The 137,219-nt window shown below is 50.2% G+C and overlaps 2 protein-coding genes across 3 annotated transcripts in view; one reads left to right on the top strand and one right to left on the bottom strand.

Moving 5' to 3' along the window:
- RFC2 (replication factor C subunit 2) overlaps positions 1 to 15,281 on the bottom strand; it is a 15,464-nt gene extending 183 nt beyond the window's left edge. Inside the window, exons 1-11 of the mRNA XM_063090394.1 lie at positions 15,144 to 15,281; positions 13,761 to 13,830; positions 11,940 to 11,981; positions 11,550 to 11,656; positions 11,094 to 11,195; positions 9,152 to 9,252; positions 5,858 to 6,015; positions 5,568 to 5,633; positions 4,003 to 4,083; positions 2,454 to 2,567; positions 1 to 1,088 (exon numbers count right to left, since the gene is read on the bottom strand). The exon at positions 1 to 1,088 is cut by the window's left edge and continues 183 nt beyond it. Coding sequence (XP_062946464.1) covers positions 978 to 1,088; positions 2,454 to 2,567; positions 4,003 to 4,083; positions 5,568 to 5,633; positions 5,858 to 6,015; positions 9,152 to 9,252; positions 11,094 to 11,195; positions 11,550 to 11,656; positions 11,940 to 11,981; positions 13,761 to 13,830; positions 15,144 to 15,250 — 1,059 coding nt within the window. The 5' untranslated portion in view covers positions 15,251 to 15,281 and the 3' untranslated portion in view covers positions 1 to 977. The remainder of the gene's footprint in view (positions 1,089 to 2,453; positions 2,568 to 4,002; positions 4,084 to 5,567; positions 5,634 to 5,857; positions 6,016 to 9,151; positions 9,253 to 11,093; positions 11,196 to 11,549; positions 11,657 to 11,939; positions 11,982 to 13,760; positions 13,831 to 15,143) is intronic.
- A 27,640-nt stretch (positions 15,282 to 42,921) lies between these two features.
- Positions 42,922 to 121,390, top strand: CLIP2 (CAP-Gly domain containing linker protein 2). 2 transcript variants are annotated; one of them, XM_063089499.1, is made up of 17 exons: positions 42,922 to 43,128; positions 58,675 to 58,865; positions 72,717 to 73,273; positions 91,096 to 91,220; positions 92,673 to 92,886; positions 93,655 to 93,852; positions 94,818 to 94,921; positions 96,952 to 97,012; positions 103,163 to 103,267; positions 104,996 to 105,931; positions 108,301 to 108,358; positions 110,341 to 110,424; positions 111,325 to 111,481; positions 114,087 to 114,246; positions 115,606 to 115,791; positions 116,108 to 116,170; positions 119,306 to 121,390. In XM_063089499.1, the coding sequence occupies exons 2-17, from the start codon at positions 58,742 to 58,744 to the stop codon at positions 119,315 to 119,317; spliced, it is 3,144 nt and encodes a 1,047-aa protein (XP_062945569.1). In that variant the 5' UTR covers positions 42,922 to 43,128; positions 58,675 to 58,741; the 3' UTR covers positions 119,318 to 121,390. The 2 variants fall into 2 exon arrangements, with proteins under 2 accessions (XP_062945569.1, XP_062945570.1); XM_063089500.1 differs by lacking the exon at positions 103,163 to 103,267.
- Positions 121,391 to 137,219: the final 15,829 nt, after the last annotated feature.

Here is a 137,219-nt window from a genome sequence, read left to right on the forward strand (position 1 = left end):
GCCCAAGAGCCTGCCCAGCTTTGCCAGCTCTCGGCAGCGCAGGCACATGCAGCCACACTCAGCAGCTTTGTCCACGGGCCAGCATGCTTGCAAGGTGTTTCAATGACAGCTTTCCACATGAGACCATGTCGTGTCAGTCATGGAAGCTGTCACTTCCACCCCCTTAAAAACATCGTTCTGAAACTATGCCTGGGATTTGCTTCAAAGCAGTCTGAGAGCCAAGCACGGTGGCAGGAGGGAGACAGGAGACAAGCTTGGCCCCGTGCTAATAACACCATCCATCGTTCAGGTGGATGATGAGTACATGAAGGTTTGCCTTGTTATTCCCTCTACTTTTATATACAATTGAAATTTTACATAATTTAAAAAGTGGAAAAAATACTACTTTGCAAAAAACAAAAAGGCAATTCTACAAGTTAACAGCAAACTTGCTGGGGAATCTAAAGCAAGGCATCCACACAACTTTGTGGGAAAGGCGACAGGCTGGAGCTCTCCTGAGGGCTTGTGCTGTGTCCTCCACTCAGAGCCTGCGACCCGCTGCAGCCCTGCAGGAAATTACAGCAAACCCTGCCCTCGCCCCATGGAACTAATCCCTTCAGGCTTCTAGAAAAATTGAGATTAGCCTGTCCAGCCTACTATCTACTTGTAGGGTGCTAGGGGCCGGGGAGACAGGAAGCTAGTCTTGAGGCCTGCCTCATGTGATCTTACTTCTGACAGACATTGTGAGGTTTTATTAGCTGAAACGCCCACACACACCCAGGCCAGGGCGGGGCCCCTGAGCCTCTCTGGTGCCTTCCCACCCGTCACTGCATCCATGAGTCTGAGGTTGAATGCAAACGCCTGTGGGGAAGAGATGTGCTAGAAACATGACAGCCAGAGTGTAAAGTGAAAAGTAGTAAAAAGTGTAAAGCCAGCCTAAAGCGTCCTGCATTTCAGGGATGAGGACTCCTGTAATGGAATCAGTCCAAGTCTCCACTCTAACTGGCCACCGGGGCCATTGTCTTCTCACACAGCCTGGCCAGCAGCCCTGCCATCTGCAGAAGGGAGCTTACACCTTCTGCTACCCTCATGTGAGTGTATCCAATTTCCTGAAAAAAAAAAAAAAAAAAGAAAAATTTAAATCTGGTTAATAAGTGAGGGAGTTTTTTTTTTAAATGTGAACGAATGATTTGCTCAAAATCGATACAATGAACTCAAACTACAGTTGGAAAATGAACGCTAAGACATAGTGATTATGTTTAACTAAAGTTCAATTCATTTCTTAAAAGGATGCTATTTCTTCAGAAGATACTGTCAAGAAAATGGAAGAAAAAGAAAAAAAAAGCCAGGCTGGGAAGAAAATATTTATAAAACATATATTTGAACATCTGATAAAGGACATGCATCTAGAATATATACAGAACTCTCAAAACTCAGTAATAAGAAAACAACCCAATTAGAAGTGGGCAGATTTGAACAGATGCTTCATCAGAGATGATTATGAATGGCAAATAAGCACATGAAAAGATGCTTGCATCATTAGTTACTAGGGAAATGCAAATTAAAGCCACAATGAGATACCATTATACACCTATTAGAATGGCTGAAAAAACCCAATGAGCATTCATTCCATAGGCTAGGATGTCGATCATCTGGAATGCTCACATTGCTGGCAAGAACCCAAAATACTACAGCCACTTTGGAAAACAGTTTGGCAGTTTCTTATAAAATTAAACACACATTTACCATTTAACCAAGCAATCTCACTCCTGGGAATTTACCCAAGAAAAATGAAAACTTATGTTCCCACTCATATGAATTCATGTATGCAAATGTTTATAGTGGCTTAATTCATAGTCACCATAACCTGGAAACCCAAATGTCTTCAGCTGGTGAGCAGGTTAACAAACTGTGGTACAGTCATACAATGGAACACTACTCAGTGATGAAAAAGGACTGAACCACTGATGCATGCAACAGCACCCACAAATCTGAAAGGTACTGAGCTAAGTGAAAGAGGCCAGACGCAAAAGCATGATTCTATTTATAGGATATTCTGGAAAATTCTGCCACCACAGAAAATAGATCAGTGGTTTCCAAGAGATTGGGGAGGAGTTGATTTCTAAGGGCACATGAATTTTTCTGGGATGACAATTTATATCTTTGTTGTGGTGGTATTTATACAACTGAAGGCTTTTGCCAACAGAATGTACCTAAAAGGGTGAATTTTACTCTATGTAAAGTATACCACAATTAATCTAACAGGACTTCTAATGAAGAGAGTCATCCCAAGGGACACTCAGGTCGCTGCCTGCCACAACTGTGAAACCAACTCTCTGCCCTCAGGATGATCAGCCACCCTTCCTCCTTTTGCTGTCGGGAACACTTTCTGAGCAGACCTGTGAGCAAAACAAAGAAAACCACGCCATGGCCCATGTTCTTGAGGAGATGGGCATTTCTATCCTCACACTGACCTTAATAAACTCCAGTTTCAAGTATTCTGCCATTTGGAAAGTTTTACACACTCGAAAAATGTTGCCAATGACATCTTCTGGTGAATAGCCCAGGTGCCACAGGTGAGCAAGAATCTACACAAAAGAAGATACGAGGCTGTTTAACACTTTAAAATACAAAGTGCCCAGGGAGACAAAGTCAAACCCTCACCAGTCTTGGGCCTATGACACTTCTGGGAGCAGACGGCTCACCCCAGACAGCCCATGCAATTTTGAGAATCACCTGAAACCATGGAGCTGCTGGTAGGCCACACCCTGCAGATCCTGTGGGGTAATTTGACAGATTTTCCCAGCAGGGAGAGGACACTGCAAATGTTTTAAACTGCATTGCAAGATGGTCTACTACCACGCCCATGTAATGTGTTTATCCAGCTCTTAAGACACTTGACTAGTCAGCCCACTCCGTGCACAGAGTGGAAGCAGCAGACCGTGTAGCTGCTAGCTTTCCCAAGCTGCTGGAGTCATAATGCACCTCTAGCCCAAAACTGATCCTGCTGGGGCAGCAAGCATCTACAGCAGTGGTCTCAGCTGCGCCTCCTCACCACCTGCCCACCACCCCTACCTCGCCACCCTGCAAGGTCTGGAGGCAGTCTTTCTAGCATTTGCTTTGGCATCTTGGGGCAAATTCAGGGGGCAGGGAACCTCTGTGTCCATAAATCTCAAGGCTTCCTTCATGCCCACTTGCTGACCCTGCCCGTGGGTTCAGGTCTCTGCCTATCTCCCTGCCTTGCACTCCAGGTTGAATTCTGCCCTGAACCTAGTCAACTTCCAGCATAGTTAGCTGGAGGGCTGGGAAGGAAAACCTGTGATAAGACCAAAGGCCTTAAATCACACCACTGCTACCCATGTGACCTGAGGTCACCTGAAGCCCAATCACGCCCGCTGGACTCTGCTCACAGGACCAGGCCCTACAATCAGGCTAGAATCTTCCTGGTCCCTCTTCCTGGCTGACCAGGGACTGCTGGATCCTGGAATGCCTGATTCCATGTTGCTCAGGAGGATGCAGGGTAGGTCTCCTCCTACCAGAGGGAAGATGGCTTGACTGGAAAGGAGGTGAGCTGGTCTTTCCTCATGTCTTAGGTTGACAAATTTCTCTTGTAGAGGATATAATTATAGTAGAAAGACGATTTTTACTTCCAGATCTACTCCTTTTTTTTTTTGACCGGTAACCCTCAGCACGGTGTGGTCTGCACCACGCTCAGCCAGTGAGCGCACCGGCCATCCCCATATGGGATCTGAACCTGCGGCCTCGGCACTACCAGCGCCGCACTCTCCCAAGTGAGCCACGGGGCCAGCCCCAGGTCTACTACTTTTAAACAGGGTGACTCAGCGAAAGGAATTTAGCCTCTCTGAATGACAGTTTTCTCATCTGTAAATTGCACCCAACTCCTAGCATGACTTTAAGAACTAAGTGGAGCAATGCATGTAAAGTCCCCAGCAACAGGAGGGCTCCTGCTGCCCTGCTCCAGAAGTGACAGGTGCCTCCTGAACCAGGAGGGGGCGGCCCAACCTTGTAGGCTTCCTCGATGTTGGCGTTCACACAATGCTGGATCATCTCCTTCACCAGCAGGGGGTGCGGCTCGTCACAGACCTGACCAAACCGAAAAGAAAGGCGTTGGGTGGAAAGGACCAGCTTGTGGGCAATCTGTGTGACCAGCTTCTCAGCTCACTGTTCTCATCAGATTCTCCAGCAACCAGAAAGAAGTCTGGGAAAGTCCCTTTCGCCACCAAAGAAATCACGAAATAGAAAAGCTTCCAACATCATGATTACAAGTCTCAAGCACAAGAGCATTAACAATAAAGCAACCAAGGACCAATAAAAAACCTTCACTCGGGGGCAGCTTTAAAGCCATCTGTCTTAGATCACTTGGGGGATCATTTGCCCAGAACTACTTGGAACCCACTTAATAATTGGGAGGTCATTTGGGCCATCTGCACCCAGAACAGAAATCAGCTTTCCCTGCAAAGGGTCCCTCAGTCTCAGTGTGATGAGCTGAAGAGTGTGCTGAGCTGCTCACCACAGGGTGGTGCTGGGTGGCTCAGCTCTCCCTGAGCCTAAGGCAGCCTTGCTGCAGTGCCCTCCACTGGCCTTAAGTTCTGCCTCTGGTGCAATATCGCATCTAAATCTTCTGAATGAATATCCTGGGATGGTACCTATGCCTGTCCTTGTCTTCCCAGTGGAAGCCACGGAGGCCTCAATGCCTGCTCCATGACAAAAAAGGCCTTAACTATCAGTTACTAAGTTTAAGTTATTTAAACTATCAGTCATTTAACTGTCAGTTACTAAGCAAGTTTCCCTTTCCTAAGTATCTTTGAAAACATGTTCATTGCCAAGGTCTAAACAGATGCTTTTAACACGGCTTTCACTACCCACAAACCTGGTAAGAAACAACTGAAAGCTTGGACAGCCCTACCCAATTTTTACCCAAAGTAAGAAATTTTTACCCCAAAATGGCATTTAGATGCTGACTTGTCAGGGTGTGGTAGCCAGTTTTCAAATGAATTCCCAAAAGTTAAATGCTTCCCCGGTGTGGAAGAGTGAGGACTTTTTCCTCAGCCTGGCTTTGGGGAGGACTGCCGCCCACCCTCGGTGGGTAGAAAGTGGTGGGCAGGATGCAGTGCTGCAGAAAACCTCCAGGTGTGGGGTCACAAAGCTGCTGAGTCGAACACGCCCGCCGTACTCCTTCCTACCATTTAGCAGCCAAGTGACCTCAGACAAGCCACCTGAGCCCAGTTCCTCACCCACAGAGTGACGGTAAGAACATCTCTGTGTAGGGAGGTTGCGGGGACCAGTAAGATGCATCTAAAAGCGCCAGCACCAGGCCTGATGCATCAGCGGTGCTTCCACTGTCCACACCCAGGTGACATTCCAAAGTAAAAGCAGCGACCGGGGAAAAAAAAAAACTGGAGTAGTGCAAGCTCCCCAGCACGCTCCTCTGCAAGCCCAGCCCCGTGACAGTGGCTGAGTGTCCCCTGTCTGCCTGCACAGTCTGCTCCTACCCCGCTAGCCACGGCAGGTGAACTGGCAGGTGAACAACCGTTTTGCAGATGGTGGTGCCAAACCGGCTTCTGTACCTTGAACACGTTCTCGCTGTTAATAAAGCCAAATCCCGAGAAGGTGGACTGCAGGTTGTTCAGCGCCTGTTGAGGAACACAAACGCAGCAGGGTTGACTTCTAAATCTTTGCCTTTCCTCACCTCTCTTCTTGGGGTCTGAGCAAGGCCACCCTCCCTCCAGGCCTGCTCTCCAGCAGTGCGTAGCCCCAGCAGGGCCGGCCCCATGTCCCCACTCGGCCTAGTCATTGTGCCCAGTCACTTCCCTCCTCCCCCAAATGAGGGGCCCAGCAGGCCCAGGAGGCCGTGTACCTGCCGCATGTCTCCCTGGGCGGTGAAGATGATGGCCTCCAGGCCATCGTCTGTGTACTGCACTTTCTCCTTCTCGATGACGTTCAGTAGCCTGGCAAGAATCTGCGCGTCAGTCAGCTTGGTGTAGCGGAGGACAGCACACCGGGACTGAATGGGCTCTGGGCAAAGACAGGCAGAACGTGAGGCCTCCCTGGTGAAGGCTGTGTCACTCTGTCAGGCCTTGGTTACCAGGACGCAGCTGCACAGTCCACATGGCCCAGCCATGCTGGCGCTGCTCTTCCTGCCAGCAAGCGCTCAAGAGTGACTTGGTAAAACAGGGCTACACTTCAGAATACCAACCAATAAGCAACAAAAGGCCTCAGCCTGCACTGCCCAGCACCCTGGCTAGCCAAGGCTTGCAGAAGGGGAAATGATCCTGCAAGACAGACAGAGCCACATGTCATGAGCCCTGAGTCCCGGCCAGCCGTGTGGACTCTGGAATCATGGTGCATGTTGGACATAAGGCCCCTCTGGGCAGACTATGATTCAGTCAGGCAGGGGCAGAAACGAGACACCTGCACACTTCCATCCTAGCTCCACAGGAGAGTCTGATGCATGGCTGGGCTGAAAACCTCCAGACAGACAAACACAGAGTCCTGGAACTCTCCTTTACCTTCATGTTAGACTACTACAATCACTTCTCTACTAGGTCCAAACCCTAATTGGTCTCTCTCTGATTCTTCCTCTGTGCTGCTGCCACTGGCCTTCCTAAAAATGCTGTTTTCTTCTTTTAAAAACTTTTTCTTTTTGCTCTTCCTCTAAGCCTAAAAATATTTTACCTGTCACCTCTTCCTGTAAGGACAACCCTTCGACAGTCCCCTAATACCAACTCTCCCATATGGTCCAGATTCTTATCCTGGTACCCAAACTCTTCTGCAAACCTCATCTTTCTCTCTCTTAAACCCACGTCTGGTCCCCGTCTCCCCTGGAACGAGACAATTCTGCCCTCTCCTGGTGGGCTCTCCACCAAGGATGCCCTCTTTCCCAGTGTCTTCCCGTCTAAACCACAACCGTCTTTCAGTGCACCTTGCAGACCTACCTCCTCGTGTAGCCTGGCCCAATCACCCCAGACTGAAGTGGCCTCTCTCTGCTTTGTTCTCACACACGATTTCAAGAAACACCTACTCCTGTTAATCTAGTTGCGGAAAACAAGCCATCCCCCCTCAGTGTGTGGATGCAGTGGTTGGAAACCATGCAGGCAACGGGAGTCCATTGAAGGTACAGCAGCAGAGGGGCAGGGGCAGATTTGCTCTTAGATGACCCTGGAGGCCATCTGGTGACTCAGGTGCAAGAGAAGCCCAGGGAACACTGCACCCATCGAGGGGAGAGAGAGACAGACCACAAGCTTGGGGTGAGGGAAGGAGGGGTGGGAGCTTGAGACACTGCTGAAGCAGGAGGACTTTGGATGTGATTCTGTTGACAGGCTGGCTGCGGTGGTGAGCAAAGAACTTGGGGTGACACAGGCCTTCCTGGCTGGGGGAGTCACCTCTCCTTTTCTTGTGGGAGCTCCTGGGAGGCAGGGGCTGAGCCTCAGGCAGATTTGTAGCTTCCAGCTTACACAGTGGACATATGTACACATGCCTTGCACACAGCGGCTGCTCTGCACATAAATGGTGCTCAGTGTTTGCCTAATGGATGAGACCTCTTAAAAGAGCAGCTTTCTACACAGGTAGTCCATTTCAACTTATTTGAAGTCAGGAAGCTTCACAACTGAACTTCATTTACATATTTAATTACATTACGCTTAGGAACTGGAGCTTGTATCTAAAAGCAATTAATATTCAAACTACATTAGAAATTTCCTTTAGTAGGTTTTTCTCTCTTGAGAAGTACCAAAAACTTAATGCGCAGAATTTAAATAAGTGTCAGATCAGGCAGCCATGGCCTTCCTCAAAGAAAGTACACTTCTCTCTTAAGTGGTATGACTCTAGGAGGAAAAGTTTCAAAAATCAACTCAGCAGGAATTGGATCATGATCCACTTCCTCTAAAGCAAAGAAATAAATTCTTTAAGGCTTTCACTTACCTGTTTGCTATATCCCCTTAGAAAATTAAAATAATCAGAATGCTGAATGTATCAGAAAAATTAATCTCATGAAAAGGGAAGGTCAGAGCTTTCTCCACCAACAACTGCAGTTTCAAATCACTAAACAACCTTGCTAAAGCACAGCCCTCTGCCAGCTACATCTCGGGGTGGGGGTGGGTCTGTAAGTATAACACCACTCCTGCCCTAAAAGATCTGTCTTTGGTTAGAGTGCAACCTTATAACACCAAGGCCATGGGTTCGAATCCCCATACCTGCCAGCTGCCCCACAAAAAAGAATTCCTGGCAACACTGAGAGCCCTGCAGAGGCTGGAAACAGCGTCTGGGGGCCTCCCATTTGGTGAAGTGCTTGTCTGCAACAGCACACAGGCCTAGGTGGAGAAGGGGAAGTTAGACGGATGAGCTCACACAGTGGGGCTCAGCGGGGCTCAGCAGGGCACAAGGAAGGTGATGACAATGGGACAGACAGGAAAGCCATGGGACAGGGTAGAGAGAGAGCATGCAGGTGGGCATGCAGTCTGCATCACAAAGGGAAGGGCCTGCAGCCAGCAGGAAGCCACGGGCCTGTGGAGCACTGCTGAGATGGGAAGGCACAGAGCACCAGGACACAGACAGGCTCCTGGGAGGGAGAGCTGGAAGGACCAACGCTGAGGTCAGAGAGAAGACTTCAGAGGTGTACCACGTGAGGATGTTGCAAGAAAAACAAAGATTTCAAAGGAGAGGCAATTCTTGGTGATAACAAAGCCCAGTGCACAGATAGTCTGTGCCAAGTGCACACAGCACAAGAAAAGTGTAAGAGTGTATTTGGGGAGGAACTGTGATGACGACACTGTACACAACACATCAAAAATGGCACATGTGCCTGAGAGAGTGCAAAAATCAGACAGACCTGGGATTCCAGTCCCAGCTCTTCCACTTGCTATGTGACTTTGGGCAAACTACTCAATCTGAGCTCCTGTTTTCTAATATGTAAAGTGATGCTAATAATACCTCCTCACAGAACTGCAAAAGATTAAAAAACTGATTACATTTTGAAATGATAAATACATGATAAATGTATACAATTTTTATTCGTCAATTTAAAAAAATTGAAATAAAAAAATTGACTATCCAGTGCTTGGCCCATGGTAGGCAATCAAAAAGTCTCTGCTCTTCTGCTGCTAAACAGCCAAAGTGAGCACTATGTGAACCAGCCACTCAGAGCCACACTTACCTATGATTTTATCCGAAGCATTACAAGCAAGAGCAAAGCGAGTTGTTTTGGAGTAAATTTCCATGGTTCTCCTCAAGGCTTGCTGGGCTCCATCAGTCATGCTGAAAAGAAAACACAAGGAGGCAGGTGGCAACTGGGATTCAGGGCCGGGTGGACACAAATCCTTCCTTCTACAATAACCCAGGACATAGGATATGTCTAATGTCCTGGACAGGGGTCTCAAACTAGGCAGGCCACCCCACTAATGCTAAAACCCACAAGCTGCTCTCTCAAAGACTACCCAAACAGTATTTTTGCTTAACAGAATCCAAGAACAATCCTTAAGTGAAATTCACAAAAATCACCCCTCACAGTGGCTGCCAGCACATGTGCAGGAATCAGTACTCTCTTCAGCTCCTTTATTATATAAAACTCAAGAGTCCTAACATCAGCTGCCAACTTTTCCAATGGAACCCAGGGAACCTTAAGCTCAGCCTCTCCAGGACCCCGTGTGGGCCTCACACAGGCAGGCTGCCCACAGGTGCCAAAGCCGAGGCCCTGCAGCCAGGCTGCCTGGGCCCCACCTGCAGCTCTATCACATGCTAGTCGTGGAACACAGGGCAAGTTACTGGAACCTCAGTGTCATCACCCGTAAGACAGAGATAATGATACTGCCTTCTTAGAGGCTTGTGATGACAATTAAGTGAGATCATAACACATGAAGTGTTTGACAGAATGCCTGGCATACTGTAAATAAACATGTAAGTGTTCAATAAATGTTAGCTTCTATAAATAATGTTACAGTAAAATGGTTAAGGCACATACTATGGAATATAAGGTAACTATTAAAAACTATGTTCAGGGCTGGCCCATGGCTCACTTGGGAGAGTGTGGTGCTGATAATACCAAGGCCACAGGTTCAGATCCCATATAGGGATGGCCGGTTAGCTCACTGGGTGAGTGTGGTGCTGACAACACCAAGTCAAGGGTTAAGATCCCCTTATGGTCATCTTCAAAAAAAAAAAAACTATGTTCACAAGACCCAGAACACAAAAATTATATATATTATGATCTCAATTATATAAAAATGAATAGTGTAGAAAGAGAAAAAAATAAAACAAACTATTAATATTTTCTAAATTTTCTTCAAAGAAAAGTTACAGCTATATTTTTTTGAATGTGACTTAAAACTGTTCATTTATATTGGTGACAAGTGCACAACATTGTGAACCTGCTAAATGCCAATGAATTGTATACTCTGAAGTAATTAAAATGGTAAATTTTCTGTGTATTTAACCACGATAAAAAAATTTCATTTAAATAATTCATGTAAGTTTTGCTGAAACAAACATTAACCAACTGCCTTAGACGAATGTAAGTTACCTAATAAAGATAAGGTTTAAGGCACAGGCCCCTATTACGCTGCTTTTTGAAGACACAATAAGCAAATCTACCACAAAAGTGCTTTTTCTCGTGATTTAACAGAATCCAATAAGAATTTAGAGATCAAAGTCAAAACATATTTGGCAAAGCAAAGCACTCTACCTGTAGTGGATTGAATTATGTCCCCCCAAAACTACTGAAGCTTGAATTGTCTCCCAAGATTTATGTATTAGAAACTTGGCCCCCACTGTGACTGTTAAGAGAGTGGGAAATCCTATTATGGTAGTTGAAAGGTGGAGCCTTAAAGAGGTGATTGGATTGTAGGACCATGCTGTAGTGAATGGATTAAAAATGGTGGTCAGGGGCATGGTTCTGAGGGCTTTAAAAGGAGACACTGTCTTTCTCTCTCTCTGCTTCCACCATCTTGCAATGTGAGACCCCTGGAGCACTGTCACCACCACTAGATGGACTTTGGATTTCCCAGCCTCAGAAACTGTAAGCAAATAAACTTCATTTTCTTTATAAATCACCCAGTTCCATGTATTCTGTCACAAGCAACACAAATGGACTAATATACTACCTGTCTGCTTCATCCAGGATGACGACTTTGTGCCGACCTTTGGGAAGGGTGACCTTCTGTTGTGCAAACATCTTGATTTTATTCCTCACAACGTCGATGCCCCTGAAACAAGCCAGGATTTTATTGTCACCTTCTGAGACAAGTTCAACTACCTTCTTAAGGACTTTTCAACCTTCGGTATACCATCAGGGTCAACCCTCAGTATACCTTTAGGGACTACTGGACCCAATTTTAGTTTTTGAGTATCTTTTTCAGGCAATTCTAATTATTTATAGGGATTAAGATTTCACGAATTTTATTCTTTCTTGGGGTTCTTCTAAAAAACAAACAAAAAAATTAACTTACTTTTCTTGAAAGAATAAAACTCATTTTATATTGCAATTACTATATGTGTCCGTTGGACCTTTTCATAATCTGAAAAACACCTGGGTCTTTGGTCCTAACTCCCAGACATACCTGTCATTTGAAGCATTGAGTTCCAAAACGGCATCCTTAAGTGCTGGGCCCAGCAGGGCTCGTGCCAAACACAGGATGCTTGTAGTTTTACCAGTTCCTGGGGGGCCCTAGGAGTGACATCTCCAGTGAGTGCTTCAAGCCACTAGGTGTCCTTGACATAACCCCTGCTTTACTGCTCCCCACTGTTTGCACCGCCTCTCCTCTAACCCACTCCCCACCCCCATAGCACCCACCAAATCGGCACAGCAACCAACCCACAGGCAGACCTCTGACCAACTTGAGCGAAGGGTTTCTCTGCCGCTCTAGGAAGCTCTGTGCACACGAAAGCACTTAAGTGGGCAGTGAAATGGAACACAGAGGCACCCAGCAGGACCAGGACTGAGTACTTACAGCAATTATGATATTGGGCACATTCCCTTCTCTTGCAAAGACCTGAGGGGAAAATGTTCATTAAAACTGGTTAGTCTGTAAGCCCTGGGAGCTAAATCTCCCCAGCCAAGGAGGCCTGTGCAGTAAACATGGCTAGAAATTTCTCCATCTGGATGCCCCGTGGAACTCTCACCTCAGCACATTCAAAACTGAACTCCCCAGGCTCCCATGAAAACCTGAGGCCCCGCATATGCTTCCTCTTCCAGCCGTCCACACTACGAGCCCCAAGGCCATCATCCAGAAGGTCTGGCCTTCTCCCTCACCCACACTGCCTTGATGACAAAGGCTTGCCCACTCTTCTATCTCCAGAGTCTTCCTACTTCTCCTCAGCCCCACCATCACTTTCCTAGCCCATTATCTCTTGTCTGGATTGCCACCAACAGGCCATTAACTGGTTTCCTGGTCTCTCACCTTGCCCCCCTCCAATCCATTTCCCATACCATAACCACAACTGTTTTTTTAAAGTACACATCTACTAAAAAATTTTACCAGGCCTCCTTTCTGCCCTCACCATGAAGCCCAAGCTCTCACACACGGTTCACAAGGCCCTGCACAATCTGGATCCTGCCCACCTCACCAGCTCATTTCCTTCCACACCCCATTCATGTACCCTACAGCCTTGTTACTCAGAGTGGCCCCACGGACCAGCAGCATCGGCACCACCTGGGAACCTGTGAGAAATGCAGAATCTCTGGACTCATCCCAGAACTACTGGATCAGAATCCACATTTTAACATGATTCCTGGCAATTCACAGGCCCATTAATGTCTGGACATCACTACTCTGTATCCCAATCAAATGCCTTTTTTCCCCCTAGAACAAGCCAAGCTCTCTTACCTTGGGGCCTCTGCACATGCTGCTCCTGCTACCTCCCCTCTCTCCATCCTCTACCCCCAAATTTGGCTGACTCCCACTCACTTAGCTCCAGTGTCACTTCTTCCACTTAGTGATTAAGACACTGTGAGCAGGTTGACTCCTCTCCCCATGCGATCGCTTGGCAGTCTGACTTCCTCTCATAGACTGCTTACCACATTAGCTGCTGACTTGAGATCCCACATAGGCAGCAATCATGTTTATTTTGTTCACATTATATCAACAGTTCCTAATACCGCATCTGGCCTAGAGAAGATACTCAAATATTTGAAAAGTGAATAAATCAAAAGGACATCAGTAGCTGTTAAAGTCTAAGTTCCCCACTTACTGTAGAGGCCTCCTCTGCCATGTCTCAAATAGCTGGACTTCTAGACAGTACCTAAAGATCTCGAGGGTAGGAATTCAAAGCTTGCTCTACTGCTGAACATTTCTGCTTGCTCTTCTTCATGTCATCCTGAACTTGGCTGCCTTATCACTTAGCCATTTAGCTCCTCGAGGCAGGAACTGGCAAACTGGCTGGGGGTGGGGATGGGGGCAGTCCCTCCTGAAGCTTGTTTTTGTGATTTTCACATTTTTAAAGATTTCTTTAAAAAAATAAAAAAGGAATATTTTATAAAGACCTTACAAAGTTTGCAAAGCCTATTATATTTATTATCTAACCTTTACAGAAAGTTTACACTCCTGCACTAGAAGAATAAAGAGCAAGTGTGATGACCCCTCTCCATAAGCCAGCCCTCAAACATCCACCACAGCTTCTCATCTTCCCCAACTGAATGTCTCCTGAGCCCTCAATTCTCCTGGATTCATGGTTCACCTCTCCCTCGCTGTCCTGGCTGTCTTCCTCCAAATGCCTCAAGCTTGTCAAAGCCACAGTAAGTACATCAGATCATCTTTTAAAAAGTCACTCACCTCCAGCCTGCTCACAGTGTCTTCATTCCCAACAATTTCGTTCAGCTTTACTGGCCTGTATTTTTCAACCCTGTTTTTTAAGAAAATGCATAAAAAATGTTGACATAGCTATCCTCACACTACCCAAAAGAAACCACTAAAGGGCAATCCTAAGAGCTTTGTCAGAAGATTATATACATTCAATAAAAATATGCCAAATGGTTGCAGGTTTTAAATTTAATGAGGTGCCCAAATGCCATTTGAAAAGTTAAGTGCATGAGAACTGTCCACCAAAGGCTTCAAACTCTCCACAGCAGAGAAACACCTGTTATTGCTGGAGAGGGCCAGAGCAGGCCAGCTGGACCAATGTGACACTGTACAGCAGCATGGTGTGTTCATCACAACAGAGGCCCAGCACACACAGCACTGACATCATTTGGTCTAGCAGACATGGGTGCAACAGAGCCCTTCTCATACTCACCTGCCAGTTTTTGTAGAAACGTGCCAGGTGCACAGCACGGCTGGCTAGACAAAAACCACAGCCTATGCTGTGTAGAGTGGACAGGCTATTCACACCAATAATTCTCTCTTTTAAATTAACAAGCCAACTATGTTATAAGAGAAAATGACTTTCTCCAGCTCTGAGAATAGAAGTGGTGGTAGATTCGCAATGATTTGACCTTCAGAATTTCCTTTGTCCTTTATTAAATACACTGATTTATTCTCAGCTTGCAACTTGTAGAGGTACTGGTTCTGTCCAGAAGTAACTGCCTGCAAACAAGCTTGTTTGCCACAAACTAAGAGAAACAAAGACAACTCTCCTCCAAGCCCAGCAGCCAGAGCACGCTTGCTTCTACTCATTTACTTATTCTTCATACTTAGCCCCTTCCAGGTGCCAAGCACTGCGTAAGGATCTTGAGGAGAGGAAAGCAGAAAGTACAGAGATGAGCAAAAAAAGGAAAAATAGAATGCAAGCCACATAAGTAATACAAAAATTTTTGATAGCTGCATTAAAAGGTAAAAAGAAAACACGTGAAGTTAATTTTAGTATTTTATTGAACCTAATCAAGTCAAAGCATTATTATTTTCAACACGGCATCAATATAAAAAATGACAGTCTTTTTTTAATACTAAGAGTAGGTGGTCACGCGAGGTAGCCCTTATTGTCATTAGCACTGTTCTGAGCAAGACCCTGGTAGTAGAACGCAGACCCCAGGTGGGTTCGGCGACCCACGTCCCGCGCCTTTCCTAAACAAAAATCTACTCGACACCACCCCAGGGCTTCCTGCCCCTCTCAGGACCCCCCAAAAGAGCCCCCGACCCCCATGTTCCTCCGGGGCACGGCCCTCCACTCGCCCACCCTCACGTCCGGATGCGCGCACTGTTTACGGCCTTGGTCCTCACCACGGCAGCTCGTAGTGGCCGGCGCTGCCGGAGGCCTTGCTGGGGGCGGGGGCAAGGTCCTGGGCCCCGCGCTCGCCCGCGCCACTACAGCTCGCCTGCACCTCCATTCTCGCGCCGGCTCTTCCCGCCGCCCGAGGGCCCGTCCCGTGACGCAATCACTCAAGCCCCGCCCCTGGTTCCCGGGCGACGAGCGGAAGCCGAGTGCCTGCCCTTTCCGCGCCTGCGCAGAGAGCTCCGGCGAGTCTGGGCACTGGTGGTTAGCCCCGGGGTTGCTACGGGAGACCCGGCGTCCGGCCTGGAAGCGAGAGGAAGGCGAGTCCTGACCGCGTCGCCTTCCGGGGAGGCAGGTGGCTCCAGCAACGGGCGTTTGTGTGATTTGTCTGGGAGACCGTCTCCGCGGCGGCCCGTCCGAGGCTGCGCCCCGGCGGGGTGGGAGGAGCAGGGTCCTGTGTGCTGTGCGGCGCCATCCCGGCGCGTCCTGGGCCGGACGCTCCGGACTGCTCCGAACGTCAGAGGAGCAGCCCCCGCTGGGTGGCCTCCTGTTCCCGAGCCGTGTTTGGTTCCTGACGTTTACTGTCAGGGAACTCTCACTCTGCTGCAAGATGGGGATCGCCCCCGCCCCCATTTTGCAGAGGAGGAAACTGAACCTGGCCCTCTGTCAGATGGGCTTTGATTTTCATTCCAGAAAAATAGTTACTTCCTATTCACACGTGCTTTGAGCACTGCTTTAGGTTGTTTTTCTATTTATTGAACCAATCTTTCCTCCCATAGCCCGAAGGTCATAATAATAATGAATAATGTCTGTCATTTACTACGTCCTACCTGTGCGCTAGATCTTATCATTTTGGAAGTGGAGACACAGGCTTGGGAATGATTAATTTGTACAGTGTCGTTTAGGTTGTAAGTGCTGGAGCCAGAATTTATTTCCCACCTTGGTGTCAAAGCTCTTCATTCAAAATTCAATCCAAGGCCAGCCCGTGGCTCACTCCGGAGAGTGTAGTACTGATAACACCAAGGCCACGGGTTCGGATCCCTATATAGGGATAGCCGGTTCGCTCATTTGGAAAGCGAGGTGTTGACAACACCAAGTCAAGGGTTGCGATCCCCTTACCGGTCACAAATAAAAATAAATAAATAAATAAAATTCATTTTGCACTTACCATATTGCATTATAATTTCAGGTTAAAAACTGGCTTCAGCGTCTGAATTGAAGGCAAGGATTGGGACCTGTTTATCTCTATCCCTAGTGCTTAGCACAGGGACTGACACACTGTAAATGTTCCAGTGTCTTTTTTTTTTAAATTTATTTTGATTGGAGGTTTCTAATTAGTGCGCTGATAAATTCTGATTTACATTTTTTTTTACTGAATCATACTTGATTATACATATTTTGGGGGTTCAGAGTTGACATATGTTGATCAAATCAATATTACTAGCATATATATTGTTACAAATCGTACTTATTCCTTATGCCCCTTGTCCAATCCTTCCCTGTCTCCCTCTCCCCCTCCCCCTGATAACCCTAGATTTCTTCTCTCCTTCTGAAAAAGTAATGGTTACTCTGTTGATTTGTTGCCTAGATGATCTGTCCAATGCTGAGAGGTGGGATCAGGTCCCCCAATATTATCATAGAGCAGATGCTTGTTCTGTCACTCTGGAATGGGCTTTGTGGAGAGAGACATCCTCTTGTTTTCTTTGGGCTCTGCTGGTGACTCTCCTTGTGTCAATGCGCTCCAGTGGCTAGTGTACCATGTGCATGGTGGTTGTGGTGTCTAGCTGCTTTCGCAGCAGCCATGGTTATTGTGGTAGCTGTGGTGGGCCACCCACATGGAGGTGATGTTTTTGGCATGCTCCTTGGTGCTGGCAGTGTGCCTGGTTGTGGGATGGGGTTTCATCCCCAGATCCATACCTCAGGGCCAGGGCAGGCCCTAAGGCACTGGTGGTGTGCCTGGGCCGGAACTAATTTTGTCCTTTGCTTACTTCTAAAATGGGGGAACTTCCTGTGGGAACCAGTACTTGAACTGTGTTGTTGAGCTAAATTGCTGCTTTGCTGCTGATTCCCTAGGGAAGACTTTTTGTGCAGCTCCAGGTTTAATGGTTGATCTTATAGGTACTTCTGGCTCTCCAGAGACCCAGTGCACCTGGATTATGTAGAAACTCTGGTCTGGGCCTGAATCTTTTCATCAAACTGCACCCCATGCAATTCTATATTCCTGACTAGTCTTTTCTGAGTGGTTCTGTGCTGATTGGGAGGTGGATTGGCTGTCCTTGCTGTGCCCCAGTGTTCCCCCGATGGACCCATCTCTCCCACTACCCGTGCTCCAAACACTTCCTGTGGGACGGGCCGTGCACCAGTCCCTTGCGATGACTCACCAGCCTCTGAGTGGCTCCTGTTTTTCAGTCATTGTAGCTCCTCACTCCTATGTGGGTCCATGGGAACCCACATAGTGGTCTTGCTGTCCTGGGAGCCACCAAGGCCCTCTTCTCCCCTGCTGCCTCCAAGCAACTTCATCCAAAGGGCACAGCTGCGGCTTTTGCTAGCTCCTGCTCTGTGTGCTCAGCAGCTCCAGCCTTAAAGCAGCCATGGCCCAAAATCGTCGGAGAAGTTATTTCTTTCTCTCGTCGTGGCTTATCCCACCTTCATGCACTCCGTAGGTCTCTCTTCCTCTTCCCTTGGGCTCTAGTGGTCCTACCTTGGCTGTCATTGCTTTTTATAGTTGTAAATTGGTTGATTTGAAGAAGAGAGTGATGCTGGGGACTGTCTATTCCACCATCTTTACTGGAAGCCTGTTCCAGTGTCTTTAATGAACAGGGAGGATGCGTGTTTCCAGAACAGTTGGGGTCAGCTGTGAGGAAGTGGGTTGCTTTCACGAGAGGACTGGTCAAAGCTCCACGGCTATTTTCTTTCCATTGTTAATGAAAATGTGTATATATTACAGGTAGAAGACCTTGTCTCGAAGGCAATTGATTAGTCATTCAAATCAATACAGGCTCCAGAATGTATATTGCAGGAGATTGTTTTCTATTTTTTTCCTTACCTTTTCCTTTTCTTTCTCTGAGGAGCCCTACCCATTATGGAAATGTATTGGAGAAGACAACATTGCTGTTATGTTAATTTTTTATGTGTAAATTTGTGCTTCATTTTTCCAGCCTGAGTGTTTAGCTCTTTGAGGATGAGATACCTGCCCCCTGCTTCCTACTTTCTTCCCTTGTACGCAGTAGGCTGAGTTGATGTCTGCCCACCTGCTCATTCTTACTCCAAGGCAAGGTCCAAGCAGTGGGCAAAATTTACAGTACTGTTCTATGAGATGAACCCATCTTTCTTGTCTAGTTATTGCTGGTGGGACAGGAACCTCAAATGACCCAAATTCTGGAGCAGTTTATTTTAATAATAGTAATTATTAAAGTCTGCAGATTCAGAACTTACTCAGTGTTTTTCTTTCCCCTTGTATTTTTTTCAGTGTTTTTCTTTTCCCCTTGTATATGATGTGGAAAAAAATGCTTCAAGTAGTCTGTCTGTCTTCCATTCTCCATTTAAACTGATGGAGCCATCTTGTATATATTTTAAATCACTATTCACAGGTTCTTTTTTCTGTTGAGGTGAAATTACAAACTTTTCTTGAAATATGAAAATTTCTTGAAATGTTTCTTTGTTGGTTTTCCTTGGGATTGTTCCTATGTGGTAATTTTCATATTTTCCTCATAGTCACCTATCACACAGACACACCTCCCACCACCTAACACAGTTTAGAAACTAAACACTTTCAATAAATGCAGAAAATTGTGTAAATCCTTTCTCCTTCCATGATTCTTCTACAAAAACTCCACCGTACAAAAGGCCTTTTGGCACTGCCAGGACTCTTTTCTCATGGATGTGCTTGGAATACCAGGAGAACCACAGAAGGAGGTGACCTTTGGGGCAGAACTGCACTATCAGGACATTTTTCTTCTCTCTAGACTGAGCCTTCTGTGACTCATTGGACTTGGGCCCAGACAGAGCTCTGAGCTTAAAAACTCCAGCCACTCCCCTAGGGCCAAGCAGCAGCACTGTTGGGGAACCAGGGAGTGTTGGGGAAACCACAGGCTCTTGTGAAAGGGAAAAGAGTAGCCACAGAGAATTGCTCCTGACAAATCCATGAAATCACACTGAGGCTAAACCCCCAAACACTTTTATCATGAGAGGGCAAGGCAGATTACAAAAGAGGAAGAACATGGAAAGGAGATAAAATTGAAAACAAAATCCCTTACTTAAATCCACAGGCTTTCAATCAAATTATCAAATAGGACAAGCAACAAATCTTGGTTAAAATGACACCTTCACTATCACCGTTAGAGTATAGCCCTCCTGCATGAAGCTGCAGGATGTGGGGTTGAAAATCCCATGGCGTCCCAAGCCCAGGACTACCAGATATGCCTGCCCTCCACCCACTCCAGATCCACTGGCTCAGAATGTCGAACACGTTTGATGTAGAGGATTCATAAAGCAAATGTACTTTGGAAAACCAGGGCCTGGTTTTCCAAAGCCTTGCATTTTCAAGTATTGACCTTACAAAAAACAGGAAAATTTCCCCAGGCTATTTAGTCTCTGTGGTAAGATAAAGAGTTGTAACACAGCAGGGCTGCTGGTTCAAAGACAGGCTAGTTACTGATTGATATATAAAGTTACTGGGAAGCTGCTGGAGGGAGAAGGAATGTTTGCTAGAATCAAGCTTTTGTTAATGGATAGACTTAATTGAATGTTACCAGCTTCTATTGTTAAACTTGTTGAACTGTACTTAGCAAAACCCCACCTATGTCTCTTCCTGTAACTTGCCGGTCTGGAGAATAAATGCAGGAAGAGAAACCCAAATCGTGGTTAATTTCCCAAATGGAAGGAATTCCTCAAGCTTGAGGGTTCTGGTATATTAACCCATTTCTGGGGCGTTTCACTGCTCAGAAGAGATGGGCTTTGAGTAATCTTTGGTGGCTCTATCACCCAGGGGAAAAGGGGTGACAAATCCGTGGGAGGCAAAGCAACAGTTTGATACTATTTGCCTTATTTATGCTGAATTCTTTTTATTCATTTTTTGTTTTCAAGTGGATTTCTTTATGATTTTTACTGGGGTTTTTTTTGTTTTAAAATGGTGATGCTATCACTGGAATAATTGTTTCCTTTCAGGCACTGTGATGTTTCATCACAGAGTTACTCTAACATTCTCATTAGCATTTTCAGTATTAAGAAGCTCATCTGGGTAACATTTGTCCCTGGGTTTTGCTCTGATTAGAACAATGAATTTGGAAGCTTGTTAGAAATAATTTAGCCTGACACTTGGTTTCTGTATTGAACCATTATTGATTGAGTGTCTGCAGCCACTGTGATAGGCACAGGAGCTTACGTTGTAGACAGCAAGCTGCCAATCATATGTTGATTTAATTATAATTATGATGTGTTAGGAAAGGGTTTGTTGTTAGGATATCAGCAATAGGGTAACACCCTGCTTGGGAGGGGCATTTGGCCTGAGATCTGAACCTTGAATCTGAGATTTGAACACCTATTGGCTTGTCTGGAAGGACTGCTCAACACCCTGCCGTCTCCCATTGCTCTCTAACCTACCACCCTGTTTGTTTATTTTTTGTACTTACCCACACTCTATAATTATCTGAATTTATTGCCTTTATTATTTGTTTCCTCCCCTAGAATGATAGTTCTTTGAGAACAAGAACTTTCTCTGTCCTGTTCAGCATTGTATCCCTGTTTCCTGTAGTGGCTGGCCTAGAGTAGGGGCTTCATGGCTGGCTGGTTAGCTCAGTTAGAGTGCAGCCTAATAACACCGAGTAGAGGCTCCATACTTCCTGAAGGGGTGAAAGAATGAATGAATGAATGAAGCTAGAGCACACAGGAGCTGGATCAATTGGGAATGGGGGCAGGGTATTGGAGAGACATGAGGCCTGCAGGGGCCAGATTGTGCAGGACCATGAAGTCCTATTGAGAGCATCAAGATGCCCTGGAGCATGGTCAACAAAGGCAACATGACCCAGTTTGTGTTTAGATCACTTTGGTTGCCATGTGGCGAGTGGTCTGGAGGGAGGCAAGGATGGATATGGAGGAAATGTGTGTGGAAGTGTTGGTTTTGTTTTGTCGTCTTTTAATCTCTAGTTTTTAAATTATAAAACATTTCAAACATACTGAAAATAATATCAGTGCTCATGCACCCACCACCAAGACATTTTAAGATTTTGCCTCCTTTTTTAAAAAAAGAAATAAAGCATTATGGATACTGCTAAAGATTTCCACCCAGTTCTCTTCTTTTCCTTTCTCTATCCCCACTTTACAGAAAAGGAAACTGAGGCATACAGAGGTCACATGATGGTACCCAAGGTCTGTTAGTGAGTAGGAGGTAGAGTCTGGGTCTTAGACTAGGTAGTCTGAGCCCAGGTCCCATATGTTTTGTATTAATCTGTTAACATGATGTACTAACATTTGCAAGGTTTTAAATTTTTCTGTAAATTGAATCATCCTGTGTATAACTTTGTAATTTTTTTCACTTAGCATGACATTTTTGAGACTTATCTATACAGGTTTATTTCATCTTCTAGAATGTAAGTTCCATTAGAGTAAGAAGCATCATCTCTTTTGTCCACTACCTGGCATATAAAATAAAACAATAAAAACTTGCTGAATGAATGAATGAATTTGTTCTCTACTATATAGTATTCCATTGTATTTTTCAGTTTCTATAGGGTAGATACCTGGAAATGGAATTGATGGGTACCAGGTAAGGGCATCTTCAATTTAATAAGGGTCATTAGAATGACTTTCTGCAGAAGGTCTCCAGTCAAATCCTAAAAAAATATTCAGTGTCAAAGAAGAGTAAAAGCCCAGGCCCTACAAAGCCCAATATGTCTGCCTCCACATGGCCATCTTCTTGACCTCTGTTTCTACCACCCTTACCCTCATAAACTCCATTCCAGCCATGAGGGCCTGCGTGCTCTAAATGAAATTGCCAAGCACATCCCCCTACCTCAGGGCTTTCGCACATGCTGTTCCTTTGGCCTAGAATGCTCTTTTCCTGAGATGTGCACATGGCTTGTTTCCTTGCGTCATTCAGGTCTCTGCTGAGTGTCATCTACTCATCGAGGCTTCCCAGCTCCCCTCCTGCCAGCAATTGCTTCCCTCCCTATTCTGCTTTCTTTTTCCTACAATATATAGCTCTACCTGATAAATATGTATACATGTAAGTACGTGTGTATGTATTGTGGTGTGTGTGTCCCCCGACTAGAATGTAAGTTCCAGATGGCAAACATTTTCTCATCTTAGTCACTGCTGTTGTCAGTGCTTTGAACAGTGCTTGGCACTTGGCAGACATTGATAAATATTTGTTAAATGAATAATCCCAGGGAGTTTCAGAAGTACAGATAAGATGAAGTAAATCAAGATTTTGTGTTAATATTCTTATGCAGCACTTATACATAATCTTTATATATGTGATATATTAAAGATTTGAAATGCTTATGATAACTTGTCATGTTAGTGGCCAACGGGAAATTTATGATTCTAATTTAAAGTGTAAAATTGAATCAATTAAGTTAAACTTGTGGTTTTAGGTTGAAATCTTACTAAATTTATAAATAGTATTAGGACATTTAAGAGAACATAAGGTTCAATGTATTACAAGTTTAATTTATTAGATTTATAAGATATATTTGAGGGCCAAGCCTGTGGCGCACTCCAGAGAGCGCGGCGCTGGGAGCACGGTGACGCTCCCGCCGCGGGTTCGGATCCTATATAGGACTGGCCGGTGCACTCACTGGCTGAGTGCCGGTCATGAAAAAGACAAAAAAAAAAAAAAAAAAAAAAAAGATATATTTGAATACTTGGAAGTTTTGTCAGGTAAGTGAGATACTTAAAAAGGAAATCAAGTGTTGACCCATGGCTCACTTGGGTGAGTGTGGTGCTGATAACACCAAGGCCACAGGTTTGGATCCCGATATAGGGATGGCCAGTTAGCTCACTTGGGAGAGCGTGGTGCTGACAACAACAAGTCAAGGGTTAAGATCCCCTTACCGGTCATCTTTAAAAAAAAAAAAGGAAGTCAAATATAGTAAATTTGTAAAAGTAGTTCAACATGTTTAAGAGAACTTATGTTGTACCTAAAAAGACTTTAAAAGTTGTCTGGTTAGAACATGGTGCTGATAACAAAGGTCAAGGGTCCAGATCCCCATACCAGCCAGCTGACAAAAAAAATATCTATAAAGTTATTGTCAAAATTTGCTGTAGTTATAAAAAGAAAAATAAAATTTGTACAGTATACTTAAAGCCTTGAGGAAGAAGAAAATTTTTTAAATTTGTAGCTTTCATAAGTAAAAAAAATTTTAAGTAACTTTCCAAATAAAGTTTATAGTGCACAAAAGTTTTCCCAAGGCACACCAGAAAACCCACATTCCCATGGGTGTTGCCACATTGTATTCTGAAGGGTTGTGTTAGCATACACCCCTGTACATAGGGAGTAATTTTTAGGCACTCAATTTTTTTTTTTTCTTCCCCTTTTTGACGACTGCCTGGTAACGGTATCTGAACCTTTGACCTTGGTGTTATAAGGCAACTGAGCTAACCAGCCAGCCCATAGGAAGTAATTTTTTTAAAGTGCTGTTCAAACGTTCATGCACTATTATTAAGAATGAGGAAACTGAGGGCCACTGCAATTTGGGGAGGCCACGTGGCAAACACATGCCAAGTCGGCCTGGACCTCCACCTCCAACTCCCCACCTGCGGCCTGCCCCTCCCACCCGGGACAGCTGCTTCTCTGCCGGCTGTCCCTGGTTTCTGCTTAATGAGTCCACAGCTGGTAACAGTCGTCAGGCCCCACTGAGGCTTAGTAATAGTGACTAACAATTGGCTCAGGTAAAAGGACTTTGTGCTGACTCCTCACAACCCCCTTTTGAGATGGTTATTACCCCATTATAAACATGGAAACTGAGGCAGCTGGTCCCCCAGGGTCTCTTGGCGAGCAAGAGGTGGCACCTGGGTGGTCTGACCCAGAGCCTGTGTTCTTCACTGCGTCCAGCCAGCTACTCCCTTGTCTGCCTCTCTGAAGACCTTGGTGGGCTGGGGTTAAGGTCACTCTGTCCACAGAGGAGGCCATGGAGGAGGTGCACCTGCCCACCTGAAAGGCCCTCCTTCAGTGCCTGTCTCTGCCTCTCCCTGTGTCTCTCCCTGAATTTGGTGTGTGTCTCTGAGTATGTAACTTTCTCCTGTCACTATGATCAACTAGGTCACAGGGTGACCTCAGGCTGGGCTCTCTCCACAGGCATCGGAGAGAAGGCAGCCCTTTTGACAAGGATGGTCCCAGCTATAGAGCTGGGACTCGACTCCCACACAGTCTACAAAGGACTGGCCCGTGTGAGCAGTCAGGGCTGTCCACAGTGGGAGATACACACTGAGCTAGAGTGTCACAGCAGGAGTGCAGGGGTCCACACTCCAGCGCTGGTGAGAGCTGGAGGGCAGAGTGAGGGAAGGGTCAGCATGGCTGCAGTGGCCTGAGCAAATGTGTCCAAAGAGGACTCTTGTTTTCCAACATTTTTGTGGACACCTCCGTTTTAGGGGCAGAGGAAGTTGTCACCCAGGACTCTTTCTTCTTGAGCTGGCGTTTTCGAGTGAGTAAGGCTAGTGATGTCAAAGAGCGCCTGCCTTACTTGAGGCAAATGCTGAACTACACTCCCAGAGAATGAAGGATTCTGCATAAATACATGTTCTGGCTAAGTGCCCTCTGTATACAGTTTTTCATTTTAACTATTCTGTTAAACTTTAACGTTTTGAAACTGAAAATTACTTTACACACTTCCTTGCCTTCTTAAAAAAAAGGGGGGGGGCCGACCCCGTGGCGCACTCGGGAGAGTGCAGCAGCGCTGGGAGCGCAGCAGCGCCCCCGCCGCAGGTTCGGATCCTATATAGGGATGGCCGGTTCACTCGCTGGCTGAGCGCGGTGCGGCCGGTCACAAAAAGACAAAAAAAAAAAGGGGGGGGTACAGAATTTTTCCTGATGCCTTAGAGTCATCAGTACAGAGGTCATGTGTTTTATGTGCCATGATGTGAGGGACAGACTAGGGATGTGGGGCAGACCGTCTGCCTGCGGAGCCTGTGTCATAGCTGTCTGCACTTGTTACTTCTAGTCTGGGTCTGTTTGTTTATGCTTCTCAGCTCTCCCTTCTTCCTGGCCTCAGTGAGCGTGTCTGCCCTGGCCTCCCTGTGGCTGCTTCTAATTCTGCTGAGGAATGGGGGACCAGAGCACCAAGCTCGGTCCAGTGATGTCCTGTGTGTCCCTCCACCAATGGTGGGTGAGAAACGAGAGTGCAGATTTTTGTTTGTTTGCCAATCTGGTGTGTAAATAATGTAATATATGTGTTCTATGTAATATATATTAGGTGTGTGTGTGTGTATATATATATATATATAATTGCTGTTTTAATTTTCATTTTCTTGACACGCACATTTTACTATGTGTGTTAACCTTTTGTATTTCTTCTTCTGTGACTTGTCTGTCCATTTTTCTTTTCTGTACAAATTGTAAAGCCCTTTTGGAGAGCAATTTGTCAGTTTCTAGCAATGCTTTCAAAGTATATACTCTTTGACCCAGAATTCCACTTCTAAAACTTGTCTTACAGAAATGCTTACACATGTGCACAAAGACATATGTACTAGGATATTCACTGCAGCAGTTTAAGGGAAAGAAGGAAATGGTATAAATGTGCATCTGTAGTGGAATGGGCAGGGAAATTATGAAACATTCATACTGTACAGTCACTGAAAAATGCAGGCATCTACCTGCACTGCCAGGGAAAGATCTCTGTGTCCCCCTATCCCCAAAAGTCACAGAGAAAAGCACATCATCCTATTTATATATATTTAAAAACTATCTCTGCCTGGAGCACCAGTGTAAGGTGTGATTCCCTCTGGGGAGTACAACATTGTGGAGGGGAGCTGGTAAAAGAAAGAAGGAAAACTTTTTCTCATGGTTTACTATATATATATATTCCTGTTAGCTTTAATCTTATACAACAGGAATTATTTGCGAAGTACTTGTGTTCTAGACATTTTGTTTTAAGTAAAAAATACTCTTTCTAAAGTCTTTGCCACTTCAGGTGTGGTCCAGGACCAGCAGCACAGGCATCATCTGGGAGCTTGTTGGAAATGCAGAATCTTGGGGAGCTCCAATCAATTGATCGAGGGCACTGGTTTCAAGCCTGGCTGCACATAGACTCACCTAGAGAAGTTTACACAAATCCTGAGGCCCGAGTCCCACCCCAGAGGTTCTCATTTAATAGTTCTGGGGGCACGGACAAGGGGAATTTGAATGTGTTCCCAGGCTGAGAACCTCTGCTCTAAAGCATCGATAAATGCAGGGGCAGCAGGCTGGGGGCTGGGGACCTTCCCCTGCGGGAACGTGAGTGCCAGGGCATGTCCTTTAGGCTGTCATGAGGGTCTTTTATTTTGCCTCCTTTTGGGTTTTCTGTGGCATGGGATAGTTGGACTACTAGATCAGGGAGCCCAATTTAAACTAAGAAATTCTACACTGAAAAAAATCTACTGTCCACCCAGGATCAGTTAGGGGGTGATTAACTGCATTTAAAAAAAGATGACACCTCACCTAAGTAGTTTGACATTCCTCTTTATCAGCAATCTCATTAATTTCTCAATGTGAGGTCACACCCACCATTTCATGGTGCACCTGGATTCAACCTGGCCAGCTGGTGCTCTAATTTGGGGGATGTGTCTCATGTTCTCAGAAATCTCCAAGTGTGGATCTCATTATCTGAAGAAGTCATCATGAGCATTTTAAAGGAAGCTTGGTCCTAGCATGCCCACTCTTGCACACACATGCTGTCATTCTTTGGGAAGCCTGGAGGGTGTCAGTTCCAAGAAGATTGTGTCTCACAGAAATGCTTTCCTCATACCTGAGACTGTTGGGTGCAGGGTGTAATTTTGAAAAGCCTTGATACCCTTCGAGATTCCGACCAAAACTGCAGCTTATAGGGCCAGCCTGTGGCTCACTTGGGAGAGTGTGGTGCTGATAACACCAAAGCCATGGGTTCGGATCCCTATATAGGGATGGCTGGTTAGCTCACTTGGGAGAGCGTGGTGCTGACAATACCAAGTCAAGGGTTAAGATCCTGATCATCTTTAAAACAAAACAAAACAAAACAAATTGCAGCTTATTATGCTCCAGGACTATCTTGGGTGCCGGTAGGCAGTGCACAGGTTGCATTTTGCGGGGTGTGGGGGAGGCATGATCAAGAAACAAATGACTTGTGCACAGCATGTCCATCTGGGGATGGTGGCAAATCAGAGACGGCCACAGATGGGAGGTGACAGTTGAACTGCATCTTCATGTGTCCATTCATCCATCCATTCATTTATCCAACAAGTATTTGTTTAGTGAACAGAAGCATCTGAGCCCTATCAGAGTAGGGGTTATGGAGGGGCTCAGCATTGCAGGTGCTAAAACAAGGAAATCCCAGGCCATGGGTAGGGGGAGGAGGGACTCAACCCAGATTTGGAGGGGACAGCTTCTTGGAGGAAGGAAATGACAGCCAGGCCAGGCCCTGGTAGCTGAGCAAGCGTTACTTTCCTGGTGGAACCCAAGAGATGGGGGCCCTGGGTTCCAAGAAAGTGAAGTCTGTGCAAAGATCCAGAGGGGGTCTTAGAGACCAGTGGAAGCCCACAGGGGTAGGATCGCACTGGCAGAGAAACTGGCATAAGCAAAGGGACAGCTTGAAGGTACAGTTTGGGTGATGTAGGGAACTCCATACAGCTGAAATAAAGGGTGCCTGGGTGTATGAAGGCAGGTGAGGGGCGGGAGAGGAAGAAGGGCACTCTGCAAGCCCAGACAGCCAATCCTAAGTCTGAAGCTGAGGAAAGGGGGATGAAGGGACCCCAGTGATTAGAGGAACTGAATGCACCAGAAAGTGAAGCAACATCTCTCACCTGCTTCAAGGGCACTGGAGGCCCAAACTCAATCTCCTGCCAACGCCCCCACCCCAACCTACAGAGGAGATGGAGGTGGGCAGGTCCCCAGGTAAGCATTGTCCTGGATGTCTCTACTTTGGACAGTCCCTGCTCAAATGCCACCTCTCCCCCACACTCGCAAACATTTACATCCTGTTTATGCCAAGGCCTCCCAGGGCCTCGATTTTCATGAATAAAATATGAGCTTCTAGGCCTAGCCCAGAAGGGAAGAAACCCCTGCCAGCTGGTAGGGACCAGAGGCAGTTTAGTGTTTTGGTTGCTGTCGCCTCCCACATGGTATTTGGAGAAAATTTTAATCTGATGGTCAGGGTGACCAGGGGCAGGAGATTTTGCCTTTTCTGTACTATCTGGGTTTCCTAGAACTACACCATGGAGCTTTACTCATAGGATTGTTTCCTGAAAAACTCAAAGACTTTTCATCATTTATCTTCCTGACATATTGTTATAATAAAGGTGGAGTATTTCGTAGTCAGAGGGGGATGTTTAGATAATCTTGTCCAATGCCCTCATTTTTAAGATGAGAAAACAGAGGGGCAAGGGGCTTGCCCAGGGCCACCCAGCTAATCAGTGATAATGTCAGGGATCCTTGTTGCCTGGTCCAATGTTCTTTCTACAACATCACACTTCCTGCAAGTATAAACTTTTAAAATAATGAAATAAGGGCCGGCCCCGTGGCTCACCTGGAAGAGTGCAGCGCTGGTAGCACTGAGGCCACGGGTTCGGATCCTATATAGGGATGGCCGGTGCACTCACTGGCTGAGCATGGTGCAGGCCACACCGTGCTGAGGGTTGCAATCCCCTTATCAGTCAAAATAAATAAATAAAATAATAATAATAATGAAATAAAATCAATGGGCTGTATTTTTCAGAACAGTTTTAGATTTACAGAGAACTAAGCAGGTGGTACACAGAGTTCCCATATACCTCTCTCCCTTAGCGCATGGTTTCCCCTATTACTAACATTTTGCATTAGTGTGGTACATTTATTATAATTAATGAACCAATATTGATACATTATTATCAAGTAAAGTCCACAGCTCACATTAAGGTTCACTCTTTATACTGAACAGTTCTACGGGTTCTCACAAATGCATAATGTCATGTATCCACTCATATAGTGCCATACAGAATAATTTCGCTGCCCTAAAAATCCTCCATGCTCTGCCTATTCATCCTCCTTGACAACCACTGATCGTTTTACCGTTTCCATAGTATTACCTTTTCCAGAATATCATATAATTAGAATCACATATGACCAGTGTGTAGCTTTTCAGACTGGCTTCTTGTACTGTGCAATATGCACTATGTATTTTTTTAAGTATCCATAGAAACTTATATGTAATGGAGATTTTGTGGGTTGGTTGAATATCCCACATTCTTTGTCCAAACCATGCTCCTTCCGAAGATGTGGATATCCCTGGAAAACACCATGAAATTCTCTCTTAATTATAATTTGAGAAGAATTCAGGTTGATGCCCGGACTTGCTTCTTTGAACCGCAGGGTTTTTTCTTCCTCTCCTTTCTGATGGCATCTTTTAAAAAATTTCGACAACCATTCTTATAAATTTTCACCTCTCATGTGGTCTTGCTCTCTGTTCTGACCACTTATACAATCTTGATTGGCAGTGGATTAGGGAGAAATTGTATTTCTGTGGACATCGAGTATTTTTCCTATGCCAGGCCCAAAGCCAGGCAGCCAGCAAGTGCCACGGGGGGAATTTGAACTAGGGTCTTCAAACCTCCACTGCTTCCTGGGCAGGCCTTAATTTTAACTTTGATCCAAATAAAAAATCCTCCGAATTTCCTCGTTTTCAAAGTGGCATCACAGTGTCCATAACCTGAAGAAATTGTTTTTATGGGAAAGTTCTGGTTTAGAATTGCTGACGGAAAACAAAACAGGAAATCAAGCATTCCCAGTTTAAAGGGACCATCTGGGAGTGTACTAGAATCAGTCCTACTGCTGGCCAGGCTGTGTGTGCTCCTGCCTGGATTCAGAGGAGAGAGGAGAGGGACTCAAGACTGCAAACTGCCCGGGGCTGGATCTGCCCTCCCACAGGGGTGGAGGGTGGGCTATGGACCACATCTGGGCTGGAGCACCAGGTGGGCAGGGAAGCGAGAAGGCAGGTGACCAGGGGGGACCGTGCTGATAGGGGCTGGAGAGGGGTGGACATCCGGGTTGGGAGGGATGAATCAAGTATGTGGGCGTTTGCACCAAAAGGAAGGCCAGAGAGCCTGCCTGGCTCTGGCTGGGAAGGCCTTGGAATGTGCTGGAGTCATTCTCTCCCAGGGAGCCTGTGGTTCCCTAACCTCAGTCCTGGCCTCTGGTACAAATAAATCCCTGGCAATCCTCGCCCTGGGAGAGTGATAATTACCTCCCCTACAGAGTACTTACAGCATGCCAGGCACTGTGTGAAGAGCCTTAGAGCAGAGGTTATCTCGTTTTGCTTCCCCAGTAGCCCTGTGAGTAGGTACTAGCATGTCCCCATTTCATATAGAAGAGGAAACTGAGGCACAAAGCAGTGAAGGTTGTTGTCCAAGTTAACACAGTTGGTAAATGGCAGGACAAGAACTAGCTCGGAGGCTGCACTATCCCACCCCATAGCCTCTGTCTTTGAAAAGACACCCTTGGAACTCCCGTGTGTCTGCTCTCCCAGGAAGAACCCCAGGACCTGGGTCTGAAGTGTCACTTCATTTTACCCTGAGGCAAAAAAGGTGGGGATAGGAATGAGGAGTCCCAGGTGTCTGTGGCCTCAGTCTGGTTGGACATTAGGAAGGAGCAGGAAGGAATGTTCCAGAGAACCAGCTGCTGCCTTGTGAGGAGGCTTCTTGAGGAAACAGGATTCATGCATTCTCTCCCAGCCCTGAGCTCTTTGGGCTGGTCCCTCAGGCCATAAAGCTGGGAGGGTCTGAGGGGCAGTGCCCTCTCCACACCTACCCATCCCTGCAGCGCCAGCCACGTGCAGAGTGCCATCCAGCCAGAATGTGGCTCAGGTGAAGGAAAGCCTGCGCTGCGCTGGCAGGAACACGAGGGTGAGGGAGACCACCAGGTATGAAGGGTGCCTGGGGCAGGTGACCTGCTGTGCCAGGCCTACAGGCAGGGCCTGGTGGAGGGTAGGGGGGTGGGTAGGAGGTCAGGGACTCCACAGGGACCAGTCCCTGAGTACAAGTCCCAGGCTGAGATAGCTGGTGCCCCCCAGGAAGGCCACGATCGGTTTCACAGCCCACCACGACTGGACATGCAGCCATTCAGGTCCAAGAATCCCACCTAAGTAGAGGGGTTTCATTTACCAGCCCCTCTGCTGCCAGCCAACACTCCAGCTTCAGGAGGTTCCCGGAATCTCGAGATCGCTGGAAGATGGCCCTTAGTTCCCTGCTTCCTAAAATGAGGAAATTGGATTGAAGTGTTCCAGGGTCCTATGGCATGCTAAAATACTGATTTTGTGTCATTTATACATTTGTTATTTAAAGCAAGTATGTCTCATTTTAAGTTACTTTCCCTGAAAACTTGGATTAAAAATAAATCTGTACTTTAAATGCATAACCAGAGCTTATTTACCACTATTCTGAAATTACTTTGCAAAGAGTCATTTTGTAAAGTGAATAGACTTAATTTTTTCTGAAAAAAGGGGCAGAAGAGGAGAGCCATCCTGGAGCTTGGCCTCAAGGTGTACAGCTGCCGCATTTGCAGATTTGCACTAGGCAAAAGTGGCAGTACTGATATTGCTTGCTTTTTTTTTTTTTTTTTTCTTTTGGCGGTTGGCTGGTACAGGGATTGAACCCTGGACCTTGGTGTTATCAGCACCACACTCTAACCAACTGAGCCAACCGGTCAGTCCTCTTTCTTTTGTCTTTACCTTTCTGGGTTTTGTTGTTGTTGCAATAAAGATTTAATTACTTAAACACTGGGTCTTTGATTTATGATAGTTTGCCCAACAAGTTTTTCTTAAGGAAAGAATTACCCCTGTAAGGAGGTGGGCATTCTGTGTTGGGATCCATTTGTGGCTTCTTTTGAACAAAGAGACATGTTGCTAGAAAGCAAATTGAAAACCTCTGATTTAAACAACGCCCCAAAGACTTAAACCATAAAGAAAAAGATGATAAATTTGACTACATTTAAAATTTAAGAACATCTGTCTATTCACAGGCATGATAAATTAAGTCAAATGACAAGCCACAAAGCAGGAAAGCTATTGGCAACTCTTCTAACTAATGAAGGAATAATGTCTAATGTATGTACATAATCCTAGAAATCATTAAGAAAAAAAGAAAACCCAATAGAACATGCACAAAGGCACGAATAAGTATTTCACAGAAGAGGAAACTCATATGGCCCAAAACTTATGTAAAGATGCTCAACCCCATCTGTAATCAGGTTTTTGTTTGTTTTATTTTTGTTTTTTTACAACTATCAGCCCAGGAAGAATTAAGAGGTTTGACAATACGAAGTGTCGTTATGGATAACGGACAAAGGAACATACGTTCTGCTATGAGAATGTTAATGGGCAGGCCACTTTGAGACACATTTCACATTGTCCTATGAAGGGGAAGGTGTACACTCCCCGAGACTCTGCAGTTTCCCTCCAAGATGTGCACCCGAGAGAAACCTGAGCACCATGAGACATGGACGAAACAGCAAAGACAGAACTAAACAAAAGCAAAAAGTGGAAACAATCTAGATGTCCATGAACAGGAGAGTAGGTAAGGATGTGGCAGTCTGTCCACACGTGGGTTCTTCTGTGGCTACCCTCACCTATGTGGGTGAACCTCAAACACAGGGGTGGGCAGCAGAGAGGAGCTCAGGAAAGAACACTGCTGCACGCTTCCATTTACATACAGGCCGAAAGTGTGCAGAACTCAACATGGTGTTGTCCAGGCATGTATGCATGTAAAGAAAAGGGCAACGGGAGCAAGAGTGAAATTCTAGAAAGCAGGTTCCTTTGGGGAGGGGAGAGGATGAAGAGGTACTTGTAAGAGATTCAGAGGTACTGGGAAAGTTCTATTTTTAAACCAGGAGTCCTGGGCCGAGCCCATGGCGCACTGGGGAGAGTGTGGCGCTGGGAGCGCAGCGAAGCTCCCGCCGCGGATTCGGATCCTATATAGGAATGGCCGGTGCACTCACTGGCTGAGTGCCGGTCATGAAAAAGACAAAAAAAAAAAAAAAAAAAAAAAAACCCCAGGAGTCCTTCACATAGGTGTTTGTTTATTATCCTGAAGTCATGCCTATATATTGTATGTACTGCTTTATATGCATGATATTTAATAATCAAAACCAAAAACAATTTACAATACACATGCACACTCCTCCACCCAATCTTATGAATCAAGGACCAGGATGGTGGGGGAAGAAACCTGCCCAGTCATACAGAGGAGTTGGGTGCAGAGGTCAGGATTCTACCCCACCCCCACCTCCACCTGACCTAGAGACCCTGCTGTGACTCAGGTCTCAGTGTTTCCAGAAAGCTCCACTGAGGAGACTGGGCCTGTATGCTGATTCCAAACCTAGGGCAAAAGGGCCAGAGGGTCAATCAGTCTCCAGCTGGTGAGTTGTCCCCTGATGTGTTCTTCTTTATGGGGAGTTGTCAGGTGTGACAATGGGGAGAGACAGACTCAGAATTACTCTTACTTTCTTCTCTGGCCTCAGGCAGAGGTTCTTGTGAACAAGAAACTTGTAGGACCGGCGGCAGCAGGCTGGTGCCCGTGGTGCGATAGGTGAAGGTGCTTTGGTAGATACTGCTGGTGTCCTTTGGTAGATCCAACTTCTTGACTTATGGCAGCCCCTCTGACTCCCTCCAGGGCCTGTGACCCCAGGCATTTGCACAGCCCATGTTTTACATGTGATCGTGTCTTTGCAGCCTGCAAAGACAACATCACCATGTGCCCTCAAGGAGTAGAAGTGTCCTGACAAACAGGTTGATGTTTTCACCCAGGAGCTGTCTCCAGAGGAATTCCAGTGACAGTCTGCATTCAACATACTTATGGGCATATAGAGACACATGAAGCTGAGTCATGAAGGAGGACATTGCACCAGTCTGCCCCTGATCAGGATGGCAAAATTCCTAGCTAAGAACTGTAGCAAAACCCAAGCCACTTACAGGAATCAGACATCTTTGGCTAAATTCACTTTCCATCCTGGTGCTCCGGTAGATTCTATGGGGTGCCTGCGGCCAGCTGTTGGGGCTTCAGGGGCCTGACAGGGATCAGGGAGGGGCTTCAAATGCCCTTTACTCTTCACGGCATTCCTCCTCCTCTCCAGATCTTCCTTCAGTACTGTGTTTGCAAGTCTTTCCTCGACTCATTTGACTTCCAAGGTGGAAGCATGGTGGGATTACAGGAAGCCAGATATGGGACATCTGCAGGGCCCAGTCTACACATGTGCTGTCCCCCTCCCATGACAGTTGTGGATGATGTTCACAGGTGTGACACAGCCCCCATGGACATACCTGGTGATTTAGTCTGCTCAGGCTGCCATAGTAATGTATTTTCTCACAGTTCTGGAGGCTGGAAGTCTAAGATCAAGGTGTTGGCAGGTACGTTTCTCCTGAGGCCTCTCTCCTTGGCTTGCAGACAGCTGCCTTCTCACTGTGTCCTCACATGGCCTTTCCCCTGTGCACACGCATTCCCAGTGTCTCTTCCTCTTCTTGTAAGGATGCCAGGCCTACTGGATCAGGGTCCCACCCTTATTTTATGATCTCAATTCACCTTAATTACCTCTTTAAAGGCCCTGCCTCCAAATATAGGCACATTGGGGGTTAGGGCTTCAACCTCTGAATTTGGAGGGACACAGTTCAGTCCTTAACACCTGGAATTTTACCAAACCAAGCCCCAGGATTCCGTGGGGACAGTACAGCTCAGCAGTAATTCATAATCGCCCTTGGTTCTGCAAGAGCCTCAGAAGCAGCCGCTCCCTCTGGGCCTTAATGCCTTCGAGACATGCTGTGTAGGGACAGAGTTTGGTGTCACAGGTGCCACTTTTTTCCAAGCAATCAGCTCAGCAGGAAGTGGGTGGGAGGACACCATTTCACCCATCACTGTTCTCCATTGAACATTAGTGGGGCTCATTAGAGACCCCAGTCTAGCACAACCCTACAAATTGGGCTCTACCGAGGCCAATCATGCTGGGAGCTTCAGTTTTCACCGTCAGCTGTGAGGCCAGAGTTACAGAGAGGGAACTGAGCGAGAAGGAGGCTTCAGGCCCAGGCCCCACGCTAGTTCTCCTCCAGCCCAGTGACCTTGTGTGGAGGACTGGGGGTAGGGCCTTCACAAAGAGACAAAGGAGCAGCATGGCATGATGGGGAAACTGAGGCATGGGGCTGTTACGTGTCTTCCACAGGGCCCCATGGAGGGTTTGCACAGAAGCTGCCTTCAGCTCTCCAGGCTAGAGGAGGGCAGGAGCCAGCTCACTGATGTCATTCACTGACACCCTCCCTCCTACCAAAGACACCCAGGGTTCATTTTATCCCCCTCTCCACCACCTCAGCCTTCCTTGCTAAACTTTTTATCAGAGCTAACCACTCTGGCTAAGATCATGGCCTCTGCCTCTCCTTGCCCAACGACATGAAAAGACTAGCGTGACATGCTTTGTGCAGAAACAGCTCCACAGGCCTACGCTACTACAGGTCGCTTTTCTTAGTCCCATAATTGAGAGTTAGATGTGGCACCAGGCACCCCGGCCACGCCTCCATCACCTGCCCATACATGTGGGAGGTGGTGTGTGTCGTTCCCATTGTGCACACAAGAAAATTGAGGCTGGGATGTGAGTCCCGCGTCTAGGGTCACACAGCCTCACAGCTCGGGGTCCCGCCAGGTCTGCAGCTTCCCGAGCCTGTGCCTCTTTCTCCCACCACATGCCCATCCTCAGCTCCGCTTCTCCATATAAAGGGTGTTTCGCATCAGTGTTATCACAACTCCAGAGGGATGACCAGCCTGGATACTCCCCACACAAGTGGGACCCCTTGGAGGAATGTTTTAATGTTTTTTCTTTGGCTCCAGCCTTGGTTCCTGAAGGCCACAGGGAGCTCTGTCCATAGAGTGTGAGATTCTAACACAGCATTCTTTGAAGAGCACATGGAGAATGTGGACTTTGACAGTGGTCCAGCAGCTTGGAAAAACAAGTGTGTCTTTGTCCCTGGCCCTGCTGGGCTGGGCTGATTACCCTGCAGGCCACTGAGCCTTCTTAGGCAGACAGCTGAGGTCCACCTTTCACCCTAACCAGAGGCGGCAAAACTCTCACCTCAGCGTCAGAGGCATCAGGAGCTGGGGTCCCTCCTCTTGCTGGGAGCAGATGGGAGCACTGAGTGTGGGGATTGGCCTTCAAGGACTTGCTCTTTCTCAGCCCATTCCCTGCCAGGCATTGAGGCCACTGCCCCCATGCAGGGTGGACCCTACATGATCATCCTGCCTCCTCCCACCTGTCACCACATGGTCCCCACATGACCTAGGGAGCCAGGCTTCAGGTCTAAAATTCACATCTCTGCCCTGCCTAGAACCCTTCAGGGCTCTCCTTTGCCTTTAGGAAAAAGTCCAGTTCCACAGCCCAGCCATATGAGGCTCTCCTTGACTTAGGCTGGCTGCTCTTCTGCCCCCATCTCAGTCCCAAACCCCTGGTGCTCTGACTGTCAGAGCCATCCAAGGTTCTTCCCACCGTCGACCTCTGCCAGCCACACACTTACCCTTCAAGACACTCCTGGGCTGTCACCTCCTCCAAGAAGATGTCATTAAGCCACACACATCAAGAATTAGACGTGGCCCAAGGCACCCTGCTCAAATCTCCATCAGCTCTTATCTGTGTACCTGTGTACGGTATATGTCTTTTCAAAGCAATTTTGAGAGCTGGCCGGTTCTCAAATGGTTAGAGCATGGTGCTGATACCAGCAAGCTCTGGGGTTTGATCTCTGTACTGGCCAGCCAAAAAAACCCCAAACAAACAAAAAAACCCCCAACCAAACAAAGCAATTTTGTAGCCACACACTGGGCAGAAAGGAGCTAAAGGATTTAAAAGTGATAAAAAGGGGTTTCATGGCTGAGAAAACAGCAGTTTGAATATGAGCTCTAACTTTTGTGCATCATACATGCACAGACCACATCCGTGGGATGAAGGAGCAGTTTAGGAATGAGGAAGCCACAAGGGTGAGCTGCAGAGAAAAGGAGGCTGTTGGTTTTAAGAGGGCTAGGCATTTCCTAATGGTGTTTTGACTAATGATACTTTATCTATCTTGCTGAAAAACAACAGAAGTTGGACAAATGACCTCCTAGCTTCTGCCCAAACATCTGGCCCACGGACCCTGGGGTGTAATGATATCCCAGGCTCAAGGGCTCCGGAAGTCAGGGGGATGGGAGGGTGTGTGGGCTGGCCCAAGAAAAGCCAGACTGGACTGTGCGATTGTCAGAAACCAAGGTGGCCTAGAGGCGGTGGGACCAGAAGAGTTGTCGCCATGAGGCCTTGAGGCCAGGAGAACTTCCTTAGAAGGCTGGTTCTGGAAGTTCCAGGAACAGCTGCCAACCTCAACCAAATTTTCCTCCATTGGCAAAGTGAATAAAGTGAATAAAACAAGAGTTTTGCAGAGAACCAAATGGCTTAATTAATTAATTTATTTATTTATTTATTTATTTTTGGACTACAACCCTCAGCGCAGTGTGGTCTGCACCACGCTCAGCCAGTGAGCACACTGGCAAAAGGCTTAATTTAAAGGGCAATTCTTTACTCCAAAATGATGTTCTCACCTTTTTCTGGTGCTAAAATGTTTTTTTTTTTTAGGAAATTATGGCATTAGTACAGTTATTTTTTCCAGCGTCTTTTCCTGGTAAAATAATGCTGGTAATATTCCATCGTTATTTTGTGTCATTGGTGGGAATTGGATGATCTTACTGGGGTGACTTCCCAGAAGGACTCAAAAGACCCAAAAAAGATGCCCTCTTAGACCTGGGCTGGGAGAGAAAGTGCAGCCTGTGGAGGGGCTGGGGCAGCCCTGGAGGGATCAGGGGCCAGAGGGAAAGAGCCCAGCACAGCGCTGGGCAGTGTCCCCAGGCAAAAGGCTCACAGAAACACAGAATAAACAAGCTTCCAGGGTGTGTCACTGCCTGGGCCTGGCCTGAGTGACATAACACACAGATGTGCAAATGTGAGATCAGAGAGAGGAGGGATAAATGAGGAACAGCAGCTGTGGAGAAGGCCTTGAGGCTGGAAACTGAAACTGCAGAGTGGCCCTGCAGCTGGCACCTTCTAGATACTTCCCTCAGCAAGAGGAGGCTGGGTGGGTGGGGCCCAAGGAGGAAGCGACCCAGGGGATTGGAGGGCCAGGAGCACCTAAGGTCTATTCTCGGCTGGCAGATTTCCATTGTCACGGGAACCACAGGAGCAGCGCACTGAAACTTGGGGAGTGTGGGTGTTGTCCACCCTCCACCTTCCCCACTTCCAAGGCTCCCTGTTAAAGAAGCCCATACGGGAGTGGCCCGAGGAGAAGCCACCCACCGTATCAGCCCTCAGCCCCTCGGCCCCTGCTGTGGTTTGCTCCACCTGGGGTGACACAGGTGCCCCACACGGCACTCCGTCTGAGAGGCAGGACGTGCAGTGATTAAAACACCAGCTCTGGCCCCAGGCGGCCTGGTTTCCACATGGCACCACTACCTCCGTGACCTCCCTGCCGTGTGACAGTTTCAGAGCCTCATCTGTGAAATGGGGCAGACGGCAGAGCCTGCCCACTGGGATGTTGTGACAATCAGGTGGGTTTCTACTGTCTCAGGCAATTAGAATGTGCTGGCATAGAGGAAACAACCAACGAGGCCCGCAGTAGACACTCAGCTCAGACGTGTGAACTGGCACTTAGCACACAGTAGCCCCTGCAGAGGAGGCAACTGCCAGAGCATGGATTCAAAGTCGAGGCAGCTGTCACCAGCATCTCTCTACTCTGAAGCCCTGAGGCCTGACAAACCTCACATTCACAAGTTGTGTGACCTCAGGCATGTTCCTTAACCTTTCTGTGACTTGGTTTCCTCCCCTCCAAAATGGGCATAATAATCACACCCACTTCTTAGAGTGGTTGGTGGCGGTCAAATGAATTAACACTGAATGCTCCTCCACCCACGATGGGGTTACAACCTGATAAACCCATCATAAGGCAAAGATATCGTAAGTCCAAAATGCATTTGATACACCTGATCTACGGAACGTCACAGCTGAGCCTAGCCCACCTTCAACGTGCTCGGAACACTTACATTAGCCTACAGTTGGGCAAATCATCTTACAGAAAGCTTATCTTATAATAGAGTGCTGAATAGCTTGTGTAATTTATTGACTACTGTACTGAATGTGAAAAACAGGATGGTTATATGGGTACTCGAAGTATGGTTTCTACTGAACAAGGATCGCTTTTGCAGCGTTATGAAGTTGAAAATTCAAAAGTCAAACCATCGTAAGTCTGGGACTGACTGTATACAAATGGACAACGGCCAGGCCATATATGAAAATAGAACTCTGACCCACTATGTGCAGCAACGAGTCCGGGAAGCCAAACAATAACCCCTGTAGCAATGGACCCAATTCCCTTATTTTTGCTTCCACTTTCAATTTAGGACCAACTGGGAAAAGCCACATACGCTCCCCTCCCTGATGACGCAGGACTGCTTCCATGTCTCCCATCCCCAGCGACCTCTGATCTGCTCACACTGCGCCGTCCCGTCCTTCCACTCTGTGGCTGCCCACTCCCAGGCCTGCCATGGAGTCTCTGCCAAGTGCAAGTGATGGTGGCGACTCGAGCTCTGGGTGAACAGCCTTTGCCAGTTCTCATTTGGGTGGTCTTTGTTTATCTCCACAATCCTTACATAGTTCTTAGCCTGAAACAAACCTACCATGTAATAAGTACTCAGAAATGCCAGCTTTTGTTCACGCAGCGAAGCCTTGACTTATTTGCTCTTAGGAAATCCAGGGAGGCTGCATGGGAAAAGCCCACAGGACCTTGAAAACCCCCAACTGGGGAAAGCCCCCCCTCACCCAGGGGCAGACATCCCATGCCTTTCCTTTACTCAGAGAGGGTACCAGGGCTTCCTCCTGGGCAGATACAAACCAAAGAAAGGAAGAACTGAGCTCCGGCAAAGTCCACATGATTGAAAGCAAGGGTGGGGTGCCAGGCTGATGGCCTTACCCGATGGCTCCACAGTCACACCGCTCCCAGCCTAGTGCCGCCTGCCACCCTGGGCAGCCTCTGCTTTGCCATGCAAAGGCCTTGCAACAACCAAACAATCATTTCAACAGAAACGGGTTTGATTTTAGTTTCTTTTATTAGTCTTTAAAGTAACACATGCTTGTGGTAGGAAACACAGAAAGGAGAGAAAAATCCCACAGATTCCCCCCACCCAAAGCCCAGTGTTTTTTCCCTCTACAGTTTACAAGGTTGACATTGTACAGTAGCCACAATTTTACTTCTCATTGGATGTAAATACATAAGTGTTTCCTCGTGTTGTTACAAACTCCTTGTAAACAGCAATGCAGAGGCTATAAAATCTCCCATCGTGTGATGTCCTGTGGGTTCTGAAATAAAAATCGCAGAATAAAAAGCATACCAGAGAGGCAGCAACCTGCAGAGCAGCACAGCTGGCTCTCCTGCAGCTGGCCCATGGCAGTCCCCAGAAAATTCTGCCCCAGCCCCCCAATTATTCCCAATGTGCTGCTCTCATTGAAACCCCCTCTGTGGGGCTGCTGGTCACAGCCAGTGTCAGCAAGAAAATGGCCCAATCAGCCCTTTCTGTGGAAACAAAAGGCCTGGATGATAGGGTGGCTGGAAGGCACCCCCTCCAGGCCTCCCCACCTCCCTCCCCATGCCATCACTGGGCCGATGCCCCAGGGCCTGGGCCAAGCTCAGCTGCACCTGCCATATCTGACAGCATTTGCTTTAGCTGCAGGAAGTAGAAAAACTCAAATCCAAACTTCAACAAGATGGAAGCCTATCTCCTTGCACCTAGAACAAGCCTGGTAGCAGTAACAGCAAAAGGTTGCGCCTCATAGGTGAGTCACTTCTTTGAACTCTGCCCACCAACTGGCAGGTAAGTCTCACCAGCCACCAGCTGGGGACCTTCTCAGGACTGGCCCAGTGCCCAGCTTCCATGGTTATACCATCACACTTTTGCTGAACTGAATTGAAACACTCTCCCCATTTTACAAGTGGGGAAACTGAGGTCAAAAGATTAAGTCATTTTTCAAAGATATGTTTTTTGGTTTTTGAGGCTGGTTGGTACGGGGATCCAGACCCTTGACCTTGGTGTTATAACTGCACTCTAACCAACCAAGCTAGCCGGCCAGCACTAATTTTTCAAAGATTATGGATACCAGGGCAGTGGAGGGGTGGTAGTAACGACTTAGCAAATTCATTCACTCATTCGTTGAACAAATATGAGTTTTATTGAACATCTAGCCTCTGCCAAGCATTGTACTGGGTGCCTTGGGGATATAAACAAGACTGTGCCTGGCCCATGCTTTCCCGTAGGGCAATAGACTCATCATTTAGACTGCAATCTGCAACACACCCACATTTCCACACTCCAGGGAAATGCAGGTAAATTTGAGCTTGGCATTTGAAGGGGAAGTATTGTTACTGGGTAGCATATCCAGGTTCTTGATCCATAAAGAAGAATCTTTCATAGACCAGCAAAAGGAAAGGAAGAGATAGACAGAGAAACGGAACATGATAGGGCTTTATTACCAAATGAAGGTTTGCACCGAAGTGCACAGGCATCTCCACTGGAGAGAGATGCGAGCGCCCCCGACCTTCTCCGTCCTCTCAGTGCCACGTGCAAGCTCCTAATGCCCGACCTCTGCCCCTCCTGTCCCACCTGGTGCGCAGGCCCTGGCCCATCCAGTCTGAATATTTATAAGCAACCTCCCTGGGGCGTGTCCTTACTCTGCCCTGTCTCAGTATGATTTGTCACACAGAGAAAAGGGGAAGGGCACTACTGATAGAACAACCACCAAGGGCAAAGGCACATGGTAAGCTTATCAAGGGGACGAAGAGGGAAACCGAGGCACAAAAGCCAACTCCGAGCCCGGGCACTAAGGATGTTGGGATTTGGCTACTTCTTGGTTCCTGGGCTGCCTCTTAGTGTCTGCTCCACCCAGGCAGCCGTCTCAACCCCTCTGATATGGCAGGAGACAGATCCCGTCCTGGTGAGGAGGGTGCAGAGTTCATCTGTATCTTGGGTACCACTTTTTCCACAGACATACTGGAAGCCAGTCACCGTAAGACCTATGACACGGCTCCCGACCTGCTTTGGCCTCAAGGTGAGACCTGAAGTTCTCACCTCGGCTACACTGTCCCCTCCTCGTCCCTTTCCGTCCAGTCCAAACATCATCTCCTCTGTGAAGCCTTCCCGGAAACTCCAGGACTCCCCACCCTCCCCACTTCCGAGCTGCTTCTGTCTCTCCTAGCGGTCTGGGACATCCTCGTAAGCAGAGCATGGCCGAAGGATGCTCTTTCACCAAACACGATTTAAGCACCAATACGTGGCCAGCGCTCAGGTGGGCGTGTGCGACTCCCGGACTCCCCACAGAAGGCGGCCGCGGGCGGAGGCGTCCCGAGGAGGCGGGGCGCCGAGGTTCCTCCGCGTTTTCCGCCCTCCCGCCCACCTTCGCACGGCGCCGCGGCCTGAGAACCGCGAGGCCGCGCGCGCACGCCTGACCCCCGCCGCGCCAGGCCCCGCCCTCCCGCGCCCGCCCCAGCGCCGGCCCCTTTTGTTCCCTCCCGGAGCCCGGCCGCTGGCTCCGCTGGCGCTCGGCTCGGCTCGGCCGCGGGGCGCGCAGGCGGCGGCCGGGCTTCCTCCGTCCCCGCCTCCCGCCTTCCCGCGGCCGCCGGCCCGGGAGCGCCGAGCGCACAGCCCGCCCCGGGGCCAGGAGGGGCTGCAGCGCGGTGGGCAGTGCCGCGCAGGGAGGGGCCGCAGCATCCTCGCCCCCCTCGGCGGCCGGCCTCCCGCCCCGAGCCCGATGCTGCAGGGGCGCAGGTAGGAGCAGCCGGGGGGCTCGGGGACGGGCTGGCGCGGGCAACAAAGGACGGAGAGCTGCGAGGGGTGGCGGCAGCCCGCGCCTGGTCGGAAGCCGTGCGGCCGCGGGAGGCATTGTCGGGCGTGGGCAGAGGCGGAAGGGTCGGACGCCGCGGGTGGGCGTGGGAGGGAGCTGGCCGGGTGCGCCCCCGACTTCCCCGTCGCCTGCACGGGCTGCTGGGCTTGGGGGCGCTTCCCGGGCTGTGGGTCCCCGTGGCGAAGGCATCGCCGGCACCGTCGGCGCCCCCACCCACGGACAGGCGGTTCGGCCCGTCTGCTGGGGGACCGCCTGTCCCCCTCCTAGGGGCAGCGCCAGGCGGCTGGACGCGCCGCAGGGCTCTCTGGGCTCACAGGTCCGGGGACACAGCCTGGTGGGCGCGGCCATAAAACCCCCATCTTCAGACCCGGGGTCTGGGAGCACACGGAGCCCCCGCCCGCCGGCTGTGGTCGCTTGGCCGATGCCGTTTGCAAAACTTGGTTGAAGTGCATGGCTGAGGAGGGGTCGGGGGAGACTGGGGCGGGCGGCTTCCCGCAGGGGGTGCCCTCCCCACGCTGGCGCTGGTGGCTGGTGAGGCAGCAGATTTTCTGCCCTCCCCCTAGGGAGGGGCGGCGGCCGCGGAGGATGCTTGGTCGAGCCTTCAGGGCCCGCCCGTTTGGACCCTTCAGACGGCGCCTGGGCCGGGTGGTGCTCACTGGGCACTGCCACGCAGGCCCCAGCTCCACCCTGGGAAGGACGGGCGGAGGGGGCACCTTGGAGGGAGTCACACACCCAGCCGGTGCGTCTCCCAACCTTTGAGACCTCTCCTGTCCCTTCTGGGTGAGAGGTAGGAATCTAGGATGAGAGGGGCTGCCCTCAATCTTGTAAGACGCTGGAGAGAGGCTGGTGGGGATGGGGCTGGCCTAGGGCTGTGGGCAGAGGAGGAGGGTGCAAGGAGCACCACGTGGGGCTGCCTCACCTCGTATGTGCTAAAGGTCCTTCTTTCCGTTGTAAATGTAAACAATGAGCCCTTCATTCATCCAGCCACGGTCACCTGGACAGGCACTGCCAGGAACTGGCAGGTAAACAGGACCGGAGCCTTGCCGTCCCCAAGGAGCAAAGCCCAGCAGCACTTGCTGAGTGCATGGTGGGCAGCTGGGGGCATAGAGGAGGGACCCCTGGAGGATGGGGCAGACCAGGAATCGGGACAGAGTGCCGTGCAGCGTGCTGCCAGGATGCTGAAGGTGGCTTCATGCAGGAGAGAGAGGGTGGGCAGGGGCTTGGAGCTGGGAAAGGAGGCAAGAAGCCTGTTGGGTTAGAGGAGCAGCAAAGGATTTAGGTGGCTTAGGGTGCAGGGTTTAAGGCAGGGGAAGTCCTGCTGAGGAAAGGGATTGTTCTGTCCCTCCTACCTTCCCAGGTGAATACCATGTGCAGGTACTCTCCTGCAAATGGTAGGTGCCCCTGAGTACAGGGTGCATGGGTGTTGGGCTCCAGGACAGGGGAGGGGGAAGGAGATGGAGAGGGGCTCCAAAAGCAGAAGAGCCAGGTGGAGGGGGTTTGAGAGGAGCCTCTGCACATGCCTCTGTGCACCTGAGCCCAGGCACTTGGCACTCAGCAGGCTGGGGAGGTGGTGCCTGGAATTCGGCACCTAGAGCCTTAGAGGGGAAATCCACCGAGAGGGGCACTGTTCCCTTTCCAGTATCTGCTGTCCACTTGTCGGTTAGCAGTTTGGAAGCTGAAGCCTGCCAGCCTGAGTTCAAATGCCAGCTCTGCCACTTACCAGCTGTGTGGCCACTGCACCCCTCTCTGCCTTGATTTCCCCACCTATAAGATTGGGATACTTATGGTATCTGCCTGTTAGGGTTGTTGAGAGAATTGTGTGCCCTGTGACAGAGTAGATGTTCTGTAAGTGTTTGTTGTTGCTGCCACACTGAGTGGCCCTCCAGCCTCCATTCACACACGTTGGGTGACAGGAGGCTCATCTTCTCAGGCTTCTTGTCTACCTTTGGGTGTTAGCTGTGCCCCAGGTCCTGCTGTTCCTGCCTCCCTAGGTGATGGAAAGGCCACCTGCTCCCACCTAGCAGGCCTGGCCACAGTGTCCCTTATTTCCCTCCTGGCCTCCCCTCTCTGGCCCCCCACCCCAAGAGTTGGTCCTGCTCTCTTGACGCCACCTGCTGTACCTCTGCTTCCTTTCCCAGGGAGGGAAGCTGCCCTCGGGACCCTCTGGTTTCCTACCCCGTGGTTCTTGGGAGAATTTCAGTCTTTGTGCAGGTTTTTTTAAAAAAAATTAGTGTATATTCAGTGCATACTCTATGTCGGGAATGGTTCCGAACTCTTTAAATGTATGCATTCGTTTGTGGATATTTTAATTATGCCGCCTACATTTTACTGATGAGGACATTGTGGCACAGAGAGGTTGCTCCATTTGCCTTTCACGCATTCATTAAGCACCTACTGTGTGCCTGGGAGGCACGCCCTCTTCCTCCATGCCATTCTCCCCACCTCCCAGATCCATTTCCCCAAAGCACAATTATGGTCACGCCTTGCTCAGACACCTCCACTCCATTTGCTCAGGTACAAGTCCAAACACACTAGCTGGTGTTTACGGCCATCCCCAGTGGGCTGTTCCTTGCCTTCTCATGGGGGCCCTCCCATGCTCCCATGCACATCAGACCCAGGCTTGCCTCTCCTACACACCGTTTATGGGCTGTGAGTGGTGGGCATGGTTTGATGAGCAGGGCTGGCTTTAGGGGGTGGGGCTGTGCCCTCTGATCCCATGTCTTTGGGATTATTTTGTAGCAGGAACAGGAACCTCCTCCAAGTAGGTTAGGTGCAAGGGGATTTAAGAGTAGGGATCATTGGGGCCGGCCCGTGGCTCACTCGGGAGAGTGCGGTGCTGATAACACCAAGGCCCCGGGTTCGGATCCCATATACGGATGGCCGGTTCGCTCACTGTCTGAGCGTGGTGCTCACAACACCAAGTCAAGGGTTAAGATCCCCTTACCAGTCATCTTTAAAAAAAAAAAAAAGAGTAGGGATCATGAACCCGTGCAGCAAACACTTGCAGACCGCCCGGCCCTGCAGGACCCAGGAAGCTTGCACGCAGCCCCTCCTCCGGCTTCCCTCTCTCTGTACTGTGGTTTTATTTTCTTAGCCTTTCCCTACAGGCTAGCTCTCTCTGGCCCAGTGTGGCTGACCTGAATGGTGGCTTCGGCTTGACCTCCCGGTGGTGCTCCCCTCCTCTCGGGGTGCCAGAAAGACTGATTGGTCCAGGCTGAATGAGGGAGCCCACCCCTATCTGTCCAGCCCGTGGGGGCAGGCCGCGTGGTCGCTGGGGCTGGGGGTGGGAGACAGTGCAGGCACAGCTTGTATCATGAGTCGGCGGCATTTGTAACGCATGGTGTGTGCTGGGTGAAGACCAGCAAATCAGGCATCGCGGAGCACAGGCGCTCGTGGTCTGACGGGGAGGCAGACCATGGTCAATTAAGCATTGTGCCACAGGGTACAGCACATGGGTCTCCACCACTTAGCAGCATGATTCGTTGCGATAAATGTGGTGTACTGATCTTGCTGGTGTGGGGATGGCTGGGCTGCCCACCACTGGCCTCCCCTGGGCCTGGCCTGGGGACAAGGGAAGTCTCTCTCCCTTCAGGACCTGGGGACTGGGGGTCCGATCGCCAGCATGGGACCCGAGCCCCCTTCCCACCCCAGCCGGTCCCACACACACTCCCTTCTCTCTGGGCTGCACAGCCAGGGTCGTCGCAACAGAAACAGTAATACAAAACTCATGTTTTCAGAGGAAATGCTGCAGGATGTTAATGAAATGTTTCCCTTCTGAATAGAAAGCAGAACAGGCCAGGTGGTTTTTATTAACGAGGCATAAATTTAGGACCTTGTCCCCTTAATGGCTTCCGTCTTGACTGAGCGCCTCTTGCTCCATGATTGGAATCATACCTGTGACTCTAGCTGAAGCCCAGGAAGACCCCCACTCCTGACCCCCTTCCCTCTTTGCCCTTCTTGCCAGAGGGCAGAAGCTGAGGCTCAGGAAGAGGGCCTGGTTTTCCAGCCTCCCCCCACTCCCCGGAGGCGATCCCTGTGAGTGTCCAGGGCTGGTCTGCTCCTGCCTGCAGCCCAGCCTGGCTGGTTCTACCCCCGGCTCCGTTCTGGGGTGCCCCAGCCCTTGCCCACACCCCAGCATGAATCATTGAGCTTTTATTGAATTGGGAAGACACCAGCCCTCTTCCTGGAAATGTAAAAAATGTTAGCACCTTTCAGAAACATTTTAAGGCCAGATACTTCATGCCTAGTGGGGTAATTGCCTGGGCAGTGGTTGCAGGTCGTTCTGAGGGCTACTCCTGAAGGCGTGGCAGTGGGTGGGAGGGGTGGTCTGGGGCTTCCTGGGGGAGGAGGACTAGGGCTGTGTCTTGAAGGATGGGCGGGGGAAGACACTCCTGATAGGTGCAAAGGGAGGAAAGAAGGGGAGAAGTTTGGGGAGCAGGGAGTAGAGCATCCAGCTGGGAGCTCAGTGTGGCACCCACCATTCTCCCAAGTCGGGTGTGAAGATGGGCATCTGGTTGTCAGATCCTGCAAGGGTGGACTCACTTCGTGAGGGAAGAGTGACGTTTGGTGTCTGTGGATCTTTGGCCACCTCGTACGTACCCTTCTGCTCCCGCTCAGGCTGTTGCTTTTTCTACTGTAGACTATTCACTGTGCAATTCTGTCCGTTCGTTCCCTCAGCTCACATTCAGCTTCTTTCTGACCAGGGGCCCTGGAAGAGGGGAGGGAAGACATCTGAAAGGATTTTAAGTGTTCTTCGTCTGATTCCAGAAAGGACTTGGCAGTGATTTACAAAGATAAGCACAGATTATAACAAGATTAAAAATAAATGAGAAAACTGGGGCAGGAGGAAACCTGGGGTAGCAAAAATCAAATGAGGCTGGAGGAAACTTCTGCGCGCCTGTTGGAGATAATTTGACTCCGAGCTTTCTAGCAGCCAGATCTGAGGAGGAAATAGGAGTTTGGGGTGGCTTTATAATGTTACATCGTTTCGTGCAAGCCCTGCCACATGTAATATTAATACAGGAGTGAGGGACTCCAGGGAGGGATGAACACTGTGGTCCTGCGGTATGGCCCCCGTGGATGTCTAGAATGCAGAGGGAAGGAGGGACAGACAGATGAGATGGCAGCTGCCTTCTGATCCCTCTAATCCTCCTGGAAGGTCCTTGCTGGTCACTGCAAGGAGCCAAGAGCTGGGGCTGATGCTGCGTAGCCAGCCCCCTCCATGAAGGCCTCCAGGGCTGGGTGGGAAGTTGCAATCAGGAGTGAGGCTGGTCTCTGTCTGGAGAAGCCCATCTCTGGAGGGGGCATTTGCAGCCCCCACACTCATGGAGGTGGGGGCCTGGGATACAGAGGTGTGCACAGCTCTGGGGAGAAGCAGAGGCAGCAGGCAACACCTCTTGAGTCTTACAGAGCTTTGAGAGGGAGTTTGAAAAGGGATAGAAGAGTGGAGAAGATACTCCCAGCAGAACAGGGATGGGGAGGGATATCTTCAGGAGCAAAGAACTGTTCAGGGAGGTTGGAGTACAGGGTGGAAGGGTGCCCAGAAGACCAAGCCTGAGGCAGGTGAGGGCTGGGGTCAGCTGGCGAAGGTGCTGCAGACTGTGGCCTCGGCTCTGAGGCCTCCTGTCTAAATGTCTGCCCTAGTCACCCCCAACCTGGGTGCCTGGAAGAGAGTTGGTCTTGGTTTTGAGGAAGTCAAGAAAAGCAGTTAAAAGCACACACTCTATGGCCAGAGGGCCTCAGTTCGAATCCCAGCTCTGCCATTGATTAGTTTTGTAACCTTGGGCAAGTGACTTGGCTTCTCTGTGCCTCAGTTTCCCCACCGGTAAAGTGGAACTTATAAAAGTATCTTCTTTGTAGGGCTGTTGTGAAGATTAAATGAGTTAATATTTATAAAGTGCTTAAAATGGTGCTTGGAGCTGAACAATTGTTACAGGTCTGTGGCCCCCACAGACTGGAGCAGCTCAGTAGAGGAGGGGGTCCCATGCAGGCCCAAACCCCCAACACCAAGTATACTCATGCAGGTTTTGAGTCAAGCACAGTGAAGAAGCAAATGCTCTCTTACAACCCCGCATAGAAAACCTTCTGTCTAGAGCAGAGAGTGGTGTGGACATGGATCACCCTTCCCCTGAGGGGGGCTGCTGTAGGGGAGGGTCTGGAGTACTCAGGAGCTCCCAGCTAATGTTGTTATTGACAGTGATATAGTTGCTCCATGGTGGGGCTGGGGGATGTTGTTCTGTGCCAGGCACTGTGCTGGGAGCATTTTAGGCAGAACCTCATTGAAACCTTACAGTCCCAGAGTGAAGGGGTTCCATTGTCAACTCCTGTTGTGGATGAGAACGGGGAGGCCAGAGAGTACAGTGCTTGTCCCCAGCAGTGGTTCTCAACTTTTTTTTCATTATCACCTCCACCCCCTCTAGCCCTTCCTAGGCATTTTTTTCCAAATTGCCAGCCCCTCATGACATTTTCATACTACAGAGGTACTGTATATCTACTTAATGTGCTATGGTTTTTCTAGGGCCACACACCATTGTAATATCTAACATTTTGGGGGTACCTGTTATGGGTTGAATTGTGTCCTCCTAAAATGCATATGTTCAACTCCTAACCCCCAGTGTTAAAGAAGTGACCTTATTTAAAGGGAGGGTCTTCACAGAGGTAATCTAGTTCAAATGAAGTCATTGGGGTGGTCCCTAATCCAAGATGGTAGTGTCCTTGTAAGAAGAGGACATTTGGACACAGACGTGTACAGGAGATAACCTTGTGAGGACACACGGAGATGATGGCCATCTGCAAGCCAAAGAGAGAGGCTTCAGAAGAAACCAACCCTGCTGACTCCTTGATGTCAGACTTCCAGCCTCCAGAACTGTGAGAAAATTAAGTTCTGTTGTTTAAGCCACCCAGTCTTGGTATTTTGTTAGGGCATCCCTAGAAAATTCAAACAGTCCCTAAAACCAATGTTTGTCCACTTGCAGGTCCCCTTGTGTCCAGTTACTTGCTAGTAAGTGGTGGGTCACCTCTTAGACCCAGGTCGGTGGGCTCCTGGCTTGGTGTCGTAGGTAAGCTTGTGCCTGGGCCCCAGGGAGATGCTTCTGTGCAGCCTCAGAGTCATGGTGTGAGCTCAGGAGAGGCTCTCAGGGCAGCCATGCCAGCTGAGCAGGAGTCCCCTCTGAGAGGAGGCTCAGCCCCTGCTCGGTCCTCTCCATGATGGGATGGGGTCCACTGCCTGCTGCTGTGTGCTCAGGGCTGGGGTTTCCAGCAGGATGTGAGTCAGTGGGAAGATTGAGTTGCTTCTCTCTGTCCTTCCCAGAGACAGCTTCAAGCAGGATGGGGTGTGAGCAAGCTGCTGTGGGCACCCCACTCAACGTGAGGAGGGTGAGGGTGGCACAGGAGCTCCTGTCTATTATGTGCCAGGTGCTGTCCTAGGTACCAATAGCCCAGCAATGAACAAGATGTGCAGAGACCCTGCCCTCATAAAGCTGCTCTCAGTGAGAGGTGAGGGAGTTTGCTGGTGGATGAGAGGGAGGGCATTCTAGGCAGAGGGCACGGCGTGTGCAGAGGCCTGGTAGTGTGCCAGCTGTGAGGGTGTGGGTCCCAGTCTGGGGCATTCAGCTGGAATTTGATTGCTCCGATGGGGCTGCCCTTTCTGGAAGTAATAAAAGAAAAGGCTGATTTTGAGGGCTTGTTAGTGACTGACCTCACTCCTGGGTCTACCAAGTTCTGCCTTCCTCTACCTTCCACCCCAGCAGCACTGGGCCACCTTTCAGAGGTATAGATGGTGCCATGGCCTGCTGGCTGCCTCATCCCTTCTCCAGGCTGCCACACCCTGGTTGTCTCTCTGGGCCCTGGTTCACACCCCCTCCCCTCTGGCTGGGGCCTCTCATGCCACTCAGGGGCCAGGACAGAACCGCAGCGGGTTCAGCCGCCTCCTCGCTCTGTGCCTGCAGGGGAAGGCTGGGGAATGTGAGAGGACGCTCGGCTTGTGGACTCCGGACCTTTAGGGAAGCAGGTCGGTGCAGAGAGGTGGTTCTTTCAGCACAGTACCACCGTGTGCTGGGCTCTGGGTTCTTGAACTCCAGTGGGCTTGGGCCTGTCCACGGGGAGCTCACAGAACCATGGGGGGAGACACGTGCTCCAGTACATCACAGGGTTAGGGGTCACTGGCTGGGGGCAGTCTGATGGGAGGGTGCCACAGCCACAGGGACCACCCCTGGGATAGTGATCTGGGTTTTCCCTGCTTTCTCCTCTCCCGCCGTCACCCACCCCTAGCCCAGGTCATTTAAAAACTTTTTATGGAAGAATGATAGCCATACAGAAAAGTGCACATATCACAAGTGTACAGCTCTTGGAATCTTCTTAAACTGAAATGCGTGTGTAACAAACACCTAAATCAAGAATCAGACACACTAGCTCCCCAGAAGCTGATTTTTTCCTTCCAGTTGATACCCCTAACCCAAGGTAACTCCTTCCCTGGTTCCTGACACTATCAGTGAATTTCGGTGCTTTGAACTTCACTTTAAATAGAAGCAAACCCTCGTAGTCTGGGCACTTCTTTATATCTGGCCTCTTTTGCTCTCTATTATGAATAATTGCAAAGTTAATATACATTGTTGCATGTAGTTGTAGGTGGTTCTCATTGCTGTATGTTATTCCATTGTGTGAACAGTCTACAACTTATTTGCTCTTTTATTTATTTATTTATTTTTGCAGCTGGCCATTATCTGTGCTCTAACCCACTGAGCTAACTGGCCAGCTAATCACTCACTCTAATGATGATGGATAGTTGGGTTGTTTCCAGTTTGGGATTATTAGGAATGGTATATACCTTTTGGTGCGTTTATGTACACATTTCTGTTGGGAGTATACCTGGGGGTGGAATTGCCAGGACATAGAGTTATGTATGTCCAGCTTTAGTATGTAGCACCAAACTGTTTTCCAAATTGCTAAAACTAATTTCCACTCCTACCAGCAGAGCGTGAGCATTCTGGATGGTCCACACCTCACCAACACTTGCTATGGTCAGTCTTTCTCGTTTTATCCATTCTGGTGGATGTTACCATGGTGACTAATGAAGTTGAATCTTTTCGTCGTTTCTTTTATTGGTCTTTGAATATCCTCTTCTTGTGAAGTGCTTGTTCATCTTTTTCTGACTTTTCTAACTTGTGCTGATTTGTTAGAGTTCTTTGTATACTCTGAATATGAACCCTTTGTAGAATATAGGAATAGCAAGTGTGGCTTGTCCTTTCATTCTCTGTCTCTCTCAGTGGTGTCATTTGATACACAGAAGCTCGTAATCTTAATGTCCAATTTATCCATTTCTTCCCTTATTTTTAGCACTTTCTGTGTCCTGTTTGAAGACTTTCACCTGCTCCAGTGTTATGAAGATCTTCTGAGTCTTCTTCTAAAAACTGTTGTTTTACCTTCACATTTAGATCTGCTGTCTGTCTGGAACTGACTTTTGTATGTGGTGTGAAGTAAGTGTATTCATTTCCTACTGCTGCTATAACAAATTACCCCAACTGAGTGTCTGAAGACTGCACAAATCTATTATCCCCAGTAATTTACAATTCTGGAGGTCAGAAGTCTGAAATGGCTTTCACTAGGCTAAAATCAAGGTGTCAGCAGGGCTGTGTTCCTTCTGGAGGCTCGAGGGAAGAATCTGTTTCTTAGCCTTTTCCATCTTCTGGAGGCCCGCCCCCCCATTCCTTGGCTCATGGCCCCTTCTTCCATTTTGAAAGCCAACATTGGGATCGAGTTCTTCCCATACTGCCATCTCCTGTTCTCCTTCTCCTGCCTTCCTCTTCCGTTCGTAAGGACCATACAATGTCATCGGGCCCACCCAGGTAATCCAGTTACCTTATTAGCAATCTTAATTTCCCCTTGCCATATAACGTGATGTATTCACAAGTTCCAGGGATGAACACCCCTCCGTTCCCTGTTTGCCACCAAGTCCCACTCAGCATCTCTCGCCTCTCTGTCTCTTCAGCCCTGCCTCTGACCCAGTTCAAGCCTCATTATTGCTCCCCCGTCACAACAGTCCCCAGCCAGCCTCCCTGTCCCCAGCACCCGCCACCCCCCCCAGTTCATTGTCCTCATCAGCCCCAAGAGCAGCTTTGCTGACATGCACATCCAGTTGTGTCAGACCACTCACTGAAGTCCTTCCTGGCTCCTCTCCCTTCAGCCTGGTGCCTGGGTGTGGCCGGAAAAACCCCTGCTTGTCTCTCCCAGTCTCTGGATGCCCCACCCCCACCCCATTTCATCCACACTAGATCCTGGGCTGTTTGCTTGAACTGGCAGAGCATGGTCTGTGCCTTCTCCAGTGTCCCCTGTAGGGCCCGAGACCCTCTGCCCCGGGCTCCCTGGTGCAGAGCTGTTGCCCTCTGATGCTGTCGTTGTCCGGGTGGCACCATGTCCACCTTGGTTGCCTCACCAGGCCCTGCATGCAGTCACACACAGCTCAGGAGACAGGGGCACGAGCACCTTCACAGCCAGGACTGTGCGGATGGCCCTGGGAGAGCAGGCATCAGGGGGGTGTGGGCACAGCCCAGCCTCAGCCAGCAGCAGCGTCCCCACTGTAACAGTGCCCACCCCTCCCAGCAGGAGCACCCAGATGGGCCGTGGCCAGGCCTCAGCAGGCGCGTCTGCTCCGGTGCCCACCTCCCTCACCCTCAGGCAACACTGGCCAGACAGAGTGGGCTTTCCAGTGCATACTTGGCACTTTCCCCTCTTCTGTTGGGGCCGCTGATGGACAGAGAGTCCCTGGGCCTCCTCCCACTGAAACCCCGGCCTGCCACCCCCAGGCAGCTGAAATGCACACCCTGCAGTGCAGCCAGGCTTGTCTTGTAAATGGCCATCAATGTCTGTTGGGAGTGCTGCCTGCCTCCTCTGGGCCCTGGGCCCCAGAGGCCACGATGGAGGCGGGGGCGTCAGCAGTCCCATGAGGCAGCAAAATGTGTACCCCATTTCACAGGTGACAAAACCGAGGCTGTGGCAGGGCCACATGTTGCAGGTCTGGGGCTTGGACCTCTGGCTGCACAGGACTTAACTCCACCCCTTCCCCGCCTCCCGCAGAGGCCAGTTCATCTCCATGGCCCAGCTTTTTCCAAGAAACCCCCTCTTTTCCTCTGTACCACAGGCACAGCTGAGTCACAGAAGGGTGGCTGGCCTCCCCCTCTTCCTGTTCACCCTGGTTCCGGGCGCTCCTTGGGTGCAGGGGGGCTGCTCCCCCGCCGGCTCCCCTTCTCTGCGCCCTCAGCAGGGGTGGCTGGGGCTGACTGAATGCTGCCTTGGTTCTCCTCTCCTGCCAGCTCTCTGGTCTCTTTGTCAATGTGGCAAGCGGGCACTGTCCCCAGAGGCTAGGGTCTCACAACTGTTATTCCAGGGCTGAGCTGGGCAGTGCAGGGAGTTAGTGAAAGGCCAGGTGGGGATGCGATTCCAGCACGGCTGCTCAGCAGTGTGTGACCTTGAGTCTCCTAATTTCCCTGAGCTTCAGATGTTCCCCCTTTCAGATGGCCATGGTGTCCTCAAGGGCTTGTGACGACTGACAAGGCCACATTCGTGCAAAGTCTAGCAGATGACAGGTTTTTCCTACTGGAGTCTGCTAGGATCACTGGGGTCTGGGAGGTCAGCAGGGCACCATGGGAGCCTTCCCTGGAGGGAGCGTCTCTGGGGATCTCTGGCCTTGAAGGCCTTTGTCCTCTGGGCCACCACAGGAGTGCTCTCACATGGAGTTTCCGGATCACAGGCTCAGTGCCAGCCACCATGCTAGGGCTGGATTCTCAGAAAATAGAGATGGAGGCCCTGCCTGAGGTTACCTATGGGCTCCCAGGAGGCAAGACGAAGATAGACAAGAACATTGTACTCTCTCCTCCTTGGCTTAGCATGTGATCCTGTGGTCTCTATGGGCAAAAGGGCCTGGGAGACTTCCTGGAGGAGGCGGCACTGGGCAGGGTGTTCAGTAGGTGAAGTGAAGCAGGTGGGAGAAAAGGCACAAGCAGCATCTGGGAGGTGGGAAAGCACTAGGTGTGTGGTGAGGACATCTGGGGTCATTGTCAGCAAGGCTAGTTGGGGAGCTAGTGCCAGGGAGACGGTTATCATGCCTGGTCCCTGCCTCACAGGGCACACTGGCCAGTGGGCATGGGCTGTGTGAAAGGCAGTGACGTCTGACACCACCTGGGCTGATCACCAAGAACCACTCCATCCTGAGTGCTGGGCCCTGAGGAGGTCAGGAGGGCCTAGGCCTCTCCTCACAACAGACAGCTGCCATTCACTCATTCAGCAATGATCCGTGAGTACCTGTGTGCATCAGGCATCCTTGTCAGGACTAAGGAGACCCCAGTAAACAAGTAGACCCTAGACCCCGTCCTCGTGCAGTAGAGAAAAGCAAAAGCAGAGTAGGGGGTGGGGAGAACCAGGTAGGAATTGCAATCTTAGAAGGGCTATGTGAGTGGATAGTGAAGGAGGTGAGCAGCAAGCTTGAGATATTTGAGGGAAAAGCATTCCAGGCATGTGCAAAGGCCCTGAGGCTGCAGGGTGCTTAATATGATCTGGGAGTGGCCACAGGCTGGTGTATCTAGAGTGGAGGGTCAGGGAGGGTCATAGTGGTAGAGGGAAGAGAAGAGAGATGAGGAGAACCTTGAAGACTGTTGCACTAACTTTGGTGGGGACCCTTTAAAGATTTTATTTTTTATATAATTTTTTAAAAATTGAGGTTTAATTTACATACCATAAAATTCACCCATTTTAAGTGTACAGTTTGATGACTTTCAGTATAAATGTACAGTCATGCAGCCATCGCCACAGTCCAGTTTTAAAACATTTTTACCACCTAGAAAGTTCTCTTGTGTCCATTTGCACTCAGTCCCTTCTCCCATGTTCAGGCAGCCACTGATCTGTCTATAGTTCTGAAATTTCATATGAAATGGAATCATGTAATATGTGGTCTTTTGTGTCTGGTTTCTTCCACTCAGTGTAATGATTTTGAGGTCCATCCATGCTGTGGCCTGTACCAGTAGTTCTTCATTATTGCCAAGCAGTATTCTGCTATGTAGATTACCACTTTTGTTTATACTTGCACCCATTGATGGACTTGCTGCTTTTTGGCTTTTATGAATAAAGCTGCTGTGAATGTTTACAGATCTTCGTATCATATGCTTTTACTTCTCTTGAGTGGTTGGGTCGTATGGTAGGTGGACATTTAACCTTTTTTTTTTTTTTTTTTTTTAAAAAAAAGATAACCGGTAAGTGGATCTTAACCCTTGACTCGGCGTTGTCAGCACCGTGCTCACCCAGTGAGCTAACCGGCCATCCCTATATGGGATCCGAACCCGTGGCCTTGGTGTTATCAGCACCACACTCTCCCGAGTGAGCCACGGGCTGGCCCCGACATTTAACCTTTTGAGAATCTGCCCGGCTGTTTTCCAGAGTGGTTGTACTGTTTTCATTTCCACTGACAACGAGTGTTCCAGTTGCTCTATATCCTCATCAGCCTGTGATATGGTCAGTTTTTGTCATTTTTAGACATTCCAATCTGTGTGAATTGTCATCATGTTTCTCATCATGCTTTAGATCTGCAATGTCCTCATAACTAATGATGTTAGTCATTTTTCTGTGTGCTTATTGGCCGTCTATGTCTTCTTTGGTGAAATGTGTATTCAAATCTTTTGCTCATTTTTTTATTGGGTTGTTTGTCTTCTATTTAGTGAGTTGTAAGAGTTCTTTGTATGTTCTGAATACCATCCTTTATTAGAGGTGTGATTTGCAGCTGTTTTCTCTGTGGGAGGGTTTCAGGCAGAGAGAGGGACACAGAGGAGGAGACGGGACGGGGTCCTTGCACCTTGCTTCAGTCCTAGCAACACACTCTCCTCTGCCTCACGTGCACAGGGTTTCAGGATTTCCTGGATCAGAGGGTCCCCTGGCTAAGCCACTGCAGCAGGAGGTCCATTTGGTCACCCAAAGGGGGGACATTCTCTGTTACCAGCGACCCCCCTCACTCACCCTTGTTTGCTCAGTCAGTTCCCCTCAGGCTCGGCTTAACCAGTCTCATAGAGAGAGATGTGCAGAGCCCACCATCCAGTTCCGTAGTGAACTGGCCACCCAGAGGGCCAGTTCCAGGAGCAAGGGAGTAGCCTCACACCCAAACTTGACCAAGTGACTCCTGGCCCCCAGAATTCCTGGGGTACCGGAGAGTTGGAATGTTGGATTTGGCAGGCTCTGGGGGCCAAGCCTGGGCTGACGGGCACACCTGATACTACCATTGGCTCACCTGGGTGTGTCGCCTGGGCATGTTGGCACCAGTGCCATGTGCCTTGGGGAAGCTCATTTTTCTCTGCTCCTAGAGCTGATGGCCCCGCTGGTCCTTCCCAAACCGTGCCAGGACAGGTGATATAGCATTGCTGACTCATCTTCCTGGCCAGAGGGCCTTTCTGAGGATACTATGCACATTCCTGCCATGAGCATTGTGGGTTGGCTTTTCTGTCAGTCAGAACCCTTGGTTGCACATGACAGCGCCCCTCAAATAGGTTTAAGCAACAAAAACAAAAAAAGAGTGAGAGAGAGAAAGAGCAAACAGTGCATGTGTTTTGGGGGGAGTTGTGGGCTGATATAAGTGCAGAGCTCAAGCTATTAGCTTCAGGCTCAGCTGGATCCAGGCCCTCCAGACCCAGGGATCCAGCTCTGTTTCTCTGCATTGGCAGATGTCCCTGGCGTGCTCTCCCATGTGGTAACCAAGATGGCCCCCTGTAAGTGGTATGTGCCGCCCCTTCTCTGTGTTGTCCTAAAGGCACAAAGCTGTCATGGTGGAAAGGCAGGCGGGGGCCCAGCAAGTCTTTCTCAGTGTGGGATTGAGGGAGGGACCCCACGTGGGTGAGGGAGGGGAGTGAATGAGGGTCAGCTTCTCTGTGTGTTTGTCCTCATACCTGGGCTGGAGCGGGCAGGGGCTGGGATGGTGAGCCCAAGGGCCAGAATGTGGCCTGTGTGGCAAGGGGGTCCATGAGCTGATCCATCAAGGCAAGTTTTGCCTTGTCCAGCCCCTCAGGAGGGATGAAGTTGCTGGCTAGTCCTCCAGGGTCAGTGGGCCACTGGAAAGTGACCTACGGGGTTGCCTGTGCGTGTCAGAAACCGCACCAGCCCATGCTCTGTGGTGAGAGCCACGTTCAACCTATCGATGGCAGTGTTGACCCTGGCATGGGGCTGCTGGGGTTAACGCAGCCCTCACTGCAGACCCCCAGGCCAATTCGCTCCTGATTCCAGAGAGAGCACGCCACCTGGCCATGCCGTGTAACCTGGGCCCGCTGCTCTGTGCTTCAGCTCCCTATCTAGAAAGTGAGGGTGATGATAGTCCCTGCCTCACAGGATAAGGAGGTGTTGGAGTCCTGTAAAGATACTGTGTCAGCACCGGCATGCATTGAGGATCTAGCCAAAGTTCTGGTGTCTGGGGACATTATGATGTGACTTCTGTTCTCTGCCCGCAGGTGAGTGAGGATGGTGGGAAGGACGTGACCTGTACTGATCCTTGTCCACCCACCCAGTGGCACAGCCATGCAGAAGCCCAGCGGCCTGAAGCCCCCCGGCCGTGGGGGGAAGCACTCCAGCCCCGTGGGCCGGACGTCCACTGGCTCAGCCTCAGCCTCTGCAGTGGCCACAGCCACTGGCTCTAAAGAAGGTGCGTGGGCCGAAGGTGGTGGGGCGAGAGGGCTGTGTGGGGGGTGCGGTTTGCTGGAGGAGCCCCAGGAACATGGGCCACCTTAACCAGCCTGGAAGCCAGGGGTTCACTGGAAGTTCTTCCTAGTGTCTGGCTGTGATCCCTTTGCAAATTAACTGTTGAACAGGCTCCAAAGCATGCTTGGTGTGCATTGCCCCTTTTCATGCTCTCCCGACTCAGGGAGGGGTCCCCACTGTTGGCCACACTTAGAGATGAGGAAGTAGAGGTCCAGAGAGGCCAGCGCCTCGCCTGAGGTCACTTGGCCAGTAGAACACAGCCAGAATTCAATGCCAGCCGCCCCCAGCCTCTCCACCCCCATTCATTCTTTTCCAGGGCCTGAGGTTGTCTTAATGGATCTGGCCCCCTCTTCCCAACAGCCTTATGTGCTACACAGACCCCTGCCCTGGGGGGCAGAGGGCACCTCACAGGAGGCACCAGCCCTGAGGGCAAATAGCTAGAGGGTAGTTATTATTTATTTGCTTTTTCTGATGATAAAGATAAGCCAGCTACTGTGGAATATTTGGAAAGTTTGATGCAGGGGTAAAATTGTGCATATCCCATACTGGAGGCAGCTTTTCTTATTTTCTGTATATCCTTCTACTTTCTTGCCTATTTGCAATCATGCTGCATATACAACCTGAAAACCTGCTTTTTAGCTGGCCGGTTATCTCAGTTGGTTAGAGCGTGGTGTTGATAACATCAGGGTCAAGGGTTCAGATCCACTTACTGCCTGGCTGCCAAAAAAAGAGAAAAAGAATACCTTTTTTTTGCCTTTTAATTAATGTGTTCCAGTGCATTTTTCATGTCACTACAAACTTCACACGCCCATCATTTTTACTGGCTATGAAATATTCTCTTCATTCAACAAGTGTAAGTGAAGGACCTGCTTTGTTGACACAGTCCTCTCCTGGAGCTCACTCTGGACAAAATCTGCTGTGGTCCTGGCCCTCATGGGGCTCCCAATCTGGGGGGAACGCTGAGTGTGATGAGATTCCATGATGGGGGCCTGATTGGGTCTGGGACGTCATCAGAGGCTTCTCTGGGGAGGGGACTCAGGAGCAAAGGTCCAGAGGGGGACAGTTGACTTAGTGAAGAGGGGAGGGTGTTCCAGGCAGAGGCAGATGCGGGCGGCGGGGTGGGGTGGGGGTAGCTCGGGATTGTGCGGGGAATTTCATTTTCATCCTAATAAGTGGGGAGCTGCTGGGGGGTTTTAAACTGAGAGGAGTATGGTAGAAGGAATTAGAAATGTTTTCTTACCCATTCTCTTTAGTTGGAAATTGTGATTGTTTCTTATTTTTCACTTTGATAAATAATGCTGTGATGAACATCTTTGGGCACAAATCCTTGCTTTGATTACACTCCTGCCAGCAGGGTAGGCCACTGCTCATGCCATCTGATTGGCACGAAAGCTTGGAGAGACCAAAGACAGCCAGAGGCCAGACTGGACAATCTGGGCCCTGGGTAGGGGTCAAGGAAAGTTGGAGCCAAAGGTAGGGCAGTTGGCAGACCTACACAGGCAGCCCTGCCAAGCACAGCCTCATTTGAAGGCCCAGGCTCCCCTACCAAGGTGGCCAATCCTCCTGTACTCGTGGGAGGCATTCCAACAATGAGAAGAAGCCAGGCAAGAGAAAATGGGGCGGGGGTGGGGCATCGCAGGTGATGCAAAGGCCCTGAGGCAGGACTGAATTTGGTGTGTTAAGAAAGAGAAAGAAGACAAGTCTGGGCAGAGGGGAGTGTGAGTGTGCTGAGAGCTGTTGTTGCGGGACATTAGCAGAGGAGGGTCCTTACTCATGTCCCTTGTGCTGGCGTGTGGAGAGCGGGTTGTGGGGGTTAGAATGGCAGCAGGGGGACCCATGAGGAGGCATGTGGTCATCTGGGCGAGGGTGTCTGTGATCACTGCTGGGCTGTGGGAGGCCAAGGGGCTCCTGAGTGGGTTATCAGGGAAGACTTCCTGGAAGAAGCCTGAATGAGCTTGGCCTTGAGGATAGGGGTTGTAAGTGTGAAGAGGAGGAGGAGGAAGGACCTGCAGGCAGTGGGGGAAGAGCATGGACAGAAGCACCAGGTGGCTGAGCTTGGTCCAGTGGGGGCGGGGTTGTGTAGCCAGTGGCTGGAGAAGGGCACCAGCCAGGCCTGACCCTGAGGTTGGGGCATGACCTTCAGTGAGAAAGCCCTGTGGCACCTTTTGGGTTCTTTCCTCATTGCTCCCTGCCTGATCAAGAGAGGCCCAGATTCTGGCTCTCATCTAGTTCTGCCCCCTCTGACCCCTACCCTCTGACCCCTACCCCTGCTGTGTGACCCTGGGAGAGTTACTTAACCTCTCTGAGCCACAAATGGGATAACATCTCCCTGATAGATCAAGTGAGTTAATGCATGTGATGTACCCGCAGGTACAAAACTCATTAAAGATTCGTTTCTTTTCCTTTCACCCATCCGTACTCTCACTACAAAAAAATTTGAAGATGATAACAGAAGAGATGTCCGTTACCCCTTAACCACTTAACCTGATCACAAGCTTCCCTGTGATATGTTTCCTTCTGGTCTTATTGCTTAGGTTGTTGTTTTAAACAGTTTAATCCTGGGTTGTACCCAGTTTGCATCTCACCTTTCACGTTTTATTGTGTTCCATGGGAAGCGTCTCCCTGTGCTGCCACAGCACTGTCAGCAGGGCTGTTCTGGAGAGAGGAGGCCTCGCTCCCTCCGTGAGTGCCCTCCCCGCCATTGATTGGGGAGCCACACCCCTGTGCCTGGCATTGGGGACAATGGCCACAAAAGGCTGCAGCTGGGCCTGGTGCCCTCCCTCCCACTCTGGCACCCACTACTGCCTTTGCAGGTTAGAGCCAGACACCCAGGCCGGTGGGGGGGTGGCGAGCCTGGTGCAGTTGGCCGAGGCTGCAAAACCCAGTTAGAGGGAAGGGAGAATTCTATCACCCAGGGCTGCTTTTGTTCCTGCTGCAGATGGAAGCATCAGGGGGAATCGTCCCCCTACTCCTGTTGGCCTTTTGGGTTCCCTCACCTACCCATGGAACGGGCCATCTGCTCTCTGATGTGCTGGGTTGCCCGGCCCTCCCCATCAGAGGCTGGGACCATGTGTGAAGGGCATCAGGGCACCTCAAGATGGTCTGGTGGTGATTGGGGGGAAGGGGGTATCAGCTGGAGGCTGTTCTGGGACTCAGGACAGTGGCTGCATCCCAAAGCATGAGCTCAGCCCTGGGCAGAGGATCTGGCCAGGGGACAGGGCCTGGACTGATGCCCTCGCCTCCTGCCTTGTGACGATGGGGGATCTCTGTCAGTCCCCAGTGCTGTGACACACAGGGAGCAGCAGGGACAAGGGGGACTTTGAGGGAGTCTCTCACACCAGGAAGTGGCCCAGGGCTGGAAGGGAGAGGTGGTCAGAGCAGGAGCAGGAGTGGTAGGCTGGCCTGGGGCCACCTGCAGACAAAGGCCTGGCTGGAGCAGCGTGCTTGAGGCAGCCCAGCCCAGCAGATGGAGCATGCTGGAGGCCACTGCAGATTGGGTGTCAGGGAAGGCCTTTATTAGGCAGCATCATTGGTGTGAAGAGCTGAGTGGCCAGCAGGAGCCAACCCAGCTGCGGTGAGGGAGCATCCAGGCAGAGGGAACAGTGGTCACAGTGGCCCTGAGGCTTGGGGAATCTGAGGACTGCAAAGCCAGCTAGAGTGGGCAGGGGAGTGTAGTGAATGGACAAGGGCGGGAGCAGGGCCCGATAGGGAGTGGGGGGTGTGGCTCCGCAGCCTGGGCTTTTGCTGTGTGTGTTGGGCCTGAGGTAGGAGAAGGGCTTCAGGCCTTCAGGCTGGCAGCCCGGGGTGTGGCCCTCCCTTTGGGTGGGGAACAGCCTGTGGTGGTCAGGCAGGATCTGACACTGCCCTGCTTCCTGGGAGAGAAGGGACTCAGGCAGGGTGTGAATAACAGGCCCAGTCCTTCCCCCCGGGTCTGGTTCCGAGCTCAGGTGGGAGCAGGCCAGGCCTTGCTGTGGATGAGGTGTCCCTCCTGGTCCCCAAAAGAAGGGCTGGGCCATAGTGACCTGTCTGAGGACTTGTGGGGTTGCTGAGTGAAGAGGGGCAGGCCACATTCCACTGTCGAGCTCCCTCTGCCCCTGTCCCTTGGTAAGGGCAGGCAGGTCCTTGAAGGGCCCCTCTCATCCCTCGCACTGTGATCCACCCCTTGAGATGTCCCATTTGAGACGGATGGCACTTGACACACACCGTGTCACAAGCAGGCTCTGCAGCAGGCGTCTATCACACTCCTGTCACATTAACAACTCAGGGAGGTAGCTATTCCATTTTCAAGATGAGACAACTGAGGCTTGTAGCTCTCAGCCGCGTTGCCGAGAGTTAAGGGCCAGGGCTGGAGCTGAGGCTTACACTGGGCTGGGTCGAAAGCGGTCTCAGTCACTGGCATCCGCTGCCCCCTACTAGGGGGACCCCAGACCAGTCTCAGCTCTGCACACTCAGCTCACCTGGGCAGGTGGGCAGGGGAGGAGGAGCTGTCTGTTCCGTTAGGTTGGTCACAACTGTCCCCAAACATTCAGACAACCTTGCCTCATGCTGTGGGCCTAGGAGGTTGAGGACGAGTGAGTGTGGGAGTTCCCCCTCAGACAGGGAGCTGGGCCACTTGGGGCAGGGTTCATCTCCTGAATGTTGCCCCCACCGAGGGCTTGCACAGGGCTGAGCCCAGAGTGGTTCAATTCTGGTTCACTGAGCTTGGGTGCCTTTGCACCCAGTGGGGCCCACAGGTACAGCAGCTGACCCCTAACCCCACAACTCCCCCCTGAGCCTCCCTGGACCTGGGAGGGCAGCTGGGGTCATCCCCATCCTAAGTGACTTGTCCCAGATGCTGCACAAACCTGGGCAGGAGAGGAATCCTTGCGGCCCTTGCTTCCGTCAGTAAGCCCTGGCCCCAGGCTGTGTTCATCCCTTCAAGGTCAAGTTCTCTAGCTCTTCTCCACTAACCACATCCTAAATTTTAATGGCGTCAGGACAGGGAAGCCAAGCCCAGCTCTTCTGTGGCTGGGTGGCGGGGGCAGGGCTGCCTCTTAAAGCTCCTGACGTTGTCCGGCATCGATTTGGGGTGCGGGACCTGGCTGCCAGCGCCTGCCTGCCCGGTGGCCTGGCTGCTCGGGGATTCTCTATGGGGAGCTGGCTCTGTTCTTTCCAGGGTAAGTGAGCCCCCTCTGTTGCTCTGCCCTGGGTTCCCCAGCTGAGTCTGCCGGGGGGGTGGGGTGGTGGTGTCGGTTATACTGATTTGGGAGTAGGGGAAATGGATGGATGGGGGCTTCTGAGTTCCGTGTGGCTCAGGAAAGATGCTGAGCAGTCTTTGGAACTTGGGCCACCCAGTGTGGGCTGGTGGAAGGTCCCTACTTAAGGGGTGGATGGTGCAGAGGCAGCGTAGCTGGGGGGATGCCCAGCCTGTGGTGGCTGTGGGGGATGGGTGAGCTTCAGGGGCCCTGCCTCGGTCAGGTGGGCTCAGAGCGGTGCACTTCCCCTCCCTGGAGGCCATATTGACAGGCTCTGTCAGAGGGACTGACTAGAGGGTGGATTGGGAAGGGGGGCTCCCTGCAGGAAAGCTGGCTACCTCGAGTGATGCTGTGGAGACCCCATCCCTTCCTTCATGACCTCTGCCTTTGAGCACCTTGTAGGCAGAGGAGGGGGCTTAGGACAGAAAGCTGTTTGGGGTTTGTGGGGCATTTATGCATGTTCCTTTGGGCCCCCAGGGAGGAGAAGTCAGGCGTGTGACCAGTCTGCATTTCAGCCCAGACCCAGGGCTCCAGGGGATGGAGAGGGTAGTCGGTGTGGAGCCACATCCCAGGGCTAGTGTTCTAGGTGGGGCACGGACTCATCCCCCAGCAGCCTGGGAGGGAGGATGAGCCCATCGTGTCAGGAGGGAGGGAGATGCAAGCAGGCTGCTCGGGATGGCTGCTGGATGAGGGTGTTGGAGCAGGCTGAGTTTCTTTAGGTGATACCCAGAGAAGGCTGTACTTAAGGCAGGGCGACCACACTTTGCCTGGGACAATGCTAGTTTGTGCTGTGGCCTTGGCATTGTGCTAGACCAAGAGCACCTTTCACTCTCAAAGCCGTCTGGGTTTGAACAATGAATCACGTGGTCACCTTATTTACAGCCCCTCCTCGGTGGTCGCAGGGCTCATTCGCACATTAAAGGCTCTGAAAAGTTCTGCAGGAAAGTACCCTCAACTTTGTTTAAGCTTCTCAAGCTTATTTGAACTTGGAAGTTAAATTTGTTTTCTTTTTCTTTTTTGGTGGCTGGCGGATACAGGGATTGTACCCCGGACCTTGTTGTTATCGGCACCATACTCTAATATTCTGTGGAATTGTGTTCTGTGGAACATGTAGGGAGGTGACCATCTCCTCAAGGGACCAGGTCCCAGCATAGGACAGTCTTCCCTCCGAGGCCATCAGGGCAGAGAGCTGAGTTCATCACACTCCCCAGTTCATGGTATGTGGTCACTGTGGGTCCCTGCAAGGCTCCTCTTGGTTTTTCCTAATTGATTCCTTTTTTCTTGTTCCCTATTCCCAGTCCCCCCACCCCCACCCTGCTAGGGATCCGTGCCTGTGTGCTGCATGATGTGGGGACACTTTTGAACTCTGCTGTCTCCCCAAGCATCACATCATAAACATTTTCCCATGTAACCTGGGAAAAATTCTTTCTGAAGCGTGCTTAATAATCTGAATGACTTAACCATAATCTATGTAACTGCTCCCCTGCTTGGGGGTGCTTAGATTCAGGTTTTTATTTTTGTGAAAGACGAGATAGTGAGTCAGTCTTTTTCTTTTTGAATTATTGCCTTGGGAAATGGGCCAAACATGACATTTCTTTTGTTTTATTTTTCCTTTTAAAAAGTAGTATATTTCTTCTCTATTACATTTTATTCCCTCGATTACTTTTATTACATGGGCTCATCATAAAAGTCGAAGGTTAACATAAAAAGCGATCCCTATTTCAAGAGTTAAAATAAGTTGAGGGGAGTGATGACGGGATTGGGTTTGCTGTTCTGATGGCCATGTAGGAGGGGCTGAATTGGAGAGGCAGAGACTGGAGGCTGGGTCACCTTCCTGGAAGCTGCCTTGCAGGCAGGGCGTGACACTTTGGGGGGGGGCGGCTCTGAGACCCTAGAGGGAGGCGTGGAGGCGTGGAGGCATGGAGGCATGGATTTAGGAGTTATTTCTTCTAAAGAAATAAAACTGGGGCTGGCTGTTTCATTCACTAGGTAGAGTATGTTGCTGATAACACCAAGGTGAAGGTTTCAGATCCCCATGCTGGCCAGTTGCCAAAAAAATAAAAATAAGTAAATAAATAATTAAAACCTATAGATCTTGGTGAGTAAGTGGATTGAAAGGAAGGGTGAGGGAAAGAGCTGCGAGGGTTTGCGGCCTGAGTGTGCGGGTGGGTGGTGGGGCCTCCTGAGATGGGGAGGTCGGAGGAGGAGCTTTTGGAGGGGGTGAGGAAGGGAGTCACTTTGCTCTGGGAACACCCAGGGTGAGGTAGCGCTGGATGGGCAGGTCTGGTGGCTGGGGATGTGACCTGGACTGGAGAGAGTGATTGGGGACCATCTTCATTCTGCATCTCCCGTATCATCTGCATCTTCTACATGGAGAACTTATTCATCTTAAAGAAGAAATGTGGCAGCCTAGACAGTAGTTAAAGCTGCAGGAGTGGGTTAGATTATGGGGGGCACAGGGTAGATCGGGGTTCCCCAGCTACATGTGCCGGCCTCCTGCCCCCTCCCTGCGTTGGAGACAGGTCAGGGACCTGGTGCTTCTCTGTCTCTCTTCCTGTCTCTTGTTCATGGGGTCTGTAGAGGATTTAGGTGGGTTTCAGATGGGTGTTGGCGTGATGGGACCAGCGGTGTGCTGGAGCTGTCCCAGGCTGCTCACAAGAACCAGTTGTGAACATGTCAGGAATTTTGCAAGCCAGGTGTTAAACATAGCCATTATTTTAAAAATCAGATTGTATGAATTTACAGTTAAACGAATATTAAAAACATAGGTGATTAAATATTCAAAACCCATGGTTTCTAGTAGTATTTACTACTGATACGTCTACTGTTTTACTACTGGTAGAATAATACTATTTACTACTAGTAAGATTTTATAGTATCAGTGTTCATGAGGTTATTTACTCTTTGGTGGGAATACTATGTAATTTCTTCCCATCTTCGTGCTCAGTGACGTCATGCTGGCAGCTTGAAATTGGCCATGGTGGGAGAATTTACACCACAGAAACTGGCAGATGTTACAAATCAGAGTTCTGTTGTTTTTTCCCTCCCACAGAGCTAGTTGTTAAGCCCTTACCTGCACACCACTGGCCCCACACATGGGTAGAGAGAGGAGTGGACAGAGATGGAGGACCACCAGGGGGCAGGGGTGGGGGAGGCAGAGAGGCCCTGGTCCTGCCACCGTGGAGCAGGGAGCCTCGATAGGAGAGCCGTCACCACTGCAGTGGTGGGGAGGAGGCTGTGGTGTCCTCAGCATGGGCGGTGTCCACAGTGGCAAGGGTCAGGAGCGGAGGTCAGAGAGGGTCTAGGAAGCAGATTCCCATCAGTGGACGGAGCCGCTTCCTTCTAGGTGCCTCCTGATGGAACAGTCCCCACTGCGAGAAGAGCAAGGGACCAAGTGATATCTAAATATGGTACCATGTGTGCTTTTTTTAAGTACACAGTATATATATATATTATATATCTACTATATATATAATATATCTATTATATATATAACATATCTATTATATATATCTGTATCTCTATCTACCTATCTATCTATCTATCTGTCTGTCTATCTATCTATCTATCTATGTATATATGCATGCACATGCGCAGAACGAAGCCTGGAAGAGCGTACTCCAAGATGCTAACCATGGCTGTGTTTGTATGATGCTGCTTTACTTTTCTAAAAATCGATAACCTGTGCCTTATAATTTTTCTGCAATGGACATGAAGGATCTGTGAATAAACATTTAATCAGAAGGAGAAAAGCTTGTTGTTGGACTCCAAAGTCCAGTCTTCAATCCCTGTGCTGGCCAGCCACCAAAAAAAAAAAAAAAAAAGGCTCATTGTTGGGAAGGAGAGCGGTGAGTGGTGGTGGTGAAGGGGCTGCAGTGGGGGAAGCTGTTGTTTGGTGGGGGGCAGTCCCAGAGGAGAAGAAGAGGGATGGGTTCACATCTAATGAGGGGATTCTTAGCTTTCCTCCAGAAATGCTAGGGAAACAGGTAGGACCAGGGAGGTGCCCAGGTGGAAGGAAGACCAGGTGAACAGAAGCCTCCTGGAATGAGCAGCGGGAAGGACTCCTGGGAGCCTGTCCTGGACAGGGGCACCCTTCAGATCAGGCTGAGTGCCTGTGCCCTGCAGAGTGCCGGAGACAGACACCACCCTCCTGAGCTTGCATTTATGTCAGGGAGGCAGACGTAGATGGCGAAAGATAGAAATCTCTGGAAGAATAAAGCAGAGTAAGGAGGCAGCGGTGAGGGGAGTGTGCCGAGTCTGAGATAAAGCAGTCAGGGAAGGCTTCTCTGAGGAGGTGGGGGAGTGCTTAGCTGTGTGAGTCTCTGGGGCAAGAGCTTCTGGGAGGCACCCCCAGCCCCATTGGAGGCTGAGCCTTCCCTCTCTGACCCTGGCCCCTTCCTGAGTTATGCATGTGGCATGGGAAGCTAAATCAAAGCTGCCTGTCCTGTTTGCTCCACCCCCAGCCCCGTCTCCTTGCTGGGCCCTCCTTTGGCCACACTTGTCCACAGTGTCTGATGTAGGGTCTGGCACCTAGTGCATGCTTGGTGAATGGGGTCCCTGCTGGCTGAGATTTGGCATGTATGGAAAAAGTCTGTCCCCACTTCCCTGGGCAGGGTGGAGGGGAGAACGTGTTCTGGTCTGGGCATCTGCATCTGCCCTCCAACCGCTATGGGACCAGGCCACCAGCTGTTGCCACTCTGCACCATGTCCTTTAACCCTTTTCATCAAAGTTGTGCTTTGAAGTTGAAACCCGCAGTACATTCCATTGTGCCTTTTGTCTGGGCTAGAATCGCTGTCTAGGGAAGGGATAAACTGCTCGTGTCTGTGTCTGCGGCTGGGCTGGGAGTCAGTCAGCAGGGTCCTCTGCTTCCATGGGGGTTTGCTGAGCCACTGCAGCTCTGAGCAGCATGGGGGAAGCTGAGGAAGGTGAGGCCCAGGCCTTGCCCTCACAGAGCTTCCAGACAGCCTGTGAGGGTGGGCGCTAAGGGAGCCAGCCCATCAGTCAGATCTCCATAGCTCTGCAGGACACACACCTCCCCTGGGAGAAGAGGTGGGACACACAGAATGTGAGTGCCCAGCAGGACCCTAGCTATTTCCGACCTAGCCCTTTGTTGTCTTGTGGGGAAACTGAGGCATGGATTTGTGAAGGGGCTTGGCCAGGCCTAGCTAGTGTGTTGCTAATGACTCCCCTGGGGTTTTCCTGTGCTTTCCTGGCCTCAGGCATCTGAAAACTTCCCAGTGTGAGTGGGGAATTTGGGGAGGATCTTGTCCCTGTGAGGCTGGGGCAGCTGAGGGCACCTCTACACAGAAGAAAAATAAAGCAGAGCAACTATGGGGGTTGCCACGGGCTTGTGACCTGGATTTCAGCAGCTGTTGAAACAGCTGGTCCCTGGGCCTGTGTCTCCTGGAAGGGATGGGGGTCAGGGAGAGGAGATTACCTGAGGGTCTGCATGGTCTGGGACAGCTGGAGAAGAGGACAGCTGAGCAGGCAGCTTCTTGCCAAGAATAGCCATGCTGGGTCCCCCTCAATGTAAGAACCCTTCTCTGTGCTCTAAGCAAAGAGGACAGGTAGAGACAGGCTGTCACCTGGCATCACAGAACCCCTCTGCCCAGGAGAGTGCTCTAGAAAGGGGGATGAGAAGGGAGCTAGCATCTGCCAAGGACTGCGTAGTCAAGGGGGAGGGCTCCAGCCGACCGGGTGACCTTGGGCACGTGTCCTAACCTCTGTTTCCTAATCTACGAGGTAAAAATATAATGTATAAAAAGTGCCTCGTTTGTTGGGGGCATGCAGTCGGCAGTTCATAAACGGCAACTGCTATTTTAATAATAACACTAACACTTGTTGACAGTGACAGGACACACAGGCTCCTTGGGCATTGTTATGAGGGGCTGGAGGATGTGGCACTGTCATCTAATTTGTAGCTTCCTCCCTCTGCAGCTCCTTTTCTTTTTTTTTTTGTCTTTTTCGTGACCGGTACTCAGCCAGTGAGTGCACCGGCCATTCCTATACAGGATCCGAACCCGCGGCGGGAGCGTCGCTGCGCTCCCAGCGCCGCACTCTCCCGAGTACGCCATGGGATCAGCCCTGCAGCTCCTTTTCTGACTAGCTTTTCCTAAGGAAGGGGCCATCTGACCTGGTGAGAGGGGGTGTGTGTGTGTGTGTGTGCGTGCGTGCGTGCGTGTGTGTGTGTGTGTGTGTGAGAGAGAGAGAGAGAGAGAGAGAGAGAGCTGGCTGCTTACCCTCGGGGTTTAACAACTGCAGGACTCCTCCACTTCGTAGGGGTGTGTGTGTGTGTGTGTGAGTGTGTGAGAGAGCTGGCTGCTTACCCTCGGGGTTTAACAACTGCAGGACTCCTCCACTTCCCTCGTTTTACTGAGGGGTAGAGCGACTGCCCACGGTCACCAGAACCTGCCTGGAAGTCCTTCTTCCAACTCCTGAGCCTTCTGTGTTTTTAAATTTTTTTGAACCCTGCAGCGTGAGCACACATCATTCTCATCAAAATAACAGTAATAGCATTTTTTGTTCACTAGTACGGGCCGGGTACTGTCCCAAGTACTTTATGTCTGTGTTCTCAGAACAACCCTAGGACAGAGGTACAGAAGAGGAAACTGAGGCTTCGAGGCATTAAGTAACCTGCAGCCTGGAGCAGGAGCAGCTGGGGTCCAGCTCAGGTCTGTTGGCTCCAGAGCCTGCTTCAGCAGCTGCCGAGGCCTCTGCCTCCTGGGATCTCAGTGGTGGAGGAGAAGATCCTCGGGTGTCTGCAGCCCAGGGTCCCACCAAAGGTTCTTCTCAAAATAGGAGACAGAAGGGGACATCCTTATGCAGGAAAGGGTAAAAGCTGAGTTTGTTCTCTGATTGTAGGGAGATGTAGGGTTTGGTGAGATTCTGGGAAATGAGTCCCTTCAGAGGAGTCCGGGATTTGGGGTGATTGTAGTGTGGGGCTTGGCATGGCAGGTGCTTGGTACACATGAATCAAAGTGCCCTGAACCAAGAGCCAGAGGCCTTGACCAGAGCATGGCTCTGCTGCCCACCATCTGGGAGCCCAGGTATATCACCTGGCATCTCTGAGCCTCGGATTCTTCATCTGTAAAATGGGTACAGATAAGGATCAGATGAGCTACTGTATGTCAGGCTCTTAGCACAGAGCATCAATATAAGGGTGTGATTTCTGTGCTGTTAATGAAGTCCAGGAGCCCAGCTGACAAGCGGGAGGTAGCCTTCCCTTCAGTCAGGGCCTCCAAGCTGGCTGCCCAGGCCCTGGTGGCCACACGCTTCCCACCGCAGCTGTCAGTGCCCCCAGAGGGAGAACCTCATGCTGGCCACCCTGAGGCTCTGTCCTTGCGAGTTGGCTTCCAGCCCTGGAGAGCAGCAGTTTGATGGGGCCCTTGAGGGGGCATCTGGCCAGGCTTGTGGCCCGGGGGCTGCTCCTGGGAGCCGCTGCCCTGCAGCTTCTCCACTGGCTGCCTGTGGAAAGGGCCAGAAACAGGCAGCTCTGAGGGGGGCATGCATCACCATCAGAGTTTCACGGGCCCATCAGCTCCTGGGGCAGAGGATTCTCTGCCTGACGCTTGGTCTGGCAGGAAGGGGGCCAGCCTCAAGGCTGAGGTGCAGGTGGGCAGGCAGCCCAGGACAGGGAATGAATGGGGCAGAGGGGCAAACAGACGGCACAGGAGACCCAGTGTGATGGGGCCCAGGACCCTTGTGGTTCAGCGAGTTGGGAGGGACCAGACACTGAGCCACAGTGGCTCAAGCCCTGCTTTGTTGTTTCCTGAGTGACCTTGAACGAGCTGCTTCCTGTCCTTCCACATCTGTAGCTCCTGGAGCCCAGGCCTGGGAGGCAGGCCTCCTCCCTGGGTTTGAGTCCTGTTACTGCTGTGTGGTCTTGGGCAAGGCTCTTGCCTCTCTGAGCCTCAGGGTCATTCTCCCTATTAGGAGGGGATGGATCAGGAGACCCTAAGGCCAGTTCAGGCCAGAAAGCACAGAATTCAGTCCCGGGAGGGAGGAAGAGGGTTTCCTGGCTCCTTCCTTGCCCCAAGATGCCTCTGGCTGTGTCTGTTTCTGCTGTCAAGGAACAGGTCGGGAATCTTTTGTGGGGCCTAGAGCTGTCTGGGGAAGAGGATGGTGGTCACAGAGACCACTCGCACAACATCTGGGTCCCACATAGAGGCCGTGATCTTGGGTGAACAGCTGAGGGCCTGAGCCCACTGGAGTGAAGAGGTGGTAACTTGTAATCCTTGAGAATGGGTTTATCCCTGGCCCTGGATCTTGAGTGACCATGGGTGGCTGGAAAGCTGTTGCTTCTGAGGAATCACTTTCCTGAGCTTTTAGTCCTTAGAGCCTTCCAGAATGGCTGGAAGAGTAGGGAGACACCCGGGGATGCCTGAGGCCCAAGAGGAATGAGACCTGCCCAGGGCCACTCTCCCAGCCATGTCTGCTTCAGTTTTCCCATCAGTGGACCGGCACTGGCACCTCCCAGCTTAGGCTCTGGGCTCCTGGGGCAGCCACTGGGGGTGCAGCTCCCACACTAATCGTGACTGTGGCCTCTCTCTCTGCTCCACAGGCTCCCCCCTGCACAAGCAGGCGTCGGTCCCCTCCTCTACTGCAGCTGCCACTGCTGCCCCTGAGAAGCCAGGCTTGAAGGCAGCTGAAGTGGGCGATGACTTCCTGGGGGACTTCGTGGTGGGCGAGCGGGTGTGGGTGAACGGCGTGAAGCCGGGCGTGGTACAGTATCTGGGTGAGACGCAGTTCGCACCAGGCCAATGGGCGGGCGTGGTGCTGGACGAGCCGGTGGGCAAGAACGACGGTGCGGTGGGTGGCGTGCGCTACTTCGAGTGCCCGGCACTGCAGGGCATCTTCACGCGGCCCTCCAAGCTCAGCCGCCAGCCCACGGCCGAGGGCTCGGGCAGCGACGCTCACTCAGTGGAGTCGCTGACCGCCCAGAACCTGTCACTACACTCGGGCACGGCCACGCCGCCGCTGACCAGCCGTGTCATCCCACTGCGGGAGAGTGTCCTCAACAGCGCTGTCAAGACAGGCAATGAGTCTGGCTCCAACCTCTCCGACAGCGGCTCCGTGAAGCGGGGCGACAAGGACCTGCGCCTGGGAGACCGCGTGCTGGTGAGTGCCACAGCACTGGGCTTGGGGCCTGGACTCCCTTCCCTCCACCACCACACCCCACATGGCAAGCTGGACCTGGGGGCTGGGCTGGGAGGGGGCTTGATGAGGGCTTGGACAGGGTCTGGGCTGGAGCACGTGCTCCTCATCAGAACCACACAGAGTAACAAGGGAGATAGGTAAAGTGAACTCTGGAGGCTGTTGCTGTGTGACCCTGGGCAAGTGTCTTAACCTTTCTGGGCCTCAGTCTTCCCTCCTATAAAAAGAGAATTTTAATAGCACCTCACTCATAGGTCGAAATGTGTTAATATGTGTTATGCATTTAGACAATGCCTGATACTTAGTAAGTGTCCTAAAATGTTGGCTATTGTTGATTGTATCCATTGATCCAGCCCACTAATGTGGATGTGTTAGGCATGTACTGGAAAAGGCTGGGAACTGGAGCTCTCAAGACCCCTGGCCCAGGGTCAGGTGGTACAGACACCTAATCAGCTGTAACCTGAGTGATTGGTGTTATTGAGGCCAAGAGAACTGGGTCACTGGAGCTGAAGACTTTCTGCCAGGGCCCCTCTTTTTTCATGTTCCCAGCCATTGGGGCCAGGTTGGATAGGGCACAGTGACCCCCAAGTCCTTCTGAGTCTGGTCTCATCCTTCTGCAAACTGAACACAGTGGTGTTTCCTGAACACCTGCAATGGACTGGGCCTGCGCTGGGGGTGCCCAGATGGCCAGGACAGAGTCATGTTCTGCCATGCCAAACCTCATGGCTGAGGTGGTCATGTACTGATGCTCCCCTCCAAGAACCACAGTGTTGGGAAGGGGAGACACAGCACACAGGAAGTCCCCGGAGGTATGTGGTGGGCCTGGGGTGTGAGCAGACAATGGGAGGCAGTCAGTCAGGGGAGGCAGAGGTCCCTGTGTCCAAGCAGTGAGGCTTCCTGGGGGAGAGTGGGGGAATTGCCTCCCCAAGGGGGAGAGCACATGCCTGGAACTCCAGGGCTGAGTGGGCAAGAGTGGGAGGAGTCTGGGGTCCCAGAGCAGGGATTCCAAAGAGTATTGCTGCCTGGGATCCTCCTTCCTTGCTCTGAGAGCCCTGGTGCTCTGAGAGCTTGTCATGGAGGCCTGGCCTAGTAGGGGGCTGCCCTGAGGAATGGTGTTAGGGCTGAGCCTGGGAAACGGCCTGGCATTGACTGGTGATGTGGGGCAGGAGCATCAGGCTGGACAGAAACCTGTGGCTGGCGAGACCAGAGGAACTGAGAGAAGAGCAGAGAGGCCAGGTGAGTAGTGAGGGCAGTCGGTGCAGGATTATACCCAAGAGGCTGCCTGGTGACCTGACCCCATAGGGCCAGGGTCCCAGGGGCTGATGCTTTGCTTTAAGAGCAGAGGGAACTGCGGAAGACCCTGTGCAGCAGTGTGAGTAGATTCACATTTTAGTGCCTCATGCTTGCTGCTTGGATCCAAGGAGGCAAGAGTGGAGCAGGGAGGTGTCAGGAGGCCACGATGACAGCGCTCAGGAAGGAGGCTGGGCTCGTGGTCCCTGCGTCTTCCTGTCCAGGGGGCTTGTTTCAAGGCTGTCACACTGCCCTTCTTACTGTGGCTCCCAGGGAAGCCAACCCCAGCCTATAGAACCCAGACACATGGCTTAGAGAGACACCAAGCTGTCCTTTAGGATGTCTGGGGGTCTCAGGGCACCCGCTGGCCATGGCCACTGCAGGCAAATCAGGCCCTGGACTGTGCCTGTCTCTGCTACTCCCAAGTTGTGTGACACTGGGTGGGTCACGTACTAAGCCTCACCCTCATCCATTCATTCACCATGGGTCCATTCAGCAAGGTGGTCGCAACACAGCGCGCTTGTGATGCTTTTGCTGGGTGCATTAAGAGAATGACTACTCGGTCCACCAAAGGCTATGGCTGTGCAAGTCCTGGCTAGTGCCTGGGAGTGGGTCCTGCCACCGCTTTGGGCTGGGAAGTAGAGGCTCTGGGGGTGACTGGCCAGCCCTGGTAGGCCCGTGGGTTGGGGAGCGGGGAGATTTGACCCCAGTTTTATCCTTCCTGGAGCTCCCCTTGCACCTGCTCCCCCTCCAGGGAGTGGGAACTTCTGTGCATCTCTGTCTCAGGGTGTCCATTGCCCAGGAGCTTAGCATGTGGGGGAGGGGCACTCAAGCTGGCATGGGGTGGGCAGTGCCACTGCTCTAGAAGTGTTTGCCAGGCCTTGCCCGTCAGCAGTGCTGGCAGCAGTGAGGGGTTCGGGCTTCCCAGCCCGCTGGTGGGCTGCATCCTACAGTTGCAACACTGCTTCCTTAGGGTGTCCCCACACTGGGCACTGTGCCCCGCACTTTCTGGGCCTTGTCTCTTTGGGTCCTCCCTACCGCCTTACGAGGTGGGTGTTGTCCCCCCATGTTACACACGAGGAGCCTGGGCTCAGCCCGAAAACAGCCTGCCCTGGGTCACACAGCAAGGAATTTATTCACTCGTCAGCTGTGACTGCCCTTGAAACGGGCGATGCTTGGATTCCGGGTGGAGCAGAACAGAAGAGTCTGAATGAGGGATTTGTCTGCACTGCAAGGCTGGATCCCGCAGGCCCCACCGCCAAGATTGGGCTGGCTCGGCTGACCTTTATTGCTTCTCCCATGTGCCTGCCATACACACCCTCTGACACACCACCTTCTGGCCCTTTAAAAAATTATATTCCCCCCGCCAATAAAGGAAGAGGAAATTTTTTTAAAAATTATATCCTAGACACAGGTGAATGTGGAGGCCTGAACTCAGATAATTTGAGGGTGGGGCAACCTTTAGGAAAAATGATACCAAAAAACATTGCCACAAATTTGACAGATCAGAGGATCCGGCAAGCGCATTGCTAGGGCCCCTCCCAGGGGCTCAGAAGAGACCATCTGGAGCTCCCTTAGCTTCGCCAGCCGTAGCCTTGCTTTTGACTTGGGTCAAAGACATGCGTAGTATGGTAGATGGGTCCACCTTCGCTGATCTGCAAAGACACCTCTGGGTCCCGGCTTCATCTGGGTCTCAAAACTATCCTGTGGGTTCCATGCATTAGCTGGATGATCATGGGCAAGTTATGTGGCCTCTCTGTGCCTCAGTTTCTTCATCTGTAAAGCGGGGATACCAGTTCACCTGCCACATGTGGAGAGCGTCTGGAAGGTGTGTGCTGCAGCGGTTTGTGTTTGCCTTGTATCCTTGGCCTCATTGCTTTACCGTGAGCTGAGTCCTGTGCCAGGAACATCACATGCAGATTCCCGTTGCCTCTTCCCAGCAGTCCCCAGGGGCCCTGGTCCCGGAGGCACCTCTGGGATGTTGGGAAGGAGACCTGGAAACCATAGGGAAAAAACAGCTCACCTTCCTGGCATAGTTTTACTTAAATATTGAGAGTTTTGTCACATGCCTGCCTGAGCAAACTTGGCAGAAGTTGGGGGTTGGTGTTTGAGGTGCAGCTTGGAGCCAGCTGCTCTGGGTGGCACTCACTTATTATTCTCACGGTCCTGGCAGAGCAGGTGCTGTTCGTTATTCCGTTTCACAGACTGAGGCCCTAGACTCAGACCTGAATTCCCCACAGCACTTAGAGTGGAAGAGGCTGAGCTGGGGTCCAAAAGCCTTCATCCTGCCCCCCACCCTCCCTAACACATACACAGATAACCTTTCTGGCCAAGGCCTGAAATTCCTCCAGCAGTGCTTGCTCTGCCCCATTTTCTCTTCAAATCCCCCTCCGCCCCACACCCCTTAGCTCTTGAAAAGCTTAGCCTGGGTGCTTTTGGAGTGTCTTGCTCTGGATGAGCACCCAAGTGCCCTGGGTGCACAGTTAGGTGAGGTGACTTGTCCAGGGCCACACAGTCTTTCAGAACACACTTGGCAGAGCTGAGACAGGACCCAGACCCGGTGGCACCAGCCTGGTGGGGCCCTGGCACCCCAGGCCCCCTCTCCATTTTCTTCTGCCTGGGGAGGCCCACACCCGCTTCGGTCCTGGGCACCCTCCAGGCCCAGGAAGCACATGGGGGCACTTGGCTGCTTGGCCACAGAGGTATGGCTGCCAGGAAGGGCATGAGGTCAGGCAAGGGGGCTCTCGGCAGCAGAGGCAGACCTGAGGGGGCTCCGCAGCAGGGGCAAGGCCTTCCTCGAAATGGGATCTGAGTGGAGCATCTCCATGTAGGTGAAGTCTCTGTCCCTTTGAGTACTGGCCACAGAAATATCCTAAGGAAAGTGGACCACGAGACCTTTCCAGAACATCGCTGTGTTGCTGGTGCCCTCTCCTAGCACATCCACAAAGCTGGCAGTAGATGCCATCTCAGGCTTGTGGATAGCTCAGAGCACAGCAGCCCACCAGGCAGTCTGGCTGGCCCGTCCCCCTTACAGGCTTAGCATGTTCTCTGCAGGGCTGTGGCCCTTGGCAGCTGGGCTGGGTAGGTGTGGGAATACGTCCTGAGAGAATGGAAATGAGGTTTTCTCTCTCTGACAGTGCCTGGGGCCACTTTCGTACCCCTCTGCTGAGGCCAGAACCCAGCAGGGCCATGTTGGGAAGGGGCAGCAAAGTGGTGGGAAGATGGGCTTGGAGCTGTACAGCTCAGCTCTACCCCTTACAGCAGTGTGACCCTGGGCAGGGTACTGAGCCTCAGTTTCTCCACCTTTAAAATGGGGCTACTATTCCCACTTTGCAGGACTGTGAGAGTCTAATAAGGAAGACTGCTGGAATGTAGAAGGCCCTCAGGAAATGCTGGTTTCCTTCTCTTTCTCTGGGTCTCATTTCTTTACGCTGGAGTCTTCACAGCTGAGGGGCACATGACATGATGCCCCACATGAGGCTGGGCTGTTGCTGGGGGGTGGGGCAGAAGAGAAGGGAGGGGGTGGAGAGGAGGAGGCCCGGCCCCATCCAGCCCACCTGGGTACCCCGTCTTCATCTTCAGGTGCTGCTGTTGGGGGACAGAGGTGGGGGGCCAGGGGACTAGATCCACCTCTGGCTTCCTCTGTCTGAGACAGGTCTTCAGACTGGATGGCAGTGGGGGGCAGAAGCACCAGCCTTTGGTCCTTCTCCCTGGTCCTGCCTCCCTGGAGAGGCAGGGGCAGGGCCTGGGAGGTCACATCTACTTGGGCTAAGGAGGATCCAGAGCATGTCCCTTTTACTTGAGGTCACAGTGCGGGGAACTCTAGCCTCCAGCAGCTCTCTGTCCGGCCCTCCCCACCTTCTCTTTAAAGTATGTACGTGCCTGGGAGGGTAGATGACCGGCTCTAGACTGACCAGAGGCTGACAGGCCTCTCTGGGGAGTCTGCTCGGCCACTCCTACCTGTTGCTTAGCCTCTCTGAGCCTCAGTTTCCCTTTCTGTCATATTTCATGCCAACTTCTCTCTCCCAGCATTTCCAGCACCCGTCCCCTCCTTATCATACCCAGCAATGACAGTTCTGTACTTCCTGGGAAAACCCAAGCCAGTCGTCCACCAAACCTGCCAGCACCTGCCCCCTCTGCCTGCCCTGGCCACCCCTCTCAGCATGCCGACAGACAGCCTCCTTGCTTTCTCCCGCTCTGCACTCCCTGCTCGTCTGTAGCTCAGCGTTCTCGAGCTCCTGCTCTCGCGCTCCCGCTGTAAAAGCAACCCTCCCACCCCGACCCTGAGACTTCCTCCAGCAATTGCCTATTTCTCTGTCCTCCTTTCAGCTAAATCCTTTGAAAGGCCTGTGTGTGGGCGTGGTCTCCACCTCTCGTTCTCTCCCATCGTCCGCGGGGGAGAAGAGAAAAAGGGGACACGGGCTGACTCCTGAGTGCCTGGCCTGGTCAGCTGGACACACGGTTGTGCTGTTTACTAAGAGGGGGAGGAGCCGGTCGGGATGGGGGTGGGTGGATAAACAACCGTGTTCTGTTTTAGACACTTATGAAAAGTTGTACTGAAGTCCTGACCCCCAGCACCCATGACTGTGATCTTATTTGGAAATAAGGTCTTTGTAGATGTAGTCATGTTAAAAGGAGGACTTTAGGGTGAGCCCTAATCCAGTACAACTGGTGTCCTATCAGAAGGGAAGAGACACAGAGGCAGACTCACAGGAAGAGGCCATGTGAAAACGGAGGCAGGAGTGGAATGATGACCAGCTGCGAGCCCAGGAGCACTGAGAATGCAGCCACCACCAGTAGCTGAGGGAAAGGCAAGGGACAGATTTTTCCCTAGAGGCTTCAAAGAGAGCACAGCCCTGTGACACCTTGAATGTGGCCTAGCCTCCAGAACTGTGAGGGAATGAATTTCTGGTGTTTTAAGCCACCCAGTTGGTGGTACTTGTTACAGCAGCTTAAGGGAACTAGTACCCGTGCAGTGGAGGCATCAAATTGGAGCGAGGCAGTAGGCAGGAGCTCAGGAGAGAGGCCATGGCTGCTGTCCCGATCTGCCTGGCTGTTCCAAGTCGTGGGCCTGGGTGGTTCCTCAGGGAAACAGCACAGGGAGAGAAGCCAAGGCCCACAGTTCTGACGCAATGCTTGGAGGTGGAGGAGGGGACCAGAGGAGTGTGCGGAATCCTAGGAGTGGAGAGAAGAACATGCTTTTCAGAGGAGGGGGAGGGATTATGGTGCTAGTTCTGCTGAAAGGTGGAGCAAGTGAGGACCAAGAACTAGCTGCTTATTTTAGGAAAGTCCCTGCAAAACAAATGAATTCAACCTGCCCATGCCATTGCTTTGGGACATGTGGGGTCTAGCTGCTGTTTGACCCAGGCCAGGAGGGACTCCAGCCCCACAGGAAATGCCTGGGTGTGGAAAAGGAAGGGCCAGGGTCTGGCCTACAGTGAGGGGAGGGGGGCAGCAAGGAAGTCACTAAGGACCATCTGGGGCTAAAATCCCCAGCCCTGACAGCACCAAATGCTGATGCGGACATGGAGCAGCAGAACTCTCATCTGTTGCTGGTGGGAATGCACATTTTGAAGACAGTTGGGCAGTTTCCTACAAAACTGAACATACTTTTACCATACGATCCAGTAGAGTCAGGCTCCTTGATATAAACCCAAATGAGCTGAAGACATGTCCACACAGAAACCTGCCGCGGATGTTTACAGCAGCTTTGTTCATAGTTGCTCAAACTTGCAAGCAACCAAGATGTCCTCCAGTAGTGAATGGATAAACTGAGGCGCATCCAGACCATGGAATATTCAGTGATTAAAAGAAATGGGCTATCAAGCCACACAAAGGCCCAGAGGAACCTTAAATGCTAAGTGACAGAAGCCAATCTGAAAAGGCTGTACACTGTATGATTTAAACTCTAGGACATTCTGGAAAAGGGAAAATTATGGGACAGTAGAAAGGTCAGTGGTTGCCAAGGTTCTGGGGGAAGGAGGGAGGATGAACAGGAGGAGCTCAGATTCTTAGTGCAGTAGAACTGCTATTGTGTGTGAAACTACCACAGTGGGTACCTGTCACACATTTGTCACAACCCATAGAATATACAACACAAAGGGTGAACCCTAACAAACTTTAGTTCATAATGTGTCACTCTGGGCTCAAGGGCTCATGAGTTGTCACATATGTGCCACACTTGTGCAAGAAGGGAACTCTTGGGAAGGGAGCGAGGGGATATGTACTTTCTGCTCAGTTTTTCTGTACACCTAAAACTGCTCTAAAAATAAAGTCTATTAATTGTTTTTAAGTTAAAGCATTTTAAAAAATGTTTAAAATTTTAAAAAGAGAAGAGTCAGGAGGGTGGGGCCTGGCACACACACGGAGTGGGGAGCCTTGGGGAGGGGAGTCTCCTGAGGTTGTGCTGCCCCTGGGTGAGGGTCAGGCATCAGACTCTTCCCCTCTGGAAACCTTTCCCTTGTTTCTGCTCTGTTCCCATCTCTGAGAGGACAGCTGCCTGGCTCTGCCATGCTAAAGAAGGAGGGAAGGACAAGGGAAGGATTTGGGTCCAGAGGCAGCTGGGGACTGAGGGTAAAGTAGCACCAACCTAGTGCTGGTGAGTGGTCTAGCCAGAGACCCCCTACCCGAGGGGAGGAGACACAGGGGGATGGAGCCCAGTGTGGGACTGAGTCCAGCTGGGATTGAGGAGGCAGTAGGATGTATGTAGTAAGTAGTGTGAGACCCACAGGGCTTTTCTGCTTACTGACCTCTCTGAACCCGTCGGTTTTTCCGTGAATGGGGTAACAGTGTCCATCTCATGGCATTGTGAGGTTTGGAATTGGTGTCTTTAATGTCCCTGGCACATAGTTCATCCTTAAGAGCGGTGGGAATGGAGGTGGTTTTAATTAAGGAGCTGGTCCCTTTCTTTTTTTTTTTTTTAATTTTATTTTGTTGATATACAATGTGGTTGATTATTGTGGCCTATTACCGAAACCTCCCTCCCTCCTCCCTCTCCCCCCTCCCACCCAACAATGTCCTTTCTGTTTGCTTGTTGTATCAACTTCAAGGAATTATAGTTGTTATGTCTTCTTCCCCCCCCCCCGGGTTCTTTTGTGTGTGTGTGTGTGTGTGTGTGTGTGTGAATTTATTTATTTATTTTTAGCTCCCACAAATAAGTGAGAACATGTGGTATTTCTCTTTCTGTGCCTGACTTCTTTCACTTAATATAATTCTCTCAAGGTCCATCCATGTTGTTGCAAATGGCAGTATTTCATTCGTTTTTATAGCTGAGTAGTATTCCATTGTGTAGATGTACCACATTTTCCTTATCCACTCATCTGATGATGGACATTTGGGCTGGTTCCAACTCTTGGCTATTGTAAAGAGTGCTGCGATGAACATTGGGGAACAGGTATACCTTCGACTTGATGATTTCCATTCCTCTGGGTATATTCCCAGCAGTGGGATAGCTGGGTCGTATGGTAGATCTATCTGCAATTGTTTGAGGAACCTCCATACCATTTTCCACAGAGGCTGCACCATTTTGCAGTCCCACCAACAATGTATGAGAGTTCCTTTTTCTCCGCAACCTCGCCAGCATTTATCGTTCAGAGTCTTTTGGATTTTAGCCATCCTAACTCGGGTTAGGTGGTATCTCAGTGTGGTTTTGATTTGCATTTCCCGGATGCTGAGTGATGTTGGGCATTTTTTCATATGTCTGTTGGCCATTTGTATATCTTCCTTAGAGAAATGCCTACTTAGCTCTTTTGCCCATTTTTTAATTGGGTTGCTTGTTTTTTTCTTGTAAAGTTGTTTGAGTTCCTTGTATATTCTGGATATTAATCCTTTGTCAGATGTATATTTTGCAAATATTTTCTCCCACTCTGTTGGTTGTCTTTTAACTCTGTTAATTGTTTCTCTTGCTGTGCAGAAGCTTTTTAGTTTGATATAATCCCATTTGTTTATTTTTCCTTTGGTTGCCCGTGCTTTTGGGGTTGTATTCATGAAGTCTGTGTCCAGTCCTATTTTCTGAAGTGTTTCTCGTATGTTTTCTTTAAGAAGTTTTATTATTTCAGGGTGTATATTTAATTTTTTTAATCCATTTTGAGTTGACTTTAGTGTATGGTGGAAGGTATGGGTCTAGTTTCATTCTCCTGCATATTGATATCCAGTTCTCCCAGCACCATTTGCTAAAGAGGCAGTCTCTTCCCCAGTGTATAGGCTTGGTGCCTTTGTCAAAGATCAGATGACTGTAGGTGTGTGGGTTGATTTCTGGATTCTCTATTCTATTCCATTGTGACCAATATGCCAGTACCATACTGTTTTGGTTATTATAGCTTTGTAGTATAGTTTAAAGTCGGGTAGTGTTATGCCTCCAGCTTTATTTTTTTTGCTCAGCGTTGCTTTGACTATGCATGGTCTTTTGTTATTCCATATAAATGTCTGGATAGTTCTTTCCATTTCTGAGAAAAATGTCATTGGAATTTTGATGGGGATTGCATTGAATTTGTATATCACTTTGGGTAGTATGGATATTTTCACTATGTTGATTCTTCCAATCCAAGAGCATGGGATATCTTTCCATCTTCTTGTATCCTCTCTAATTTCTCTCAGCGGTGGTTTGTAGTTCTCATTATAGAGATTTTTCACCTCCTTAGTTAACTCAATTCCTAAGTATTTTATTTTTTTGGTGGCTATTGTAAATGGGCAGGCTTTTTTGATTTCTCTTTCTGCATGTTCACTATTGGAGAATAGAAATGCTACTGATTTTTGTGTGTTGATTTTGTATCCTGCTACTGTGATGAAATCATTTATCAACTCCAAGAGTTTTTTTGTAGAGGCTTTAGGCTGTTCGATATATAGGATATTGTCATCTGCAAACAGGGACAGTTTGACTTCATCTTTTCCAATCTGGATGCCCTTTATTTCCTTCTCTTCTCTGATTGCTCTGGCTAGTACTTCCAACACTATGTTGAATAGGAGTGGTGAGAGTGGGCATCCTTGTCTAGTTCCTGTTCTTAAAGGAAAAGCTTTCAGCTTTCCTCCATTCAGGATGATATTGGCAGTGGGTTTATCATATATGGCTTTAATTATGTTGAGATACTTTCCATCTATATCTAACTTATAGAGGGTCTTTGTCATGAATGAGTGTTGAAGTTATCAAATGCTTTTTCAGCATCTATAGAGATAATCATGTGGTCCTTGTGTTTGATTTTATTAATATGGTGTATCACATTTATTGATATGCGTATGTTGAACCAACCTTGCATCCCTGGGATTAATCCCACTTGATCGTGATGAATAATTTTACATATGTGTTGCTGTATTCTGTTTGCTAGTTTTTTTTTTTTTTTTTTGCTAGTATTTTAGTAAGGATTTTTGCATCTATATTCATCAAGGATATTGGCCTGTAGTTTTCTTTTTTGGTTATATCTTTACCTGGTTTTGGTATCAGGATGATGTTTGCTTCATAGAAAGAGTTTGGGAGACTTGCGTCTGTTTCAATCTTTTGGAATAGTTTGTAAATAATCGGTGTCAATTCCTCTTTGAATGTTTGGTAAAATACTGCTGTGAATCCATCTGGTCCTGGGCTTTTCTTTGTTGGGAGCTTTCTGATAACAGCTTCAATCTCCTTTATTGTTATTGGTCTGTTCAGATTTTCTTCATCTTCATGGCTCAGTTTTGGGAGCTTGTGTGTGTCCAGAAATTTATCCATTTCCTCCAGATTTTCAAACTTGTTGGCGTATAGTTTATATAGTAGTCTTGAATGATTCCTTGTATTTCAGATGAATCAGTTGTAATATCACTTTTTATTTCTAATTTTTGTTATTTGAATCTTCTCTCTTCTTTTTTTTGTTAGCCATGCTAATGGTTTGTCAATTTTATTTATCTTTTCAAAAAACCAACTTTTTGATTCATTGATCTTTTGAATTGTTTTTTGGGTTTCAATTTCATTACGTTCTGCTCTGATCTTAATGATTTCTTTCCATCTGCTAACTTTAGGTTTGGATTGTTCTTGTTTTTCTAGTTCTTTAAGGTGAATTGTTAGGTTGTTCACTTGCCATCTTTCCATTCTTCTGAGGTGAGCATTTAATGCAATAAATTTCCCCCTTAATACTGCTTTTGCAGTATCCCACAGGTTTTGGTATGATGTATCATTATTTTCATTAGTTTCAATAAATTTTTTGATTTCCTGCGTGATTTCTTCTTGGACCCATATGTCATTGAGTAGAATGCTGTTTAATTTCCATGTGTTTGTATAGTTTCCAGAATTTCGTTTGTTATTGATTTCTAATTTTAATCCATTGTGGTCTGAGAAAATACATGGGATAATTCCAATTTTTTTCAATTTATTGAGACTGGATTTGTGACCTAATATGTGATCTATACTGGAGAATGATCCATGTGCTGATGAGAAGAATGAGTATTCTGAGGTTCTTGGATGGAATGTTCTGTAGATATCTGCAAAGTCCAATTGGTCTAGAGTATTGTTTAGATCTTGTGTTTCTCTGCTGATTCTTTGCCTAGATGATCTGTCCAATATTGACAGTGGGGTGTTCAGGTCCCCTTCTATTATGGTATTAGTGTCTATTTCCTTCTTTAGGTCTAATAGAGGTTGTTTGATAAATCTGGCTTCTCCAACATTGGGTGCATATATATTTATGATTGTTATGTCTTCTTGATGGATCAGTCCTTTTATCATTACGTAGTGTTCCTCATTGTCTCTTTTTATGGTTTTTAGTTTAAAGTCTATTTTGTCAGATATAAGAATAGCTACTCCAGCTCGTTTTTCTTTTCTGTTTGTATGGTAAGTCTTTTTCCATCCTTTCACTTTTAGTCTGTGTGAGTCTTTATGGGTGAGATGGGTCTCTTGAAGGCAGCATATAGTTGGGTCCTCTTTTTTAATCCAGTCAGCCAGTCTGTGTCTTTTGATTGGGGAATTTAAGCCTTTTACATTAAGAGTTGTTTTTGAAAAGTGTTGGTTTATTCCTAGCATTTTATTGATTGTTGTTTGGTTGTCTTAGGTGTCTTTTGTTCCTTGCTTTCTGATTTACTGTTTGTTTTCTGTGTTTGTTGGTTCCTTAGGTTGTAGATAGCCTTTTTGTTTGTTTGTTTTCTCTTCATGAATGCCATTTTTATTATACTAGTGGGTTTTGATTTTTCTTGGGTTTTTATGGCAGTGGTAGTTATTCTTCAGGAACCAAACCCAGTACTCCCTTGAGAGTTTCTTGTAAGGGTGGTCGTGTGGTGGTGAACTCCTGCAGTTTTTGTTTGTCTGAGAAATATACTATTTGCCCTTCATTTTGGAAGGATAGCCTTGCAGGGTAGAGTATTCTTGGCTGACAATCTCTGTCTTTTAGTATTTTGAATATATCATCCCATTCCTTTCTGGCTTTTAGGGTTTGTGATGAAAAATCTGATGTTAGCCTGATTGGGGCTCCCTTATAGGTGATTTGACGATTCTCTCTTGCAGCTTTTAAGATTCTCTCTTTGCTTTTGAGTTTTGCCAATTTGAGTATAACATGTCTTGGAGGAGACCTTTTTGGGTTGAATACATTTAGAGATCGTTGAGCTTCCTGGATCTGAAGATCTGTGATTTTTCCTATACCTGGGAAGTTTTCTGCCACTATTTTGTTGAATATGTTTTCAATGCAATCTCCTTTTTCCTCCTCTTCTGGAATACCCACGACTCGGATATTTGAGCACTTAAGGTTGTCTGATATCTCTCAGATTTTCTTCAACGCCTTTGATTCTTTTTTCTTTTCTTTTTTTTTTTTGGTCTGGTTGTATTATTTCAAACAGCCCATCTTCAAGTTCAGAGGTTCTCTCTTCAACTTCCGCAAGCCTGCTAGTTAAACTCTCTGTTGTGTTTTTTATTTCACTGAATAACTTCTTCAGTTCAGCAAGTTCTGCTACATTTTTTTTTTCAGGGCATTGATTTCCTTGTACATTTCTTCTTTCAGGTCCTGTATACTTTTCCTCATTTCATCATGATGTCTAGCATTCAGTTTCCTTAGAATTATCACTCGAAATTCCTTGTCAGTCATTTCAAGGGCTTCTTGTTCTATAGGATCTAGAGCTTGAGATTTATTATCCTTTGGTGGTGTACTTTCTTGATTTTTCGTATTTCTGGTATATTTTCTTTGATGTTTATTCATTGTGGCAGGGGGTTTCACAGTCCACATGTTTGACACTATTGACTGACTAAGATGTTGCTGTGGTTGCCAATTTGGTATGGCTACCTCAGTGACTACTCAGTTGGCTACTAGTGCCTTGGATGTGTGGTTGCCTCAGGTCTTGGGCCTGTCCGAGGAGCCACCTCTCTGGTCAGCTTGGACTCTGCCTGGCTGCTGGATCATGGGGCGGTACTGCAGGGTGTGTGGTCTCTGCTGAGCTTCCACCTCCCATGCTGGACTTCTCCCTGTTCTGTGCGCTCTTGCCCGGGCTGCTGAAATGTGCCCAGGCACTGCAGAGCGTGTGGTCTCTGCAGAGCTTCCCCTTGCCCTGCAGGATGTCTCCCTTCTCTGTGCGCGCTAGGCCGGGCTTGGGATGGAGCCAGGTGGCGGCGGTGAATCCTACCTGCTGCTGGATCGCACGGCGGCGGCCCCCCCACAGGGTGTGTGGACTCTATGGAGCTTCTCTCTCCCTTGCTGGATGACTCTGTGCTCCGTACGCATTGGGTTGGGCTGCGGGGTCGCGCGGCAGCAGTGTGGTCCCCGTGGAGTTCCCGCCTCCCCTGCCGGATGTCTCCCTGCTCCAAGCGCAGTAGGCCAGGCTGGGAATGGAGCCGGGTGCCTGCAGTGAAGCCTACCTGCTGGATCACGCAGTGGCGGCCCCACAGGGTGTGTGGTTTCTGCGGAGCCTCCGCCTCCCATGCCAGATGTCTCCCCACTCTGTGCTCACTGGGCTGGGCTGGGAATGGAGCCGGGTGGCGGTGGTGAAGCCTATCTGCCGGATTGTGCGACAGCGGCCCCACAGGGCATGTGGTCTCCGTGGAGCTTCTGCCTCCCCTGCTGGACGTCTCCCCGTTCCATATGCACTTGATGTTATGTTTTTATAGTTTAAATTGGTTGATTTGTGGGAGAGAGTGACACTAGGGACCGTCTATTTCACCATCTTGACCGGAAGTCTCGGAGCTGGTCCCTTTCAGATACACCTGAGGCATACTTGGGTGTGTCAGGAGAAGGTCACATTTAGACAGGCATATTTAGGTTCAGATTTTCAGTCCCTGCTGAACCTGCACTAGAATGACAGTGAAAGATTTTTTGAAAAAAGATTTTAAACCCTCAAGGACAAAGAACAGCAGAGGCGACCATACAACATGACTGGGACCCATCGAAGCCAGGGCCGGAGCTGGCGGCCAGGAAACAGAGAAGCAGTTGATGTCCTGCTCACACATGGGCCTCTGGAAATGGGGCTGATGGTAGGGCCAGAAGCGGGAGGATTGGCTTAAAAGTCTTTAGACCTCATCCCCTGCACCTGTTCCCTTCTGCCCAGGGACTGTTCCTCCAATCAATGTCTGGGATGGGCATTTAGTTTCTAGTGACAGCCAGAGAGAATCCTTGGATGAGGGGACCCCAGACAGGTTGGACTAAAAGATGAGGATCAAATGAACACGTGTGTTCTGAAGGCTGGGCCCCTCTCCCCACCAGCTGCTTCCTCACTCAGCTGCCTGTGTGCTGTTGGCCACATCTGCACCGGTCCTCCAGGGAAATGGCAGGCGTTAAATATGAACAAAATGCTGCCGAATGCATGAATGTGAATATTCACGATGTGAGTATTCATACAAATGTGACCATTCAGTTAACAAAAAAGCTCTAGGAAATGAAAAATAGGATCACAGCAATAAGAAACTCCACAGAAATGTTAGAAGGTAAAGTTAAGGAAATCTCTAAGAAAGCAGAGCAAAAAGACAGGAGAGAACAGAGAAGAATATTAGAAAACTTGTCCTGTATATCCAACTTCCAAATGATTGTGGTTGCAGAGAGAGAACAGGGAAAGAGAAGGGAAGGAATCACATAAGTAATTCGAGAAAATTCCCCAGGATTGACAAGGGTTTTTATTGAAAGGGCCCATGGGATCCCAGGACAGTGGGTGGAAAGAGTCCCACAGCAAAGCACCTCGTATGAAGCTGCAGAACCCTGGGACAAAGAGGACAAAGAGGACAAGCTGTAGCCTTCCAGAGTGAGAAGACAGGTCTCACATAAAGGATCCAGAATCTGGATGGCTTTGAACTTGTCAGCAGCCACAGCAGAAGCTTAGAATACACCAAGGGAGCCTTCAAAATTCTTAAGGGATAGACCCAGCCAAACTATTATTCAAGAATAACAGCAAGAGAACTGGAAACAGGTGTTCACACTGAAACTTGTATACGAATATTCATACCAACATTACTTGTAAGAGCCAAGGAGTGGAAACAACCTAAACGTCCATCAGCAGAGGAGTGGATTTACAGAGTGTGGTGTATCTGTACAATGGAAAATCATTTGGCCGTAAAAAGGAAGGAGATACTGATACGTGCTACAGTATGGGTGAACCTTGAGAACATTATGCTAAGTAAAAGAAGCCGCACACAAATGGCCACACATTGTGATTCCTTTTATATGAAATGTCTAGCATAGGCAGATCTGTAGAGACAGAAATCAGACTAGTGGTTGTCAGGGGCTGGGGAGAGGAGGGATTGGGCAGTTACTTTTTTTTTTTTGGCCGTGACTGGTACCAGGATTGAACACTGGACTTTGGTGTTGTCAGCATCAAGCTCTAACCAACTGAACTAAGTGGCCATGGGTATGGTGTTTCTTTTCAGGGGGGTAAAAAATGTTCTGGAATTAGGTAATGGTGATGGTTGTGAATGTACTAAAACCTGCTGAGTTATACATTTTTAAATGGTGAATTTTATGTTACGTGAGTTTTACCTCCAATAAAAAAAAGAGAGCAGGTGGAATTAGAAATACTTTTAGATATGAAGAGCCTAACTACTTTATTTCCTCACATACCTTTTCTTAGAAAGTCACAGAAGGATGTGCTCTACCAAAGTAAGTGAGTAAACGATGAAAGAAGAAGACATGGAATCCAGGAAGTGGTCATGGAGCCCGGGAGAGTGATGGGAGGTCCCAGCTGCTGGCCACACTGCAGGGGACTAGCAGTCAGTCCAGCCTGGGGTGGACCCCACGTCTCCTGAGGAGACATCTTCAGAAAGAACGGCCTAGAATTCCCAGTGCCTCTGAGCATCTTGGCAGGAGATTTAAACTTGAAAGAGTTTGGGGTTGAATTAGTGTTGCAACTATAAAAACTAGGCAAAGAATTGTAAAAGACAGTTATTATCTGAAGGAAAAACATGCTGGGAAGGAAAGGTAACTGCAATCTACATGCTCACCTGTGAGTGGCTCTCCCAGTCATCGCGCTGTGGACGCAGAGTCTAATTAAAGTTAAGATAAGCATGGATAGGGTGGAGAGCTTGAACATGCGGGGTGGGGGGACCTGGAGGTGGTGGGGAGCTCGTGCCTCACCGTCCTCGGTGGAAAGCTGATGGGAGGTTGCTGCAAACTGAAAAATCAAGAAGCAGAAAAACAAGCATGTTATTTAGAGATAGGGAGGCAAACACCAAAATATTTTGGTTTAAAAATTATAAGTGTTTGCTTCTGGGGAGAGGTAAAGAAACATCTGGGGCTTTTTAAGGCTTTGGAGGTATTTGACTCTATAATCTACGCATATGTATAACTTGGATTTTAAAATTTTAAACTGTTATTCACACTTGTTATTTTTCTGTTGTGAGTTTTTAAAAATAGTGATAAAATATATATTGCATAAGAGTTGTCATCCTAACCATCTTTATTTATTTATTTTTGTTTGTTTGTTTTTTTGGTGGCTGGCCAGTACAGGAATCTGAACCTGAGACCTTAGTGTTACAAGGCTGTGCTCTAACCAGCTGAGCTAACCAGCCAGGCCCTAATCATCTTTAAGTGTATGGTTCAGTAGTGTTAAGTATATTCACATTATGTGAAACAGATCTCCAGAACTTTTTCATTTTGCAAAACTGAAACTCTGTACCTATCACTCAATAACTCCCCATTTCCCCCTCCCTGCTAGCTCCTGGTAACCACCATTAATACTGTTTTTAAGGATAACATTTACTGAGGCTCTAGTATGTACCAGACACTGTACATACTGTACTTAATTCTTACAAAAACCCTTTTTACAGATGACGATGCTGAGGCTCAGAGAGGTCAGGTAACTTGCCCAAGCCCACACAGCTTGTAAGTGGCAGAGTTTGGATGCAGGTCTGTGGGCCTGTCTCCAAAGTTTGTGCTCTTGCACAAGACAGCCCTGGGAGGCACTGGCTAACCTGTATCCCTCCCAGCTTTCCTTGGGTGTCTCCTCATCATCCCCTAGATTTCCTGTCCCCTGCGTATTGGAAGGGAGGGATGGGATGAGCCTGGGCACCTGGGTGCCCATACCTTCTCTGCCTGTGTGCGCTGCATCCTCTGGACTTGAGTCTCTCCGTGTGCCAACAGGTTGGCGGGACGAAGACTGGTGTGGTGCGGTATGTGGGGGAGACAGACTTTGCCAAGGGCGAGTGGTGTGGTGTGGAGCTGGACGAGCCCCTTGGGAAGAATGATGGGGCAGTGGCGGGCACAAGGTATGGTGGGCTTTCCCTGGGGAGTATGGGAGGTGCTCCTCTTCACCAGGCATGGGTGCAGGGGATGGGGGTGGGACATCTGAGGAAGCCAGTATTTAGTGTGTTGTGTCAGACACCATGATCTAGGTGCTTTCTCTTCCCCTCTCTCTCACAGACTGCTAAGGTGGAGGGGGATTACCATCCCATTTTACAGATGAGAGAACAGAGGCCAGAGAGGTCATTGCTCAAGGTCACACAGTCACAGGCAAGTGCTAGGAGAATCTGCCTGTCCCCATGTTCCTTTCACCATGCCATCCATGGCTAAGTGGGGCAGGAGCACGCATCCTCTGCCTTCTGGGGGTGCCCCTGGATGACACATGAAATAGACAGTGTCCAGTGCTTTTACAGCCAAAGGCGAGTGTCACAAGGGTGTTGAAGCTTTTACACCATCTGATTAAAGGGAATTGACTGTGAGGTTGCTGAGTTGAGGAGGGTCTGAGGCTGTGTCTGGGCTCATTGGAGCTGGGGGAGCAATGTGGCCAGTGAATGATGTTTATCACAGGTGTAGACTAAGGTGAGAAAGCCCAAGTCCCTGTGCTGACTGTCCCTGGGCTGGATTCTATGGTCTGGCTGAGGCTGTGACAGTTCTGAGCAGGAGTGGCCACTGAGGTGCAGGCTGAATCATCAGGGGAAGAGCCCAGCTTGCCCCAGGCTTCAAAGGAAGATGGGTTTGCTCTTGGAAGAGGCTTGAAGAGGATACACTAGGCAGGGGGGATGGTCTGAGCAAAGACCTGGAGGTGGGAAGTGGCAGGATGGGGTGGTAGTTTCAAGGTGAATCTGAAACGGAACAGTTCTAGTACTGGTAGTTGTGTGGAATCCATGACCAGAGAGGTTTGGAGAGAAGAGAATCCAGGTTTCCATGACCTTTTTTGCCTTCCTGTTTTCAAGATGGATATTTCTCTCAACTGACTCTTGTTTTCAGAATTCAGGGGCAGGTTGGGCAGCAGCCCCCACCCCACCCCAGGGTGTCTCTATCAGGCTTTTGTTCCTCCATTCAGGGAGCTTCATGGGCAGAGAGCTGATGGGATTTCTTGGTTCTGGAGGTGGACTGAGAGCAGTCTGAGAATGGGGTTGCAGCTATGGCTGGAGACCTCTGGACTGTCTGTGGGAGCCAAGTGTAGTGGCTTTGGCGCCCAGCAGACTGGGAGGCCCAGTCCCAGCTTTGCCACTTAACCAGCTGTGTGACTGTGAGCAAGTTACTTAACCTTTCTGAGCCTAAATTTCCTCATCTGTGAACATAGATAAAGTTGGGTGATTGAAATGAGCATTCATGTAAAGGGACTGGCAGAGTGGGTTCCAGTAACTGTTATTCCCCCAACCCCCAAGAGAATTCCCACTGGCTGTTCACAGCTGCAGGTGAGGCTCCAGGCTGTGGGGCTGTGATGGCAGCATTGGTCTTTCCTGCTTCCCCAGGTACTTCCAGTGCCCACCCAAGTTTGGTCTCTTCGCACCCATCCACAAGGTGATCCGCATCGGCTTCCCATCTACCAGCCCTGCCAAGGCCAAGAAGACCAAGCGTATGGCCATGGGTGTCTCGGCGCTGACCCACAGTCCCAGCAGCTCCTCCATCAGCTCTGTCAGCTCTGTGGCCTCCTCTGTGGGGGGCCGGCCCAGTCGCAGTGGCCTGGTGAGTGTGGGGCTGGGGAGGGGACTACTCTGATGTGTGTATAGGGCATCGGGATGGTGGGTTCCAGGTATTCCAGTCTGCCTTGACTTACTCTGGTTCCAGGCATCCCTCAGTTTGGAGTTTTTAAATAAAGATGAAAGTCTATGTCTTTTTATAGGGAAGATTGATCCATTTACATTTATTGTTATTCTAATTTATTTGTTTACTTTTTGTGGCAGCTGGCTGGTACAGAGGTCTGAACTCTTGACTTTGTTATTATAAGACTGTATTATAACCAACTGAGCTAACCACCAGCCCTGTTGTTATTTTTTATATTACTGATTTGTTGGTAGCCTAAGCCTTTCTCTGGGAGTTAAGGAGGATCATACAGATGCAGGACAGAGGGTTCAGAAAGGCTGGCACAGGGACCCTGGGTAAGGGGAGAAGAGGAGGCTGCTCAGTGGGGATGGACAGAGGTCCTTTGGTCCAAGCTCTTCCTGGCCAGGGAAAAGGTGACCAAAGTGAGGGAGCACATCATTAGCTGAGCCCCCAGGAGCTGAATCTCCTGGGAGGGGGAGTTCCCCAAATCTCAAACATTACAGTTCCCTGCTGGGTGAGTCAGCAGGGGCCAGGGTGTCCTGGGCCCTGGCAGGAGGAGGAGCAACCCCCTGGAAGTGAAGCACTTGGGTCCCCCACCTGCTGGGCCACTGTGGGTTAGACCAGATGGAGCCAGCTGACCCACAGTTTCCCAGATCCCTGAGTCCTGCCTGCACCCACACCTTCCTGCAGCTTACTGAGACGTCTTCACGCTACGCCCGGAAGATCTCAGGCACGACGGCTTTGCAGGAGGCGCTGAAGGAGAAGCAGCAGCACATAGAACAGTTGCTGGCTGAACGGGACCTGGAGCGGGCCGAGGTGGCCAAGGCCACAAGCCACATCTGTGAGGTGGAGAAGGAGATCGCCCTACTCAAGGCACAGCATGAGCAGGTGGGCGGCAGGCGGGGCCACAGTGGGGGGAACCAAGGGCACCTTCTCCAGCCAGTCTTGCAAAGTCACAATGCTCAGAGTAGAGAACCTGGGATGTGCAGAGAAATGCTAAGATGTACATTAGCAATGCCCATACCCCTCCTGTCCAGAAATAACCCTTAGTAGCCTGGTGAATTTCCTTCCAGTCTTTTCTCTCTCTGTGTATGAGCAAGTCTACGTACTTTCAGAACCTGGCTACAAACTTCTGTATCCTGCTTTTTTTCCTACGTAATATAGTGCTAGCATTTTCTAGGTCATGGAAAATTCCTTCTTAATGGCTGTATTGTCACCATCACGGACTGTGTTCTTACTGACATGGCCAGTCCTCTCCTATGGTTTAGATTGTTTCTAATTTTTCACTTTTTCTACATAATACTGCAGTAAACCTGTTTTGTATCCAACTGTCTACATCTCAGATCATGCTTTCAAGCAGATTTGGAGGCTGGATTTCAGGGAAGTGAACCCTTGCCCCAAGCTTTGGGGCTGCTGCCATCACATGCTTAGTCTTTGCTCTGCAATTTGTCTCTGCGTGACAGCCCCCTTCTGGGCCCTGTCCCCATTTGGGGCTTGGCCCACCCCTCCTTGGGTGTCAGGATTGATAAGGTCAAGTTCACGTGTGTGCTGTGACACGGGTCTTCACAAGACAATAGGTCTCGGGCCCTTATGGGTTGAGGGGGTGGTGGGTATTGGGGGCAGGTAGGTCTGGGTCTCACTGCCTCTGTCATTCCTTGTGCTCTGCTGGACCCTCTCTCCTCATGTCTTAGGCCTATTGTTCATGCCCATCTGGGGCTGGCAGGAAAATAGGGGCAGCTGGGGTTCCAGGCCAGGCTCTTTGCAACACTCCTGCCTCTCTCCTACCCACGCCCTGGACCCCATGCCCCAGGAGGCTGACTCTGAACCTGTCCTGGGCCTTGCTCGGGACCCAGTATGTTGCAGAAGCAGAGGAGAAGCTGCAGCGGGCCCGGCTGCTGGTGGAGAGTGTGCGAAAAGAGAAGGTAGACCTGTCCAACCAGCTGGAGGAGGAGAGGAGGTATGTGCTACCCCTGTCCTGGCCCCGGCCCTGGGGGAATATTCCTGAGCCTCGTTAGGGAGGACAAGGATGTGCACAGGCTCAGGAATAGCAGACCTGGGTTCCAGCCCTTCCTTCACCACCTACTGGCAATTTCACCCTGGAGCAATGACGGGAGCTCTGGGGGCCTTAGTCTTCTCATCTGCGAAGTGGGCCATGGTCCCTATCTCTTACAGTTTTGGAGGCTGGGCACACGGGAACACAACATTTGTTTGCTGCTGGAGTTCACTGTTCCTACCTGTCCAGCAGCATAGCATTAGGAGAAAGCCCAGGGGTGGACCTGTCATTCCAGGTGCCCTTGGGGAGCTAAGCACTGGGAAGAAGGCCACATGTCCGTATGCCACCACTGTTAGCCAGTTCATGTCCACAGAGCTTCCCCCTGTGCCAGGTCCAACTGACCTGGAGCTCTCTTCCCATTTTACATGTAGGAATATGTGGCTCAGAGAAGCAGCAGCAAAGGGTCCCTTGAAATAGCTGTGTGCAGGTGTCAGCCCTGTGCTGAGTGCATTACTGGCATCATCTCTCCAGTCTTACAATTAGCACAGGAGGCAGGTGCTGCCCCCATGTCACAGATGAGAAAACTGAGGCCCAGCACAGGAAGGGACTTGGTGGGGATGCAGGTTCTCTCTGCCCTGCCCCAGTGGCACATGGGGATTGCGGTTCCATCTGTGTGTTTTTGAGGCTGCTCCAGGAATGTGGGGAGAAGTCTGCACCACCCAGGGAAGCTTCTGGCCAAGGACAGGAGCAGGAGGGCTTTAATGAGTCCTAAGAAACCACTGAAAGATGAAGACATATCTCACTCCATACCCTCACTCAATACTCCATATCTCACTCCAACCCCTGAACCAAAGACACAAGGTGGGGACATGGGGCTGACAATGGACAAAGGTTTGTTGTGGCTCCAGAGCCTCTCTTTACCTCCTAGATAATACACAGATTTCTGCATCTCCGTCCCCTCCCCCATGCAGGAGCCAGCCCCTGTCCTCAGCACCTCCTCCCCACTTTGGTTTGCTTTTTGGGCTTTTAGCCAAGGCATGTGCTCCACAGGCTGTCTTACTGTCTGACTTGGGGAGATGAGGGTTTATTTATATCTGCCTGAGATCGTCCTTGGAGCTCACACATCTGGTTCCCATGGCAATGTGCCTAATGCCGACAAATAAAAACAGATCTTTAAGGCATTGTCTGAGTTGTGTTTCAGGAGGGGCCTGGGTTCAAGTTCTAGCATTGCCCTGTGTATGCCATGTGACCTTGGACCGGTTACTTGCCGTCTCTAGGCCTCAGTTTCCTCATCACCTGTGCTAGGAATTGTGAGGAGGCCCCAGTAAGAGCAGCTTTGAGCTCTTATGTGTGGCTATAATTGAGGTGGGCCTGTGTCTCCCCTATGCTGTCTTGGCACGCATGTGGGTAAGTGTATCTCCCTGCAGGTGGCCTCCAACGCCTGCAGCAGAGCACTCAGGGCTCTCTACATCCAGGAAGAGCCCAGAGAATGGGGATTGGGACCTTGACCCCGATCTTGAGGCCTGTGAATGAGAGCAGGGTCAGCAGAACAGGAAGCCCACTCTCCTGCCTTCTGTCCTCCTCCCTCCCCACAGATTGTTCCCTGTGGCAGTGTTTGTCCCCTGCAGTGATGAAAACAGAGCCATCACTAGCATCACTGTGCTTCCATTTACAGTCCACTCTGTCCTTTACTCCCCACAACCATCCTGGCGAGGAAGGATGTTGCAATAAACACTCCCACTTTAGAGGCACTGGTGGTGCTGCTTAGGGTGCAGGTTGGGAAGTTGGGAGGTCTGGAGGTTTCCAGGAGGCTCTGCCTCCTCAGCCACAGGAGTCTGGGCAGGTCCCTGCTCTGCTGGTCCAGTCCCCTTTGCTTGGTCTGAGCTTAGACTCTGGTCCATCTGATGGTCCTGTTTCTCTCTGCCATCCTTGACTTGGTGAAGCCTATCACTATGGGCAAAGCTTAGTCAGCCCCCTTTCTCCTTCCCCCACAGGAAGGTGGAGGATCTGCAGTTCCGAGTGGAGGAGGAGTCCATCACCAAGGGAGACTTGGAGGTAATGGTCAAAGGCCCATAGGCCCCTCCCCTGGGCTCACTCAGCACCCCAGGCCTAGCCCTTGCCATGGCAAATGTCCATGAGGTCCAGGCAGCAATTCTGGGCCCCCCCCGGGAGGGGGTTGGGGGGATTACAAGAGAGAAATGGAGAGGGGTTAAAGGTCGCACCCTGGGAGAATGGAGAAGGGACAGGCCTTGAGACACTTGGATGTCAGGTGGGAATGGCTCAGCTCCAAGAGCCCAGAGGCTTTTTATGCCACAACTGGGTGGGGTGGGCAGGATGGACCAAGGGCAGCAAGGATGCAAGGCTGGGCTTGAGAACTTAGTGGCTGGATACCCCTTTCCCTTCTTGTTTGGCAGTAGCCCTACAGGTGTCCCTTGGGCCCTTGGTTCATCTTGGATTCCAGGTAAATTTTGTCTGGAAGTAGTAGCTTGTTGAGTCACAGAATTTATAGCTGAGACTCAGAAAGGCAAAGGGATTCACCCAAGCCCTGTGGCAAGTCAGCAGCCACTGGGACCAGGGACCAGGACACCTGATTCCTGACCCAGCCCATAAGCCTGGTGAGTGCTGAAACTCCTCCTCAGTTATAACACCTAGACATTCTGGCCTGGAGCAGGAAGGACCTTTCACTGTCCAATCTGACCCACCGTTTCTGAGCCAAGGGATTGGGATGCTCAGATTGAAGGGCCCCACTCCCATTCGGAAGCCTGCCTCACCAAACTATGCAGAGACCACAGGGCTCATGAGGCCACCGTTGGGTGGGCAGGAACACCTGAAGCTGTCAGATGGAGTAGGGGACAGTGAATTCAGTCCCTCTCCACACACTGGTTCTGGACCTAACTGGCCTCAGGCAGCCTCTTCCCTTCTTCAGGCCTGTTTCTTCAGCTGCAAAATGAGGAGGTTGGACTAGCTCAGTGATTCTGAAACTGGAGGGCTTATTCAAACACAGAATGCCGGCCCCCACCCTCAGAGTGTCTGATTCAGTAGGACTGGGTGGGACCCAAGAACGTGCGTTTCTAACACCTTTCTAGCTGACGCGGTCAAGGGACCATATTTTGGGAATCACCATACTAGATCATTTCTGAGCTCAAATGAGAAATGACGTTTTCTGATGTGAAAGAGCCACACTTAAGCCCCCTACGACTTCCAGTTCCCCACTAGCAAATGTCCTGTCCCTGGATGACACTGGCTTGGGGTGGGGGAGGAAGGATGTGTGATCGGCTTGGGGTCGCTGCCAGCCGCTGCTGCTGGAACTTAAGGCATGGATGTCGGGGCACAGCTGGGGGAGCCTCAGCGCAGGGACAGGGTGTTATCCTTTAAGTTTCCCTCGAAGCCGAGGGGCCGGTCATGTGGCAAGGTCGGGGAGGGCTCCTGGGGAAACACCTGCGAGTGCGAGGAACGGAGAGGGCTCACGAAAGGCCGCAGATCTCACGGCCCCGCACGCGGGCAGGAGCCGGGGCCGTCTCTCCGTCGCTCAGGGGTCTGTCTCCCTGTGCGTCGGGTCAGGCTGCATCTGTTTGTCCCTTTCACTGCGTCTCCCGGTCTCCTGGCGCCTCGTCTCCCCACCCGCGCACAAGCGCCCGCCATCTTCCCGCTGTCCTCGCGAGGGAATCTGATTGGTCCCAGGCTAGCCAATGGGCGGTGGCCGTCCGGTCAGGTGTCCACCCCGGATCCAATCAGCCCTGCCTAGGAGAGGCAGGGGGGCGGGACAGTGATGGAGAGCCGATTCAGTCGGAAGGGCAGCAGAATCCCGCTGTGACCTTGTTGTGCATACCGAATTGTGACCGTGTTCACTTCAGCCAGAGGCAAACTGACCCCAAGTCCCACTAATCCCCACCCATCTTCAAAGTCAAAAATCAAAACCAGACCTCCTCAACTTCCTGGTTCCCTCCAGCTATACCGCCCCGTCTCTGCGCATCCACACCGCACTCAAAGCTTGAGTTGCTCAGGATGCCCTTTCCCTTCCTGTCGCCTCCAGCCACAGTAGGTGCCCCCATCCAGCTTCTCAGCTTCCTTTGTTAGCGCCTCCTCCCTCCTGACCTCTGAGTGTTGGCCTGTCCAAGGGCTCAGCCCTGGGCCCATTGTCCTCTGGTCCATGCTCGCCCTGAGAACTTCCAGCCCGTGGTTCCCGTGGTCTTCCCCGAGCTCCACACCCGCAGGCCCGCTTGACATCTCCACCGGGATGAGAAGGGATAGGCATTTGTATCAGTTCCCTGGGGTCACAGTAATAAGTTGCCACAACCGGGTGGCTTAAAACAACGCAAATTCTGGAGGTCAGAAGCCTGAAATCAAGGCATTGGCAAGGTTGGTTCCCTTTGGAGGTGCTGAGGGGGCATCTATTCCATGCCTTTCTCCCAGTTTCTGGCAGGATTGCTGGAAACCCTTGGCGTTCTTCAGCTCCTAGCTGCATCAGTCCAGTCTCTGCCTCTGGTCACTTGGCCTCTTTCCCTGTGTGTCTCTTTACAGACACCAGTCACTGGATTTAGGACCCACCCTAATTCGCGGTAACCTCATCTTGACTGATTACATGTGCAAAGCCTCTATTCCAAACAAGGTCACATTCTGAGGTTCTGGTGGAGCATGAAATTTAGGGGGTCACTATTCAACCCAGTACAGCACCCCAAAAGTAACATGTCCAAAGCAGGTCTCTCGATTTCTTGCCTTCTATGTTCTGCTTTCAACTAACACCAATCCCCTTACCGTTGTCATCTCAGTAGGTGGCCCCACAAAAAAGAGAAAGAGATCAACAGTTGCTGAGTCCCCACAGCTAGAATTCATCTTGAATCTTCTCTTTCCCTCATCCTTCCATCAGAAAAACTCTTGACCTTGCCTTCAAAATTACCCCATCCCCACAGCCACCTCCCTGGGCCAGGACCCAGCTCCTTGCCTGGCCCCTCTCCTTCCTCTTTTGTTCTTGCAATGTCCATTCTCCACCCTGAAGCCAGAACAGTCTTTTTTAAAACATCTTTTTAATTTTTAATGTGGGAAAACTTTAAACCTATATAGAGGTAGAGAAGACATCATTATGAACTCCCATTTCCCCACCACCCAGCTTCGACAGTCATGGCCAATCTTGTTTCTGCTATACCCCCACCCACGGCCCCCTCTGAAGTCCCAACCATCATATAACCAAATGTTTTAAAAACATAAATCAGATCCTCCTCCTTCCCCATTCACACATCTAGGGCTGTGACACTAGATAACATCCCGGCTCTGTAGAGTAGCACAGAGAAACCTTACAGGACCCAGCCCCACTACCTGTCTAGCTGTCTCAGAACCCTGCCCTTATTTATCATGCTCCAGGCACGTTGGGCTCCTGTGTTTCTGGAGCACCCAAGCTGTGTCCTGCCTCTGAGCTTTTGCACATGCTGGTTCCCTTGCTGGAAACACCTGCCTCTTCCTCCACCACCCACCTGTACAGGGGGTTCCTTCTTATCTTGCAGGTCTCACTCTCAATAGTATTTCTCTTCCAGTTGACCTCCATCCGGTGACTCTCTACCCCAGGGCTCTGTTCATAGTCCACATCACAACCTGGAGTTATCTTCATTATTTACTGATGGTTCATGTCCCTCTGCAGAGTATAAGCTTCTTGAGGGTGGGAGCCTGTTTGTTTTGTTCACCTTTATACCCCCAGTGCCAGATCAGGGCAGGAGCATGATAGAGCACTTTGCCCAGAGTGCGCTTCCCCGGGTCACAGGCTGGGGACATGTTTTATGGTTCTCAAATGGGTGCTGCCATTTCGCATCACAAAAACATCTGCAGTCCCCTTAGACTGGGCAGTTTTGGGGTTTTGTTGTTTAATCAACCAGTGGATTTGTGTTGTTATTTTGTTAACTAAATAGTGCCTCAGAGTTATTTTTCATTTGCATAAGAACACCCATTTTAAGAGAAAGAATCAGTTTTATGAACCTAGAATCAACTATGTGTTGAGGACTCACTGAGGGAGACCAAGAGGAGAGGCGTGGTACCTCTGTCCTTCAGGAGCCCCTACAGTAGTTGGGCAAACAGCTCCACCAGTTCATTAGTAAGACAAGATCTTTGTTACCTGAGGGATTGTCCCAGGGCAGTTGCTCTGTGCTTTAGGAGTGCAGAAGACAGTGTGTGGGAAGGAGGAGGAGAGCTCTGGGCCAGGGGCTCAGGTGAGACTTGGCTGAGCTGCCAGGGTTTGAGTCTCCTTTTCTGCTGTCTGTTCCTGCAGGAGATCTGGGTCTCCCCTCTGTGCAGTCAGGCTGATTCAGGAGGAAAAGCACCAGTTCTGGAATGTGGAGGCCTGAGCTTCAGGCCTCAGTCTGCCCAAAATTACTGGGTGATTCTGAGCCCTAGGCTTTCTCTCCCTGGAGTGGCCCCTCTCTCCTGTGTGTGAGGAGACGCCCCTGATGTGGGGTCAGTCTCTAGAGTTAGTGATGAGGCAGAAATTACATCCGCTTTTAGGCTGCCCCCAAGTGCCTTCCTTATCCATGGTTTTAGGAGCATGAACTCCATGGGATCTGAGAGCGACTAAAACAGGATTGTGGCCCTCATTCCACACGCCCTGGGCAAGAATGGAAGCCAATCTGCCAGCCCTCCTAAACTCTAGCCTTTAGAGGCTGTTTTCCCCCCAAGCTCCTGTGGTTGAATTTATATAAATTAAGCGAGCACCTGAAGCTATTCCATTGGGTTCTTCTGTGCCCCTGCAGAGACCCCAGCCACAGACCAGGAGGCTAGAGGTTCTGACAGTGATGGGGAGGGGTCTTTGGGTGGGTAGCAAATGAAGTCGTCCTTGAAATTGTAAAGCTGGAGGCTTCTCCTTGCCCGGCAGACCACCAGTGTGGTATTCAGGCTCATACCCCATCTAGTGAGGCCCCAGGTGGAGCTGCTGTGCCCACCGTCAGCAGGAGAGGAGGGCGGGGATGGGCCTCTGCAGGGCTGGGGTAGAGACACCCTCATCAGCCTGTAATTTTCTGGAAGAGGCTGAGCTTGGCTACTTGTCACACTGGGGCGTGCTGCCCTCGTGAAAGAGAAAGAGAAAACCTTTTTTGTTTTCTCTATAGGAAAATTCAAGAAATAAGACCATAGGCCAATGGACGTAAACACCTCTGTGCCTCTTTATGAATTGCAAGAGTTTTTCTCAGGTGGGTGGTATCAGTGATGGTTTACACCAGCACCAGTGGACAAACATTTTACACATGCATGCTATCTTACTAAGCCCCACCTCTTCAGACCTGCGTACAGATTTGCTTTAACTTTGCCTGTCCTAGAGGATGAGGCACACCCTCCTGCCTCTCCCTGGATGAATGTGGTTGGTTTCCACACTGCTCTGGGTGCCTGGAGCGAGTGCCCTCCCCTCCCCTTCCGTCTGCAGATCTGTTGTTATGGGAAGTCCCAGCACCAGTCTCGACGCTCTGAGAATGTTGAGCTTTGTTCGTGTATGAAGTGGGTGTTGTGAAGCTGGGACAGAAGTGCACTTGTGCTTTCTGGGGACCAGGCGCCTTCTGCAGGGCCCGGGGTGGGCACCGACAGGGCCGGGTTAGGGGCAGGACAGTGGGGAGCACAGCTCCACCCCACCAAAGAGGCCAGGCCCAAAGAGTCATGATGGTGTGGGTACAGTATTGAAAACCTTCCAACCCATTGGTTCTTTGACCTTCAGCACACTCTGGGGCCAGGAATCTTGGAGTCATTTATTCATTCACCAACCAGGGGCTTCCTGTGTGCAAGATCTGTGCCTAAAACGAGTGGCAGCCTACAAGCTCCCCAAAGGGGAGCAGGAACAGGCTGGGTCCTCTCCCCAGGAGCAGGCAGAAGGACCAGCGAGGGCAGGGGCAGCCTGGGGGTGACAGGAGGGATGCGGAGTGTCCATTGTCACCCCCAGCAGGGACCGGTGAGGGAGGGTTGCCACAGCATCTCCTCTGCCTTAAACCAAGTCAGGCCTCAGCGAGGGGCGGGCACTAGGCCGCACCCTACCCCCAGACTCCTTTCTTTGCCTGAGCAGTTCTGGCTCATCGACCTGCTTCTCCTTGTCTTGTTCACGGAAGATGACGCCTCCTCTCTCTCTCTCTCTCTCTCTCTCTTTCTGTCTCTCTCTCTCTCTTTTTCTTTCTCCGGCTTCCTCTTCCCCGTGCCCCCTCCCCATGTCCCCACCTCCCCCACCGTGTCCCGCCCTGGGTGGACCAGACCCAGACGCAGCTGGAGCACGCGCGCATTGGGGAGCTGGAGCAGAGCCTGCTACTGGAGAAGGCGCAGGCCGAGCGGCTGCTCAGAGAATTAGCGGACAACAGGGTAACGCCGCGCCCGCCCAGCCTGTACTGCTGACGCCCCCTCCGGCCTCTGTGTTTTATTATTTTCTCTGTCTTTGGCTGCTATCATTTTTGCTTTTTTCTTTTGCACCCCCTTCCAGGAGGGAAGTAGAGATTTAGAATCGTGCTTATGCTCCATTGCCAAGTGGTGCTTATCAGGGAGGGGGGATCTTTGTTCTCAATATTTTGCTCTCTAGCTCATAGTCCTACTAGCTGACCGTGAACCCCTCCCCCTCTCTCCCTCTTTATGCATTGCCAGGGTAAGGCTTTGTCCTGTTCAGAAACTGGGGGCCTCTTGGCAATGTTGCACCCTTATGTGGGCAGGCACAGAGACGGCCTCTCCATGCCTCCATCTCCCCAGCTGAAGAGGCTGGGGATGGGCGGGAGGCAGAGAACTGCGGATCCAGGTGTCTGTAGCCCAGGAGATCTTAAACATGGTGGCAGAGGGGCTGGCCTGAAGGACCTGGGGCTGAGGAAGTGGTGGGGCTTTTGGGGAGTGGAGGAGTCCCCAGGGGGTGGGATTCTCTGTCACGCTATAGTCTGGCTTCTGTGATGCATCAGGTCAGGAGCCATGGGAAAGCTCTCCTTGGGGGTGAAGTCCCCTGAGTCCCAGGGCATGGTTCCAAGTCCCATGCTGCAGGCACAGCTGGCCTCTCCACACCTAGCAGAAGTTCTCCTGGTGAGGGGGCCCAACAGGCAGCGAGCAGTGATTAGGGAAGCACCCTACACACAGCGAGGGGTGTGGAGCTAGCCGTGGGCAGTTTCTGCATGCTGGCTTCAGCACATGAGTGGGTGTGTACACACGTGCAGGTGTCTAAAGACACACAAGGGTCCTTTGCATGCACTGGCCATTGCCCAGTGACCTCGTGTTTGTGCAGCACACAGTCGTGTGAATGAAGACTGCCTGCAGAAACCAGCCCAGTTCTTTTTTTTTTTTTTTTTTTGTCATTTTTTTCGTGACCGGCACTCAGCCAGTGAGTGCACTGGTCATTCCTATATAGGATCCGAACCCGCGGCGGGAGCGTCGCCACGCTCCCAGCACAGCACTCTACCGAGTGCGCCATGGGCTCGGCCCGAAACCAGCCCAGTTCTGCAGACGCAGAGGCACCTTGATTTAGGGTTCAACCTGAGTAAAAAAACAAAAACAGGTTTATTGAACCAAAAGACACTTTCAGAAACAAAATTTTTTAAGCTTGTAAAAGATTTGAAACTTTAAAATATATTTTTCACAAATCTATCTATGACTGCTGACATGATCAAAGTGGACTTTTGGCAGGTGGAGCCTCCGATCTCAGAGATCTGCATTGAAAGTTGGGTCTGGAGCATTCATTCTGCTCTGCTGTAGGCTTTGCAACCAGACCCTTCTTTGGCCACCCCCTGTAGGCAGCCCCTCTGAATCAGCCCATTCTGGCTGGGGACTTTTCTAGAGCAGAATAATATAAAATTCACTGTGCAGCTTCTGCTCTTTAAAATAACATTAACTTAAAGAAAGCCATATTCTCAAATAGGTGGTTGCTTTTAACCACTGATTTGTCCTAAACCCCCTAGGGCAGTGGGGACATTTGGCTCCCTGAATCACTGGGGTGCAAGCCAGAGGTGTCTTTCTGGAAGCTGTGGTGGGCAGGGCCTTGGAGTGCAGCCGGCACTCAGGTGGAAGTGGGTGTGCCCCTCACCCTCCAGCCCGCTGACCCGTCTTCCTTTCTCCCTGTAGCTGACCACGGTGGCCGAGAAGTCGCGGGTGCTGCAACTGGAGGAGGAGCTGAGTCTGCGGCGCGGTGAGATCGAGGAGCTGCAGCAGTGTCTGCTGCACTCGGGCCCGCCGCCCCCTGACCACCCTGAGGCTGCTGAGACACTGCGGCTGCGGGAGCAGCTGCTGTCGGCCAGCAAGGAGCACCAGAGGGAAAGCGGCATGCTGCGGGACAAGTACGAGAAGGCTCTGAAGGCCTACCAGGTGGAGGTGGAAAAGCTCCGGGCAGCCAATGAGAAGTACGCACAGGAGGTGGCAGACCTCAAGGACAAGGTCCAGCAGGCCACCAGCGAGAACATGGGGCTCATGGACAACTGGAAGTCCAAGCTAGACTCACTGGCCTCAGACCACCAGAAGTCCCTGGAGGACCTCAAGGCCACCCTGAACTCGGGCCCGGGTGCCCAGCAGAAGGAGATTGGGGAGCTGAAGGCTGTGATGGAGGGAATCAAGATGGAGCATCAGCTAGAGCTGGGCAATCTGCGGGCCAAACATGACCTGGAGACCGCTGTGCACGTAAAGGAGAAAGAAGGCCTGCGGCAGAGGCTGCAGGAGGCCCAGGAAGAGCTGGCCGGACTGCGGCAGCACTGGCGGGCCCAGCTGGAGGCACAGGCCAGCCAGCACCGGCTGGAACTGCAGGAGGCCCAGGACCAGCGCCGTGATGCAGAGCTGCGCGTGCATGAGCTGGAGAAGCTGGATGTGGAGTACCGGGGCCAGGCTCAGGCCATCGAGTTCCTCAAGGAGCAGATCTCGCTGGCTGAGAAGAAGATGCTAGACCACGAGTTGCTGCAGCGGGCAGAAGCCCAGAGCAAGCAGGAGGCTGAGAGGCTGCGAGAGAAGCTGCTGATTGCCGAAAACAGACTCCAGGCCCTCGAGTCCCTGTGCTCATCCCAGCACACCCACGTAGGCAGCCGCTCCTCCTGCCGGGTTGGGGCGAGCATGAGGGCCGGGCTGGGGCGGGCCTCAACGTTAGCTGATCTCTGTTTTCCAGCTTGGGAAACATTCTCTCTGCCCTCTGGAGCATGCCCATGGGAGATTGGGGTCACCTGGCTCAGAGTAGGAGCCCTTGTCCCTCTGTCACACGGGCAGTGACCTTGGCTGACTGAGGATCCAAAGTGGTCTGAGCTGACCAGTCTGATTCCCCCAAAGAGCAGGCATGGAGAGCCATGCACCTCAGTGCAGAGGACAGGCTTCCTCTCAGTCCCCAATCCCCTGATTCACCCAGACACATCCTCTTGTCAGGCTCCTGGGCCTCCCTGGGCATCCATGCCCCTTCCAGCACCCGGGACCCCAGGTGCTACACCGGGGGACTGGCACAGATGTGGAGGGAAGCTCTGCCCATCCCTGGGGCTCCCATCTCCAGTATGAGCACTGAGGGTGGCTCTGTTTCTGCCAGTCCTGGTGAGGCTTAGCAACAGTGGAAGAGCCACTTCCCCAGAGTGTGGGGGTCCCCGAGTGGGGAGGCTGGAGGGGGTGGCCTTAGACAGGCCGCTGCCATGAGTGTCGTTTTGCTTCAAATCTAGAAACCCCTCAAACGTCTAGCCCCTCTTCCTTTAGCTGAGCACACTCTTCCTAGCCCCTATGAGGAGGCCACCCCCAGGTAGCGTGGGCTGTGTCCGCTCCAGCAGGGCCAGGAAGCCACTTTTGAGTTCTCTGGGCACCACCCTACATGACTGCATTTCACCTTAACTCCCTCGAGGTCAGTGTTGGCTCCATTCATAGGTGAGTGAACCCAGAGTCTGAGATGGAGTAACTGCCCCAGATCCCTTGCCCATCAGTGGCAAGGGTATCCTGTGCCATTGCCTGTGGGGCTGACAGAGGTTCCAGAACTGCAGATATCAGCTCCTGTAAATGGGATGGCTAGCTGCATGGTTTTGTCCTGTATAAAGGGGCCCCAGGGTTTCTCGAACTTCCAATTCCCCCATGTACATTTAAACCAGAATTTAGCACTCAGGCAATCAGTTTTTAGAAGACTTTTTGTTTAAAAGATCTGCCCGCACCATGCCTTAAGGTCCTCCTTCAGTGGCCTTCATGCCCCCTTCTCCCAGGAGGGACATTTTTTAGCAAGTGCTCTCCCAGGACCCTGGGTGGAAGGAAAAGGAAGAGACCCAGAGTAGCTTATGTGCACATGGGCCTGACTGGCTGCTCAGGGCAGGCAGAACCGGCCCCACAACCCCAGGACCTGGATTCCCCGAGCAGGAGAGGTTTGGGGCTGCTGTGGTTCCACAGAGCATAGGGGACAGAGGCCTAAGGGTGGCCCCCTGCCCCTCAGTCACAGGTGCTCTGGGGCTGAGGATGGGTGGTGACCTCAGGAAGACCCATCTCTTGATTTTCCACCTACACTGGGGCCTCAATCTAGAACCATAAGTCACCCAGATTCAGAGGTTTAAGTTCAGGGACAACTGGATCTTCAGTGTCATGTAGTAAGTACAAGAACTTAAAAAAATTTTTTCTTTAGTATATGCCTCATCTTCACTATAGTGTGCGTAAATGAAGATCAAGGGGGCCTGATCACAATTGAGACTGAGACGGGGTTTGGGATGTATGAACAGAGGTGTAGGGGGCAGGGTGATGGAGGTGATTGCTCAGCTCTGTGCTGCCCTGATCCACAGTGGAAGACTCTGGCAAACTATAGGCTCAGAGGACAACCAGCTTGGGCAGAGACTGGAAACTTCTGCCAAGAAGCAGTGGGGAGCCTGTTGGTTGTCTTGACTTCTCTCATGTGATGTTTGCCAGGACTTTTTTTTTTTTTAATCAATCTTCATTTTTGGCTTCTGGGTTTATTATTAAAAAGAAGTGTTAGAGACAAAGGAGCTAGCACTATTGAGATCCCCCCAGGAGCTGGACCTGGGCGTGCTGTGCACACCCTGCCCCAGAGCAGTCTGTGCTTGTTTTATGGGTGGGAAACCGAGGCCAGGACTCTTGTCTCTTGGCGAGGGTGGAAACATTCCCAGGACAGGCCTCTGTGGGCATTTCAGGGAAGCAGACATCTGTTTAATGTAATAAAGTTTTCAACACAGGAAGGGGTAGGAGGTGTTCATGCAGAAGCTGCACAAGCAGCCCTTGGGGAGCTGGGAGCAGAGGGGGTACTCTGGTCGGGCAGATCAGACTGAAGGCATCTGCACTCCCTGACACCACATCGAGTCCCAGGCTCTGAGTCACTTGGGCCCCCCTCGTCAGGGCAAGGTGTACAGACTGGGTGTGCTTATTGGGTATGCTGGGGCTGGGGTAGAGGGGGGTGGGCATCCCCCTCACAGGGGCTCTTCTTTCAGATGATCGAGTCAAATGACATTTCAGAGGAGAAGATCAGGACGAAGGAGACCATGGAGGGTGAGTGGCCACTAGGCCAGGTGGGCTCCGGGCTTTGGGCAGAGGCTGGCTGGTTCTGCCTTTGAGCTGGGTCACATTTTATGTCATCTGCCATTTGGTGAGAGTCGCCTACTCTGTGCAGGGAGCCATTTACTCCCCCAGTGAGGTGGGCAGTGGCCCAGTTTAAGGAGTGACAGACATTGTGCCAAGTACTTTACTATTGGTTTGGTTGTAATTTTATTTTTATTTTAAAATTTTTTTTGGCTGCTGGCCTATATGGACACCTGAACCCTTGACCTTGGTGTTATCAGTGCCACACTCTCCCAAGTTAACTTTATTTTTAAATACTGGTACAAACTTCAAATGGTTCATTGGGCATACAACAAAGGGTACTGTATTCCCCGAGTTTCCTCCCTGAAGGTGTGATGTTTGCCATTGCATATCCCCCTTCCAGAGAGATTTTATGCACATCCAAGCAAGTAGGTAACACAAATGGCCATACCTCTCATGCTTTCAGCCCTTACTTTTTTTCTATTTGACAGCCTATCTTGAGACTGTCTCCTATCAGTAGTACATTCTGTTACATGGTGCAGAATATTCCGTTGTGTAGAGAAACCATCATGTGTTTAGCCAGTTTCCTACTAACCATCGCTGGTTGTCCCCGGTCTTTGTCTGTTACAAATACCACTGCAGTAAATTACTCCCCCTCCGCCCACCAGCTGTAGTTGAAAGTGTGTTTCCCCGTAAACCTCACCAAGAAAATGTTCATCGCACTTGGTGCTCTTTGCCAATCTGAATGGTAAAAGGTGTTGTCTGACCTTTCTTTTTCTGTGAATGAAGTTAATAGGTTTTTCTATTTCCATTTTTACTTCTATTCATTGCCCATTTTTTCTGATTAGGTTATTATTCTTTTTTTTTTTTTAAGATGACCAGTAAGGGGATCTTACCCCTTGACTTGGTGTTGTCAGCACCACGTTCTCCCAAGTGAGCCACGGGCCGGCCCTGATTAGGTTATTATTATTATTGTTGATTTTCAGCTCTTTATATATGACATTGCAAACATTTTTTCCCCATTTGGTTGTCTTTTGAGTTTGTGTATGGTGGTGTCTGCCGTGCAGATTTTTAAAGATTCAGTTTTTTTTTAAGCTTCTTCATTCTCCTTCCCCCAGCCCATGACAACCATTAATTTGCTTTGTCTCTCTCAATTTATCTATTTTGGACATTTCACAGAAATGGAATCACATGGTATGTGGCCCTTTATGTCTGGCTTCTTTCACTCAGCATAAGATTTTCAGGGTTTGTCCATGTTGTAGCATGGATCAGTACTTCATTCCTTTTTATGGCCAAGTAACATTCCATTGTGGGGATAGACCACATTTCGTTTATTCATTCATCAGGTGATGGACATTTGGATTGTGTCTGCATTTTGGCAATCGTGAATATTGCTGCTGTGAACGTGTGTTCATGTAGTTGTTGAGAACCTTTCAGTTCTTTGGGGCGTGATACCTAAGAGTGGAATGCTAGGTTATATGGTAATTCTGTGTTTAATTTTTTGAGAAACTGCCAAACTCTTTTGGCTATTCTTGCTTATTTTTTTCCAAGTGATCTTAGAATCAGCTTATCAAGTTCCACACACATTAAAGTCTTGTTGGTATTTCTATCGGTGTTCCATGAAATTGATAAATTAACTTGCAGAACATCAGTATGTTTCTGAGCACCTTCCGTGCATATCTTCTTATGACCGTTATGAGACTGTCCAGCATTGAACACACGTGACTGGAGACATGGGCGCTGTAATTAGTGTCAAGACCACACAGTGTTGGATCTTCCTCTTCTGGGTAGGTTATCCAGAGAGAGGGCTAGCACAAGGAAGAATTTGGACCCTAGAGGCCAAGTGTGGCTCCGTCTTAGGGTTCCTACAGGAGGGCCACACACTTGCCTACTGGCCAGTGCCATCAGTCCTGGAGCATTGGTGACTTCTGCTATCCCCTTTCTTCCCCTAGGCCTGCAGGACAAGTTGAACAAGAGGGACAAAGAGGTGACAGCCTTGACGTCCCAGACCGAGATGCTCAGGGCCCAAGTAAGTGGTAAGTCTCCTCCCGCAGGGCAGATGCGGGGGGCTTTCATCGGGGCCATGCCAGTCCAGCAAGCCAGTTGAGTGTGGATGGGTTGGTGCCTGGATCGGGACCCTCCCTCCTCTGTTTTGAGAAGTAAGTGACCTGGGACAGTTCATCTGCACTGGACTTGCTCCTGGGCAGCAGTGAGCGGGAGAGAGAAGCCCATGTACAGTCCAGAATGGAATCTCCCCAGAGCCAGCTCTCTGTTCTCTGTGTCCTGAAATGCCACCATGGGTTCTCTCTTTCTGCTCTTGAAGACTTTGATTTCTCACAAGCCACTTTGATAGTCTATCTGCCCCCAGCCCCTAGAAGAAATACCAGGATTGATTTCAGAACTGGGGAGGACGGTGATCGGAGCCGAGAGCAGGACACAAAGCTGGGTAGCCTGAGGAGGGGGTCTGGAGTTTGTGATATCGTGACAAATTGGTCTTGCTTCTGAATGCCAGTGGTGGTGTCCATGAGACGACCCCCCTGCTGGGAAAGGGTTCCCACCCCCTCTTCTGTCCAGTCCCCATCACATTCACGTGGCATAATTAGTCCTGACAGAGGTTAGTGGAGCTCAGACTCCTCCAAGGGGAAGGTTGAGCTTCTTTTAGTGTAGGCACCACTGTAAACACCGGGTCCTCTCTGGAAGCATGGCCTGCTCCTCCCACCTGCAGGCTGCTGTGCCTTTGGAGGTGTGGTCTGCTTTTTGTTTTCCCGGGCCCTTTGCTGCCTGCCTCTTAAAGATGACAGGGACCCTCGCTGCCTTAAAACTACATAGTAGGGTATGTCACTGTCCCCCTGGGAAGACCAGCGTCCGCCCCTTCGGGTGGAACAGATCCACCTGCATTCTCAACCCTCCTCTACTTTCCCTGCCACTGTCCGTAGCACTGGAGAGCAAGTGCAAGTCGGGAGAGAAGAAGGTGGACACCCTCCTAAAGGAGAAGCGGCGCCTGGAGGCAGAGCTGGAGGCCGTGTCCCGGAAGACCCACGACGCCTCGGGCCAGCTGGTCCTCATCAGCCAGGAGCTGCTGCGCAAGGAGCGGTGAGCCAGCATGCGCTGGGTGGCACCTCTGCCCTTGACCCTCGCACCACCTGGCCTCGGCCAGCCTTCTCCAGAGGCGGGCCGGGACGGACCTAGGGGGACAGGTGGCTGGGTCACTGCACTCTCCTCTGCCAAGGAGATGAAGCCTCTGAATCCTCCGCATGGTTTTCCAAGCAGAGCTGACGGAGATGAGTGCTTTCTGAATTTTTTTGGTCTCAGGGACCCCTTTAAACTCTTAAAAATTATTGAGGATCCCCAAAGAAGCTTTTGTTTGTTTATTCTATATTTACAATACCAGAGATTAAAACTGAGAAATTTAAAGATATTTATTAATCCATTTAAAAATAATAATTAGCCAATTGCATGTAACACAAATAACATGACTTTTGGTTAAAAAAAAGTAACTTTTCCAAAACAAAAAATATTTACCAAGTGACGTTGTTCTACATTTTTGCAAATTTTTTGAATGTTGGGCTTAATCAAAAAAAGCCGGATTCTTGTGTCTTCTACCTTGAGTCTTTGCGATTTATCATTTTGGTTGAAGTATATTATGAAAATCTGACCTATATAGATATGTAATTGGAAAAGAGAGGAGTATTTTAATGTCCTGTTCAGATAATTATTAGTATGTTATGTAGCCCCAGGAAAAACCCATTGTATGCTTTTGAGAAATGGCAATGAAAATAGCTTTGTTATTATTATGAAAATAGTTTTGGCCCATAGATTCCCTGAAAAGGTCTTGGGGACCCCCTAGGGACTCCCCAGGCCACACTTTGAGAACTTCTGGGCCAGATACAGTTCATATACATGGTTTGTGAGGTCCATATGAGGTTTAAAAAAACTAAAGGAGCATTTAAAAGTCAGAATATGTCATATAAAATCCAGTTTCTCCAGATTCCCTTAAAAAGTCAGAAGATCTGACTACACTGGGCTGGCCTCCAGCAGGGCAACCTCCAGCCGTTGCTGGGGACACCGGCCCCGTCTGGGGTCCTGGACCTTCTGCATCTCCTCAATCCCCCGCTCTTGCTTTCATTATCTTTCTTATACCCAGTCATGATCACCAGCCCCTGTGAGCATCTGCACGTCAACCCGAGTTAAAGGAATCTCTTTGACACACAAGCGTCTTTTTGTCCAAGACTCTGTCTCCTCCCCTCACCTCTCCCCAGTAAATCTGCTGTACAAATCGGGAGTTTCTATGCTAGATTGAAGCAAATCTAGCACCTCTCTAGAAAAGGTGGCCCTGCCCAAGAGGGGCTTCTTAAACAGTTGTAGGGAGGTGGTTTGGGAATATTCCAGGCCAACACGCCCTCTGCACATGCAGCCTGTGCCTTCTCCTCCTCCTCATCTTCTCTCCTGTCCTAGTGCTTATTTTATCCTTGGTGCTCAGCCCAGTCCCATCTTCTCCGAAGGGACGTTCTGGACTGTCCTGGCCACAGGGATGCCCCTTCCTCTGATTCCTCGTAGAAGTCACTGGGGGTTTTTGGTCTTAATCCATTGCTTTGGATTTCTCCCCTCATCCTCAGCAACACTGCTTCTTTCCTAGCCCCTTCTCTCTGTCACCAGCAGTTCATTCCCCCTCCATCTCTCATCACCCACGCGATTCCCACCTGCTGGAGTGCCGCCTTCTTTTTGGTCATTTCACGAAGTTTAGTCCCTTGTTCAAGGCTTAGCTCACAGTCCACTCCTTCCTTGAAGCCGTTCTTGATCGATGTGGGCCACAGTAGGATCCTCCACATTCCTGTGGTGTGTAGGATGGGGGTGGGAGATCAGCTAGGAATGCCTTGGTGACAGTATGTGATATATATCAAACAGAGATTGAACTAGTAGGGAATTCCTTTCCTCACATAAATCTGGAAGTAGCTGTGATAGGCAGTTGTATCAGTGACTCAAGATACCAGTGCCAACGTCTTTGTGGTTCTTGTCACCTATCCCTCATGGTTGCAAGGTGGCTGCTGAAGCTCCAGCTATCACATTCATTGCAGGAAGGAGGAGGAATGGGGAAAGGGCAGCACCAACAGATTTCCACTTGTTCTCAACTACCCATGGCCACCTAGTAAAGGGAGTTCTCCTCCTCTGTAATAGGGAAAAGGATTGGAGGAGTGGGGGTTGCCCATGGCAGGACTTGCTCATCGGTCACTGCATCCTTCCTGCAGAGCCCACATGTGGCCTCAGAACCGTTCTCATCACAGTGCTCCAGGAAGCCACTGCGGCTGGTTAAGAGTTGACCTGGGAAGTAAAGCCCAGCTGATATCAGGCATTTAAAATGTCTTGCCACATGAGATCTCCTGGATGAATGTTTTGGTGTTTTTTGGGTTTTGTTTCTAATTAGACATATATACTCTCATTTTAAAAATATTTTTAAAATATTCTGGGAAGGGCTGGGTCCTTTTGTCTGTCTTATCCCCAAATCCTAGCCCCCCTTGGGCTGTGGTCAAATTGTTTCCTGCCTCATTTTTTCACTCTGCCCCTGGTGGCACAGCTGCTGTCTGATAGCCAGTGTCCCTCTGAGGTGGTCAGGCTCTGGGTGCTTGGTGAGGTGCTGGAATGTGGAGCTAGGGGGGCCGGGGCTGACTGCAGCTGCCCTGTTCCCCAACCCCCTGGCCAGGAGCCTGAACGAACTGCGGGTGTTGCTGCTGGAGGCCAATCGTCACTCCCCTGGACCTGAGAGGGACCTGAGCCGTGAGGTGCACAAGGCTGAGTGGCGGATCAAGGAGCAGAAACTCAAGGACGACATCCGAGGCTTGCGTGAAAAACTGACTGGGCTGGTATGTGGGGGAGGGGTGGCTTGGGGGCAGGAGGTGCCAGGGCAGGGCTGAGGCTGCCCTACTGCCAGGCCGTGGAGACTGATGATCTCCTGGAATCACCCCAGGAACAGCCAAGTCACAATGAAGGTTTCAAATCCCCTAGGACCACAGGCAGGGTCAGTGATGGGGCGGGGGGCGTACGGACCCTGGGCATCCTCTTGCAGATGTCGTGGCTGGCTGTGTGGCAGTCTGTGTGATGCTGGTACCAGGACAGAACCTCCCCACCCTGTCCCCCTGTGATCAGCGTTCAAGACAAGCCTGTGTGCAGTCTTTGGGCCTGGTCCACTCCAACGTATGGATAGGGTGGGGTCCGGGAGGACAGGCCTCCTGTCAGGGGAAGCTGCTCTGAAACCCCTCACTACCCTCCTACCCAGCCACCAGCTCAACCACATAGTGGAGACGAAAGAAAACAGGGCCTAGCTCTGGGGGAGGTCACAGGCTGGAGGGAGGGGTGAGGCCCACCCACAGCAGGGGGCAGGCCCTCGGTCTGTAGGGTCAGGGATAAGGGGCTTCATTCTGGCCACACACCCCAATCGTGGGCCTGGTGGTCACTGGGATGTCAAGTCCTGGCATATCTGACCAGCAGGGGTTGGTGCCAGCACCCTCTGAAGTTCTCACAGCTCTGCGAGTCTGGGAATGACTCTAGAGAAGACAGGCTCTGGGGCTGGTGGGGACTGAGGCTTTCCCAGGTCTGCGTGGGAGGTGGGCATGCTGAGCTCAGATTCGTCCCACGGGCCACAGGGTGGTCACGTTTATGCGAACTGCAGCCCCTACCCCCAGGACAGCCTCTTGTAGCTCCACAGGAGAACTCGGGATGGGCTTGCTGGGTGGGTAGAAACCACCTGAACGGAGAAGGCTTAGGTTTGGATAGAAGGCAGTTTGGATAGAGGGTCAGAGCAGGGTGGAAGGACTGGGTTTCTGTGGAGTGGGGGGGGCCTGTCCAGCTTTGTGGCAGGTGTACCCCTGGGTATTGTCGTGGTGGGGGCACCCATGGGGGGCTCAGACACTGAAGGTAATGGGAGGTGCTATGGGTGCTAAACAGGGCTCAGGTAGGCTGGAGGGTGAGGGGATGGGAGGCCCCCATCTATGACAGTGAGGGGTGATGTAAGAAGGAAAACTCGGGGGGTGGGGTCCTGGATTCCAGGACCTGGAGAATGTGGAGCATCTGACAGACCCTAGGGATTCAGGTCAGGGGACACTCAGTGAGGGAGGGAACCCAGAGGTGGGGCCAGAAGACTTTTCTGCCTAGAGGTGAGACCCCCCCCAGCACACACATGTGTGCACACACACGCACACTCTTGCACTCTCCTGCCCCTCCAGGACAAAGAGAGGTCCCTGTCAGATCAGAGGCGCTACTCCCTCATCGACCCGTCCTCGGCACCCGAGCTCTCACGGCTGCAGTACCAGCTCATGAGCACGGAGGACGCACTGCGGGACGCGCTGGACCAGGCTCAGCAGGTGGAGAAACTCATGGAAGCCATGAGGAGCTGCCCTGACAAGGCCCAGGTGAGCCACGGCCAGGGCACGCTGACCAGGAGGGTGTGATGGGGCCGTGTCCATGGGGAGCCCCGATCTGAAGGGGGAGGCAGCCCTGCCTTATGACAGTCGCAGTCCAAGGGCTTTACTCTGAGGGTCTCAGACTAGGAAGGGAGATGTGGCCTTGCCTGAGAGGCTTGGTCTCTGGGGGTCCTGAGAGCCCCAGGCTGAAGAGGTTGGGGTTTGGAGCCCGAGGTGGTTCCCTTGGGAAGACCTTGCCATCTAGTGGGCCAGCCAGGAACTGCTGCCAGTGCACCTGCTAAGCGTCTCCCCATGACTCTTCCAGACCATTGGCAATTCCGGTTCTGCAAATGGCATCCACCAGCAAGACAAAGCCCACAAACAAGAGGTAAGGGCAGCCCTGGCGCTCTCATGCACGCAGACCTCTCCAGAGAAAAACCCTGAAAAGTCACTAAAAATACACAAAGATGCATTGTGTGAGCAGCTTTACAGGCGGGTCGCTCGGAGGGGCTACTGCAGTCAGACTCCATCAGCCTTTATCCTGCTCTTTGAACCTCATCTTCCTCCTTTTTTAAAAAGACATTCTTGTGATAAAGTAACACATGCCTATAGGGAAACTTCTGGAAAAAAACCCAAAAATATATAAAGAAAATACTCACCGGTAGCCTTCATACTCAGAGATAACCAAGATTAACATTTTTAAGTGATATCCTCCTTGAACTTCCCTAAGCGTGTATGCGTGTGTGGAGGTATGTACACATGTGTAGTCAGTCCTCATTTTTCGAGGATTCCACATATGCAAATTTGCCTACTCACTAAAAGTTATTTGTAATCCCAAAATCGATACTTTTGGGGCTCTCTCGGTCATCCACAGGTTCACACAGAGGCAGACAACGTGAGTCACCCCACGTGCGCCCCACCCGCGGCTGGACCAGGCGGCGCTCTGCCTGCGGCTGCAGCTCTCCCACTGTGAACAGCATCCCTTTCATGGCCTTGATGCCATGTTTTTGAGTTTCTGTGCTTTTCGTTGGTGATTTTGCTGTTTAAAATGCTGCCCCATGCAGAGCTGAAGTGCTGTCTAGTGTTCCTACTTGCAGGAAGGCTCTGGTGTGTCTTGCGGAGAAAGCGTTAGACACGCTTTGTTCAGGCATGAGAGGTAGTGCTGTTGGCCGTGAGTTCAATGTTAGTGATATTAACAGATATTCAGTAAGGTGTCTTTAAACAGAAACACACGTAAAACTAGGTTGAGTGTTGACTGGTTGATGAAAATGTGATAGAGGCTCGCAGGAACCTACCCTCCCGCTTCCCCAGGAGTACTGGTTTGGTGTCGCCAGCTCAGTGTGCTCAGGGACCGGGTAGAGCAGAACTACTGAGAATAACGAGGGTCATGGCTACAGGTGTGTGCGCGTATGTATGTCTGCGTGCATGCGTACTAACTTTTCTTAGCTATCGTTTCACGCTTAGTGCCTGCAGTGTTCTCTGCCATTTTCCCCAGAGCATACTAACATGTTGCCCCGTTCAATTGATCTTTTGGTGTCTATACGTAGATGTGTTTAAGAATATGTATAATTTTTTTTTTTTTTTAAAGATGACCGGTAAGGGTATCTTAACCCTTGACTTGGTGTTATCAGCACCACGCTCTCCCAAGTGAGCCACAGGCCGGCCCTCTTAATATGTATAATTTTTTATGAACCGTTTGAGTATAATTGTATGTATCATGGCCCTAAACGCTTGAGTCCATCTACCCCGAGGAAAGGACATGGTTTTACATAACCACAGTAGTGACCCACCTCAGTAACCGTAATGTTGACAGAGGGTATACGTGTAACCAGCGCTCCTACCCGTTTCTGCAGTTTGCTCGGCAGTGTCTTCTGCGGTTCTTTTCCCTCAGTACAGGATTCGGTCTAGCGTCGAGTCGGCTTATTGCATTTCCTTGTTATGTCTCTTTAGTCTCCTTAAATCTGGAACATTTCCTCAATTTCCGTCTGGTTTTTATGACATTGACATTTTTAAAATACAATCCTCTCTCTCTTTTTTTTTTTAATAGAAGACTCCTTGTTTGGGATTTGTGTAGTTCCTTGTGATGAGCTTCAGGTTGTACTCAGGGTGTGACAGCCTGGGGGCATCTTGCCCACCCGCCCCTCACTTGTGATCCACCTGCTCAAGGTGGTGTCTGATTTCTCTGCTGCATAGTTACTGATTTTTTTCCTAACAAGTGGTGTGTGGAGAGAGACTTTAGCGCCATATGAATGCTCTGCTCCCCACCAAAACTCCCTCTGGATTTAACATCTACCCATACCACTTGCATGAACCAATCTCCACAATGAAATTTGCAGAGGAGCAGATCTATCATTTGTATAGAGTAGGTAGCATACTCCATATTTAATTTTGCTCCCAGTTTTCTTCCACTGGATATTTTAAACATAAGCATTTTCTCTCCTTTTAAAGCAGTCTTTGTCAGGCCGAGCCCGTGGCGCACTTTAGGTAGAGTGCTGCGCTGGGAGCGCGGCGATGCTCCCGCCGCGGGTTCGGATCCTATATAGGACTGACCGGTGCACTCACTGGCTGAGTGCTGGTCACGAAAAAACGACAAAAAAAAAAATAAAAAATAAAAAAATAAAGCAGTCTTTGTCAATTCTACGTTTTACAAAATTGTGTATATGAAATTAGTTTTCTAAAACCTCATGGGCCTGAGGGGCTCCCACGCTGGTTGTGTCTCTGCTTGGTGATGTTATTTTGCAGGGGGTGCCAGGTGGCCACCACCCTGTCCCACAGTCAACCCCTGCATTCACCAGCCCCTGGTCCAGAACCAGCTCTGTCACTGGCTTACTGTGAGACCTTGGGCAAGTGAGGCTTGCCCAAGGCAAGGGGAAGGAGACTACTTCCTCCTCTTCCACCCAACTCTGACAGGAGCCCCCAGACCGCAGGTGCTCATGAGAGACGGGAGAACCTCAGCCACAGAATTTGTCAAGGGCCCTTCCTTTGGGGGCCTGGCAGGGGCAGGGAAGGACCTGGACCGGCCTGAGAGCAGCATGGAGGCACCAGGCTGCAGAGGAAGGAAGGCCGCGGGGCTGGGACAGGCGGGTGGCATTGGCAGAGCCGCCACGGGTTTTCAGGGCACCTGGGAGCCGGCGTGCGGCTTTGTCCTCCAGCAATCCTGCAAGGCACAGGGGTCCAGCTCAGTTCACAGGTGTGGAAACTAAGACTCGGAGTCTCCAGTTTTCATTTCCTCTGATACAGCCTCTACACGGGGACTCGGGGCTCTTTGTAAAACCCACCCACACCCTCTCCTCCCCTCAGCTTCCTGGTAATGGCTGTCAGCCTACCTCCTGTCCCACTGTGCCCCGGACACAAAGCAGGGAGGCTTTTCTTGCCTCTGGGCATTGGCACATGCTGTTCCCGCTGCCGCACATGCTCTCCTCCCCCTCCCCAGCGCCACTCTCTTCTTCCCTGACCCTCCTCCGCCTACGTGTCCCTCAGGGCTCTTGGAGACACTTGCTGATCGAGCTCTTTCTCTCTTTAGGACAAGCACTGACCCTGAGGGACATCATGGAGCGGCCTAGCCCACACCAGAGCTCCGCCAGGCTGCCTGGTGGCGCTCCCTCCAGGCAGGGACCAGGACTGTCGCTTTGGAGACAAGACAGTGTTTGTAACAATAACATACTCACCGCCATGGACAATCCCCCACCCCGAACCCCCTGCCGGACCAGGAGGCTTCCTCAAGCACGGCCTTCCCAGAGAGCAGTACAGCCCCGGCCTGGCCCTGGGAACTTCAGCCTGGACACCTGGCAGCTTCTGGAATTTGTCTGGGGAGGCAGAGGGGGTCCGGTTGCTCCCCTCTCCCCAGAACGAACTGCCCTGAGGCTCATCTTGGCACTCTGGGCCTTGATGGGCCCCCTTGCCCTCCCTTTTCTCCCCTTCTCCCCCAGGGCTCCTCGAGCCCAGAGGGGCCAGAGGAGGGCCCAGCTTCTCCTTGCAGGCACTGAGGAGGGAAATTCGGGCTCCAGGAGCAAGGTGGGGGCCCCTTTTCTGCAGCCACTTCCAGGCCAAGGCAGTCCCCAGGGCTTCGGTCCCCACTTGCTGAGCCCCTCAAGCAGTGGTACAAGTTTCCCTCAAGTGGTACAGGTCTGCCCAGCAAGGTCTCCAGGTTCAAGGTGTCGGGGATACAGGGTCCTTCTTCCCCCACCCAGCAACAACCCCTTACACACACCTCCAAGCTGCTGGCCAGAGGGAGTTCACCAGGGCTATGAGCCACAGTATTAACGAAGTTTGGAAGTCCCTCTCCTCATCCCCCACCACAACCTTGTCCAAGCCCTGGCTTGGAGCTGGGGCAGGGGTGGCTGCAGGGGAGCCCAGAGCAAGGGCCTGGGCATGTTTTGACAAAGGTCAGTAATAGGGTGTCCCCTGAGTTGATTAGATGTTTCCAAAGTGGACCTCCCACCTGCAGAGGCACCCATGTGGGCCTGACGTACACACTCCATTGACACACATACTCAGGTCATGCGTGCACACATGGCCATGCAGATGGGGGTGTCTGCAGTTAACCACACTCAGGCCACACAGGTGCATGGCTTGGGTTCCGGGACTGAGCCCTAAGCCTGGTGGGGCCATGCCCTGGAACACTACAAACGTTCCTGCCCCCTCAAGGTTTACATACCCACCCAGGTACACACAGCTAGGCGTTCAGGGATGCCTAGAACTCACCAGAATGCGCATGTACCAACAGCCCCTTTCAGTCTGACAGGTGCCTGCATGGAGCTCTTCAGCCCTGTCTTCCGTGGCTGCGAAGAGAGCCCAAGCAGTGGTGGGGATAAGAAAAATCTACCTGCCTCCTGTTACCTGTCAAGCTCTGCTGGGCTATCCCGGCCTGTGCATTGTGGGAAAAGCCAGTGTTGGCCCAGCAGCCCCCCTTTTTGAGCTGCAGGGCCCATAGGTGACTTCCGTCTGGGCCTCAGTATCAGCACACACGGGCCCTGCCCACACTCCACAGCTCGGGGGAGCTTTCAGTGGGGCCCTCCCCAGCCAGGGGACTCAAGGGAGAAGCCTGATGCCTATCCTGGCTTTCCATCAGCCACAGGACAGGTGTGCAGTTCACAGGAACAGCCCAGGTCGCCATGGTGGGCACTACCAGATAGGGGAGGTGGTGCTCACATTCTTGCCCAAACGCAGCCTGTCAGGGCAATGAGTTAGTCCCCTTGGCCCCCTTTCTGCTCCTTTTTGGCTTTTGGTAGCTCTCGCATGCAGTTTTATTAACAGCAGCCTAGAAACGATGCTTTAGTGGCCTAACCCAGAGTCAAATACTGCTCTTTCCAGTAAAATCGGGCAGCTCTGCCCTGTCCACAGCAGGAACTGGTTAGTCTACTAACAGCCAAAGGCCTCCACAGTTGGGCACCAGGAGGGGCTGAGCTCCAGGGGGTGGGCTTGCAGGTGGCAGGTACCCAAGAAGCAATTTCCCATGAGCCTCCGTGGGCCTCTCAGCCTGCCCAGGTGTGGCTCAGCCAGTCCCCTCCCCAGGTCCTCCCCATACCCTTCCCCTCCCCACAGTGGAATTGTTGAAGTGTGGCAAGTCCGTGCTCAGAACAATAAAGCTTGTGACTGAGGTCCAGGACCCCTGTTGTCATCAGCTTTCTGAGTGTGGCTTGGGCTCCTCCAGCCTCGATCAGCCCTTGGGCACCCTGGTGCTGGGTGTTGGTCCCCGATTCTACTCTGCTGCCAGCTAATTCTGGTGTGAATGGCTGATGAGGGCCTCAGACCGGCTAGAGTCGAAGAATCCCTGGGACTGAGGTGCCTTGTCCTGGAGAGAAACTAGCAAGAGCAGACAGAGAAGCAAAGGTGGTGAGGGGCAGGCCCAGCAAGGCCACCAGGGTACGGGAGATGCCGAAGGAGCGCAGGGCTTTGCACTGGGTTTGCAGTGGAGTCAGAGATGTGAGCAGGCCCTCGAAAAATGAAAATGATGGTGGACCAGCTAACATGTTTGAAGAGTTTGATGAGAACATTTCCAGCTTGTGAGCAAATTGTTTCCTGCAGCAGCTTTCTGCAGATCAAGTGAAGAGTACAACCTTTTGCAAGCTTTGTGGTCATCACAGACGGGTGGAGTTGGCCTCCCCGGAAGACTGAACAAGGCTCTTGAGGTTAACAGCTGGATGCGTCAGGAGGCTTCGTGCACTTTCTCAGGAGCAATGTGAGCAAAGTCCTGGAAGCAGCAGTGGGGCACCAAGGGGGAAGGAGAGTTTAAGGAAGGGGCTGACAGAACCCTCAAGGGACTCCCTGGGGAGCCACTACCAACCCGAAAGGGTGAAGTGAAGGACCTTATACTGAAACTAGGGGAAACCGCAGGACCCCGGCCCGGGAGGGAAGTCGCTGGAGGAGTAAATCTCTCTCCTGCCCTCTCGTCCTGCCAGCCCCGCCCACTGGCCAAGCTCCACCTGTTGGAGGGTAGAAATCAGCCCCCAGGACAGCCCAGGGCAGAGAGGGGTGCAGAGTGGACTTGGGGAGTAGGCAAATAGAGAACAGTCATCAATCTCCATCCTGAGACAGATCTGGGGTAGATTTAACAGCACCCTATTCTCTGGGCTTCTGCCGCTCAGAATAGAAATGGTCTCTGCCCCTCCAGAACCTCTTACCCACCCAGTATTTTGAAATTCAAAGTGCTTCTGCAAACAGGAACCTTTACTCTCAAAACTTGTCAAACACCACTGTGACCTGTGGTTCCTTTTCATTTGGCCCAAGGCACTGGGTTAGCCCAGTCACCCTGACTGACAGGTAGTCACCTAGGATGCTGAGGGTGTCACTCTCCCCCGGGTGAAGGGTTTCCTCGACTTGTTTGACCTTCAGTGGGAACTCCACACCAAGGACCTGGGGTCAGAGAAGAGCAGACCCTCACTCACACATGCTCACCGGAGGACAGAGCCTCCGGGCCATGAGGAAGTGGGTGCTGGATGGGGGAGGAAGGGAGGGAGGAGCAGGGCAAGAGAAAGGGGTGATGAGCTGGAGCCAAGGCTGACTTTGTTGCCAGGGCTGAGGTGTGTGGGATGTAAGGCGGATCTCAGGAAGAAGCACTCTGAGCTTTTGCCCCGGCATGCCATAGGAGGGGCAGGATGGAAGAAGGGGACCTGAACGAGCGTGAGGGGCCCTTGGGTGTTGGTGATGGATGGATGTGCAGAGCCCTTGCCTTCACGGGCTTATCCTCAAGGTCAGGGGACTCCAGGAGGATGTCTGGGGTTTGGGGAGGTGTGTGTAATTCCAAGGCCTGGAGGACAGCCTTGACCCTTCAGAGACTGCCTGCCACCTTGGAGGGGTGGGGGTGGGGTCTTGACAGCACAGCCTTGGGAAGAGCACAGACACTGGACACCCTTGGGGTCCAGCTCAGCCTGCCACCCTCTGGCTATGGGCTCAATCCCACTGCTCCATTTCCCTGAGCCTCAGATTCATCATCTGTGAAATGGATAAAGTAACACAGACCTCGTGCACAGTGGTGTCTGAGTGAACCCTGCACAGCCTTAGGTTGGAGGCTCCGCCTGGGTGTTCCCTCCCCTCTGCCCACCTCTGCGTGTGCAGATGCCAAGCAGGCAGGTGAGCATCTGTGGTCCCTGGGAGCCCCTGCCCCCAGCTTGGGGCAGCCCTTGATGGGTCAGTTTTATGGGTCAGATCAGTGGGGGACGGCCTGCTCACCAGGTGCAGGAAGAGCCCCAAGAGCTCAGCACATCTCATTGGCCCACCGCGGCATCCCTGCCTCGAAGCTCCAGGAGCTAGTGGCAGGCCAGGGTCTCCCCCAGGCCAGGTCTGGGGTTCCGAGAGGGCTGGGAGCTGGCTGCTGTGGATACACCATCGCTGGGTTGACTTTTCTTTTTTAACTTTTTTATTTTGAGATCATTTTAGATTTACAGATGAAATGCGAAAATAATGTACTTCCCATCCACCCTTTGCCAGCTCCCCCAGCATCAGCATCTTGCCTAACCACAGCACAGTGATCCAAACTAGCAAATGAATGTTGCTATGACACTCTCAGCTGCAGTGTGGGCTCCATTCAGATTTCACTGGTTTTGCCATCAGTGCCCTCTCCTGTCCCAGGACCCTCTCAGAGTGCCACGCTGCATTTATTCATCGTGTCTCCTAAATTAAGGTTTATCTGGCATTTTCTCCTGATTCTACTGAGATTGTGCATTTTGGGGCAGGACAGCACAGAGGCGATGTCCCTCAGTGCATCCAACCAGGGAGGACCTGATGCTGACATGGCTTCTTCCTGGGGATGCCAGCCTTGACACTGGATTAAGGTGACATGCCCCAGGATTCTCCCCCATACTACTACTCTTTTTCCCTTTGTAATTCATAAATATTTTGTAAGAGATACTTTGAGGTGATGCAAATATCCTGTTTCTCCTTACACTTCAGCTCTGAGTTGCGCATCCATTGATGGATGTTGCCTGCAGCAGTTACTGCTGTGATATTCTAATAGTGATTTTCTGTCTCCCTCATTCTTTCTACATTTATTACGGAATTCTTCTGCAAGAAAGATTTCTTCTCCCCCATTTACTTACGTATCCAATTATTTATTTATATCAGTATGGACTTATGGATACATTATACTTAGGGTCATGATCCGGTGCTATCATTACTTATTTTGTTGCTCAAGTTGTTCTAGCATCGGCCATTGGCAGCTCTTTTAGTTGGTTCCTCTGCCCCTTTGACATGCCCTCATCCTTCTGTTTTTCAAGCACTTCCTCACTTTTTGATCCTACAAGATGCTCCAGGCTCACCTTGTATTTTCCCTGCCCCAGCCCTGGAATCAGCCAATGAGATATGAAACTAAAGCAATCAAAGAGGGATGGGGATAGATTAATTGCATTTCATCAAAATGTAACATGTTTGTACATCACGGGATACCCACTAAACGTGAGAAAATATTTGCGAATCATATATCTGAGAAGGGTCTAGTATCCAGAGTGTATAAGGAATTCTTTCAGCTCAACGATAAAAATACAGATAACCTAATTTTAAAATGGGCAAAGGATCTGAATACACATTTCTCCAAAGAAGACATACAAATGGCCAACAGGCACATGAAAAGGTGCTCAATATTGTCAGTCACTAAGAAAATGCAAATCAAAACCAAAATGAGATACCACTTCACCTTCACTGGGATGGCTAAAAATTAAAGAGAGTTAATAACAAGTGTTAGCAAGGAGGCAGAGCAATTGGAACTCTCACACATTGCTGGAGCAAGTGTAGCATGGAATAACCACTTTGAAAAACACCTTGGCAGTTTCTCAAAATGTCAAATGTAGAGTTATCCTATGACTCGGCAATTTTACTTCCAGGTATATACCCAAGATAAAACATGTCCACACAAAAACTTGTACACAGATATTCACAGCAGTATTATGCATAACAGCCAAAAAGTGGAAACAACACAAATGTCCATCAACTGATGAATGGAAAAACAAAATGTGGTGTCTCCATATAATGGAGCATTATTTGGCCACAAAAAGGAATGAAATACCGATACATGCAGCAACATGGAGAAACCTCCAAAGCATCATGCTAAGTGAAAGAAGCCAGACATGAAAGGTCATTTACTGTATGATTCCATTTACATGATATATCCATGGATAAATCCAAGGAGACAGAAGGCTGGTTGCTGGTTTCCAGGGGCTGAGGGGAAGGGAAATTGGGAGAAACTACTTAACGGATATGGGGTTTTACTTCAGAGCAACGGAAATGTTGTCGAACGAGACAGAGGTGGTAGTTGCATAACATTGTGAACATCCTAAATGTCACTGAGGACCTCTGTGGAATGATTCATTTTGTTCTATGGACTTCACCTCAATAGGTTATTTATTTTTTTAAAGAAATCTTACATTATGATAGTTGCCATGGTTTCCACAGGAGGAGTGTGATTTATTAATATGAGCACCTGAATGTATTAGGAATCTTCGTTAAATAGTGATATATGAATAGTTTTATTTGATCAGATAATTTCAGGGAAAAATATCGGTTGGTGCAATTTATCATGTTAACAGAATAAAGAACCATTTCAACAACTGCACTAGACTGCTGGCAGAGGGGAGGCTGCATGGGGGGCAGATGAACCTGTTTGATGTCGCTTGACTGAAAAGTTATAAAGGAGTCAAACACGGAACTAGGGGCAGGCAGGGAACAGCATGCACTATTGCTCAGCAGGCTTGGCCTGGCTTTGGGCCCAGGTCTCCCAGCCTGAGACTCTGTGCCTATGGCCGCAGTTCCAGCTTCAGCATACCATCTTGGTGCCTGGGCCATTTACAGGCAGCAGCCAGGGCCACTCTGACAGATTCTGGCACTGATGTCTCTGATGCAGTGAGCTGGTGACTCTCTCACCAGCAGTGCCTCTGTGCTAAGGGATATTAAGAGATGAGTGGAGAGGGGTTTGAAAGTGTCGTTACATGGTATTATTACTCAGCTTCATTGTTATTGACATCCGAGGCTGAAGAAAATGATGAAGCTGTCCAACCCCCCGTCAAGTTTCCGGTGAAAAATACCCCAATGAATCACCCTTTAATGAAATATCCCGGGAAAATCTAGAAGACAAGGACGTCTCACATTTTTTAAATTATCAGCATTACAGGCAGAAGAAACCCTTATGGGGTGAAAATTTTTACTTTAGTGTCAGTTGTGCAAGAAAAATAAAATGAAATACTAGATCAAATGAAAGCTAGAGGGGCTGGCCCGTGGCTCACTCGGGCGAGTGTGGTGCTGATAACACCAAGGCCGCGGGTTCGGATCCTATATAGGGATGGCCAGTTAGCTCACTGGCTGAGCGTGGTGCTGACAACACCAAGTCAAGGGTTATGACAACACCGAGTCAAGGGTTAAGATCCCCTTACTGGTCATCTTTTAGAAGGGAAAAAAAAAAAAAAAAAAAAAAGCTAGAAGGGAGGAAGAAAAAAAATAAAAAGAAGCAGGAGCCAAAAAGCAATGATTTCATGGCACGCCTATTACAGTTGAGAATTTCCTAAGTGGGATGGCCAAGTTTGATGTAGAACTCTTGGAAATTAAAAAGAAATGAGCGAAAGAAGAATAATAAGGGGGAAAAAATTAACTAAGTGGGATGCAGCAATTTGAAACAGATCATAATCTTGACACATCCGGTTTTCGGAGGATGCTGCAAACAAAGTGGGAGCAGATGACTCTTTGCTCCAGGAAGCGCGTGGCTTGGAGCTGGAAGAGAATGAGGGTGGTCCAGACTACGATTCTTCCAGAGAATGATGGACTAATGAATGGATGTTCCCATCTGCTGGGAGGCTGTGGCTACTCTGAGAGGGTTTTGATCTTCTGGGTTTTTTTTGTCCAGGAAAAAACAATTTTCTGATAAGTCTCACCATTGAACATACTGAACTGCCAAGACCTTAAACTTTCAAATAGAAGGGAAAAGCAATAAAGACCAGTTTAGGGTGGTGTGTTAGTCTGTTTCTGTTGCTTATAACAAAATACCTGAAACTGGGTGATTTATAAAGAAAAATGAAATCTATTGCTTACAGTTTCTGAGCCTAGGAAGTCCAAAGTCCATCTGGTGGTGGCAACAGTGACTCAAGAGTCTCACATTTCAAGATGGAGGGAACGAGACAGCAGAGAGAGACAGACTCTCTTCTCTCTTCTTATAGAGCCCTCACAACCACACCCGTGACCACCATTTTTAATCCACTCACTACTGCACGGTCCTACAATCCAATCACCTCTTCAAGGCCCCACCTTTCAATGACCATAGTAGGATTTCCCACACTCTTAACAGTCACAGTGGGGGCCACGTTTCTAATACATAAAATTTGGGGGACAATTCAAGCTTCAATGAGTTCGGGGGGACATAATTTGATCCACTACAGGTGGAGAACCTATCACGCAGCCTCTCCTAACTTTCCAGTGTAATCACCATGAAGAAGATGATAAACACTGGATTCAGATTGGAGGTTATCTGGGTTGAGGATGGAGTAAGGGGCTGCGGAGGGAGAGGAACCATCTATACTTAAGGTTTCAATGGAATTGGTGTTGTTATTTTTCAAGTGTTCTTTTAAAGTATGATTCTGTGTCATTTTTTGGATGTTTGGGATATTTCGTAAGTTTTTTGTTTTTCTTTTTTATCGAGGTATAACTTAGGAGCAGTAAAACACAAAAATGTTAGGTATCCAGACTGATGAGTTTTTCCATAGTTTTATAACAGTATAATCACCACTCAGACCAGAATTGAGAACATTTCCACTCCAGGCAGGCTCTGTTGTGCTCTTTCCCAGCCCATATGCGACCTCCCAAGACATAACCACTATTTCTACTGCTATCACCATACAGGAGTTTTGCTTATTCTTAAGTTTCATCTAAGTGGAATCACATAGTATGTAATATTTGGGGTCTCCAAAAGAAAATTGAAGAGAGGCATTATTTAAAGAGGAAACAGCTGAGAAACTTCCAGAATTGATGAAAGACAATAATATGACGTACAAAGAATCTCAAGCATTATAACTAAAAAGAAATCCACACGTAGGCACATTATATGGAATTTGCAGAACACCAAAGACAAAGATCCAAGCAAGACTCACAGGGTATAATCATAATGGCAACTTTACTTTTTTTCTCCCAATTTGCCCTTAAATCTCTTCAGGTGGGGGTGGCCCTGCACCTGTCACTGGATGAAATCTTGGGCAGGTCCCTCCACTCCAATAGCAAAGGTGAGAGAATACTGAGGTCATTGCAATCACAGAGTCTCAATTCAGGACTTAAAATCTCAGGCACTTAGCACACTGCCAGGAAGACATAGCAAGCTCTCCAAGGCTTCTGTTTAAAGCCCCTCTTCTGAGACTTCAGTTAGGGGATAGCAACCCCACCCTTGCCTGGAAGGTGGGATACACCAATCAGCTCTCTCCAGGCCAGTGGTTCTCAACTGGGGGTAATTTTGTTCTTTAGAGGATATTTGGTAATGTCTAGTGACACTTTTGATGGTGACAACTGGGAGGTTGCTACTGGCATCTAGTGGGTAGAGACCAGGGGTGCTGCCAAATACCCTACAATACACAGGACACCCCCCCCCCAGAACAAAGAATTATCCGGCCCAGAATATCAGCTGTGCTGAGGTTGAGAAACCCTGCTCTAAAGCAATTTTTCTCCCTGATTTTTTCTCAGCACCAACAGCTGGGGTCTCCTTTTATATTCCTGATGTGGGTGAATCACCTAAGAGTGCATTATAGATCACAGGGCCCTACGTTTGTGATCAACAGGCAGCACCATGCAGTGGCTGAGACCCAGGTTCCACCTCTGCCTTGGGCACTAACCAGACAGTGGCTCTGGACAAGGCCCTTCCCTCCCTTAGCATCAGTTTCCTCATCTGTAAAGTGGGAGCATGATCCCCAGGCATGGGGGTCACAGAAGCAAATCATGAGTTGGGCAGGGGTTGGGGGAGGCATCCTTCTCTGGGTCACTCCTCCTGGGGTGGGGCCATGTGAGGCCCTGGGTCCCACTTTAGGAAGATTAAATAGAACTTGGAGTGTTTGGGGGTATCTGTCATGTGGAGGGGGCAGGGAGCTCAGGAACTTAAACTCCTCCTGTCCCTCTTCCCCTCTTTTCTTTGCTTGTCTGGGGAGACATTGGTCAGACCCTTCCAGTTCTGGTTGGGAGGTATTGGCTTTCTGAGTGGAAACTGCAGGGTGGGTGAAACCACACACCCCAGGCCCCAGGGGGACACAGCAGCCAAGCCTTGACTGTGATGCTTCCAACTCAACACCAGGTGTCACCCTCAGCCCTCTCACTGCTGCAAGTCGGTCCACCATCTGGTCCAGTCAGTCTCCATGGATGCCAAGGGGGAGACAGAAGCGTATGGCCAGGTTCAAAAGCCAGAACCAGAGTGGGGACCCAGATGCCCTGACTCCTGGCCCTAGAGCTCCTGCCCCTGTGGCCTCCCATTTGGTCCAGGCCTTTCTATAAGGTTCCATCTGTGTCCACACACTTATTGCTGGGACAGAAGCCAGCTAGGGAGTGGACACTCATCCCATCTGCAGGACCCCTGAAGGCGAGGGCTCCACCCAGCCTTCCTCCTCTCCTCCCTGCAGGATGACGCCCCCTCCCAGCATCAGACTCTGCCCGCTCTGTGGAGCTAGCTGCCTCCTAGGCCTGGATTCTCTGTCCTAAACTTGCCATCGCTCCCCTTGCCAACCTCAACTCTGGGTGCTCAACCTGGTCCTTCTTCTACTCCCTGACAGCGGCTGAAAAATGTCTTAAGACTGAAGTGTAAATTTGGGAGGCAACATGGTATAGGGCAGATAACCAGGAGGCTTTGTTCTAGAGTCTTCTCTGTAACCTCGGGGAAGGCTTTCTGCTCTTTGCCTCAAGCATAGCAGCAGAAGGCAGGGGCTGCTGTCTCTGGGACTGCTCCAGCACCCATCTAGATGCCCCTGATGGCCTCCCTCTCCTGGCTGCAGCCTCCTCTCTTCTCTGGCCCACACAGGCCACTTTGCATTGGATTTCCCAGGAGCCTCCAGCCTGGAATTTGCCAGGAGCATCTGCATTTGCCTCCTTGCTGGGTCCTATCCCTGGACTTCATGTTCATCTCTTTCTGTTCTTTATTCCCCATTCCCATCCAGCGCTCCTTCAGGCACCCTGCCCCCTGGGGTCAGCCTCAGATCCTGGCTTAAACCCCACAGCCTCAGATAAGGCTTTCCAAATGACCACACACACACACACACACACACACACACACACACACACACACACACACACACACACACACACACACACATGCACGCACACACAGTTTTTCTCCCCAGCAGGGAACACTCTCAACCCCTTCGCAGCACAGACCACAGTCTGAAGGGACATACACAGGGGATCTGTTTCACACCTGCCTCTCTGCAGGAGAGAGCACCGGGTTTGACTCGCCCATGTCTCTAACCCCTTTTTAAATTGACACATAAAAACTGTATATATTTATGGTGTGCAACATGATGTTTTGATATATGCATACACTGTGGAATGGCTAAATCAAGCTAAATAAAATGTGTCACCTCATATGCTTGTCGGTTTTTTGTGGTTACAACATTTTAAATCTACTCTCAGCCATTTCCAAGTACACAATATATTGTTATGAATTATAGTCACCACGGTATATGATGGATCTCTTGAACTCATTCCTCCTGTCTAAATGAAATTCTGTGTCCTCTGACCGGCATCTCTCACCCCCCACCCCACGTCTCTGGCTCAGCTCAGTGCCTGGCACACAGCAGGTGCTCACCGAGTAGCTGTCCAGTGGATTGATCATACACGCACACTTAAATCTTCAGTCCTGCCCCCCTCTTTAGCTTCCCTCCCTGAGCTCCAAACTCCAAACACTCCCACATTTCACCTCCGTTCTAAAAAATGTTACTGTTTCTGTAACCTTGGCAAATCATTTAATTGTCCTCATTTTTTTCTTTCAATCTGAGTTTATTTGACCATCTTTGGAACCTTCAAGCTTTTAGCTGTTTCCTTAAAAACAGGTTTTGCTCTTAGTCCTCTTTACTTTAAAGTTTATATCTCATTTAGAAAATAAGCGTGATTTTCTTCACTCGTGATGCCAGGTTTTCATCTACGACCTGTGCTCCTCACAGGTACTTGCCTGTGTTGTCTTAGACTCTTAAGTCTTTACCATTCGTATTTTTAATCCTTTAATCCCAGAGTTGAGACTTTGATCTCCTATCTTCTTACATCACATTCATTTTGCCACTTTATCTTTATTTTATTTATTTATTTATTTTGTGACTGGTAAGGGGATCGCAGCCCTTGGCTTGGTGCCCTCTGCACCGCACCCAGCCAGTGAGCGCACCGGCCATCCCTATATAGGATCCGAACCCGCGGCCTGGGTGCTGTCAGTGCCGCACTCTCCCGAGTGAGCCACGGGGCTGGCCCAATTTTATCTTTATTTTAAACCTCTTAACTTTCACGTCTTGTGAAGAGTAACTTTTAAGCCCAACTTCCTAGTTGTTAATTTTCATTTTGTATTTGCTGATTGTAACTTTGTATCATACCTCAGCCCTCTCACATATAAAGTTTTCATCTTATTGGGGCTAGTCTTTTACTTATTTCAGCTTAACTATTTTTCATGATTTAAAAAAAAATTCTTCAAACTTTGCTGGCTCTTGCATTTTCTCAGGCTCAAATATTTATTTTTCTCAGCCATGACTCCTTAACTTTCCAGGTGTTCACTCCTCTCAAAACCCAGTGCAGCCAGTGCTCTGTGGTGCCCACCAGCCCTGCTCTGCAGATGGATAGGCACGTGCCCAGGGGCACATGGCCAGCGAATGGCAGGAGGGATGGCAAACCCAGGCAGTGTGGTTGGGGCCCGTGCCCTCTGCTCCCTGTCCCTGTCTCCCAGTCCTGCCTCCAGAACCCCACAGTATATTTGAGGAGGGTCAGATGTTACAGTCCCCCGGCTGTCCCTGCAGGCACCCTGCAGGCTGCCCCATGGATCTCCCTGTCCTTTTACAAGTGCTTTTCCTTAAAAATGCACTCCAGGAGATTCAAGAGGCTATGGCTTCCCTTTCCTTAGTCTCTCACTGGCCCATCTGTGCAAACGTCACCCTTGATTTCCTAAAGCATGTGGCTGCCTAGAATCTCATGCCACCTGGGTTTCCTCTAAAGACTTGCATGTTTTAGAATCTGTTGTCTCTGACATCCACGGCCACTGGAGTCAGGGCAGATTATGCCAGGAGTGTGTCCCAAACCTACAGGGGATTCTGGGCAGGAGGTCCCACCAATGGACCTGTCTTCCAGGTGATATCCGTGCTCTGATCTGATGCTGGAGTCTAGATGATTGGTGTGAGGGAGGGCAGGAGAGGGTCTATGCCAGGCCCCTGGCTCTGCTTTACCCCACTCTGCTCTGACACTGATTTGCCTAATGGTCCAGGCCTATTTTCAGCAGGGCCGTGTGATGACTGGGCTTCCATGTTACACAACTCCAGGGGGCACCGTTCCCATGATGCACATAGACTCTACTGTGCAAGGATCCCCCTGATGAGCTGAAGGCCAAAAAGCAGCTGGCTCTTGAGAGTTAATCCCAAACACTGATCATCTTTGGGGTCCCAGATGAGCTCAGGACTCAAGCCAGCCAATTGGGTTCCTCCCCAGCACTTCCCTGCCAGCAACAACACCAGACACTAGGAGCCCCTCGAATGTCCATCTCTCAGGCTTGTCTCACCTCTGTCCACCCCTCACCCCAGTTATAAAGTACAGAAAAGTAGCAGTTAAAAAAAGTAGTAGATCTGGGCCGGCACATGGCTCACTTGGGAGAGCGTGGTTCTGACAACACCAAGTCAAGGGTTAAGATCCCCTTACTAGTCATCTTTTTGGAAGAAAAAAAAAAAGTAGTAGGTCTGTGAAAAAAAAGCAATGCCAGACAAAACAGTACAAGCTGTAGGATTCCATCTACATAAGGCAACGGTGATCTCTGCCACCGGAAATCCCTGGGGGCTGGGTAGAGACTAGAAGGAGGTAGGAGGGGGCTTCTGGGGACATGGTGTGTTCTATTTCCTGATCTAGAAGCTGATGACATGGACGTATTTGGCTTATGAAAATTCTACATGCTACATACACTTATGATTTGTGTATTTTTCTGTATGTAATACTTCAATAAAAGAGGAAAGCAAACAAACAAGAATGTAAGCACCGTCCTGTAGGCAGAGGACATGGCTTTCCCAGGGGCTGGATGAGTTCTGGCTACCAGCTAATTAATGCCAATATGACCTTCAGCCCCGCTATTCCCAAGCCAAGACCCCAGGCAATGCTGTCCGGCTGTTCCAGACTTTTAGGGAACTTTTAGGTAACAACCCATTTCAGCAAGTCAGCCCACTGAGTTTCCCAGGCTTGAGTTAGAGGAGATTTGTCCCAGAGGCCTTGCCAGGAAGCCGCAAATCCTGTCTTCACATTACTGTGTGTTCCTGTTACTTCCCTTTTATCTTTTAGCAGCTTTATTGAGATATAATTTACATACCATGCAATTCACCCATTTGAAGTGCACAACAATTCAGTGGGTTTTGGTCACAGAGTTGTGCCTCCATCACCACAATCAATTTTAGAACAATCCCTCCCAGAAAGAAGCCCCTTAGCTATCACCCCTTCCCTCAATCCCGCTCCCCCCACCCCACCCCCATTCCCCTCAGGAGCACCCATATTTGCCTGGGGAATGGTTTGCTTCTATCTTTTGGATAAAAACTTATCATGTTTTCCACCATGGTCAGTTGCCAAAAAGTTCAAAGAGAACTCTGTGGCCCGCCTGTGACAACTGCGGGAGCCCTCACCTCTGGCTTTTTCTTATTATCTTGCCCTTATCTCCCCTAATTTCCTAACTTGTTTTTGTTTTATTGTATCTTTGCATACATAACTTGAAAAAATCCATCATGATTTCATTGGATGGCATTGGATTTATTGATTAATTTAGGGGAGAATTACCTTGCCATCCATGAGTCTGGTATATCTCTTCATGAAAAAATTTATGTCCCCATGATGCTGGTAATACCACGGTCAATGGTTTGGATCCCCTTACTGGCCAGCCTTCCAAAAAAAAAGAAGAAAGAAAAAAAATTTACATCCTTAAGTTAATTTTATAACATTATCTATAAAGGTCTTGAGCAGGTTTTAGTAAGTTTATTCCAAAATACCTTATATTTTGTTTTGGACTTTCAAAAAGTGGTGCTAGAACAATTAGCTGTCCATATGGAAAAAGAATAAAATTAGATTCCCACCTCCTACACAAGCAAAAATCAACACCAGATGAATTAAAGAACTATGTGTGAAAAGTAAAGTTGTAAAACTTTTAAAAGAAAACATAGAACTGAGAAATATATCAGACTGGAAAAACCCAAAACAATAGTGACTTAAATAAACTCTCTCATATTTAACATTATTTCAGTGCCAGGTATAATCACTCTAGAGGTAGGCAAAAAACAAACCAAAACAAAGCAAAGCCAGAAAAACTATTATGACTGATTTACAGTGATGTCAAGAATGAGGCTTCTAACTTTCTGTCCTGCCATGCTCCACATGATGCTTTCATGCTGAGGTTACCTCAAAGTACAAGATGACTGCTGGAGCTCTAACCATCACATCCACAGTCTAGATGACAGAATGAGGAGGTGAGGAAGGGAAATGTCCCAGAAGTCCCACAAAACACTTTCACTCACATTTCGTTGGCCAGATGTCAGTATAATGGTCACAGCCACCTAGAACTGAGAAACTAAGAAATGTAGTCTTTTATCTGGTGGTGCTATGTCCAGTTAACAACTGGAATTCTGTTACTAAAGAAGAAGAGTAGGATGGATATTGGAGGCCACCAACAGAATCAGCCATAGAAAGTTTTTCTTTTTTTTTTTTTTTTTGTCTTTTTCGTGACTGGTACTCAGCCAGTGAGTGCACCGGCCATTCCTATATAGGATCCGAACCTGCGGCGGGAGCGTCGCTGTGCTCCCAGCGCTGCACTCTCCCGAGTGCGCCACAGGCTCGGCCCTAGAAAGTTTTTCTTAAAGACACAAAAAACACAAATGCAGAAGGAAAAGATTGATAATTATGATCAACTTAAAATTTAAAACTTTTAATAAATACATTTTATTACTTTAATAAAAATTGAAAACAAAATGAAAGATAAATCTTAGTTTGGGAAAAGATTCACAGGGCATGTAACTGACAAAAGATTAGCAACTATCATACAAGGGTATTTCAAAAAGTTCATGGAAAGATTTGTGTTATCTTTCAATCTTATTTTTCCATGAACTTTTTGAAGTATCCTCATATATAAAGAATTCCTACAAATCTATAAGAAAAGATAAAAGTCCAATGTATGAAACTTACCTTCATGCACCCAACAGAGACCAGAGAGGATGGCTTTGGTCTGAGATTGCAGACAAACCAGCAGTGTTAACCCTGAACCTCAGAGTCTCCAACAGGAGGCTGAAGTGGAGGTTGGGAGTCTCTGATTTAAGTGAGACCCACCCTATGTGGGACTGCAAGCAACCAGGGAAGTGAATCCCAATTCAGCGGGATGGACAGAGGCAGGCAGCCTTGAGGGACCCCAGACCCCCATCCCTCTGTTTCTCTCCTGGTATCCTCTCCAGCAGCAAAAGGGCTTTTCCATGAAGTGGGAGACAGGGTTGCAGCAGCCTTGGGCTCTGGTCCGTCTCTGGATCAATCGCTGTGGTCTGGCGGGGATGAGAACTGTGACTTGTTACTTTGGGACCTGTGCCCTCCCTTGTCATGATTTGAAGAGTGTCTTCCTGAAGACAGGGCATGCTCTTCTGGGCAGAAAACTCTAGAAATGACCACCACAGAGCTTGAGAGACCGGGAAGAAGAAAAGGGAATTTGTTGTTGTCTGCATGAGGGTGGGCATCCGAGAAGAAGGGGCAGAGGTGGGGAAGAGGAGCGGGGGAGAGAAGGGCTGAGCAGTCTGCCGGGTGTCTCAGCTGCACCTTCACGGAGAAGTTTAATATTTGGTGGTGGTTGTAGAAGGTCTGCCTCGCCAAAGCCTCAGTGAAGTTTGCTGTCCTCAGAGAAATAGGAAATTCTGGCTGTCTTTGTTTGGATTCCCCAAAAGCAGAGCCTGGAGAATTGGGTGCTAGTGATTTGGGAGGTGCCCAGGATGCCTGTGAGGGATGGGACAGGGAAGAAAGTCGTAAAGAGAGAATTTGTGAGCAGGAGACCTTTGGGGACAGCTGGGGGTCGGTCTTGCTAGGGACCCTGTGAGAGACTGGGGACAATATGCCTCAGGATCATCCCACCATGGGGAGCATAGCTGGCATGTCTAGTCACCAATTCCCACCCCTCAGTGGTCTAGGGTCCCCCAGTATTCAGCCAGACCTGGAACCAGACAATGTCCTCAGGCAGTCTCAGGACACCATCTGCAGGTGACTCCAGGTGGACACTGACAGCCTCGGCTACATGGGCAAAAGCACCACAAATGGTTCCCTGTCCCCCCCCCCCGACATTATGACCGACTGCCCTGCCTTCCGCCCAGCTTGCCCTGCAGCCAGGGCCCATGCCAGTGGGACTGCAGCTCCCCTTCCCTGCCTCCTTCCCCACATTTGGGTCAAGCTGGACAGCTTGTCATTCCTGACACTTCCTGCTCTGTGTTCTGCCTTTTGCTCAGGCTTTGTCCTCCTCCTGGTCTGTCCTCGCTCCTCCCCCATCATTCAGATCCAGCTCAAATCAATCCCCTCTCCCCCACAACATCCTGTTATTCGCCCTCTTCGGCATCAGGCTTTGTTGTCATGACCTGATGTATGTTCCTGGGTGCGTCTGCCTCCACAACCAGAGAACAGGGACCATCAGATCTGTTTCCTCTGCATCCCAGCGTCCACCACTGTGCCCGGCATGTAGCAGACCCTCCAGAAACGAGGAGACATGAACCTAAGGGGCGAAGTGACTTCAGATCCCCAAGTGCCTACGGAGCACCGACAGCAAC

Source organism: Cynocephalus volans, chromosome 3 (genome assembly GCF_027409185.1).
Source record: "Cynocephalus volans isolate mCynVol1 chromosome 3, mCynVol1.pri, whole genome shotgun sequence".
Classification (NCBI taxonomy): Eukaryota; Metazoa; Chordata; class Mammalia; order Dermoptera; family Cynocephalidae; genus Cynocephalus; species Cynocephalus volans.

What these genes read in the sequence shown, in the direction of transcription:
- CLIP2 (XM_063089499.1), top strand. Translation starts at nt 58,742, where the DNA reads ATGCAGAAGCCCAGCGGCCTGAAGCCCCCCGGCCGTGGGGGGAAGCAC. An exon ending in GCCTGGGAGACCGCGTGCTG is followed by an intron (nt 73,274 to 91,095) that starts GTGAGTGCCACA and finishes GTGTGCCAACAG; the next exon opens with GTTGGCGGGACGAAGACTGG. An exon ending in GCTCATCCCAGCACACCCAC is followed by an intron (nt 105,932 to 108,300) that starts GTAGGCAGCCGC and finishes CTCTTCTTTCAG; the next exon opens with ATGATCGAGTCAAATGACAT.